This window comes from Littorina saxatilis, linkage group LG11 (genome assembly GCF_037325665.1).
Source record: "Littorina saxatilis isolate snail1 linkage group LG11, US_GU_Lsax_2.0, whole genome shotgun sequence".
NCBI classification, from domain to species: domain Eukaryota; kingdom Metazoa; phylum Mollusca; class Gastropoda; order Littorinimorpha; family Littorinidae; genus Littorina; species Littorina saxatilis.
The window spans coordinates 9,250,156-9,369,195 of NC_090255.1; the positions used below are offsets into that span (position 1 = coordinate 9,250,156).

Sequence of the window (119,040 nt, forward strand, 5' to 3'; positions counted from 1 at the left end):
CAGTGACACATCAGCAGCCGCTGTGAGAGAGAGAGAGAGAGAGAGAGAGAGAGAGAGAGAGAGAGAGAGAGAGAGAGAGAGTTCCGAAATAAAATAGGAAAGCAAATAGTAATCACGCAACTGGAAGACTTACTCACTAGTTACTTACTGTTACAGTTTCACTTTCGCCTAGTCTTTGTTGTCAAAAAGTTTTCACGCGCAGAGCCAACAGCATTTCTATGACTTAGCGATTTTGAATGGTCTTCGAGAGATGAATGTTGAAAATTTCGACAACCTCTTGTGTAGGGCCTAACCATTTTTTTGACGTGTTTTTTTGCAGTCTTCACAAAACATGAGAAAGTTCTCCCCCTCCCCCTCTGTCCGCAACCACAGCAACTCTTTGCACCATTTTTCCTGAAATCGTTTGACAGTGGAAGATGCCGATGTTGGTTTCTGTGCCGCCGCTTGAGACTCGGGCTCTGCAGATGTACTAGGCCGTGAAGTACTTTCACTTTCAGTTCCTTCATTCAAAGGCCTTTTCTCACCACTTGGGGGTAGAAAAGACAGTAAAGATCGTTGCTTCTTCATCGCAATCGACTCGCCTCACAATAATCAACTGTATGTATGTAGACAAAGATCTAAGCTGGTGTGAGTACGTGATTTCCCGGTATGATGCTATGTCGGCTATAGCCTAGACGCCGTCCCTTATGCATGGGTGCTTTCTTTGTTTCTTTATTTGGTGTTTAACGTCGTTTTCAACCGTTCAAGGTTATATCGCGATATGGGTGCAACCTGGAAAATTCCAAAAACCGGCAAAAGTTGGGGTCCAGCTTTTTTAGTATTTAAAATGCCAAAAAAAACCCCTCTCCTGGAACAAAAACATCGGCAGCCGATGAAACCAAAACCCGGCTGCCGGCGTGTAGCCGGCAGAGTTGCACCCATGCTTCTATATATATATATATACGACTTGTGTCTGTGTGTCTGTGTGTGTGTCTGTGTGTGTGTCTGTGTATCTGTGTATTCGCCATGCACGGCCAAAGTTCTCGATGGATCTGCTTCAAATTTGGTGGGCTTATTCAGAGAGACCCCGGACACAACCTCATCGATGAGATATTTCAACACGTGCTCTCAGCGCGCAGCGCTGAACCGATTTTGGTTCCACCTCAGCTACCCGGGCCCCCATACCGACACACCAAAGCCGCTACACCACATCACAACGCCAAAGTTCTCGCTGGATCTTTTTATATTTAGTCAAGTTTTGACTAAATATTTTAACATCGAGGGGGAATCGAAACGAGGGTCGTGGTGTATGTGCGTGTGTGTGTGCGTGCGTGCGTGTGTGCGTGTGTGTGTGTGTGTGTGTAGAGCGATTCAGACTAAACTACTGGACCGATCTTTATGACATTTGACATGAGAGTTCCTGGGTATGAAATCCCCGAACGTTTTTTTCATTTTTTTGATAAATGTCTTTGATGACGTCATATCCGGCTTTTCGTGAAAGTTGAGGCGGCACTGTCACGCCCTCATTTTTCAACCAAATTGGTTGAAATTTTGGTCAAGTAATCTTCGACGAAGCCCGGGGTTCGGTATTGCATTTCAGCTTGGTGGCTTAAAAATTAATTAATGACTTTGGTCATTAAAAATCTGAAAATTGTAAAAAAAAATAAAAATTTATAAAACGATCCAAATTTACGTTTATCTTATTCTCCATCATTTGCTGATTCCAAAAACATATAAATATGTTATATTCGGATTAAAAACAAGCTCTGAAAATTAAATATATAAAAATTATTATCAAAATTAAATTGTCCAAATCAATTTAAAAACACTTTCATCTTATTCCTTGTCGGTTCCTGATTCCAAAAACATATATAGATATGATATGTTTGGATTAAAAACACGCTCAGAAAGTTAAAACAAAGAGAGGTACAGAAAAGCGTGCTATCCTTCTTAGCGCAACTACTACCCCGCTCTTCTTGTCAATTTCACTGCCTTTGCCATGAGCGGTGGACTGACGATGCTACGAGTATACGGTCTTGCTGAAAAATGGCAGCTACTTGACTAAATATTGTATTTTCGCCTTACGCGACTTGTTCAAATTTGGACACCGTATTCAGCTACACCCCGGACACAATATCATCGATGAGATATTTTCAACACGTGCTCTCAGCGCGCAGCGCTGAACTGATTTTGGTTTTTGTGTTCATTTCACCATTATAAGTAACTCTTCCTTATCTTCTCCAGTGTTTGGCGTTTATCTCCCTTCCTTCGTGTGGCTTTCCCGTTTGTAAGTTACTATTACTATTTTTAGAATGTCACTGCGCTGTCCACTGCGCTGTCCACAACGCTTCCCTTGCACCCGTAAGTTGTTCTTACTGTCAAAGTGAAAAGGTCGAATCAATTTATAGCCACGCGAAAAATACACTCTCACCTATCTCTATATATTTATAGATACAGATATGCATATATATATACGGCTTCTCTGTGTGTGTTTGTGTGTGTGTGTGGGCAAAAACCTGTGTATTGTAGAGTTCTGTTTGTGATGTGGTCTAGCGGCTTTTGTCTGTCGGTATGTTCTGGCATTTGAGAAGCCACAGCAGATAATATAGGGCTAAGAAATAAGCTCTAAAATTCTCAATCCCGTTTGACAGGACTTCGCCTTCAAAGGTGATTGTGGTGAACCGCCACGCTGTCTGTCTCTGTCTCGCGCCGTTCACCCCAAATTCCCGTTTCTGAGTTACTATTTTTAGAATGTCACTGCGCTGTCCAGAACGCTTCCCTTGCACCCGTAAGTTGTTCTTACTGTCAAAGTGAAAAGGTCGAATCAATTTATAGCCACGCGAAAAATACACTCTCACCTATCTCTATACAGGGTTCGTACAGAGTCCTTGAACCCTGGAAAACTCCTTGAAAATTGGAAAACCTTTTCCAGGCCTTGAAAAGTGCTTGAAAATAGAGTTTTGTTAAATAGTCATTGAAAAGTACTTGATTTTTCCAAATTGTTGTCTATACATTTCGTCAGCAGCTTGTCTTATTTTAAAAAAAATGCAACCCCCTTTTTTTTCGTCAAATACAGTACACATTTTGGGAGAATAAAAGATCGAGTGAAAACGAAAGCAGATGAACTATTACTAGTCACCCGTAGTTGCTTCCCTTCCCGGAAGTTGGCAAGGGAAACAACTACGGAATGACTAATAGAAATTCACCAGAAACTTGATGACTTGAAAAACTGAAGGTAAGCTTGGTGCTTTGCATTAATTTGGGGAAAATCATGTCCTTGAAAAGCATTTATTTGGTCCTGGAAATGTCCTTGAAAACTCCTTGAATTGTATCAGCTCTGCCCTGCAGGAACCCTGTCTATATATTTATAGATATAGATACACATATACGGCTTCTCTGTGTGTGTGTGTGTTTGTGTGTGTGTGTGTGTGGGCAAAAACCTGTGGATTGTAGAGTTCTGTTTGTGATGGGGTCTAGCGGCTTTTGTCTGTCTGTATGTTCTGGCATTTGAGAAGCCACAACAGATAATATAGGGCTAAGAAATAAGCTCTAAAATTCTCAATCCCGTTTGACAGGACTTCGCCTTCAAAGGTGATTGTGGTGAACCGCCACGCTGTCTGTCTCTGTCTCGCGCCGTTCACCCCAAATTCCCGTTTCTGAGTTACTATTTTTAGAATGTCACTGCGCTGTCCAGAACGCTTCCCTTGCACCCGTAAGTTGTTCTTACTGTCAAAGTGAAAAGGTCGAATCAATTTATAGCCACGCGAAAAATACACTCTCACCTATCTCTATTATAGAGATAGGTGAGAGTGTATTTTTCGCGTGGCTATAAATTGATTGATTGTGATGAACAGCCACGCTGTCTGTCTCTGTCTCGCGATTCACCCCGGCGAAGCCGGGTATTCCTCTAGTATAACATAAACTGAAAGATTTTACAATGGACCGGGAACCGAAAGAAATGGCGCGAAAAGTATGATGTCTGATTTTTGACGTCATGTTTGACACCTTGACATCAAGTGTCATCAATGGAGACATAATCGCAACATTGTAGCGCTGTCACAACCATAGATGTGTATCTATGGTCACAACAAGCCATCCAAATCTCTCTCTCTCTCTCTCTCTCTCTCTCTCTCTCTCTCTCTCTCTCTCTCTCTCTCTCTCTCTCTCTCTCTCTCTCTCTCTCTCTCTCTCTCTCTCTCTCTCTCTCTCTCTCTCTCTCTCTCTCTCTCTCTCTCTCTCTCTCTCTCTCTCTCTCTCTCTCTCTCTCTCTCTCTCTCTCTCTCTCTCTCTCTCTCTCTCTCTCTCTCTCTCTCTCTCTCTCTCTCTCTCTCTCTCTCTCTCTCTCTCTCTCTCTCTCTCTCTCTCTCTCTCTCTCTCTCTCTCTCTCTCTCTCTCTCTCTCTCTCGTACTCAGTGACAAACGATTTTTGTAATTACTACTTTTTTTTTTACCGGTCAAACCAAATAACAATCGGTACGTCTGACCGACATCCACTTTTTTTTCCGGTATTGGCGAATCTTAACCGGTAAAATACCGGAAATTACCGGTAAACGCGATCCCTGTAGGTTGATTAAATCAGTATCGATTTGCAGGCATTTATAGGCCACTGACATCCAAAAACAGGCTAATATGTGTGTAGAAGTGTCAAAACCAAAATGCCAATAACCCAATTCTCCCACAATTGACCTACATTCAATGTACATGGTATCTCCAAAGAGGTTCCCGCAGGTTATCTACCATTTTGTCAGATCCGGTCACATTTTTCAAGTGACAAGCAATGCTAGACAATCTTTGACTTGCGCACAATCCTCTTGCGCAATACTATTCATGTGCTTCCTGTCGTTCTCCGAGTAAGCTAAGCATACAACTTTCAGAGCCACACGAGAAGGAATCTCAAAAGGTAAACTTCTTCAAGTCGTTTAAGATGGCAACTTGGATCGCTGTTGGCTCCAGGGGAAGAGGTCGTGTACTGATACACAGAGACCATAAGTATCAACTGAATAAAAAACATCAAACCACCATGTTTTGGCGCTGTTGGCTCCAGGGGAAGAGGTCGTGTACTGATACACAGAGACCATAAGTATCAACTGAATACAAAACATCAAACCACCATGTTTTGGCGCTGTTGGCGAAAGACGTGTAGGTCCAATGTCCTAAAATCCTCAAATAAGGATAATTGACCAGGAAATGGGACACAATCATGATTTTGACGTAGATCAGATCAAAAAGGACAAGTTTCTGAACGACGCAAAACAGAAAATCAGAGACAATCCCACAAAGCCTATCAAAAGAGTTTATGATGAACAAGTCGCCGCAGCTCACCAAGCAGTCGGACAAGGAGGGGGAGACAGGCCTCCTATGGTTCCGGACTTCGTTTCCATCAGGTCTCAGATGTCTAGACTGAATTATGGAGAGGATCGAGTCTGGGTTGTACTGTCAGCCTCACACATAATTTCATTGAAATCGGTTCTCAAACATCGGATATCTATTTGCGGACAGACAGACACACACACACACACACACACACACACACAGTAAAACCTATATACTTTTAAGGGGCGGTATAATAACTGGAAAATCAAGCGTCCATAGTGAACCTTCGGACTGGTGAACCCTCGGACTAGTGAACCCTCGGACTAGTGGGACGTTCCCCAATTACACCATGTTCACATAGCTTGAATGGGTATCGGACACAAATTGAAGGGTTCTTCAGCAGATGAATTGCTTGAACTAAATAATATTAAATTACATGCCAAGCACAGGAAGACCTGTTTGTCAATCACAGGTATGAGGGATGAAGTCCGTCATGTGAACGACTTGCAGAGAGCGATGGTGTGATCCACTCCGCACAGTGCTGTGTGAGTTTCTGCTGGCACCGACACCTGCACAGGTAAAAGTGACAGTCTTACCGGTATAATAAAGAAGTTCTCAGGGAATAATTCATTATATTATGTACTTTTGTTATTAAAATATGACATAAACTCTCGTTATTTCGGCCAACTGTCTTAACATGACTTTTGGTCTGCCGCTGATGTAGCATTGTTCAAAGAATGATAATCCAGTACTCGATCATAAAATTGCTTTTTACCTGGCATTTTTCTGTTTTGATCATGTGTGTTAATTGAATATAACACTGTTTTTACCAATTAGCTCTACTGCACTAAAATGATTGAATTTTTCCTTCAATTTTGGTGAAACAGCGAAATCTTACAGTTCAGTTATGAGGTAAAAGAGACATCTAAAACAAAAACGCGCTAGCAGTCGAGGTAAACAATGACTGTCGAGATCGGTGTAAAATGTCATATTGTGGTCAAAAATGCAAATAACATTTATGCATCGATCGATTCTGGTAAGAATTCCTTTTGATTTTATGATTGAACGCACACAAACATGCACTATTTTGTAGTCTCAGCTGGCCGCCTAAATAAGAATTTTTGTCAGCCTCTGACGTCACATGGCTCAAAGGAGGAAAATTTGTTTGTTTGTTTGCTTAACGCCCAGCCGACCACGAAGGGCCATATCAGGGCGGTGCTGCTTTGACATATAACGTGCGCCACACACAAGACAGAAGTCGCAGCACAGGCTTCATGTCTCACCCAGTCACATTATTCTGACACCGGACCAACCAGTCCTAGCACTAACCCCACAATGCCAGACGCAAGGCGGAGCAGCCACTATATTGCCAATTTTAAAGTCTTAGGTATGACCCGGCCGGGGTTCGAACCCACGACCTCCCGATCACGGGGCGGACGCCTTACCACTAGGCCAACCGTGCCGGTAGGAGGAAAATCCAATGTTCAATGGATACATTGATGTTTGTAGCAAGTGTGATTTCAGTTCAATACAGTGGAACCTGTACTGGCTACCAACTGTCAAAACCCTAGCAAGAGTTTATGTCCAGCCAAAAGGATCCCCTACAAGGTGTTTTGTTCAAAATAATTCTCCTTTCCATAGCGACCAACCTGTCCATAGCAACCACATTTGGTCAGGCCCTCTGCTAGTTGTTGAAAGATTTAAGGCCAAATAAAAATCTTATTTGAAGTACATTAGGCCAAACAAAAATATATGCTGGTTTAGGATAACCCGACTGACCCTATGCCGACCCTAAAACATTTTTTTACATTTCTGAGAAAACAAGAAGGGCAAAGCCCATACGACTCACATGCTTTACACATTTTTCCTACCAAAATACATGTGACCTTGACCTTGGGTCAAGGTCATCCAAGGTCATGCAACACAAAGCTGTTAATTCAAGACATAGGAAGTACAATGGTGCTTATTGGTTCTTTCTACCATGAGATATGGTCACTTTTAGTGGTTCACTACCTTATTTTGGTCACATTTCATAAGGGTCAAAGTGACCTTGACCTTGATCATATGTGACCAAATGTGTCTCATGATGAAAGCATAACATGTGCCCCACATAATTTTTAAGTTTGAAACAGTTATCTTCCATAGTTCAGGGTCAAGGTCACTTCAAAATATGTATACAATCCAACTTTGAAGAGCTCCTGTGACCTTGACCTTGAAGCAAGGTAAACCAAACTGGTATCAAAAGATGGGGCTTACTTTGCCCTATATATCATATATAGGTGAGGTATTCAATCTCAAAAACTTCAGAGAAAATGTGAAAAATGTGAAAAATAGCTGTTTTTTAGGCAACATTTATGGCCCCTGCGACCTTGACCTTGAAGCAAGGTCAAGATGCTATGTATGTTTTTTGGGGCCTTGTCATCATACACCATCTTGCCAAATTTGGTACTGATAGACTGAATAGTGTCCAAGAAATATCCAACGTTAAAGTTTTCCGGACGGACGGACGTCCGGACGGACGGACGGACGACTCGGGTGAGTACATAGACTCACTTTTGCTTCGCATGTGAGTCAAAAAACTTTTGGCACATTTTGCGAACCATACCGAGACTAAGGTAAGTAACCTCTTTTAAAATCGACTAAATTTAAACAAATAATTTTTTTTTTAGATTAAAACAAGCTTTACCTACCGACCCTATCTTTTTTGGTCTTGTTACCCTAAACCAACATATATTTTTGTTTGGCCTAATGTACCTAAAATAAGATGTTTTAGTTGCCTACTATAAAATGTGCTAAAAACGGCACCATTTTCTGTTTTCATAGATGCATGAATGGATAATATCCTGAATTTTTTTGACCACTCTACAAGGTAAATGGAGAACATAAGGCCAAGAATTGTCTTTTCATTCTCCAACCGACCCTAATTTCTCTTAAAAAATGTGTGTGTGTGTGTGTGTGTTTGTGTGTGAGAGAGCATGCATGTGGGTGTGTGTGTTGGTGTGAGCATGTATTTGTGCGGTGTGTGTGTTTTGGTGTGTTGGTGTGAGCGTGCGTTTGTGCAGTGTGCGTGTTGGTGTGAGCATGCGTTTGTGCAGTGTGCGTGTTAGTGTGAGCGTGCGTTTGTGCAGTATGTGTGTGTTGGTGTGAGCGTGCATTTGTGCGGTGTGTTGGTGTGAGCATGCGTTTGTGCGGTGTGTTGGTGTGAGCGTGCGTTTGTGCGGTGTGTTGGTGTGAGCATGCGTTTGTGCGGTGTGTGTTGGTGTGAGCATGCGTTTGTGCGGTGTGTTGGTGTGAGCATGCGTTTGTGCAGTGTGTGTGTGTTGGTGTGAGCATGCGTTTGTGCGGTGTGTTGGTGTGAGCATGCGTTTGTGCAGTATGTGTGTGTTGGTGTGAGCATGCGTTTGTGCGGTGTGTTGGTGTGAGCATGCGTTTGTGCGGTGTGTTGGTGTGAGCATGCGTTTGTGCGGTGTGTGTGTTGGTGTGAGCGTGCGTTTGTGCGGTGTGTTGGTGTGAGCGTGCGTTTGTGCGGTGTGTTGGTGTGAGCATGCGTTTGTGCGGTGTGTGTGTTGGTGTGAGCGTGCGTTTGTGCAGTGTGCGTGTTGGTGTGAGCATGTGTTTGTGGGGTGTGTGTGTGTTGGTGTGAGCGTGCGTTTGTGCGGTGTGTTGGTGTGAGCATGCGTTTGTGCAGTGTGCGTGTTAGTGTGAGCGTGCGTTTGTGCAGTATGTGTGTGTTGGTGTGAGCGTGCGTTTGTGCGGTGTGTGTGTTGGTGTGAGCATGCATTTGTGCAGTGGGCATGTTGGTGGGAGCGTGCATTTGTGCGGTGTGTGTGTGTTGGTGTGAGCGTGTTTGTGTGGCGTGTTGGTGGGAGCGTGCATTTGTGCAGTGGGCATGTTGGTGGGAGCGTGCATTTGTGCGGTGTGTGTGTGTTGGTGTGAGCGTGCGTTTGTGCAGTGGGTGTGTTGGTGGGAGCGTGCATTTGTGCGGTGTGTGTGTGTTGGTGTGAGCGTGTTTGTGTGGTGTGTTGGTGTGAGCATGCGTTTGTGCGGTGTGTGTGTGTTGGTGTGAGCGTGCTTTTGTGCGGTGTGTGTGTGTTGGTGTGAGCGTGCATGTGTGTGTTCTTGTGCACTGTGTGTGTGTGTTACCTTGAGCGGGAAGAACTGGTTGTCGCTGGAGCCCAGCCCCAGACAGCCGTGACGGTTGTGACCCCAGCTGTACACATCCCCCTGATCTGTAACACCACACAGATACACTTTCTAGAAATGACAAAGAACAGCAACAGCGTTAGTCTTACAACGATGACCCTTTTTTTAACAAAGTTCTATCTTGGCCGAATGACGTGGGATTCACATATTAATTCAGCAAAAAATGTGGACTCTGTACAGAAAACAGACCGGTTGTAGATTGTTGGTGAATTACTCAATTGGAAAGATGCTCTTTGTTTTATCCCATGTAAAAGTCAAGACAAATCTATGCTGTAGTACTTAAGGCCTAAAATATTTTCTTTTGATAAAATTCAGAGTTTTCATTTCCCTAACTGACCCTATTTCTTCCTCACGTACCGAGATTTTTGTTGTGACTCTTTCAAAAAATTAATCCAAAATATCAAAATTTGATTTTGCAGACATCACGACAAAATTTACTTTTCTCCGACATCTAGAGCTCACATGAGTTCTGGCCAATAAAAAAGCCATTTGCGCCTGGGTAAAATAAAAACAAGAAGAGCAAACGCTCGATCGAGTCACTTTCGCAGTTCTGAATATTATATGAGGCATCAGATGGACAGGAAGAAATTGCTATTCACAACACAATGAGTCACGTTCACATAAAATTTGAGCCCGGTCACTTTTATAGTTTCCGAGAAAAGCCCAACGTTAAGTTGTGTGTTGCCGAACAGAAAAGGCTAGTTATCTCCCTTGTTTTTCTGATAACGTTCGTAAAAGGCTACAGATGTAAATACTTTGATGTAAAGAATAATCCTACAAAGTTTCAATCACATCCGATGAACTTTGTCAAAGATATAAAATGTCTAATTTTTCCTTTGACGCTGACCTGTGACCTTGAAAAAGGTCAAAGGTCAACGAAACCATCGTTAAAGTGTAGAGGTCATTGGAGGTCACGACTAAACAAAATATGAGCCCGATCGCTTTGATAGTTTCCGAGAAAAGTCCAACGTTAAGGTGGTGTCTACGGATGGCCGGCCGGACGGCCGGCCGGCCGGACAGACTAACACTGACCGATTACATAGAGTCACTTTTTCTCAAGTGACTCAATAAAAACAACATTGACGTTACTTTCTTAAAGAAGTACATTTTAATAAATTAGAATTTTTACCAACCTACCGACCCTTATTTTTCAGGACTTGTCATCATAAACAAACATCTATGTTTGTCTTGGCCTAACCATCAACACGGGATGGAGGGTACATGTACACCTGTATCATTAATCACAACAACTCCACAACAGTGCCCATAACTCACCTGTGACAGCCACAAAATGTCCCAGGCCGCAGTCGATGTCCACCACTTTGCTGTCTGCCTGCAGCTCGTTTCTCCCAAACAGCGTTTCCGGAATCATCGTCGGCACGTTGGACGACTCCAGTGCTGGGCCTTTACCCAGAATTCCGTAGCCCCAGACAAACACCTGGCCTTTATCTGAAAGACAATACCTGGGTTTGTTCATATTTATTTACAGCCTGTAGTAAGCGCACCACATATGAACATAACAACTAAAAATCTTCACTCACTTTAGCACAAGTACAATGAATACATGCAAAAGTATGTGCTTCGTATGCATAACATCCGATGACTTGGTAGACCCTACATCGATAAGTACACTCGCGCATCCCACAAGTCCACATGTGAGTTGCAGCCGATGAGTGCAGAACAAAAAATCTTTTATAAAGCTTGCATCACATTCACACCACCAGTTCTGGGGTCGTCAATGAAAGACCAAAGAGGTCTTATCTGACCCTTCCAGCGTTACTGACCATTGAGCAGAGCACAGATGGACCCTCCGGCCACGGCCTTGACCACTCGGCCACAGGTGTCGAAGGGCAGGTGTCGCGGTGTGCTCATCTGGGTGTGGTCCGTCACCAGGGCCAGCTGGCTGTACTCCGAGTTACCCCAGCCAAACACGTCCCCCTTGTCTGCAACATCATCATCATCATCATCATCATCATCATCATCATCATCATCATCATCACATGTCACCCTTGTCTGAAGCAGAATCACCATTGCCAACAGCAGCAGCAGCATAAACATCAGCATCACTCCCACCAGGCTAGATAACTGACTATGCTCTGCGTCCCACCAGAAAAACACAACGATGAGACAATGATCATCATCAACATCAGCATCATCATCTTTATATGTGGTCTGTCACCCATTACCAGCTAGCAGAGTGTACTTCAACTTGCATTGATGAACCTTACCTCTCTCTTGACTGACATCAGGCCTCAAAGTGGCGAGTATTTTACTCGCCATGGCGAGTAGAAACATGTAAATGGTGAGTAGAAATGTTAATCTACTCACCAAATGCGAGTAAAGTTGCTGACACAAATGGTTGGTTTGGCGAGTAAAATTTGCTCTCTGCCTAGTAAATTATGAGAAATACTAGCCAAAGGCCAGTGCCCCATTTTGTGGACTTTCAGCGCTGCTTTATTGAACGGAAATTAGCTCATGATCACCTACAGTGAAAGGATTGTCCCCACTTTCTCTCCAAAATAACATCAATTAGTTCATGTATAAACCTATGGTAATGCACACGCTGCTAAAATCCCCCTTCCAGACAGCACCTCCAGTCTTCACTGTCAGTGCTGTGTTGTGTCTACAACGGTTCAGTTTATCAATTACCTCCCTTGCACTAGTGCTTCACTCACAAACAGGACAATTTCAATCCTTATTCAGGATTTTTTCCCTCATTAAAAATGTCAGGTTTGGTATCTTTCCTCTTCAGACAACAACCAGGATATCTTTCCAAATACACTATGACCACGATATTTTGTTTGGTACTTGTGTTTTATCGATATAATTCTAAAATCGTGACAACTGGTAGGTACTTGCTCTGCACTTACCGACAGTCAGTTTTGTGTGAGCCACAGAGGTTGATTTTTCACCATCTAAACAGTCATGCAGTGATTTAGAGATTGCATTCCTTCTCTCAAAGATCATCTAAACTCTGGCCGGTGAAAGCTCAGCTCAGTCCAGGATTTGCACAGAAGGATGCAGTCTGACAGCGCTTGAAAAACACTAACACTGCTCTAAAAGCGTGCAAGTAAATTCAAAGCCAATTTCAAGTTTTCCCCTCTCTTAATTTCAGATAAAGTGCGCTTTTACTGATAGATACTGAGATTCTGTACTTTTCAGGTATACTTGGCATCAGTCTCTTGACCAAGGATTATTGTAATACCTGTCTTTGGTCAAACTTTGTCTTGGAGTTGGAGGACTCCAGAAGAATGTCAGCCGAGGTATGCACATCTTAAAAGATTGAACAAGATGCTTATGTGCAAAGAAACGTGGCTCACCTGAAACTGCCAATACGCAGTCTCCCCGTCCGTGTACCTGAACGATTTTCTCCCCTTCCACGTCTCCCCCAAGATGAGTCGGTGTGCTAATCAGGTCGTAGTGACCTTGACCTGCAAAGAATGTCAAGTCAGTATCAGAATGCCCTAGACACAACCGTCGAACGCAGAAGAAGAAGAAGTATCAGAATGCCACAATGATTTCAGCAAAAATTTTTATTTAACATGTGGTGGACAAAAAAAAAGAAAAGAGCTCAAAGCTGTTGTTTGTTCACACACCTACATTTGTACACCAGAAAGTGGCCATGTCTTAAGTCCTTTAAGGCATGGTAACATTGTTCATATTCCCTGCATAACCACTTTAAAACCACTGGAGGGATAAACTAACAAAGAAGAGCATGTTAAAACACAAACAAAGCTCACACTCGCAGCAGGTCGAACATAAAATGTGTACCTTGGCTTGCTTACCAGTAAAATCTAATAAACAAAGCGACGAAAGTGCTTTAAATATAGTTATATAGTCACGTGAATCAAGAGTGAATGAAAGTTCTGCGGAACCGATCTCCTGGCACCTGAGAAAATGATAAGCATTGAAACGAATAAGCGACTTTCATCCTCACTCTTTATCATTCATTTACCGGCTGTAACTATAATTATATTCCTCACATTCTGATTCTGAAGAGACAATAAACAATAATATTAATAACCAACCAACAAACATTCCTCATACCGTCCATCCTCATTAACCACGTACCTGTCTGTCCATCGGCCCCCATGCCACAGGCCAAGAGCTGTCCCGACTGTGTGATGAAGATGGTGTGGTCCTGTCCGCACACAACCTGTACACACACACAACAACACACACATTAACAACACACGTCAGCCCCCATGCCACAGGCGAAGAGCTGTCCCGACTGTGTGATGAAGATGGTGTGGTCCTGTCCGCACACAACCTGTACACACACACAACAACACACACATTAACAACACACGTCAGCCCCCATGCCACAGGCCAAGAGCTGTCCCGACTGTGTGATGAAGATGCTGTGGTCCTGTCCGCACACAACCTGTACACACACACAACAACACACATTAACAACACACGTCAGCCCCCATGCCACAGGCGTAGAGCTGTCCTGACTGTGTGATGAAGATGGTGTGGTCCTGTCCGCACACAACCTATACACACACACAACACACACATTAACAACACACGTCAGCCCCCAGGCCACAGGCCAAGAGCTGTCCCGACTGTGTGATGAAGATGCTGTGGTCCTGTCCGCACACAACCTGTACACACACACAACAACACACATTAACAACACACATCAGCCCCCATGCCACAGGCCAAGAGCTGTCCCGACAGTGTGATGAAGATGGTGTGGTCCTGTCCGCACACAACCTGTACACACACACAACACACACATTAACAACACACGTCAGCCCCCAGGCCACAGGCCAAGAGCTGTCCCGACTGTGTGATGAAGATGGTGTGGTCCTGTCTGCACACAACCTGTACACACACACAACAACACACATTAACAACACACGTCAGCCCCCAGGCCACAGGCCAAGAGCTGTCCCGACTGTGTGATGAAGATGGTGTGGTCCTGTCTGCACACAACCTGTACACACACACAACAACACACATTAACAACACACGTCAGCCCCCATGCCACAGGCCAAGAGCTGTCCCGACTGTGTGACGAAGATGGTGTGGTCCTGTCCGCACACAACCTGTACACACACACAACAACACACATTAACAACACACGTCAGCCCCCAGGCCACAGGCCAAGAGCTGTCCCGACTGTGTGATGAAGATGCTGTGGTCCTGTCCGCACACAACCTGTACACACACACAACAACACACATTAACAACACACGTCAGTGCTTCTCACTCCACAAGGAGAACGTTTTTACTTGATCACTTTGTTCATCGATTTAGGGCGGGGATGTAGCTCAGTCGGTAGCGCGCTGGATTTGTATCCAGTTGGCCGCTGTCAGCGTGAGTTCGTCCCCACGTTCGGTGAGAGATTTATTTCTCAGAGTCAACTTTGTGTGCAGACTCTCCTCGGTGTCCGAACACCCCCCGTGTGTACACGCAAGCACAAGACCAAGTGCGCACGAAAAAGATCCTGTAATCAGACCTGCCTACCCCTGAAATGTACCATGTGTAGTTTTGGGTGTGAAAATAAGGCAAATGTGTAGTTTGGCAGGTGAATGTGTAGTATTTCAATTTGATCAACCCAAACCGCAAAACAGAACAGTTACTTATACCGTACTAAAACAAACACTCAACACTCCAAACAAAACTATTACAATGTGAACAATACTCCCCACAAAAATACAAGCCAAGCATTAAGTTTATTTGTTAAGAAAAAAATTATTAACTAGTTTGGAACATTTGCATGGGTGAAACTGATCAGAATTAAAAATAAGGAAAATGAGGCCGGGGTCCAGGGGCCGCCCACGCCCTGGTGGGGTGCAGGGGCAACGCCCTCTTAGGGGGCCCAGGGGGGCAAAGCCCCCCGGAAGAAAACGAAAAATCAGGCTTTTTAAGGGTAAAAGTAGGCCTTTCCTGGTATCTCAAACACACAAATTTGCACAGTAAACAATGATAACAAATGCCAAGCTGTAGTCCAATAATTCGCGCGCTCAGGGAAACAAAGATTCAGCGATGTCCGGTCACTGTGAGAAAATACAGATCGGATCGCCGGCGAAAAAAAAAAAAAAAAAAAAAAAAAAAAATTTTTTTTTTTTTACAGATTTTCAAAATAAGGTATTCTTTATTTGACCAGTTTCACCCATGCATTTGTTAAAAAAAAGCTATGTTGAGGGGTATGCAGTTCATATACAGTGGGACCCCCTATTCAAGACCTGTGACAATCTGAGAACATCAAGTCACAAAAAGTAGGGACTGGGAGTATGTGTATCAACATGAAGGCAAATTTGCATATAAACAGAACAGGTTTGCGTCGGCAATAATAATAATATGGCAGGTCATTGCCTCTGCTCTGGTTACCGATCTCTCAAAAGTGAGCTTGTCTTGGTCTTCTTTCCCTGGCACGGGTTTCTTCACAAAACAGTCCAATTTTTCCTCTGCTTTGGTCGGGATTTCTCGAATTCCTCATGAGAAGTGCTTTTCTTGTGGCGGTTACACGGTCGTAAAGCCCACTGTGCTTCTCTGAAAAAGCCGTGTTGCACACAGTGCAGTGGGCAAAATGCTTCCCTTTTCTCCACGAAACTAGGCATGGATGCTCCTCATAGTACTTTGGCAGAAAAGCCTTGCTGGGAGTTTGACCAAGCTTCTTTTTTTTGCTCCGTGGCGGTTGATCGCCAAAGTCTTCTGAATCAGTGTTCGTCGCTGCAGCCATTTTTTTCCCTCCAGAAAGAATGAGCTAGGAAGTGACCGCGTTCAGAAAAGTATGTGCTGAAACGCCCGCGATAGTTGTAATAACAGCAGCAAGACCAACTGACTACGCTACTCTCGCGGGCGCCGGGCATGTTTTGCACGCAGTACACAACCGGTTAGTACAAATTATGGATCGGAACTCGCTCGCGTTTTTGCGTATTCAAAATGTCAAAATGTGTAGTCGAAACGAAACGTTTGCGTAGTATAAGACAAGCATGCGTAGTTGCGTAGTTTGGGGACCAAAATCGTAGTTTACTACGCTCAATGTGTAGTGTAAACAGGTCTGTGTAATACATGTCAGAGTACGGTGGGTTATAGAAACACGAAAATACCCAGCATGCTTCCTCCGAAAGCGGCGTATGGCTGCCTAAATGGTGGGGTAAAAAACGGTCATACACGTAAAATTCCACTCGTGCAAAAAACACGAGTGTACGTGGGAGTTTCAGCCCACGAACGCAGAAGAAGAAGAAGTTCATCGATTTTTCAGAGCGCTCTCCAGACCACCCAGCTGGAAATGGGTACCTGACGCTATTCAGGGCCGGGGAAGGCAAAGGCAGCGAGGGAGAGGAGATGGGCACCGCCCTCATAAAGCCGGCCCTAGAAAAGTTGACATCTCCAATATCTCGCTCCCATACAACCAAACATGGTTATGGGGCTACCTTTCAGCTTTCGTTCACTTTTTTCTCTGTGTTTTGACTTTGTCAGTTGTTTTTTTAACCCAGAGGCTTCTTATAAGCTCAAGTCACACCCATAACACAGTTTTGAATCTCTAGCTAAATCGTACTAGTGACACTATTACTTATATTTGGGCTTCTGAATATCATGTCATGAAGACTGAAACTCCATGGCATCACATGAACACTTTTAAGAAATTAAGAATTCTGATCTATTATAATTTATAAACTGTTAATGTTATCCATGTTGTTATATTAAAGGACCAGACCACGCTGTTTTAGCGTCAAAAACGCTTCGAATCGTGTTCCTGCGCGACCGAACACTTCCCGATGTTTGCAGTTAGTTAGAAAACCACTTTCTTACCGTCTTCAACAATGTTTGGTTTACTTCGGAATCTTCTAAGGCCGTAATCCGACGAATTTTGTGACCGAAGCGACGGATTTCTTCTCCAAAACGACCCGCCATTGTGCCGCGTGATCTTCGCGAGACTGGCTTATGAATAAATTATCCGTGACGTCACACCGTGTGGAGATGGTTGTTTACCAACATGACAACAAGCGTAACTGCAGACGAAATTGAACCGTACATGTTCGAACTACCGGTTTCTCTCCTCGAATCAAGCATGAAAGATGAGGGTGGAGGCCACTTCCAGCAGTAGTGAAACAGTGACGATGAAAATTGCGACACTGTTTGTCTCAGCGATCAAAGGTAAACACGCCCGCTCTCTGTGCTGAACTTATCGTCTGCTTTCGAGTCTGTGCTATTTTTTCACTCTCGCCTTGTCAACGCACTCGCGAATAAGTGGGATATTGTTTAAGTGTTCATGCATTGCATTCACGAGTAAAAGAACAACAGCTCATCGCAGTTTTAACTGTTCTTGATTATTTCAGAGACTGGTGTCAGAGTGGCCACTGTACCTGTTGTATTGTGTGGGAGGGGCAGATTTGAGAGAGAGAGGAAGCTAGCCTGAGGTACATTGTAGAATGAAAACTTGCAGGGGAGCAAGAATGCATCACCAGCCACGAAGGTGTACATACAACTTTTTTTGAGGTGCCTATATTTGTTTGATTGTTAAATGTATGTATTTGTTGTTGTTTTTAAAGGCTATCAAGAAAACTGTTGTCATTTAAATTTGTAACACTCAGTCACATATAGTTTCACACACACACACACAAGATTAACTCACTTGCATGCCCACAGAAGAAGTTTGCTCTTCACATTGTTCTGTTGTTGTTTTTATAATGTAATCATTGTAACATCAACACTCAGTAATAACCAATATTACAACACAATCACTTTTTCATCAGAACTCACTCACATACTACATGACTTTGTATTAAACCCTGGTTTATGGACACTTGCATATTTGTACTTTGCATGGGAAAGCAGCCTGTAGCAGTCAAAGTCTGGGCACTGTTGCATTGTAGTCTTGCTGTGTATGCAGAGCTTTGTTGTAGCTGCCATAGGCCAGTGTTGCCATAGGCCAGTGTTAGGATCACCACCCCCTCAAACAGCTCGTTCAGTTAACTGATGCCTGTTTTAGACAGAAAAAAAAGTTACCACAATCAGCAGAACTTTCATCGGAGAAAGGGCATCATTCTTTCATACTTTCTTTCTCATAGCTTTTTTTTGGGTTTTATAATCTCTTCATTACACTAAATAACATCCATCTTAAGACCTATTTTGAGCCTTAATTTAAGTTGACTAGTAATGATATTAATCATAATGTATTTATTTTTATAATGTACAAACTAGAGTATGTATGTGGATATGTGTGTGATGGTGCTGGTATGGATATGTGTGGTTTGGGTTATGTGTGTACTGATGTGTACATTTTATGTGTTTTGTATGTTTTACGAGTGCGATTTTATGTGATGTTATTCTGTACACCAGCCAAAACAAAATGTCTGGTATATTAGATAATAAACGCACCTTTAAATTTATTAGCGACTACACCCCGTCACCCTCCAGTCCCCCTCCCCCCCATTACACCCTACACTTTTAACATTGTATAAAAAATCATGCCCCAATATAGGTCCCTAGTTACCTGGGAGGACGTTAAGCTCCATAATCAACATCAACAACGTATTGAATTGAATTGAAAAGCTGGGGTTAGGAGGTCTAACTTCTTGAATTAAAGGTTTTTTTTCTCAGGTGCATGTAGTTTTTTATTTGCTTGAAATCATGGTGTATTCTGGTTGTAAGAGAAGAGTCAATTTCCTTGTAAGCCTGCAAAATTAAAATTTGTCATTTTTGAAGTAGCCTACATTTTTGTAAGAGTCCAAAATAGTCCAGGATAAGGAGGAAAAACATAGGGTGGGTCAGGAAATCTGAAACATTGCATAGTTTTGTTTTGCCTATGTAGACACAAAAAGTACTTAGAGCACTTTCCCCCCCCCCCAAGAGAGCATAGCTTAGTTTTAATTATTTTAATGCCACTGTTAGCAAGAGGAGTACTACAGACAGCAATCAAACAGTGGGTTTTTTCTGTAGACATTGTTATTTCTGTTTAGGTGTTTCAGTAGTTTTCTATGCGGATAAATCATGCTGCATGATCACTAGAAACAATCCAGCTCTGTAGCATGCAAGTTTTTTAAAGGTTTTTTTTCCCCATGTTACTCTGAGAGAAAAAAACAACCCACAGAGATAAAGTTGAACTGGCAGTTTGACTGAAGCAGTGGTAATAACACAGAGTGCTCTTCCTACAATCAATTTTTTTATGTGGATGATGATGTCCACACATGTACTTGGTTGTATTATTTTGCTAGACTATTTGTTTCTGTTAGATATATCTGCTCACATGATTGTTGTTCATAATTTGACATTACATTTACTGCTGATCAAAATGTATTGTTGGAATAGGTCTGCTTAATATTCTGACTGCAGTTTTGTAATAAAATCAAATAACACAGATGTTTTAAGTATCAAAGTGCTTTTCACACACACACACACACACACAGTGCACACAACACACACACACACTCACACACACACACACACACACACACACACACACACACTCACACACTATGAGTATGACTGCAAACATGAATTTGTACTTGTATTAATTATAATTACTGTATTACAGAACCTGATCTGAAAAAAAGGACAACAGCAAATTATTCATGCAAGCTTGCTGTATTAACGATTTCTTTATCTATTTAATACAACACTGAATTAGATAACAACTATAACAACGTGTGTGTGTTTGTGTGAATGTCTATGTGTATATGGACGGACACTGATTAAACCTGAGACTCATCGATTACCCAGGTGAGTGTAAAAGAGGGAGAGAGAGAGGGAACTTTAAGGTGGGTGCATGGGGACGGACATGTAGTAACAGATATATATGTTTTAATCTGTAATCTTAACACATGTGCTTAAAATTAGGAACAGATGCCATTCCACTACAAATACTGTCAGTCTGACAAAAACGCCCAGTGACACTGAACCCCTATCCCTTACAGAACACATTCAGTATACATGTACTCACTTCCTTTCGTCTGCGTTTAGTGAAAGCAGATCGTTCTGATGACATTGGTATCCGGTTTCTGACCTCCTGTGAGTGGTCAACAATTGTCGGAACTGGAACTGCGTTAGGCAACAGCTGTTTTGTGTGTGCCAGGTTTTCTTGCCGGCTTAACTGCGTTCGCATTGGAAGAAAGTGTCGCGAAACACACAACATCGTGTTGGCCGTTTCCAGTTAATCAGTCTTGCTGCAGAAGTTGTAAGCCCATCGGAAAAAGGTGACAACTGATGCCTGAACCTTTTTTCTATACTTCATAGCTATCAGCAGCCGTGCGCATTCCTTCGGCGTGCTGTTGATGCTCGATTTAGGCAAACGCCCACTTGAGCGTAAGCTGTAACTTTCGGTTTCCAAACACTAAGTGACGTCACAGCCGGTTCTCGTCTACTGGCGGCCATTTCGAAGTCTCGTTTAGCAGACGAATTTGGCGGAACGTTTTTAATTAAATCACAATGATTAAGCTACGAATCGGTGAATTTCTTTACATTTTTGGAATCTTTAGGTGCATTTCTCTAACCTTCAGTCATCGGTTAGTGGTTCTAATAACCTTTAAAACAGCGTGGTCTGGTCCTTTAATTTATTTTTTAATAAGGAGAATTCTGTCAGCAAACACAGAAAAGAACATCTACAGAAATGTGAGAAACAAGAGATAAGGACTCAATGGACTGTAAAACATTCACACTACTTCAAAACACTCACACATCGCTCTCTGTAAAGAAACACACACACACACACAAACACTACAAAACAACTCTGCCCTCCATACCTTCTCAACATTGTCAGGCAAGTCATGGACTGTGTTCACCAAGGGACTCTTACTGCACACACAAATTGTACGTGTACATTACCCTGATATTACATGTACAAGGTTTAATTCAGCTGTTAACTTGAAATCGGTGTAGGGCTGCCTAAATGGCAGGGTAGAAACAGCAATACACGTGAAAACCCACCAATCCAAAAACACGAGTGTAAGTGGGAGTTTCAGCTCATGAACGTAGAAGAAGAATTTAGCAGTATCCTAAGGCCAAAAAAAAAAAATAGGTCTGTTTACGGTAACATAGGGTGAAAAAATAGGGTCGGTAGGTCGGGGTTTTTTTTGTTTTTGTTTTTGTTTTTTTCCATTTTTTTTTTCTCCCCTCTTTATGATGTTTCACAGTTCATTTCTTCTCATCAATCCCTGTTTTTGCCCAACATAACTATAAACAGTACTTTGAGCTTACCTCCCTTCTGTCGTCTGCTGTTTGAGCGCAAACAGCTCTATTTTGGATGCGGTTTTTTTTTTCTTTCAGACGATCCAAAAAAAAGATTAGGGTCGGGCCTAAAAACTAGGGTCGGTCGGGTTACCGTAAACAGACCTATTTTTTGGGGGGGCCTAAGTGACCTGCACAATGCACAACCATAAATCATAACCTATTGCTAAGTTAATGCGAACTGTTGACTTTGGAAGCTTATGATCAAGCACGAAAGTGAATAAAACAGGTGACTTGACAACCCACTGACAGCACACATTCAAACATAGATGCATACACACAAGAACGGTCTTTCACGTACACAAACACACAGAAAGACACACAAACACAAACACTTACGCCCACTGAAAGACAGACAGTCACACTAAAACAGACACAGTTACACAGACAAAACTGACCTGAAATTCTCCCCTTCAACAATTAATTTGCAGTTTTTTCCTCTCACAATTTCAGATAATGTGCTCTCCCTGCTCTCTCTCTCTCTCCAACACATGTGCACACAAACATGCCGAGGATTATCGGAATACCTGTCTCCCTGCTCTCTCTCTCTCTCTCCAACACATGTGCACACAAACATGCCGAGGATTATCGGAATACCTGTCTCCCTGCTCTCTCTCTCTCTCCAACACATGTGCACACAAACATGCCGAGGATTATCGGAATACCTGTCTCCCTGCTCTCTCTCTCTCTCCAACACATGTGCACACAAACATGCCGAGGATTATCGGAATACCTGTCTCCCTGCTCTCTCTCTCTCTCCAACACATGTGCACACAAACATGTCGAGGATTATCGGAATACCTGTCTCCCTGCTCTCTCTCTCTCTCCAACACATGTCCACACAAACATGCCGAGGATTATCGGAATACCTGTCTCCCTGCTCTCTCTCTCTCTCCAACACATGTGCACACAACCATGCTGAGGATTATCGGAATACCTGTCTCCCTGCTCTCTCTCTCTCTCCAACACATGTGCACACAAACATGCTGAGGATTATCGGAATACCTGTCTTTGGTCAAACTTGGCCTTGGAGGACTCAAAATGTCAGCTGAGGTATTTATATATCAAAAGATTGAAGAAGATGGTAACAGTGAAGAAAAGAGAAAGTGAGTAAGACAAACACAGACAGACTTAAGAGACACACACAGACACTTACACCTACTGAAAGACAGACAGTCCCACACAGACACTTACACCTACTGAAAGACAGACAGTCCCACACAAACAGACATAGTTACAGACAAAACTGACCTGAAATTCTCCCCTTCAACAATGGGCCGACCACACTGGCCGTATGCATTGTTTCCCAGACTGAACACTGAAATAACAAAACGTTCCAGATAAATAATTTACAATTGGTGTGTACAGTACAGCAACACCATGGCAAACCACAGGTTTAGACACAGTGAAAGCTTCATCACTCTAAAATTAATTGCAAATGTTCACTCTCACCTTAGAACTGCGAACACCCCCCCCCCCCCCCCACCCCCCCCCCCCCCCTTTCAAGACTCCCTCCCTTTTAAGATCTTTTAAGATCTTCAAAACATAAAATTTGATTTGATTCTGTATTCTCATACAGACCTGTTTACCCTAAACCCGAGGCAAGAGTACTTTCCAAAAAAGTTGAGTGTATTTTTCAAAAAGTTGGTGTACTTTGCAAGCAAAGCCATATATGGGCTAGGGAAAATGTACGCGTGGGTGCAAACGTGTTTGTGTAAGAATTGCATGTCTTGTGAACACCTTCAGAATTTAACTCCTTCCAATACAACAGGGATAAAACAATTGTATTTACCTGCCAGTTTGTAGCATTATAACCAGTGTCTTCCAAACAGATTGATAATGAAAAGATGAACTTGCCACTGACAGCTGCATCTGTTCAGTCTTCTCCCCTTTGGCTTTGCTCAAAAGTTAATCTTGTTGTCTTCATACTGTTAGTGTTACTCTCACAAAAGTGACACACACAAAATCAACAAAGGGAAACCGATAAAGATCTGCTGGTGGTTAAAATCCATTACAAGCTGATTTTTTCCACTGAGCCCCTTAGTCTAGTCAGGGTTCTTCAAGTTGTAGTATGCAGCGGTACTGAGTCTAGTCTAGTCAGGTTTCTTCGACAGCAAGTTGTAGTATGATGATTTCAGCTTGGTCAGCTGCACTGAGCTGTAGTTCCGCTCATGAGGTTCACCAGGCCTGCTCTTTACCACCAATAGGCTGTCAACAGTTTCAGCTGATAAGGAGGCCCTCTGGTTTGTTTTGTTCTTTGTGACACACGAGAAGATTCTCTCTGCAGTGTCGTTCGATGTCATATTTCCCGGCATGGGCAACGGAGAAATCCGATTTACAGTACTTGCAGTGTGCATGACTTTTTCCCAAAGAAGACTCTACAATTCCTGGCTCTTTCTTGTATTTCTCCAAGAAAATCTGCCGTTTCTGCTGTTTAGACTTGGTACAGTCATCCGAAACTGGCACATTTTTCCGCACGTGCCAACAACTGAACGAGGTTTCTACAGCTGAAGATTCGCTGTCATGGTTATCTCCCTTAGACCGAAACCGGTATCAGTTGTACCATCCCGTAATCAGCACTGGCCCACGATTGTCCAGACGTGCCAACAACTGAACGAGGTTTCCACAGCTGAAGATTCGCTGTCATGGTTATCTCCCTTAGACCGAAACCGGTATCAGTTGTACCATCCCGTAATCAGCACACCAACACCGGAAAACGTATTCTAGACTTTTTCTTATGCGTATTTTGTGCGTGTGTCGCGTATTATGCGTACTGATACAAATTTGGCGTACAAAATACGCCCAAATCGTACTGGTAAACAGGTCTGCACATACTTTCTGTTCATGGTCTCTGTAAATGTACCTCCATTTTTAGACCTGAGCTTCTCACGGTTTTGGAGGCTGTTACTCATTGTCTCCCAGGTACGGATATATCTGTGCCCACTCATATCGCTCTATCTGACCAGGTACGGATATATCCGCTCAGACTGTTAGCTTCAGTCGCTTCCTGTAACATCCATCTAACGCCTGTATTCCAGCCTGTTGAGACACAGTTACTACACAGTTACTACACAGTTACTACACAGTTACTACACAGTTACTACACAGTTACTACAATTCTGAGTGACCTGCTGCAGCACAGCTGGTCTCGGCTAAACAAAACTTGGACGACATAGGTAGGGTAGAAAGTGTTAAAAGGGGCTTTACTGACAACACCTCTTCAGGATTAATTCTGTACACTGCCAAAATCAAGAGCAACCCATCATGGTCGAGAAACTTCAGCAAACATTTTACCACAAATATGCAGAGCACAATACCTCCAGCTCCCTCCGTTATGATGACAGTGTGCGCTCTGCCGCACCCAATGTGGCGCACTCTGGTGGCGTGGGGTTTCTCCACGGGGAGGTAAATCTCCACTGGCTCTATGATGTAATCCAACACTCTGCCTGAACACAAAAAGAGTTACACATTCATCCAAAGGGAAAACATTTTCTATTATAAATGAATAAAAAAAATGTGAAATTTTTCTGCAACAGGTTCAAGTATACAGTGGAACCCCTTTTTCAGACCTTAACAAATCTGAGAAAATTTGGTCTTAAAAAGTGGGGGAGTCTTATAATGGATCGAGGTAAACTAACAGAGGTTATGAACAGGAAATCTGTCAAATCAAGGTCTTAAGAATGAAGAAGTATGAGGGGGGGGGGGGGGGGGGGGGGGGGGGGGGCACTGTCTTTATGCTGGGGTGGAAGGAAGAAGAAGAGGAGTAATCTCAGAGTAAGGAGAATGCCATTTGGGTGACTCTTGGTGTCTTGCACTGGACAAACAATAATTGCACTCCTCGTAAACGTTACACGAACAGAAACAATAGACACGAGTTCACCGTAACAAGCTGAAGCATAGCTGAATACAACAACTCATGAAAACCATAACTAGGTATGATCATCCTCTACTGCTCTGTGTGGGCTGAGATATGCCGACTGGAAAACAAGGTGAAGGGATGGGGTAACAAAATACAGATCTCCCAAGCTCTTTTTTTATATTTAGTCAAGTTTTGACTAAATATTTTAACATCGAGGGGGAATCGAAACGAGGGTCGTGGTGTATGTGTGTGTGTATGTGTGTGTGTGTGTGTGTGTGTGTGCGTGCGTGCGTGCGTGCGTGTAGAGCAATTCAGACCAAACTACTGGACCGATCTTTATGAAATTTGACATGAGAGTTCCTGGGTATGATATCCCCATACGTTTTTTTCATTTTTTTGATAAATGTCTTTGATGACGTCATATCCGGCTTTTCGTGAAAGTTGAGGCGGCACTGTCACGCCCTCATTTTTCAACCAAATTGGTTGACATTTTGGTCAAGTACTCTTCGACGAAGCCCGGGGTTCGGTATTGCATTTCAGCTTGGTGGCTTAAAAATTAATTAATGACTTTGGTCATTACAAATCTGAAAATTGTAAAAAAAAATAAAAATTTATAAAACGATCCAAATTTACGTTTATCTTATTCTCCATCATTTGCTAATTCCAAAAACATATAAATATGTTATATTCGGATTAAAAACAAGCTCTGAAAATTAAATATATAAAAATTATTATCAAAATTTTTTTTTCGAAATCAATTTAAAAACACTTTCATCTTATTCCTTGTCGGTTCCTGATTCCAAAAATATATAGATATGATATGTTTGGATTAAAAACACGCTCAGAAAGTTAAAACGAAGAGAGGTACAGAAAAGCGTGCTATGCAGCATAGCGTAACCACTACCCCGCTCTTCTTGTCAATTTCACGTTCGACAGCTACTTGACTAAATATTGTATTTTCGCCTTACGCGACTTGTTCTTTCTTTATTTATTTGGTGTTTAAAGTCGTTTTCAACCGTTCAAGGTTATATCGCGACGGGGAAGGGGGGATGGGATAGAGCCACTTGTTAATTGTTATCTCCCAAGCTCAATAATTTATCTTCAAAAGCAGTGGGGGGAAGGGGGAGGGTAAAACCGAAACACTCTTTTACAAACAATACTAAACTGGACATGCGAAAATCTAACCATACCCAAACTAGAACTCTGGTACATGCTGCAGGACCTTTCACCCACAGCGGAGAGAGTGAGAGACAGACAGACAGCAAAACAGACAGACACACCCACAGCGGAGAGAGTGAGAGATAGACAGACAGAAAAACAGACAGATTGACAGACAGAGAGCACAAGACCCACCTGAGTTGCGAGGCACTTCGTGGTAACCAAGTTGAGAGTTTGTGTTCATCCCAGTGCCAAAGATCTCCAGGCCGCGACTCGACTTGACAGCGTAGACAGTGAACCCATAGCCACAGCTCACAAAGTATGGCTGTAACACACATAGTGAACGATGAACACACAGTGACTTGACAGCGTAGACAGTGACACCAAAGGCACAGCTTACAAAGTATGGCTGTAAACACACATAGTGAACGATGAACACACAGTGACTTGACAGCGTAGACAGTGACACCAAAGGCACAGCTTACAAAGTATGGCTGTAACACACATAGTGAACGATGAACACACAGTGACTTGACAGCGTAGACAGTGACACCAAAGGCACAGCTTACAAAGTATGGCTGTAAACACACATAGTGAACGATGAACACACAGTGACTTGACAGCGTAGACAGTGACACCAAAGGCACAGCTTACAAAGTATGGCTGTAAACAGGGGCGGACCTAGTTGTGGATAAGGGGGGGTTCTAAATTGGAGCAGGGGTCCAGGGGCCGCTCAGGCCCCGGTGGGGTCCATGGGCAAAGCCCTGGTGGGGGGTCTGGGGGGCAAAGCCCCCTAGATGCTGAAGGAATTTTATTTTTTTAGGTCAATCGGAGGCCTCTCGTGGAAGATAACAAGGTAAAAAAAAAAACGGATGGGGGGGGGGGGGGGGTTCCGGGCACCCAGGAACCCCCCCCTAGGTCCGCCCCTGGTAAACACACAAGGTGAACGATGAACACACAGCGACTTGACAGCGTAGACAGTGAACCCATAGCCACAGCTCACAAAGTATGGCTGTAAACACACATGGTAAACGATGAACACAAAGGACTTGACAGCGTAGACAGTGAATCCATAGCCACAGCTCACAAAGTATGGCTGTAAACACACATAGTGAACGATGAACACACAGTGACTTGACAGCGTAGACAGTGACACCAAAGGCACAGCTTACAAAGTATGGCTGTAAACACACATAGTGAACGATGAACACACAGTGACTTGACAGCGTAGACAGTGACACCAAAGGCACAGCTTACAAAGTATGGCTGTAAACACACATAGTGAACGATGAACACACAGTGACTTGACAGCGTAGACAGTGACACCAAAGGCACAGCTTACAAAGTATGGCTGTAAACACACAAGGTGAATGATGAACACACAGTGACTTGACAGCGTAGACAGTGACACCAAAGGCACAGCTTACAAAGTATGGCTGTAAACACACATAGTGAACGATGAACACACAGGGACTTGACAGCGTAGACAGTGAATCCATAGCTACAGCTCACAAAGTATGGCTCAAATCACACATGTATGGAAAACGATGAACATGGATGTACCCAAGATTCACCATAGAATATGATGTTTTCAGTTTTTAGTGAGTAACACAGAACACCAGCACAACCCTACCCCCCTACCACCACCCCCCCCCCCCCTCATCATTCCTTCCTTCCCCCATTTTTGTTGTTCTCTCTGCTTTACCCTGATGTGGTTGGCATCAATGAATTTGACGCGTGCTGGCCGAAGCTGCCGCCGAATGGGTTTCTGCTTCTGCTCTGGTCTCAGGTAGCTTGCGATGCCTGAAAATGACAAACACCATGTTCAGAATGCCATACGTTAACAATAGACAATGTTGGGAAATATCTAGAGAAACACATTTTTCACAATCCATAAAATTAAAAACCTGAGTTATTTCCAGAATTCATGTATTTGTGCTAGGTTTGCTGGGTATATATCAATACAAATCTAAATTATTTCATTTTGTTTACGTCTCATTATTCCTGCTTAGGTCTACCAAAGCAGACACAAGAGAACTAAAAAATGGGGGAAGGAAGGAATGATGGGGGGGGGGGGGGGTGGTGGTAGGGGGGAAGGGTTGTGCTGGTGTTCTGTGTTGCTCACTAAAAACTGAAAAAATCATATTCTATAGTGAATCTTGGGTACAATCCATGTTCATCGTTTTCCATACATGTGTGATTTGAGGTGTTTGAATGTTTGAATGTTTTGCCTGTGTTAGTATGCTTGCAGATTGTATTGATGTAGTGTTTGAGTTTCGTTGTTCACTTGTGTGCTGAATGCTGCTGCACATGCTTTTGCTTTGCTTTGTATGTATTATGTATGTTTGTCATTGTAAAGCGCTTTGAGAATGTAAAGCGCTCTATAAATCTCTCATATTATTATTATTATTAATAAAAGGGTCTGACATATACTTTTTTAATATTTTTTTTATTCAACTACAAGATGTGCCTATCCAAAACAAAATGGTATCCCTTGCTCTTCCGTCTTCCTCTACTCAGACAATGAAGTGTAAAGAATAAAGTAGTGAGCACATCAGATACAGGATAAAGATGGCTACCTCCTCTGTAAAAAAATAAATGAGGAGAAAATCCTTAAACATGATTTAATGCATTTTTTTCATTTCCTATTAAAAGAGATAAATGAGATGGTGGGTAAAAGCATCCCCCCATTGTAAGACTCCGTCTATTTGAAAATGTTCTCTCAGATTGTCTGTTCTTATTCTGTCAATTGCAAGACTTTTCCCTTTTTAAGGCCTGATTTTCTCAGATTTTTGGAGGTCATAAAAGCAGCGTTCCACTGTACTGTAACATGAAATTCACAAAGCTTTAGATTGTTATATACGGTGGATTCCCTTGTAAGGAATACAGTAGTGAGCAAATCACATACAGGATAAAGACGGTTACCTCCTCTGTAAAAATAAATTATGAGAAAATCATTAAACATGATCTAATGCATTTTTCTCATTTCTTTAAACAGAAAAATGAGACCAAATCTGAAAAAATCTGGTCTTACATTTTTAGGAGGGAGTCTTAAAATGGGGGTAAATTTACAGAGGTTATGAACAGAAAGTCTGAGAAAACAGGGTCTTAAAAAGGAGGGAGTTTTAAAAGGGGGGGGGGGGGTTTCCACTGTATTTGCAACACTTACCTAACGCCCCAGTTGTTGCACATCCCCAAGCGTACACTCGGTCAGCCCGCCTGGGGTTCTGACCGACGTACTCCACCACAGTGTCTTTGATGTCTTCTCGTTTGTCGATCTTTTTCTTCCAGTTCTTGGATCCACGAGCGCTCACCCACAGGGGAGGTAAGGCCTTGTGAAGAAGCTGGCAGTGACTGCACACGTTCTGCCACAGTGACGAACGCGACAAAACTCTCTGGGCTGTCCCCATCATCTGAAGCACAGGGTTTTATCAAACACATGTTGTCAGTATATTTATAGTTCCTTATAATAATTATAAACACATGGGCAATAATTAAAGTAATGGGGGAAAAGTCCCCTCTCCCTGGCTTCCACCTTCCCTGGCCCTACATAATTCTACTAATAATAATGACAATAATTTGGAATCAATTTTCTCTTGTAGTTGTAGCACAAATCCCAATAACACCTACCTCCAAGCGATTTTTAGTTAGAATTACATTCAAACCACAAATTTGGGGATTTGGGAATTGATGACAGATGAGCATCACCAACAACAAATTTTAGTACGCACTGGCTATACGCACTCGGAGTGTATACAGTGGTCAGAATCTTGTATACATGCACTCCGGCATTTTCGACACCACTTTGCGATAGGAACGCAGAGCAGTTGATTATAAGAGTACAAAGAAAAGAAAATAATCTGATGCTGCACGGCCTTTGCTGTAACGTGGATTACATTTCGGGGTGAACTTAAAAGACCAGACACTTAACCGCATCAACGCTCGGAGCGTCATTCAACGCCATTTTGCGAAGGTACGTTTCACTTTCGATTCATGGTATCAAGTACGCTGGGAACAAACACAGACACACACACGAAACTGATGCTTCACGGCAGTTTATTGTCAGAGTTTGGAACACCCCACTCGGAGTGTGTATTGACCATAGAAACGGTTGTATACTATGTGAATGTACATTATTTGCCAACCCTCCACAATCCCAAAAAGAGATAGGGGACGTCAGACTGATTTATCATTGGCTACTACTTAACGACTTGATAGGGGACCATTTCATTGGTTACAGATTTGCAACAGAGCTTTTCATTGTCGGAGTGTATACAGACTCATCGATCCTGTATACACTCGGAGTGCGTATAGCTTATGCCATTTTAGTATTGTAATACTTCCCCTCTCCGTCCAGCTGCCTCCCCCCCCCCCCCCCCCCTTTTCCCCTTCAACTCCCTGCACGACTCATTCTGACAGTTGTCTGCCCCAACACGGTCGGGTCACTTTGTGCCCCGGACTACCCCGAACTACAAGAAATATTTGGACAACACAATTTTAAGTCAAGTCAACAAGTTTATTTTCAACCACTGCCCCTGAATACCCCGGACTGCCCCAGACTGCACGCACACGGACGATTGTGTGTGTGTGTGTGTGTGTGTGGGCTCTGTTTGTTTGTATAAGAGAGAAAGAGAAAGAGAAAGAGAGAGAGAGAGAGAAAGAGAAAGAGAGAGAGAGAGTGGGTGTGCGTGTGCGTAAGTGTATGTGTGTTTGTTTGTCAGCCTGGTAAAGGTGTGTATGTCCGTCTGTCTATATGGGGGTGTGTTTTGTGTGTATGAAGTGTGTGTGAGAGAGTGAGTGAGTGCGTGTGAGTGAGTGTGTATGTGTGTACGTGTGTAACTTGGGGTATGACTATGTGTGTGTGTGTGTGTGTGTGTGTGTGTGTTTGAGAGAGAGAGAGAGAGAGAGAGAGAGAGAGAGAGAGAGAGAGAGAGAGAGAGAGAGAGAGAGAGAGAGAGAGAGAGAGAGAGAGAGAGAGAGAGAGGCCTTTTGTCTTTCGCTGGGGTATGCAGTGCCTTGGCGTTGCACATCTTGTGGTTGAAAATAAACTTGTTGACTTTACCGGCTTAAAATTGTGTGTCTGGGTTTTGTAAATAAACACAGATCAATAGATTGTGGCATCACATGATCTGTCTTTGTTGTCCAAACATTTCTTGTAGTCCAGGGTAGTCCGGGGCACAAAGTGACCCGACCCCCCCCAACAAAATCACACTCACAAACTGACCAAGTCACAGGAAATGAAAGCGCAAGTTGAAAGTCAGACCAACTCCGGCCTGATTTTGACCGAAGGAAGCACACCTCTCTGCTGTGGTGTAGCGGTAAATGCAGTGACTAAACTTACACGTAGATAAATTACCTTCGTTTTCACCACTAAAACCTTTAAACAGTAGTTTCAGCATAAAATGCCTGACGTCAACTCGGGTCGTCTGCGTCGCATGCTTCAGTACCGGAAGTGAAACAAATTGTCCAATCAAAACTACCGACACAAGTTTTGCAATCATGGCGGCTATTTTGTTTCGAAAGTAGAACTATCCAGTGTGAACATGTCAAGTGTTTTTTGTGTGTGTGTGGCCGACAGATCCCCGATTCCTCATTGAGAAGAAAAAACAACACAAGAATGGTAAGTCATTGATTTGATGACAAAGTTCTTGAAACGGCATTACTATCTCGGTACTCCAGTCGATCCAATGGTCTATAAAGTGCGGGACGGACAGACAAACACTTATGCCAGTTGACACAGATAATATGAAGCTAAGTTCAGGCATGGGAATTGAAAAAAGTAAAAAAGGCTGAAAATGTGTAAGTAATAGCAAAGTTGACGACGCAAAGCGCCTAGCCCTGCTTGGGGGGTTCGGCCCCCCCCCGGAATTGTTCTTCTCCAAAGAACCCAAAATGGTGCAATTTGGTGTGATCTGAGCTCCAAGTTTGCCATTAAATTCAGTTTTTAGAACCATTTTTGCCTCCCCCATTTTTTGTTTCGGCGGACACTTTTGCTTTTTCGGCGGAACAAAACAAAAAAATCGGCGGAAATTTGCCTTTCGGCGGACACCACAATTCCCATGCCTGTAAGCTCATAATCTGAGCATTTGTCAGTCTCGGCTATCCGTGTTCGGACAAAGTACCGCGATTGTAAATGTTCAAGTTGTTTTGTCATGAATTAAACGTTCCAATACTGCGGCCTGACTATTCCTGTTTTTTTTCTCACATTTTCTCAGTGTTGGAACGTACGTCTTTCTAAATTTTGGATTTCTATTCCTTATTGTGGCTGTGTGTGTGTGTGTGTGTGTGTGTGTGTGTGTGTGTGTGTGTGTGTGTGTGTGTGTTGTTTTTCTCTCGAACTTATTGTTTCGTCAGTCGATCTAGTCTCAAGTGTTTGGAACAAACCCATCATTAAACACTAGCACTTAGATACACGGGCACACGGACATGCGCTCTCTCTGTGTCTCTCTCCCGGAATTGTTCATCTTCCGCTGTCCGACCACTCGCCCTCGGTCTGGTTATCTCCCGAGGCGGCCGTTCAGTCGATCCATGTCAGTCTCTGAAATGTCTCCCACAGTCCAGTGCAATCCTGGTCACAGTCTGCCAGTTTCATGCTTGCTACACTTGACTGAGCCGACCCTGATGATGTGAATTAGTCTGTACAGTGTTTTCTTTTGCCGGATTACTTTTTTAGCCCGACATATGTGTGTTTCAGTGTGTGTGTGTGTGTGTGCCGAGTGTGTGCGTGTGTGTGTTTGTATCAATCTGTGTGTGTGTGTGTGTGTGTGTGTGACGTTTGTGGGTGTGAGTATCACGTGTTTGTGTGCGCATGTGTGTGTGTGTGTGTGTGTGTGTGTGTGAGAGAGAGAGAGAGAGAGAGAGAGAGAGAGAGAGAGAGAGAGCGCGCGCGAACATTTTGTACAACCATAGTCAACCGATTTTCTCTTGAAACCTAAAAAGCGTTCCTTTACTGCATGCAACGAGTGCTATCTCTGCATGCAAATTCAGACCAACGCTTGACAGGACAGACAATAAACTTAATTTATATTTATCTTAAATCAGCCAGTTATGAAAGAAAATATCACTTATGAGAACTTTGTGTTTGCCAATGTGAACAGTTTTGATTTTACGAGTCCATTGTTTTGTTTTGTTTTGATATTTCAGTTCAGAAAAACCACGACTTTCAATCAGCACTTCTTATCGGTGCAGTATGAAATAGGCCACCGACCGACGCTCTGGTGACACACACACACGCACACGCACGCACACACACTGACACACGCACATACACTGACACCCAGAAACACACTCACGCACAAACACAGCCACTCACACACATTGAGACACACACACAGACATAGACATACACACACAGACAGAAACACCCACACAGACACTGATGCGCATGCCGGTGACACACACAATTATATACAATGCAAAGACACGTTGAATAAAATAACTGTATTAAAAATACACACAAATCCTAAAACAAAAAAGGAATTGTCTAGTATCCGCATCAAAAACATTACATCAAATAAAGAACGCCATTGTCACGATCGGGTGACAGAGACCAAGAAAGCGTCACTCAGTGGAGTGCCTGTTCTGGGTCAATGTATGATAGAAAGCGCCTGTGCGTGATATTGGGCTACAGCAGAGTTTGCTGACAGTGCTCAACGAGCACGGATGTTTCGTAGCGCACGAGTTTCACAGTGGTTTTTTTTGCTGTCATAGGGCTGACGGTTTTTCGCTGACAGCGCGCACGGGATTTTCGCGGATCGAGTCTCTCGTGTCTTTTTTCTGCTTGGGAGGCAGAATTGTGTATAGCTGGACTGGTTTGGTGACAAGGTCAGTCACGTGTATTTGGCTAGGTGGTCTGTCAGAGACTCAAGGACGGCACACTTGACACCCAGCGGCAGAAGGGGAAGGATCTAATACACAGTTTCTAGAGTATGATGGTTTTTCACCGAGTATTATATTCGGCACTCTAGGGGAACTTCCACGAGTTATTTCTTTCTCACTGCCACGTATTTTGCTGAGGACAAGTCGTCAACTTTCCTTCGTCGGCGATGGTTTTCGCATAAGGATTCGACAAGGGGTTCTGGACGTTTTTGGTCACTGTTGACGAACAGAGGCTGTTCCAGGGAGGAGGCGGACTTTGCTTCCTTAAGAGAGTACTACAATCATAGGCTTTTTGAGGTAATAAATCATTATTAAAACGCTGTTGATGAGTCTGTGTTTGTGGAATAATTTACTCTCTGTTGTTCTTTCCAGGTTAGCGCATAATTTACTCTCTATGACGCTAAAATATTAATCTGTATATGGTTTTTGCAGATAGGGAGAGAAGGACGAAAAGTGACTGTTTTGTTGTTGTAAAAAGTCCGTTTTGTGCAGGCCCACGTGCTCGATGAGATATTTAAAGATGACATGTTTAAAGGTGGTGGGTGAGGGGTAGCAGACATGTTTAGTGCACCGATGCTTTCTGTTTGCAGCCTTCGTTACGTTTTCCTGTACCTGCTGCACGGCTGCCTTTGGCGGGACTTTGCTAGCTGCAGACGTTGGAGCTGGGACCTGAGGAAGCTACGCTAACCGGCTAACCAGCAGACCGGCTAACCAGCGAACCGGCTAACCAGCGGACCGGCTAACCAGCGAACCGGCTAACCAGCAAACCGGCTAACCAGCAACCCGGCTAACCAGCATACCGGCTAACCAGCATACAGAAAGAAAGCTAAGTGCACCATGTCTTACGCACCCCGTTGACCACCGTTGTCTTTTCGTATCTGTGATTTCATTGGAGTAGTGACAACGTGGGGTGGTGACACCTGCATGAACTAGAGCTTTTGAACAGAACATTCTCATTTTGACTGTATTTACACGGGTTCAGCGTGTTACGTTAATTTTCTATATACCACTGGCATTTTGTCAGTGACCACGGGTTTTTTACGTGTTGAGAACGTGAAAGGAACATATTTTGAGTGAAGGCTCGAGGGAGGTGGCGAGTTTATACATAAACAGGCGTCTGAAACTTATACTTTTGTTGACTCTATTTAATTGTATGACTGCGAGAGTGGATCGTGGTGTGGTTAGTTAATTAGTAGTAATTAACCGGTTCATAATCACCTTAAGTGATATATTGAAACGTGACAAGTTCCCACCAATTAAGAATATAAAAGCTTTTGATATTTCAGTTCAGAAAAACCACGACTTTCAATCAGCACTTCTTATCGGTGCAGTATGAAATAGGCCACCGACCGACGCTCTGGTGACACACACACACGCACACAGACACATACGCACACGCACGCACACACACTGACACACGCACATACACTGACACCCAGAAACACACTCACGCACAAACACAGCCACTCACACACATTGAGACACACACACAGACATAGACATACACACACAGACAGAAACACCCACACAGACACTGATGCGCATGCCGGTGACACACACAATTATATACAATGCAAAGACACGTTGAATAAAAGAATTTTTATTAAAAATACACACATGTACACATCCTAAAATAAAAAAGGAATTGTCTAGTATCCGCATCAAAAACATTACATCAAATAAAGAACACCATTGAGTTCCCACCAATTAAGAATATAAAAGCTTCCCATTGCAAACTAATGACATTTAGGCGACTGAGAGAATGAACGATATGGAATTATCATGTAAGCGCAGCATACCATTTCAAATGCTTTTCGCCAAATCACTCGCCCGTTGGTTGGGCGACTAGCAAGTTTGTCAACTTATAAAGTATTAGTTTCAAACTGTACAATCATTAACTTCAATATTATTAAGATATCTCTGTTGCGAATAACTTCAAGTCTTTTATTAGTTTACTTCTTAACAGCTTGTCTTTAACTTAGTTTAAGTTTTGAAAATGTGTTAATAAAAAGACGACTTTTCTCAAGGTAAAATACCGTAAAAGTATTGGGCTAGTGGACATTTCTGTGGGCTAGTGATGTGAAAAGTTACTAACACATCGGGATAGTTGAAATGTGTGATTTTTTGCCTATCATATAACATTGGTGAAATTACTGATAGACATAGATCAAGTCGTGTTAGGTGGTTTCAATATTCTGCGCGACAGCGCGACGCTTTCAGGTTTTAGAAATCGAAAGAGCCACTATTCTTCGGGGTAAACCCGGCATAAGTCGAAAACACGCTTTGGAGTTTAAAATGAATATGTTTTAATGACTCAGAGTCATTATTTTCTCAGTAGAAAGCCAGTAGCAACTTGACAAGAGTCGCGCTACACCCGTGTGTGGGTGTTTATGTGTAATCAGCAGCACTTTGGGCAGAATGAACTAGGTCTTTTATTTGCCACCGTGGTGACACGAGGTTGGGACATGGATACCGTTTGTGAGTGTGCACTTAAATTTGACCCGTGCACCTCCTGGTCTGGATTCGAACCCGTGATCCGACAATCACAAATGCTGTGCCCTACCAACCACCGAAAAGGTGAACATGTACTGATATTTAGATGCTGAACTATTTTAGACTCTATAGGGCCTGATCTACCTTACAGCTTAATACTTTGTCGAAATTTCAACAACAACACAATTTAAAAGCTCCTTTCATTTTTCTTATTTCGGATACTTGTGACAACGTTTGCACTGTGGAATGTCGGACTTTTGAATATTTTCCACACACCGTGGACCGGGATGCTGTTTGTCCCGCCGAAGCTAGACAGTTCTGATCTAAGAAAGATAGAACGAATCCGTTGTCGCATGTTGTTTTGCATCTTTTGTCCTGGAGTATTTAAGTAAAATCTCAATTTGTAGCAACAGTTTGTAGCGACAATATTGGGGTTGTATGTGCACTGTCAACAAAATGCGTTTAGTTCTGAGAAGAAACGAATAATCCGGTCTGAGAAAAGAGATCTTAATCAAATCAAAAATGTCCACCCCTACAAAACTTGTGTTTATTATTAATCGTAACACTTCACAGAATTTTTTTTCTTCTTCAGAGAACATTGAGGAATAACAGATTTGGTACTCTTTTTTTTCTCAACGAAGAAAAAAACCAAAAACACTTTCTGTTTCTGATGGAGATATATAGTTGACAAAAGAAAAAAATTGCTGCGATTCTTACAACTGCCAGGAATTACGAGAAAAAAGTATTAGTAACAATTCCATTCCCCAAAAGTGTGAGTTTAATTAAAATTTATGAACAATTCTCCATTTTCGGCAATTGAAATTCAACAAAAAATATGCAAAGAAATGAGACATCATCGGTGAACAAAATAAACAATCTGATTGAAAGAATGATTTCTGTAATAAAGTAAGCACTTGAACTGGTTTGTCGCCTAATATCGGTTTCAAATTTTCTCTATATGATCCAGCTGCTGTAAATAATTGCGTTTGTTTGGTTGTTCGTAACAGCATACATATACCAGTACAATTGAGTATAGTACATTAGCTGGACATAGTTAATATATGAAATCGTCACAAAAACCGAGGAGGTCTGAAACACAAGCTGAAGTAATCAGTAAAACTACAAACAGGCAAAAATGCAATAACGATACGGTTTATTACACAAGTTACAGCAGTTACAATAATATGACACAAATACGTTCAAGCAACCATACAAATACATCCATCTTTTAGACTGCTTAATAACATCAACACATCACTAAAGCGAGTAAATGAAAAACTGGAGGAAAAAGTTAAACCATAAAACGGGCAAAAATACATTAAAGCTGTACTTGAAAATTCGAGTAACATCAATTACCACAATGTGACGCCAATATGATTGAGCAATCATACGTACGCAGGCATCCAACCCATATTTATAATTTTAAACAACCGCAAGACAGCGACCTAGGCTACTTCACTTCTATTTGAATATATACACTAAATGTGTAAAATCTAATGAAAAATAAAGAGAAAAAAAGAGAAAATAATTTCCCCAAACACCTTTGTTTAATGCATTCAGCATATTTCAGACAGGAATTAAGCATTATTCATAAAAAAGCGTGTATAGGATAAAATCTGATGTGCTGTAAAGCAATGCAGAAATGGCAAGCGTCTGCTTTCTGAGAGACATTATTTATTCGTAATTCGGTTATTCCTCACACTGTACGTCGATACGCAAATGTTAAGGGTACCGAATGTTAATGTTACACAGTACTAAAAAGGTAGTAGCATCGACGTCCGGCCACTGAACCAACAACGAAATACTGAGCCAATTCGCTACGTTTCTACCCCCCCCCCCCCCCCCAACTGATTTCAATGTTCAAGTATGACGGCGACTACTGGTTCTGAAATTTGTCCCCTATCATAGAAGAATGATTTTTGGTTTATCATGTAAAAATCGAGACATGTCTCTTTGCCGTTTCCCAATAACTTTCACGAAGGCCAGTAAGGTAACTGGACTATTTGAAGTAACTTTGTTGTCATTTTCTCTTTTGAATGGTGTCACTCATTTACCAGAGTGATGGGCATTCCTTAGCTGTTCTTTCATAATATAAAACAAGACCATCCCCAACTTGGACAAATACTAGAATTCAAAAACCTGCATACGTTCTTTGCAAATTGGGAATTTAAAAAAAAGGACCATTAGTGCCAATGTACGAAATGAATTCACCAAAATATTCCAACTCTGCACAGGATGAAGCCAGGATGGTGTGTGTGTGTGTGTGTGTGTGCGTGTTTTGTGTGTGTGTTGTGTGTTTGTGTGTGTTAGTGTGTGTGTGTGTGTGAGTGAGTGATTGAGTATGTGTGTATATGTGTGATTGTTTGTGTGTGTGTGTGTGTGTGTATGTGTGTGTGTGTGTGTGTGTGTGTTAGAGTGTGTGTTAGAGTGTGTGTGTTAGTGTGTGTGTGTGTGTGTGTGTGTGTGTTAGTGTGTGTGTATGTGTTTATGTGTGTGTGTGTGTGTGTGTGTGTGTGTGTGGGTGGGTGTGTGTGTGTGTGTGAATGTATGTGTGTGAGTGTGAATGTATGTGTGTGTGTGTGTGTGTGTGTGAGTGTGAGTGTGTGTATGTGTGTGTGTGTGTGTGTCCAAGTGGAGGGATGGTCTTACCCCATGTAAAGGCCTGGCCAAATCTTAGATAGTAAACCGTTGTCTTGAGAAAGGCTGTGCCTTTAAAGATGTAGTATGTACATATATATTTTTCGTATTTCGTTGGACAAAATCCTGCATAAGATCAAAGTATACAATGAGATGAGCAGCCAATAATTGTTGATGTGTATAAGATCATTCAATAATTTCATTGAAAAAAATCCGAAGGCGTCATATATTGACAAGTCACGAAAACATTATGATATACAGTGCATATTTTGGGTCACAATTCGTAAACGACAGGTGTCAAGACCTAATTATCAACTGAAATGTCCAACGATGGATGAATGTTACTCATTGTTACGTTAAGTTGTGTTCTGTTATGTACCTTGATATTTATTTACGTTCCATTATGTTAGGCTACTTTATGTTATGTTATTCTCTGTTATCTCAACAGGTCAACAAACATCAGTCTCACCGAGCTATTATAAATCAGTGGGTCACTTGACCTTCCTGACTTCAAAGCGATGGGTTCGTTAAGTTTCTGTTGCATTAACACACGAAGAACGACGTCTGGCCTAACATGTCAAATATCTCCAGGCTAGTCCGCCCTTGTTTCTGTTTTGGCCTTTCCTGTAGAAGGGTGGTGCATGTCCATACAGCGTAGTATCACCGTGGATCGTCATTAGTCATACAACTGTAAACAAAATAAAGTCAGTCTCTCAATAGCAGAAACAAGCCATGATCGACTACATTTGCCAACATTTTCCGCCAGTAGAGCACTTCTTTGGATGAAAATAAGCACCTAGTACTTTGTGTTTGAATTCACAGTAATTGGACAGTAAGCCATTCTAAGATCATAAAAATCTGTCCATTATTAGAGGAGTTAGGAATTCTGTCGGCTCTGGGGGGGGGGGGGGGGCGAAATGGGATCTGAGTGGTTTGGTTTGGTGCATATCTATATCTACACTACCAGCTGTCGGGCTATTTCGTTCATCTCGAAAAGAGAGTATGGGATTATCTTTAGCGTGCACAAAACTCAACATTATCAGGAATACAACACATCTATGGTCACAATCCCATCAAGTGTACAACTGCATGATCACCACATGGGATTTAACGTAGAATTTAACATCATCTGTAATGATAACTGAGTCTTTAAACATCAGGTAAACTCAAGACAGGTTTCGTCATCAAAATCAACGTCTTGAAAGTTTAGTGGGTTTTTGTGTGTGTGTGTGAGGGTGTGTTGTATTTTGTGAAAGAACGTGTACATGTAACGTCTCCAAATGTATTTTTTTACAACACACGTTTGCCAAGTACTTCAGACCGGCCGTGTTGAAGACTGATGCGTTTATTTCAAAATGTTCTCCGACTGTATGATTTGTGCATAGTAAACTATCATGTAAAAAAAAAATGTAACCTACTGTACGCACGAGGACGTAAAATCTAAAAGAGTGCTTGAATTGGAAATCCACGCAGACGAAGAAAGTATATATATTTTTAACGTTTATAGTCCAAATGAAGTTCATGAGAAAAGGCTTTTTTACGAATTCCTCTCCAACTGTCTAAATGATCGAATTTATGAAAAAAAAATTGTCTATGGAGATTTTAATTGTGTACTTGATAATCAATTAGATATCATAAGCGGCGGAAAGCATAACAACACAGATGTTGAAATGTTTAAGACGATGTTGACTAAATGTGCATTAAACGATTTGTGGCGTTTGGCACATGGAGACGACAAGGAGTTTACATGGTACCGGAAAACTCCTTTCATAGCAAGAAGATTGGATTATATACTTGTGTCGGATAACATTTTAAATCGTGCACATGAGTGCGAAATTCAATCCGTTGCCCAGAGCGACCATAGAATGGTTAGAATGAAATACAGTCTGACTCATATGGAGAGAGGCCCGTCATACTGGAAATTTAACGACAGTTTATTGAAAGATAGAGTGTTTGTTGAAGGTTTAAACACCTTTTTGGAGAATTATGACAACGAGTATCTTGATTTTGATTCACAAGTTAAATGGGACCTATGTAAAATAAAAATTAAAGAATTTTCTATTGACTATAGTAAATGTAAAAAACGGCAAACAGTTGTAGACCAACAACAAATGCAAAAGGATTTGAATCAATTAGATAAACAGATATCCAGGCACCCTGAAAATTCAACATTTATTGTTGAAAAGGAAAAATTAAAAGCAAAGTTGGAAATATATGATATTCAAAAGGCAAAGAGTGCTCAAATTCGATCCCGTGAAAAATATATCGACGAAGGTGAAAAGAATACAAAATATTTTCTAAATATGGAAAAAGTGAAAGCTAATTTAAAATTTATGGACAGATTAATTGATGAAAATGGCTCTCAGATAACGACGCAAAAAGGTATTTTACAGGAGCAAGTGAGATTTTACAATAACGTGTTTGATAAAAATGGGAATTTTGTTGAGGAGGATGCTGAAAGTAAAGTTCTTAATTTAAATATTCCTCAGTTAAATGACGAACACAAATATGTTTTGGAAACTGATTTTACCGTGTTAGAAATCGGCAGGGCGCTGTATCTATTAAAAAATGGTTCGTCACCAGGTTTAGACGGATTGACTACAAGTTTCATGAAATTTTTTTGGCCTAAAGTAAAAATGATGGTGGTTAATTCCCTTCAAAATGCATTTAGAGTCGGTGAATTGTCAGATACTCAGAAAAGAGCAGTTATCACGTTAATTCATAAGGGTAAAGATTTGCCGAGAGATAGCCTTAAGAATTGGAGACCTTTATCTGTAACCAATACAGATTATAAAATGCTGGCAAAATGTTTATCGCAGCGCTTATCTGGTGTTATTTCTGACCTCGTGTCGGAAGATCAGACAGGATTTATTAAGGGAAGAAAGGCAAGTAACTTGATTAGATTAATCGATGATGTCATTAATTACGCAAATGAAAGAAATCAACCCGGTATATTACTTGCCCTTGACTACGCCCGAGCCTACGATTCCATCTCAAAAGACTATGTGGTCTGGTCCTTTAAAAAATTTGGTTTTGGCGAAAAATTTGTGAAATGGATTAAAGTTCTAATGACAAACACCACGAGCTGCATAAATTATATGGGCTGGATTTCGGAAGAAATAAGTGTGAATTCCGGAATCCGTCAGGGATGTCCCCTCTCACCTTTGGCCTTCGTGCTTGCTGTAGAATTATTAGCAATCAAAATCCGAAGTCACCCCAATATTAAAGGATTTGCCTTACCAGATGTAGATTTTGCAGAACAAACATCGCGTATCCTGAAACTGGCTATGTACGCCGATGATATAACTGTTTTACTTCAAGATAAAAACGACATGGAAACGGTTTTGGAAATCATTGATGATTTCTCCAATATATCTCGCTTAAAATTAAATAAAAGTAAAACGGAAGCAATGTGGTTGGGATCGCGTAAAAACTGTCAAGAGAAATATTGCGATATTAAATGGAATACCCAGGTTAAAATCATGGGAATTATTTTTAAAAATGACATCCCGGCCTCTGAAATTATGGAAAATTGGTCCAAAAGACTTGAAAAAGTTGAACAAATCATTTGCAGATGGTCAAGAAGGAATTTAAGTATAAGCGGCAAATTGTGTATTATTAAGTCCTTCTTAGTTTCACAATTTGTTTACGCTATGCAGGCGCTTCTTGCCCCTGTTAAAGTTCTCGATAAGTTGAATACTATTTTGTTCAGATTTCTCTGGAAAAGGAAGTATTCAAATACAAAAGCCTTTGAAAAAGTTAAACGAAATGTATTGTGTAATGTGGTGGAAGAAGGTGGTATTAACATGATAAACGTCCACGATATGCAGACTTCTTTTTTACTCACATGGGCAGCAAAACTTCAACAACGAAAATATGAACCGTGGACAACGATTCCATTAAGTCTTTATCAGGTATTGGGAAGAAATTTACTTTGTTTTAAAGCCACAACACCACTAAAACTGTTTCAAGGTATTGAATGCATTCGATCAAACTTTTGGAAAGAAGTTCTCTTAAAATGGATCCATAATAAAGCATTGATTTATGAGAGAGAAGATCGCTTTGGTGATCAATGTTTATGGAACAATATAAATGTGATGTATAAAAATAAAAGCTTATATTTTAAAAAATGGATAGAAGCACACTTAGATACGGTGAAAGATATTTGGGATAACGGAGATATGATTCCTTTTAACCAGCTGTGCACAAAGATAGGATACAGTCCCTCTAGATTTTTTGAGTACGGCGCAATGAAGACCGCTGTGCGAGCGCTTGCACTTCGCAAAAACACAGCCAGCCCGCGAGCAGGCGAACACAATAATGACCTTGACACGCGGAACCCTGTGATCACTAACCCTTCCGCGAGAAAGTTTCGCATGCTGATAGTCCAGTCTAAAGCGAGCGAGCCTTGCGCTGTTACATTTTGGTTACATAAATATCAGGTTAAACTAGATCACAATTATTGGCTGTTAGCAAGCGAATGTACAAAAGAAGAAAGATTGAGATTGTTACAATGGAAAATTTTACATAACATTTATCCCACGAATATATTATTAAATAAAATGAAAATTAGAGAAACAAAATTATGTACATTTTGTAAACACATTGATTATGTTGAACACTTTTTTTGGCAGTGTGAGAAGTTGACGTGCTTTTGGGAAAATGTTGTCCATTATATTTTTAGAAATACAGGATTAAATGTGCACCTCTCAGAACACGATGTCTTGTTTGGTTATCAACCTAATAATATATGCCAAAATAATAAGGTAATTAATCACATTATTTTGATTGCAAAAATGTGTATTAGTAAATATAAGTATGGTGATAGATACGATTTGAATAGTATATTGGAAAATGAAATGTACATTAGAAGATTGTGAGTACTGTATAAGTCGAGACGAGGTGAAGTTTGTTCATGGAACGTTAAGTATACATGTATTATAAATGATACCACCACCATCATTACCCACCCCCACCCCCCGCCTCTCTCTCTCTCTCTCTCTCTCTCTCTCTCTCTCTCTCTTCCTCTCTCTCTCTCTCACTCTCACTCTCACTCTCTCTCTCTCTCTCTCTCTCTCTCTCTCTCTCTCTCTCTCTCTCTCTCTCTCTCTCTCTCGTCTGTCTGTTATGTCTTAATGTTGTATATATATTTATACTTGCCATTTATGATACATGTTGAAGGATGAATGATGATACATTGTAGACGGATGCATGTTACTGATTAAAAGCCCCACAATGATGTGCTTGGCAAATACAAAACAAACAAAAATAAAACACAAAAAAAAAAAAAAAAAAAAGGACGTACATTTTGTGCGAAACTAAAGGGGGGAGTTTACGTCCTCACAGAAACGTACGCTAAGGCCAAAAAAAAAGAGGTCTGTTTACGGTAACATGGCCGAAAAAAATAGGGTCGGTCGGTCGGATGTTTTTTAATTTTTTTTTTTCTCCCGTCTCGTTTGGTCCATTTCTGTCCGTTACATTTTTAGACTGTAGTCGTCAGCTAAATGCAAGCACCTAAGTACCATGCATGCGTACGTGCATGTGAGTGTGTTTGTTGTTCTAATGTCTGGAATATTCCGATAAAAAAGACTCATCATATATAACACTACTCGTCATCACAAAGTGTTAGCAGTACACCGGGGATGTGGGGCCCCTGAAGTCTAAAACTCCGATGACGGGGTCTATGGATCCTCTACAAATTCAAAATGGGGGTTCCGGGACCCTCTAGGTGTGGCGTCTGACGGTATATCCCTGATACGCACCGAGTGGAGAAGTCATATGCTATTCACGCAAACTTTTCAATCAGAGTGAATCGTGCAATTATCTAAATTATGAACATTCCAAAGCAATTTCAGGAACATATGCGTTGCGAATACACAGAACAGCAGCGACCTTGACAATTGGCCAGGGTCCGTCAAACTAGGTTCATGTATTGAGGTCATGAAACTCTAACTTCATTTTAAGATTAAAAAACAATTAGGGGCACACGTTTTTGATCTGTGGTTTGATATTTTAGCTTGTATTTGTACAGCGCCTGAAGTCCTTTACATGCAGAAAGCAGGCGTGCACAGCTGCCAATCAGAACCACGCATAGTAAAACGTTTATTTGTTCACCAACTATTGTAGGGAGAGACAGTATGGCCCCGTGTCTGATGATTATAAAAGTGTTCAAGAAACATGTTCTGCCTTTTTTTCTAGTTCGTAACTATTCGGTTAACTGTTACGCATGCCTGTATAAAGGATAAACTTACCACCTCTTGTCGTGCTGGCAAATACTGGACCTGTTAAAAGAAAAAGATGATTATTACTCAGACATGTATGATATGGAGATCATGCAAGTAATGAATACCAACGCTTACAGTATTTCTTCCAGGCGCCCTTCTTCCCGTGTTAACAGTTCTGCCCACCGTCTCATATCGGGCCCGACTTTTACATGGGACCATCCCTCCACTTGGACACACACCAACACTCAACACCCTGACTGCTTGCTGTGGTCAGTTGGGATTGTTGGATGAATTAATTTCAGCTTTACTTCCTTGTGGCTTTTACAAAATTCAATTCATAAAAAAATCCCCAATATGCATAAAGAGCACCCAGGCTGTTCATTGTTGGTATGTGACCAAGTGGAATGGTCTTATCTAAAGTAACAGCCTGGCCAGATCTGAGACGGTGAGCCGAACTGTGAACACTGGAATGAGGGTGCCGATTGACGATCACATTTAACAGGTCAAGAGTGTTACGTGTCACTTCGTTGACATAACTTTTACCCATCTGCTCATACTCATTAGAATAGCTTTGCGACACTGTGCACGACTTTCGTGTAGCGATATGTATCTTCGTGGAAGATTGAGAAAACAAAATTCTACACATTTACGACTCTTTGTATTTTATATTGAAGAGCACACACACACACACACACACACACACACACACACACACACACATACACATACACACACGCACACACACAAACACACACACACACACAAACACACACACACACACACACACACACGGCAGATTTATATAGCAGGGCTCCCTAAACTGCGTGTCCCTGCGTCCTAAACGCACTAGAAGCCAATAACAAGTACTAGAAATTCATGGAGGGGTTCCCGGGACGCACTAAGCTTATTAAAAAGAGCGGGTCTCGGGAGGCACAACATTTCTATTAGCGTATCACCAACTCATGTCCCTAATAGAAACAGTTTCTGTGAGGACGTAAACTCCCCCTGGATGGGGGGTGGCCTGTCCTGCGCTCTTCACAAGTGCGAGGCTAAAATATGTGCTAATTTATGTCGGTTTATACTGGTTATGGCGGTACCAGCAAGCAATTCTGCTTGCTGGTTGGTGGCGTTTTACCGCCAGTGATGTGAAAAGAGGGGAAACTTGGTCCCCAGTGTGTAAAACAAATTTCAATGATGATGTAAATAATGTTGCATTAACCTGTAAAACAAATTTCAATGATTGTGATGTAAATAATGTTGCATTTAACCTGCTGCCAGGTGACTGTAAGGCAGCTAGTATTTATTGTGAGAAGGCCGGTGTGATATAATAAGGGAGGCAATTGTCCATCTAGTCGACCGGATACTCTCACAATTTCGGGTACTTTATAATAACATGTTGCCTACATGATGATTATGTATCCGAACAATTTGGTGCTAAACAGTATGCATTTTTGATTGATGATATGTATAAATACGTTGGTTTTCTCAAAAATGCAGTCGCTGGGTAGATCCAGCGACAACATTCGCAATCACGGTGTTGGCTTGTTTCATAGTATGATTGTGTGAAGTGGTTGTCTCCCTTGGGTTGTTAGCGCAAACAAATTCAGAACATAAATGGATTTATGGGAAACCATAAATATAATTTATGTGAAGGAATGGTTGGCAAGATTTGTGAACCGTTGAAGAATTCTCGTTTCGTACCCAATCCGAAAATTTCATACCACCGTTTGAATACCCATAAGGCAATGCTTCCTTCCACCTACAACTTGTCAACAAGAAAGAACGCGTCCACTCAGTCCGCAAAGTTTTCCACCTCAACCCCGCCTGCCACCCAATTTCTTGAATTGTTGCTACTGTCAGGAGGCCGGTTCTGCAAATTGAGTGCAAGGGCACATTTGGTGGCTTGCATTTGGTCTGCAGATTACAATATCGCAAGATTGTTTTTCAATTGATATGTTAATAACACATAAGGTTCTGCCGATACTGACAACAACATATATATATTGATGCTTTTGTGTATAACAATTATGGGCATGATAACCTTTCTACAAATTGACTGTAAGGGCACATTTGGTGGCTTACAACAGGTCTGTAGACGGTGCAATGTATTAACATGGAAAGGAATGCCCATTTTTTATTTTTGTTACTGGCATGTGCTGTCTGAAAACAATGCACATGTTGAGTTTTGGGTTGTTTGTTTGTTTTGCGATACCTAGTAAGGCGCAAGATAACCTGATACAAATTCACTGTAAGGGTACATTTGGTGGCTTACAGTGGGTCTGTAAACAGGGCAAGTGAGGGCCAATAAAAGTGTTTACAAACTTTGTTCCTGCTGTACATACAATTTGAGGGCGTTTTACCGCCAGTGATGTGAAAAGAGGGGAAACTTGGTCCCCAGTGTGTAAAACAAATTTCAATGATGGTGATGCAAATATTGTTGCATTAACCTGTAAAACAAAATTCAATGATTGTGATGTAAATAATGTTGCATTTAACCTGCTGCCAGGTGACTGTAAGGCAGCTAGTATTTATTGTGAGAAGGCCGGTGTGATATAATAAGGGAGGCAATTGTCCATCTAGTCGACCGGATACTCTCACAATTTCGGGTACTTTATAATAACATGTTGCCTACATGATAATTATGTATCCGAACAATTTGGTCTAAACAGTATGCATTTTTGATTGATGATATGTATAAATACGTTGGTTTTCTCAAAAATGCAGTCGCTGGGTAGATCCAGCGACAACATTCGCAATCACGGTGTTGGCTTGTTTCATAGTATGATTGTGTGAAGTGGTTGTCTCCCTTGGGTTGTTAGCGCAAACAAATTCAGAACATAAATGGATTTATGGGAAACCATAAAAGATGATTAATACTGGGACATACATAATATGGAGATCATGCAAGTAATGAATACCAACCCTTACAGTATTTCTTCAAGGCGGCCTCCTTCCCGTGTAAACAGTTCTGCTCGCCGTCTCATATCGGGCCCGACTTTTACATGGGATAAAACCATCCCTCCACTTGGATACACACCAACACTCAACACTTTGACTGCTTGCTGTGGTCAGTTGGGATTGTTGGATGAATTAATTTAAGATTTTCTTCCTTGTGGCTTTTACCAAATTGATTCATACAAACAATCCCCAATGTGCATTAAGAGCACCCTGGTTGTAAATTGTTGGTATGTGACCAAGTGGAGGGATGGTTTTATCTCATGTAAAAGCCTCACCAGATCTGAGGCGGTGAGCCAAGCTGTTTACACGGGAAGGAGTGTGTCGAAGGACCATAACATTTGACGGGTCAAGAGTGTCACGTGATACCTCATGGACAGAACTTTCACCCACCAGCTCATACTCACTAGAACAGCTTTGTGACACTGCGCACGATTCTCGTGTAGCAATATGTACGTACATCGAAGACTGAATAATTGTTTTCTTAAAGGCACAGTAGGCCTCCCATAAACCATCACAAATACTGTTAGGCTTTTACACACAGGTGCCCTCCGTAAAGAGCGAGCAATTTTCAAAGAATTTATTTGTGCGTGGTTTATCTTACTTCTGAGCCATCGTGAACCCGTGTGATCCAGTTTCCCTTTTTCACAATGTTGTCGTCAGTTTGTAATTCGCTGTGAGCTTATCTGCAATAGCACGTTATTATGTACCTCTGACTATGCACGAAACAAACGGCTGTGGTTCACAAGAACTCTAGCGATGGCTTTTGACTGTTCAGAGGAACTGGCGACGTCTGCTACGAGAACCACGACCTTGCGTGACCCTGCTTCCGGGCTTTTCTTTTTTCAAACTTTCAAAACTTTGAATTGTACTGATCTTGTCTTGATGAAAAAATAATTCTTTTATGATTTAAGAATGTTTGTGTAACAAGCTGTCAATTTATTATTTAGATTTTAAAAGTTAGGTCTAGCGCCAAAACGCACCACGGTCCGATTGTGTGAGGAGACAATCCGCAAAATTAATTCTTTGAAAATTGCTTGCTCTTTACGTAGGGCACCTAGGATGATCCCGTTCGGTGAGCGTTCAAATGGAAGGGTGTTTGTACTGTGTGTAAAAGCCTGACAGAATGTTTCGTCCTCTTACACACACACACACACACACACACGCACACACACGCACGCAAACACACACAAGACACACACGTACGCACGCACACATACACACACACACACACGCACACAAGCACGTACGCACAAACACACACACACACACACACAGCAGCAGAGAGAGAGAGAGAGAGAGAGAGAGAGAGAGAGAGAGAGAGAGAGAGAGAGAGAGAGAGAGAGAGAGAGAGAGAGAGAGCAAAACAGACAGGCAAACAAATAGACAGACAGACCGATAATGACAAACAAAGAGAGAAGTCATAAAACAAGTATAGGTTTTAACACTAAGCACATGCATGACGCAATTGCATTATGCCAGAAGTCTATTATACTAGAAGTATTATACTACTATTACCAGCAGTCGACACGCGTTGATACATATGCCCTTTCACCTTTCCTTTGGGTTATCCCGTTCTAAATATAGAATACGGGATTGTGGGAAAGCTGTTCAAGGCCACTTACGCACTATATCCGATTTTCAGTATACGACTCAAAACCTTTGGGATAAAGCAACAAGTCGCGTGAGGCGAAATTACTACATTTAGTCAAGCTGTGGAACTCACAGAATGAAACTGAACGCACTGCATTTTTTCACAATGACCGTAGTCCGCCGCTTGTGCAAAACGGAGTGAAACTGACGAGCCTGTTCAGCGCGGTAGTGGTTTCGCTGTGCTGCATAGTACCTCTCTTCGTTTGAACTTTCTGAGCGTGTTTTTAATCCAAACATATCATATCTATATGTTTTTGGAATCAGGAACCGACAAGGAATAAGATGAAATTGTTTTTAAATCGATTTCGGAAATTTGATTTTGATAATAATTTTTATATTTTTAATTTTCAGACCTTGTTTTTAATCCGAATATAACATATTTATATGTTTTTGGAATCAGAAAATGATGAAAAATAAGATGAACGTTAATTTGGATCGTTTTATTAAAAAAAAAATTTAATTACAATTTTCAGATTTTTATTGACCAAAGTCATTAATTAATTTGTAAGCCACCAAGCTGAAATGCAATACTGAAGTCCGGCCTTCGTCGAAGATTGCTTGGCCAGGGTGTGACAGTGCCGCCTCAACTTTTACAAAAAGCCGGATATGACGTCATCAAAGACATTTATCGAAAAAATGAAAAAAACGTCCGGGGATATCATACCCAGGAACTCTCATGTCAAATTTCATAAAGATCGGTCCAGTAGTTTACTCTCAATCGCTCTACACACACACACACACACACACACACACACACACACACACACACACACACACACACACACACACACCACGACCCTCGTCTCGATTCCCCCTCTATGTTAAAACATTTATTCAAAACTTGACTAAATGTAAAAAGGAAAAAAATACAAGTAAATAGAGTTAAGAAAAGAAGAAAAATTGAGAGAAAATGTTTTACAAAAGACTTGCCAATTATGGGACTCGAACTCGAGACCCCCGGATCTGCAAGCAAAATCCTACCACCCTGCCACGGCGGCTCTCGACCTAAATGTGTGAAAACTAATACTTGAACTGCAACCATACCTTCCACGTGCCCGGGTTATCGAACGAGCATTTGTCGGCTAGTCAGTTGCCCCGTTCGTATTTGTGATTTGTACGTTTTCTTGTTCTCATCATTACATGTAGTCGCGGTGTTATTGATAGGGCATTACATTTCCACCAAAGCCGAGGTTACTAAACACACAAAAAAGGGAAATTCTGGGAAAATTGTCCCGCTGGAAGTACTCAATAATTATGCAACTTTTGATTATTTCGATTCATTACATCATCCAAAACGTTTGGAATGGAGCAAATGAAAAAAATACAAGAATTACGAGGTCAGACACAATTTAAAAATAAAACTGCCGTTGAAGCGGATCGAACCCGGGACCACGCAAGTAAGGACTAGCGCATGATCGCCGGGCGCTTTACCAACTGAGCTATTCTGTCGCTCTGTAGGCGAGGAAGATGTTAACTTCAAATATTAAAGTTGAGTTCTCGAGCGTGGCGACGACTGACTCGAGTTTCCGAGTCTCTCCGTTCGTATTTGTTTACTGTTCTCTATATCTCACTCTTTGGGGCTAGTTCAGGTCATAACTGACCCTACGCTCCTGGCCACTTCGTATAAGTTTGGTAAGCAATATCAAGTAGCGATAATTTCAAGCGTGACCAACATTACTGATACGAAATGCATTTACCAATCGCCGAAAGGCGCTGACGTCATTGCATGAAAGGATTTCCCTACCCGACATCCTCAATTCTCGATGACATACTAAGGAGTTAGTTCGGGAGAAAGACGACCTATGGACGGTTTATCATATAAAGGGAAGCAAGCGGTTAAAATCGGGCGTCGATAGAGCCAATGGACAGTGTTATCTACTTGTAGTATTTCATTCACTTATGATTATGCACAAACATATGCCGCGGAAAGGGGCAAGGAGGGTGGAGGGAGAGGTTTCATCCCCGCTTGTACTGTATATATTTCAAGATAATAGTATCAAACAGCATGTATGGTATCACTTTACAATTATTCAGTCTTATACAGATATCATTTACAATTATTCAACACATTATTGGCAGTTGAGGTATTTAATTGAGATAACAGTTAAATCCGATGCTTTCCTACACTAGCATTTAGCTGGTATGTTATAACAGCTATTTCATGAAATCCCTCTATCCGATGTTGGTAGGTTTTTGTTTCTGGCTGCTTAAGTGTTGTAGAACTTAAAAAACTTAAAATCTCTTCGAAAGGAATTAGTTTGCACCGGAGCCTCTTTTTTCTCCTCCTCCGCCCGCCCTATGGATGACGTATCCAGATGGGATAGGTGAGGCCTATGGGTCAAGTGGAATCTAAAGCTCTCCGCGTAAGTGATACTTTTTTCAGTGCAAGTTGAGAGGTAGCCTTTCAGTTTGTACCGTTTTCTTTGAATAGTGTTGCCTAATCGGTTACATAAACTTACCTCGGGCATCTGAGCATCTGAAAAAATCACATAACAATTGTCAGAAAAAGCACAAGGTAGACATAAATACCGAACTTAGAACTAGGAATGCAACGTAAACCATAATACGAATATTTTTGTTTTTACAAATCTTGGCTGGGATGGACATCCCAAAAAGTAAACCCGAGCTCTATGACTTTTCAGCGTGTTTTTTGTGTGTATCTCTTATATCATTAGCCATGTTTACCTGTCCTTGAAAAAATAAAAATAAAAATAACACACAAAAACACCAACATCAATCGATATCAAAACATTTAGTCGGCCTGAAACTAAAACATCGACACTTCAAATATGGGATCAGTCATCATCTAGACTACTAAAACCTGGCTAGCCGAATCCCGTTAGCCAAGACGGGTCGACGACTTGGCGAAGCATGCCAACATCAAACCTTTTGTGTATGAACATAGTTTCTTCAATCCTGAGCACATTTTCAGATTAAACAAATCATATCTGTATGTTTTTGGATTTAGAAAATGATAAGGAACACAATGCAGGTTTTTTGTAAATTATGCTATCATTAGAAGTTTGGAGTAGACTTAGTTACTTTAATTGCCATGTCTTTTTGGCTCACGTAAGTGTAGCCTATGCGATGGTAAACTTTGTCTGTCTGTGCGTGCGTATGTATGTATGTATGTATGTGTGTATGTCTGTGGTAGAAACTTTAACATTTTTGGCTAAACACCGAAATACTCATTTCACGTGGTTAATTTTCAAGCACCATCTTCAAATTATTGAAGCAATGATCAACATTGTGTCGGCATGTGTGTAGTTAAAGCGTGTATCCAAAGAAAACGGGTGGTGGGGGGTTTTGAAGGGGTACAAGCAGTTGACTGATTTGTGTCGTGTTTGGCATGTAGACGGCAGGTCAGGTGTCAAGATCAGGTCAGGGGTCGCGCGAAGGATTGTGGTCCAGTTCTCACCTCGCCGATTCGCCGGGGAAGACGATTTCATGTTGTTCGGTTTCTAAGCTCCAGAAAAGTAAATAAAGAAGATACCAAAGGGAGATTTCCTACAATTTGATCTGCACAGCGTGTTTCCAATGTCCACGCGAGGAAGAGCTGTCGAAAGCGCGGCAGTCAGTGTCGATCTTGCAGCCGTATCCCGGTAAGTTCAGAGACAGATCTAGTGTCTCCCACTCTGATGACGTGTCACCTACTGTTAATCCGTTTTGTTTTAATTTCTTTTTATTTCAGCAGACACGGATGTCAAACACAGTGCTAGGCAGTCACCTCTAGTGAAATGAGTTGATCTAAAGTGCCTGTAATGTTTGGATGTCTTTGCTCGTGGTTCGATTTATGTGAATTTCAAGACTTGCAGTAGAGTCTCAAGTTAAGTTTACTCTGCCCGAAAAAAACTGTCCACCATTTACTTGAACATGCAGATATAAGGAAACGGAATGAATCTGTTCTCAAAGTCAAAATGATCACGATTTTTTCCTCAGATTCAAAACATGCACTGTCATGGTTTTGTCTGTACAATTTAGTAAGTCTTAAGTACTTTGCAACAACTTCCTTGAACGTGAAAGACAGGTTTTGAATGCTAGATCTGTATCGCGTTTCATTCCAGACTCGATCCTCTCTTTGATTGTAGATCTACTGTTTGCTGTTTACGCACTATCATATGATTCGCTATGTAACGTTTGGTAAGCTTACCTTGCCACAGCTTTCTTGTCTTTGTTGGCATTTCTGGCTGTGTTGACCGTCAGAATTATTTTAAGAACCAGGCTGCTGCAGTCGACATGTTTCGCATATTGTAGGGTTACCATGCTGCATAGGTAAAGTGGCTTGTATAACCTGACTATTCTGTTTCAAAACACTGTTTATATTTGTGTAGGTTGTAGTCATCATAACTAATCGCATTTTGCCATTTGTTTCAGAAAGGAGGTTAACCTACAACAAGATCGACGCTATGTCAGATATATGCCTCAGCCACATGAAGACTTCCGAATTTAGATCTACTCGGCATGGTGACAAGTCTTGATGAAAAGTATAGGACTGAGGACAGCAGTGGAAAAAGTGCCCACATGGCAGGTACCTAACCTATTACCCTAGTCATTTTATCTGTTTGCCTTCTTTTGAAAATTATACATGGAGTTGATATGATGCGTTAGTTTTAACTGTGTGTGTGTGTGCGTGTGTGTGTGTGTGTGTGTGTGTGTGTGTGTGTGTGTGTTTGTGTGTGTGTGTTACGGAGTGAGTGAGTTTGTGTTATGTTACTGTTTGTTGATTTCTTACGGGAGCCTTGAAGGCTTCGCCTCTTGTTTCTAATATTCTACAGGAATGAAAACAAATTGATTACAAGAGGAAAAGCAAGCAGAGGGGGGGGGGGGGGAGGGGGGGGAAGGGGGAGGGGGCGTTTCTCACACAGGAGGCAAAATAAGATCCAGGGGCAATATCTCTAGCGGAAGGAATGTAATATGTCTAGATTTTCAGAACCTTTAATGGAAACATAAATGTACTGTCGAACATGTGAGCATGTAGAAGGGTCCCTGACAAAGGAAACTGTTGTAAATATAGCATTCAAATCAACAACAAAAAACACGTTTTTTAAAATATTTTTTTATGAGAGGAACAGTTTTACAAAAGAGGAAATGTCAACAAAAAAGAAGAAGTTTTCATGCCTGATTCTTCCACAGTTCCATATCTGCTTTCTTTCTGATCGATTCTTCATGAGCAGCACACACAAAGATTGACTTCACACTGCATCAAATTCATGTAGACTATCGTACTTTATGTGTACCGTACCACTATCTGGATGCCTTTTCAGTTTTGTATAATGTGCAACACAACCCAAACATTGCAAAAAGAAATGAAATGCGGTGGTAGGTGGTGGGAACCATAAATGATTGTCCCCGTTACGAAGCGAAAGGCGATTTACAAGCTGTTGACGCCTGGGCCCGTATGCTTATGGGGGAAGTTCGCGACAACTCCCGAAGTTTTGAGTGACATCGGAAGTACTTGCCTCATTGCAAAAAATCATAGCATACAATATATCACAGAAAAAATACGGACGTACATAAAACCAATACATGTACATACATGTACATTACTACTGCTTGCACTGGCAGAAGAGGGGCTGAGTCGGGTATGTGGATGTGTTTACATGTTGCCAAGGGTGATGGGTTTGGGGATGAAGCTGTTTTGCAGCCTGAGTGTCCTAGCTTTGTGCGTGCGAAGTCTACGGCCAGAGGGAAGGAGTTCATAGAGGTGGGCAAGGACATGGGACCTGTAGACTCGCTCCCAAGGGTACGACAGACATAACCTGCTCGAAGCACAACCATACTAATACACTCGAACTCGTAGTTCATTTTGACTGCCTGTTTATTCGTACTGTCTCACTCCGGTAGGTGGCATTGGCGAGTACACATGTAAGGGAGACAATTCCCCAATCACATCACTAACGTGTCGTCTGCTATGCTACATTCCCTTTCTTTCTTCAAACATTTGAACAGTTAATAAACTCAAAATTTAAACCTTGTCCACTTGACCACGAACTGTAAATACATTTGTTTAAACATTTAAACTGTTGCACAATAGCCATACTGAACATTACTGTCAAACATCAAACATATCAACATTTTGTTCAACCTTAACAAGAGCATTTCCAAACATTTGCATGATGCAAAATTACATGTTTCCCACAATGTAATCCTTCAACTTCTCAGGTGGTTTTCTGATTCTGGTGGACTGTCTGAGCGGTTGTGGACAAACTGTTTGGTCATGTGTCTGCGTGTTTGTCTGTGTGTTTGTCTGCGTGTCCGGAACGTTCGCATTGTCTGTATGTTCGTTTGTCTGTTTGCTGTGAACATATTTTTTTGTGTGTGCGACGTTCCTCTTGTACTGAACACCGGCTGGTGATTCGACAAGAAGTTGAGAACCAGTTTTGTCTACCACCTTGTATGGTTCCGGCTCAAAAGTGGTTGACGACTTGTCCTGTCTTTTCTGCTGAAGCAACCCGTCATCACCTACATCTTTCTTTGTTTCTGTTGCACGGCGCTTATCATCGGCATACTGTTTCCCTATTTCTTTCCGGATTTTGTCGCGGTCACGTATGTTTTCATCAAGTTTGACGATGGAATCAATGTCTGGAAGTTTTGTCCGAAGTTTTCGCTTGAAAAGCAGTTCTGCTGGAATAACTCCAGTAGTCTGATGTGGTGTGGTTCTGTATGACAACAGAAATGTGTTCAGTTCTTTTTTCCAGTCTTTGCCTTCGGAGTGTGCTATTTTGATCGCTTTCATCAATGTTCGGTTTTGGCGTTCTACCTCACCATTGGCCTGTGGCCACAATGGCGTTGTGTGCCTGTGCATAATTCCGTGTGTAGTCATGAATTCTTTGAATTCGGCGGAAATGAACTGGGGACCATTGTCCGATTTCAGGGAAAATGGTAGCCCATGTGTTGTGAACATTGTTTCCAGACACTCCACAATTTTTTCTGCTTTTGTATTTCTCAGGACTGCGGTCTCGAAATACCGGCTATAGTAGTCTACTACTACTAGAATCGACTCTCCACTTGGCAACGGACCAAGCAAGTCAACTGCCAAGTCTTCCCATGGACCATCTGGGAATGTGGTTCGAACCATCGGTTCCGGCTTTGACGGCATTCCGACAATTTGACATTCGTGACAAGAACGTACACATTTTTCAACATCTTTGTCGAGACCGGGCCACCACACTTTGGTTTGAATTCTTTCTTTTGTTTTCACCACCCCTTGGTGTCCTTCGTGTGCTATTTCAACAACGCGTTCTTTCAGTGCTTTCGGAATCACAAAGCGTGTGCCACGTAGAATAACTTTCCCAAGGCTGGTCAACTCATCTTTCAGCGCTTTGTATGCTACGTTCGGGCATTTTTCCCAGTTTCCTGATTTGATACACTCTCTCACTGCAGACAACTCTTCATCTACAGCTGAAGCCTCTTCAATTTCATGTGCTGTCATTGCCCTCGGTACGGCCTTCTTTGCAGCGAAGTACACATACTCTTCCGCAACGTTTCGACCACAAACACGTTCAGTGTCTTGGTTCACGATTCGCGACAACGAGTCGGCAATGTTCTGTGAGCCCGGCTTGTATTCCACCGTGAATTGGTAGCTCTGCAACCGAAGCACCCATCGCTCGATACGCGCCGACGGTTTCGGACGTTTGGAATAGATGAACTGCAGTGGGAGGTGGTCGGTTTCAAGTGTGAACTCAATACCGTACACATACTGGTGAAATCGCTCGCACGCCCATACAAGAGCTAATGCTTCTTTCTCAGTTTGTGAGTAACGTCGTTCGACATCCGACAGCGGTGGCCTGACGATGCTACGAGTAAAATGGTATTGCGTTTCATTCTGTGACAGCTACTTGACTAAATATTGTATTTTCGCCTTACGCGACTTGTTTTTTAATTGCGTAAAGAAACTGTCCTATGCTTTCACAAAAAATCCAATATTAATATAAAAAGCAGGAAAAAAGAACAAAAAACAAGTCGCGTAAGGCGAAAATACAATATTTAGTCAAGTAGCTGTCGAACTCACAGAATGAAACTGAACGCAATGCCATTTTTCAGTAAGACCGTATACTCGTAGCATCGTCAGTCCACCGCTCATGGCAAAGGCAGTGAAATTGACAAGAAGAGCGGGGTAGTAGTTGCGCTAAGAAGGATAGCACGCTTTTCTGTACCTCTCTTTGTTTTAACTTTCTGAGCGTGTTTTTAATCCAAACATATCATATCTATATGTTTTTGGAATCAGGAACCGACAAGGACTAAGATGAAAGTGTTTTTAAATTGATTTCGACAATTTAATTTTGATAATAATTTTTATATATTTAATTTTCAGAGCTTGTTTTTAATCCGAATATAACATATTTATATGTTTTTGGAATCAGCAAATGATGGAGAATAAGATAAACGTAAATTTGGATCGTTTTATAAATTTTTATTTTTTTTTTACAATTTTCAGATTTTTAATGACCAAAGTCATTAATTAATTTTTAAGCCACCAAGCTGAAATGCAATACCGAAGTCCGGGCTTCGTCGAAGATTACTTGACCAAAATTTCAACCAATTTGGTTGAAAAATGAGGGCGTGACAGTGCCGCCTCAACTTTCACGAAAAGCCGGATATGACGTCATCAAAGACATTTATCAACAAGAAGGGCAAAGCCCATACGACTCACATGCTTTACACATTTTTCCTACCAAAATACATGTGACCTTGACCCAAGGTCAAGGTCATCCAAGGTCATGCAACACAAAGCTGTTAATTCAAGACATAGGAAGTACAATGGTGCTTATTGGCTCTTTCTACCATGAGATATGGTCACTTTTAGTGGTTCACTACCTTATTTTGGTCACATTTCATAAGGGTCAAAGTGACCTTGACCTTGATCATATGTGACCAAATGTGTCTCATGATGAAAGCATAACATGTGCCCCACATAATTTTTAAGTTTGAAACAGTTATCTTCCATAGTTCAGGGTCAAGGTCACTTCAAAATATGTATACAATCCAACTTTGAAGAGCTCCTGTGACCTTGACCTTGAAGCAAGGTAAACCAAACTGGTATCAAAAGATGGGGCTTACTTTGCCCTATATATCATATATAGGTGAGGTATTCAATCTCAAAAACTTCAGAGAAAATGGGAAAAATGTGAAAAATAGCTGTTTTTTAGGCAACATTTATGGCCCCTGCGACCTTGACCTTGAAGCAAGGTCAAGATGCTATGTATGTTTTTGGGGGCCTTGTCATCATACACCATCTTGCCAAATTTGGTACTGATAGACTGAATAGTGTCCAAGAAATATCCAACGTTAAAGTTTTCCGGACGGACGGACGGACGGACGACTCGGGTGAGTACATAGACTCACTTTTGCTTCGCATGTGAGTCAAAAAACTGAAAAAACCGTTCGGGGATTTCATACCCAGGAACTCTCATGTCAAATTTCATAAAGATCGGTCCAGTAGTTAGAATCGCTCTACACACACACACACACACACACACACACACAGACACACACACGCACATACACCACGACCCTCGTTTCGATTCCCCCTCGATGTTAAAATATTTAGTCAAAACTTGACTAAATATAAAAAGATCAATATAGACGGATGCTCCCCGATAACAAAAAAAAAAGAAAACAAAAAAAAAGAAAGGGTTGAAGCATGCAACTGAGATAACAATTGTAAACAAGAAGAGCAAACGCTCGATCGAGTCACTTTCGCAGTTCTGAATATTATATGAGGCATCAGATGGACAAAAAGCTACAGATGTAAATAATTTGATGTAAAGAATAATCCTATAAAGTTTGAATCAAATCCGATGAATAGTTTCAGAGATATGATATTTCAACTAACAGACTAACACTGACCGATTACATAGAGTCACTTTTTCTCAAGTGACTCAAAAAGGAGAAAAAAGTTCAACATAATCATTTATTTTTCTCCCTAACATTGTCAACAAAGTCATTGTCATAGCTATGCAGTCATTCGATTCCAAGACAATCATCACAGGTTTGAACCGACCCTTTCGTTTAACCATTCAAAAAACAACAGCATTAACGCTGTTAGTACTACAGCGCGCTCAACGTTCGCCCCTTTGAACTCGCGATGAGACTTGTTTCTTCTGGTCGCCAAGCTTACCGTTAACAAACGCATGTACTAGTTGGGATTCCCCCAATTTTCGCGACCTTGACCGAATACTCTCGAAGTCACCACTCCGGCGTTCATGCATAGTGAACAGTTGGAAAGTTAAACTTCGGGAGTTCCCACTTCCGAAAGAGGCCTCTACTTCCAGTGTTGCTGACTTCCTCCTCATGCATACGGGCCCTGGGACACCATAAGGTTGGGTTGATTTCTTCTTTTCTAAAATCGTTGTCATTCATGATGCACGGTATGTGAAGAATCCACGTACAAAATGTCGCTTTGTAATGGGGACTTCCGCTTCTCGCTTCAAAGTGTCCAATTTGATGAGTTTTTGAAGTTTTAAAGCTCAAAGTTGAATACCATGGTCTCTTCTTTTTTTACATTCAGTCAATAATTGTGTGTGTGTGTGTGTGTGTGTGAGTGTGTGTGTGTGTGACAGTGTGTATGTGTGTGTGTGTGCGTGTGTGTGTGACAGTGTGTGTGTGTGTGTGTGTGTGTGTGTGTGTGTGTGTGTGTGTGTGTGTGTGTGACAGTGTGTGTGTGTGTGTCTGCGAAAAGAATTTTTTTAAGACTACCCATCGGAATGTTATGAAACTTGGTACATACATTCCTGAGCTCATTTGCTTGAAAACAATTTCTCCGATTTTTGATAGCGCTATTTGGTGACGTCATATTTGCCCGTTTGCAAAAGTTCAGGCCGCACTCTCACGGCTACAGTTTTTCATCAATTAGTTTGAAAGTTTTATTACATTATCTTTGGCTTAGTGCGGACTACGGGATTGTATTACAGCTTGGTATCTTTTAAAATTCGTTTATAAAATGTACACTCAAAATTAGTCGATTGTTTCGATTTCTTAATAGTCGAGATTGTACACTCTGTCGATCAATATAAACGAACGTCATATCAAGTCTGGAACACGCAAATGACGTCATATTGAAGGGGGATAGATTATGACATCACCTTGTGACGTTCTTTCTCCCACACACAGTAAAGATTTTGCCTCAAGTTTTGTGTTGTATCCTTAGCGGATTATGACTTTATTCAGTTATTCTGCAGAAAAACAGAAATGCTGGAGAAAAACAGTCTTTTCTGCAGCATTTCTGCATAATGTCATCTTTCGCCGAAGCAACGGGTTTTTATGGAGCAAAACATTTTACTGCAGTAAAATTGAAATCAAGAATGCTGCAGTAAAACGGTGCTGTTGTTTTATTGCAGAAAACCTGTTTACACTTTTTCTGCAGCATTTTGTACTGGCTCATTATAATGTTGGAGCACGCGAGCCCCCCTCTGTCGAGAGATGGACTCATCCAGAATTACCAATAGTTGTACGTGACACGAATGTATTTTGTCTGTCTGACTTCCTTTCCGCCGGAAGTTCAAAGTTTGAAATTAAACAATGGCACCTTTCAGCAACATTGTCACATTTTCCCAGACGAACGCAGTAGTCCACTTCGTGTTCGATTTGCTTCAGAAATTGTTCACGTTCGGCCGCCATTGTGAAGTTGAATATAATGCCCTTATGCTACACGCCTTCTGGTTGGTATATTGCGGAACGAACTATTATACTATCCCAGGGTGCGACGAATACAAACGCTACTTTACAAGGTCGTTCGTTTTTCTCCAGAAAAACTGTCACAGACTATTCTGAAGAAAAAGTTAATCGCAATAATGCTGCAGAAAACCAAGTAAACATTATGCTTCAGAAAAACTGTTTTACTGCAGTAAAAAACGTTGCTTCGGCGAAAGATGACATTATGCAGAAATGCTGCAGAAAAGACAGTTTTTCTCCAGCATTTCTGTTTTTCTCCAGAATAACTGAATAATGTCATAATCCGCCAAGAGCCAGTACAAAATGCTGCAGAAAAAAATGTACACAGGTTTTCTGCAGTAAAATAACAGCACCGTTTTACTGCAGCATTCTTGATTTCAATTTTACTGTAGTAAAATGTTTTGCTGCAGAAAAAACGCTGCTTCGGCGAAAGATGACATAATGCAGAAATGCTGCAGAAAAGAACGGTTTTTCTCCAACATTTGTCTTTTCTGCAGAATAACTGAATAAAGTCATAATCCATTAAGGATTGTGTTGTTCTTCTAATAACTAACCCATCTCTCTTTCTGTCTCTCTTGCTCCCTCTCTCTAAAATGGGCCGTGTGTGTGTGTGTGTGTGTGTGTGTGTGTGTGTATGTGTGTGTGTGTGTGTGTGTGTGTGTGTGTGTGTGTGTGTGTGTTTTTGTGTGTGAGCACAGCTAGTTTGAGACTCTGTTCTTGCAAAAACACGCACTCCGGAAAAGTGCTAAAGTTGTTTCCCTTGATTTGAATGACTAAAGACACGGCCGTCATAACATGAAGAAGGCTAGTAGGTCTAGAAATAAAACAGCTTCCCAAAATGCATGATGTAACTAAACTTGGTGTCTTAATTGTACCTCATGTATTCCTCTTTTTGCTGCATTAAAGGCATATATATGTACGCGCTCCCGTGTTTACAAAGTGTAGTTTGCCCATAATCGATGTCAAACGCACCATAAGACCATGTAATGACGATATGTCGCCATGCGCGGACCATATACATGCATTACAGCTTGTTTTAGAGTCTCAAAAACTTTGGATGTAAACAAAGACGCGGAGTTATTTCCCTTGCGTCAACGCTACCTCTGTTGGCAAATCTATAAATAGGACGATCCAGATCAAAATGAAAATTAACATATCTCAACATTGAAGGGGTCCTAGACCACAATATTTTGCAGGGAACTTAATTTAGCATGTCTCCAGCTGTTGGTAAAGCAATTAGCGTGTATAGTCATCGAGTACATATGGCTTTAAACTGAAAATTAACAATATAGCTCACAGTGCTCGTATTTTAAAGACTACTTGAAATATGTTGCTGTCAGAAACCAACATTTTGCATTCAAAGCTGTTGTAATGATATGGTATGCATTCAAGCACACATTTCGTGTAACAGAGACGTGGACTAGCTTATGCTTTGTGAACTGCGTGTAGAAATGACGGAAATAGATCAATTTATTATAGTTATGTAGTTGGTAGTTGGGAAACGTAAGGATACGACACGCATAACTTGTATGTTACAGCTCTCATTTAATTTTGGTTTTAATGACACAGCTATGGGCAGGCACGCTACAGGCCAAAAATGGTTTTACCTGAAAGAATCGCGCAGTGGCGAAGCCACAAGCCGTCGCGATATAACCTTGAACGGTTGAAAACGACGTTAAACACCAAATAAAGAAAAGAAAGAAGCCACAAGCCCGAGCCCCCCCCCCCCCCCCCGGAAATTTTTTCAAAAAACGGTTAAAATCTGTGCAATCTGGTGCATTCTGGGCATCATTTTCAGGGCTGTAATAGTGTTGTGATCTTGTTAAAAATCCCATTTCAGCCTCCCAAATTTTGTCCAGTCCTTCTTCTTTTTGCTGCTTTTGCTGGATTCGTTCTTCTTCGTGTCAGCCTTCTTTTTTTCCGGCGGGAAGGTGTTTTCAAGCCAAGCCCAACTCCATTTGTTCTTCACGCTGGAATCAAATGGTCCCGGCGAATTTCTCTCTACAATATCTGGGCGAAACATTTCGCCAAAAACGACGGCCTACATCCGCAGAACTAGATTGGGAACGTTCTAGATTCAGAACGGCAAGACCAATGACAGGCAACGCGCGAGCGCTGGCTTCATTGAGACCGGGTCGCGTTGCGCGATATTCACACGGATCATTTTTGCGGACATTTTTCAACTTCCCCGGAATAAATTTGACTTTCCCGGATTTTGAAAACGGCTTTCCCGGATTTCAGGCAATTCCCAGGAAAAGTAGCATGCCTGTCTGGGCAATAACCCAAATCCTTATCTGCGACAAAACGACAAACCGTTGCTTCAACGGTGCTCTGAGCAGACATGTATCTTAAAGGCACAGTAAGCCTCCCGTAAACCATCACAGAGCTCCCCGAGCGTCTAAATACAGTACAAGCATACTTCCATTTGAACGCTCACCGAACGGGAACATCCTGGCTGCTTTCTGTCGAGCGTGAGACATTTTCCAAGAATTTATTTTCGTAGACTTGTTCCGTTAACAACAACGGCGCCTCGTTTTTGCGCTAGACCTAACTTTTAAAATCTAAATAATAAATTGACAGCTTGTTACACAAACATTCTTTAATCATAAAAGAATTCGTTTTTCATCAAGACAAGATCAGAACAATTCGAAGTTGTGAAAGTTTAAAAAAAGAAAAGCCCGGAAGCAGGGTCACGCAAGGGTCGTAGCAGACGACGGCCGGTTTATCAGTGCAAATCGCCGTTCCTCTCAACAGTCACAAGCCATCGCTAGAGTTCTTGTGAACCACAGCCGTTGTTTCGTGCATAAAAAAAAACGTGCTATTGTAGATAAGCTTACGTCGAGTCGCATTCAAATGACTAACTATGACGACTGCATTGTGAAAAGGGAAAACTGGATCACACGGGTTCACGATGGCTCAGGGGTAAGATAAACCACGCAAAAATAAATTCTTTGAAAATTGTTCGCTCTTTACGGAGGGCACCTAGGATGTTCTCAATTGGTGAGTGTTTAAATGAAAGGGTGTTTGTACTGTGTGTAAAAGCCTGACCGTATCTGTGATGGTTTACGGGAGGCTTACTCTGCCTTTAAAGGAATGGCGGCCGCGTCACCATTTAAACCTGACGAAAAAAGAAAAGCACGTTGCGGGCATCTTCCGCCTATAACGACGAAAGAGCAGATTGGTTATTGACAATCATCGGTGAAAAATTTGGGGAAAACAATCTGCAAGCACAGAACACTCACACACACGCCAAAGTCAGCCAGCCAGTCGGGGCCCAGAGTCCTTCTCTCTCTCTCTCTCTCTCTCTCTCTCTCTCTCTCTCTCTCTCTCTCTCTCTCTCTCTCTCTTTTTTTTTTACATTTAGTCAAGTTTCGACAAAATGTTTTAACATAGACGGGGAATCGAGACAAGGGTTGGGGTATGTGTGTGTGTGGGTGTGTGTGTAGAACGATTCAGACAAACTGCCTGGGCCGATTTTCCTGAAATTTGACATGTGAGTTCCTGGGTATTATCTCCACACTTTTTTTCATTTGTTCGATAAATGTCTTTGATGACGTCACATCCGCCTTTTTGTGGTTGTTGAGGCGGCACTGTCAAAAACGAGTTTTCACTTACAGATTAACAAATCATTGCATTGTAATCCTCGTTTTCTCCTGATGTCAAACTAATACAGATATGTTATGCTTACTTGAAAAAACGCACTCAGAATGACAGAAAATAGGTTGAGTATAATGTTTGTATGCTTCGCGGAGACGAGTGTGACCCGTCTCGGTCTTCGGGGAAGTTTAGCCGAGACTATCTGCATGCGATGACTGTTTTTTGGTGTTGATCTTGTAGTTTGATGCCTACAGATTTACTAAATGTTTTTATATCGCTTCATACGACTTGTTCTAAAGTTGTGATCAACTTAAAACATTATTCACTAACCTTTATGATGACTGCCACCGGCTAGGCATTTGCAGCATAGGTCAGGGCATATACTGACAATCAACAACACAAAGTAAATCAAAGTCGTCTCCACCTATTTAGAGAAAATTAACAAATTGCCCCACCGAACAAGAAAAGAAAGTCCTTATACAGGGTAACCGCAAACAAATGCAACACACAAAAATGGCAATACACAAAAATGGTAATAACTTCTATAGGTGATGAACAAATCACTTCATATTTGGGGAACATGAATCTCAGCCTATGTATGACCCTTCCACTTTGATAGATCAAATGGTCTGACGTTTGTGCAATTTCAAAAACAGTTACAAAATTCGGCGATCGACTCAACAGTACGAGGTTTAAAATTGAGCGGTAGCCAAACTAACTCCATTTAAGCCTTCAAGATTGTTATCTTTGGTGTAATATGAATGACATAGTACACCTTAATCAACATAAGCACAAGTGAATGACATACTACAAGTTGACATCACTGGCTCTATTGGCTCTATCAACGCCCGTTTTTGACCGCTTGCTTCCCTTTATATAATAAACCGTCCGTAGATCGTCGTCCCGCAGAACAAAATATGTTGTATGTCATCGAGAATAAAGGATTGTGGGCGGGAAAATCATTTCATGCAATGACTTCAGCGCCTTTCGGCGATTGGTCAATGCATTTCGTAGCCAGACCACAACATAATTACAGTTACGCTTGAAATTATCGCTTTTTCTGAACTCGTAATTCTTGTATTTTATTCATTTTATTCATTCCATGATGTAATGAATCGAAATACTGTAATTAAAAAGTTGCATAATTACTGAGTACTTCCAGCGGGACAATTTCCCTAGAATTACCCATTCCATTTTTACATTTAATCAAGTTTTGACTAAATGTTTTAACGTAGAGGGGGGAATCGAGACGAGGGTGTGGTGTATGTGTGTGTCTGTCTGTCTGTCTGTCTGTGCGTGTGTGTGTGTAGAGCGATTCAGACTAAACTACTGGACCAATCTTTATGAAATTTTACATGACAGTTCCTGGGAATGATATCCCCGGATATTTTTGTTTTCATTTTTTCGATAAATGTCTTTGATGACGTCATATCCGGCTTTTTTTAAAAGTTGAGGCTGCACTGTCACACCCTCATTTTTCAATCAAATCGATTGAAATTTTGGTCAAGCAATCTTCGACGAAGGCCGGACTTCGGTATTGCATTTCAGCTTGGTGGCTTAAAAATTAATTAATGACTTTGGTCATTAAAAATCTGAAAATTGTAAAAAAAATATTTGTTTTTATAAAAGGATCTAAATTTACGTTCATCTTATTTTTTTATCATGTTCTGATTCCAAAAACATATAAATATGTTATATTTGGATTAAAAACAAGCTCTGAAAATTAAAAATATAAAAATTATGATCAAAATTAAATTTCCGAAATCGATTTAAAAACACTTTCATCTTATTCCTTGTCGGTTCCTGATTCCAAAAACATATAGATATGATATGTTTGGATTAAAAACACGCTCAGAAAGTTAAAACGAAGAGAGGTACAGTAAAGCGTGCTATGAAGCACAGCGCAACCGCTACCGCGCCAAACAGGCTCGTCACTTTCACTGCCTTTTGCACTAGCGGCGGACTACGTTCAATTTCATTCTGTAAGTTCCACAGCTTGACTAAATGTTGTATTTTCGCCTTACGCGACTTGTTTTGTTGTAACATCGGCTTTGGTGAAAATGTAATGCCTATAGGTAACACCGCGACTACATGTAATGATGAAATCAAGAAAACGTACAAAACACAAATACGAACGAGGAAACCGACGAGTCGACAAATGCTCGATCGAGAACCCGGGTACTGACATGGAAGGTATGTTTGCAGTTCAAGTTTTAGTTTTCACACTTATATTTTGTGTGCCTCGTTGGATAGTACGTTTTCCCCCAGTCCCGGCGGTCTTGAGATCGAGTCATGTAAATGGCAAGACTTTTGTCAAATTTTTTTTCTCAATTTTACATTAAGTCAAGTTTTTACTAAATGTTTTAACATAGAGGGGGAATCGAGACGAGGGTCGTGGTGTATGTGTGTGTGTGTGTATGTGTGTGTGTGTGCGGGTGTGTGTAGAGCGATTCAGACTAAACTACTGTACCGATCTTTATGAAATTTTACATGAGAGTTCCTGGGTATGATATCTTCAGATATTTTTTCATTTTTTCGATAAATGTCTTTGATGACGTCATATCCGGCCTTTTGTAAAAGTTGAGGCGGCACTGTCACACCCTCATTTTTCAATCAAATTGATTGAAATTTTGGCCAAGCAATCTTCGACGAAGGCCGGACTTCGGTATTGCATTTCAGCTTGGTGGCCTCAAAATTATTTGATGACTTTGGTCATTAAAAATCTGAGAAAGTGTAATCAAAAAAAATTATAAAACGATCCAAATGTACTTCATCTTATTCTTCATCATTTTCCAAAAACATAGAAATATGTTATATTTGGATTAAAAACAAGCTCTGAAAATTAAAAAAATTAAAAATTATGATCAAAATTAAATTTTCGAAATCAATTTAAAAACATTTTCATAGAGATGTATGTGTGTTTAATATATACGCACCCAGTGTAACAAAAGAGATCAAGGAATGTTTACATGATTTAGCTGTCAAAGTTAAAGAATGTGATTGCAAAAGGAAAATAGTCTGGAGATTTTATTGCCGTGTTGAATAATGAACTTGATATTATTAGTGGCCAAAAACACCAAGAGAGTTTGGTAAAAGCCTTTAACTCTTTTATAAATGAATGTGCTTTGAATGATATGTGGCGGATCTGCAACCCACAAGAAAAAGAATACACATGGTCAAAGGGAGGGGGTACATTTATTGCACGGCGACTGGACTACATGTTATTAAATTATAACGTAATTGACGAAGTGCTTGAATGCAATATATACTCACTACCTTAGACTGATCACAGGGGTGTTTATTCACAATTAAAATGTACTGATACATGCAGAGGTCCAGGGTACTGAAAATTTAACAACTCTCTATTAAAACAATAGGCACACGTTGATATTATGAATCAGACCATTGATAATTTTCTCTCTGAGCACCCGACACAGCATGCGGGATTGAAATGGGAGTTACTGAAACTGGACATTAGGGACATCTCTATGTAATACAGCAAGAAAAATGCCGTAATTAAGAGAACAGACAAGATAAAATTGCAACATGATTTATATGTATGCGAATCACATTTAGCCAAAAACCCAGATGATAAAAACGCTATTTTTCGACAAGAAAAGTTAAAATTGAATTTGGAACTTATTGAAAAAACAGAATTGCACAGTGCTCAGACAAGATCATGAGTAAAATGGATCGAAGAAGGAGAAACAAATACAAAGTATTTTCTTAACTTAGAAAAATCACGTGCACATTCAAAATTAATGCCAAGATTAGAACTGGAGAATGGTGAAGTCATTACAGATCAATTTGATATACTGGAAGCTCAGAGGGAGTATTTTCACAAACTCTTTATTCACGAAAAATACCTGATGAAAATTTAGACAATAATATTACAAGATTTTTTGCAAAATTGCGATGTTCCTCAGTTAAGTGATGAGGAGAAGGCAGAGTGTGAAGGAAATGTAACGGTTGAAGAGGCATCATCGGCACTTAAATTGAAAAACGGTTCCTCACCAGGCATGGACGGCCTTACCACAGAATGTATTAAGTTTTTTTGGTCAAAGTTAAGAATTGTTATTGTTGATTCATTTAACAAATCATTTGAGAATGGAAGTCTGTCCTACACCCAAGCATCGGCGGTTATTACCCTGATCCACAAATGGAAAGACTTATCAAAACACAGTTTATCAAACTGGAGACCAATTTCTTTGACAAATACAGACTATAAGAATTTAGCTAAATGTTTAGCAAATAGGTTATGCCCAGTTATTCAAAACATAGTACAGCTTTTGTTATTGGAATTGAGCTGCTTGCAACCCGATTTCGAAAAGGTTCTGAAGTAAAAGGTTTGGAAATTGAAACTGACGATTCAGAAGAATTGCATATGTTTAAAAAGATTTTGAAGGCACTTCTGTATGCCGATGATGTTACCATGTTTTTGCGTGATAAAGATGACATTAAAGTTGTTTTGGGGATATTAGACGAGTTTACAATTATATCCGGTCTGAAGATAAATAGAGTAAAATCAGAAGCAATGTGGATTGGATCAAAACGGAATAGCAACGAGGGAGGATACGGATTAAGATGGGTTAAACAAATGAAGATTTTGGGAATATATTTTTGCAATACATCCAGTGCCTCCCTCGTGGATGAAAACTGGACACAACGAATTAAGAGTATTAAACAGGTGATTTTAAACTGGGAAAAACGGAATCTTGGCATATTTGGTAAAATGTGCGTAATAAAAAGTTTTTTGATTTCTCAGTTTGTTTATGTTATGCAGGCAATATGCATCCCTGAACCTGTGTTGAAAGAAATTAATACGTTATTGTTTCGTTTTCTTTGGAGGAAAATTAATTGTAATAAGAAAGCGTTTGAGAAAGTGAAGAGAAGTGTTATGTGCAGTGGAATAGGAACAGGAGGAATTCAAATGATTGATATGCAAATATTGCAAGAATCTATTCTGTGCGGCTGGCTTGCTCAGCTTTCGAATATGAATAACAATAGTACATGGACTTGGATTCCTAGATTATATTTCCGTAATTTTGGAACAGATTTATCATGTTTTAATTCAATTATTGGTCCTAAAAAGTTTAAAGGGTTAGATAGTCTTCAGTCCTCCTTCTGGAGCAAAGTACTGCGAGTCTGGTTGGAACATAATACACTGCACTCTCCTTCGTCTCTGAAGATGGCATGCATATGGAATAATGTCGATATAAAATATCAAAATAATGTAATTTATTTTGACAACTGGGCAAAAAAAGGAATAACACATGTCAATGACCTTTTAGAAAACAATTCCATTTTGTCATTTCAAAATGTACAGAACTTAATTGGTACTTCACCAGAACTCTATTTACAGTACATTGTTGTTCACTCGGCGTTGTCTCGTTATTTAAAGAACAATACGGATTATGTATATGCTGTTACTGAAGAATTTTCGAAATTGTATTTTAATGATAAAGTGATGTTAAAAGCTAGAGATTTTCGAAATTTTATGACAGATATGAAATATAGTCCACCCTGCTGTGTTCGATTTTGGCTGAACAAACTTGGTATTAATATTGAAGAAAAAGTTTGGCTTAATGCAAAAGACACAACAACAGAAACCAGATTAAGAGAATTACAGTTGTATTACACAATATATACTCAACCAATATTCTTCTCTTAAAAATGGGACTCGCAAATAATGATAAATGTCCATATTATATTGAACATTTCTTTTTTCATTGCAGTAAAATTCACTATTTGTGGAAGCATGTTGAAACATTATTTTACGATCGATATAACATAGCAATTATTTTACACGCAACAGATGTGCTGATTGGTGTGCGAGATAAGAATGGTTTGACACATGGTATGTTTAAGTATCTTACCCATTTAATCTTGATTGGAAAAATGTGTGTCACAGATTAGGAACTCCGATACAGAGCGAATGCAAGCGCCTGTACCTAGACTAACTTACTGTGACGTCTTTATTATGACGACATGCTTTCGACGCCATTGTTTTGACGTAAAGCAGACAGAAGCTGCGTCACAAGAACAAGATCGTTTTTGCCTTGGAAAAGCAGCGAGGTTGTGTCGTCTGTCTGCTGTGTTTTATGTATCGTGATTGTATTTTTACGAACCAGTATGCACATGCCATCTTGTTCGGACCTTCATACGTAGTTGTGTGAGTATCAATATATAATTCGCAGCATGATCGGCAGGGAAACGCTAATTGGTCTGAGAGAACGAATGGAAGACGGTTGGCATGCATGCGAACGTGTGTGAAATAATTTTTGACTCCATTTTTCATAAAGAAATGTTCGAAAATAAGTTGGTTGTCAAATCATAATTAAAAATGTTTAATTGATTAATATTGGACGAACATTGTGAACGAACAGACAGAACTGGACATACGTAACCTGACCGTAGAATTACTCTGTTGAACAGAGGATTAGCAAATCTGTATATGGTTTTTTTTCCGACGTTTCGGGGAAGTTTCGAGGAAGCTTCGTAGCAGTTTCGGGGAAGTTTCGAGGAAGCTTTGTAGCAGTTTCGGGGAAGTTTCGGGGAAGCTTCGTAGCAGTTTCGGGGAAGTTTCGTAACAGCGTCGTAGCAGTTTCAGGAAAGTTCGGGAAAGCTTCGGGAACAGTTCCAGGGAAGTTACGGAAAAGTTTTTCGTGGTAACGCCATGGACTTCATTGTGAATCGTCCACGCTCTGAGTCTGCTATGGAATCATTCCATACCTGTATTTCTCCAGTGTTCTAGTTCTACCTGGAACGACTTCACGTCCCTAGTTTTCGTGTTATAAACTATCACTGGGTAAGCTGAAAACCGACTACACGACCGAAGTGAATCGAGGACTTGCAGCAAGTAAACAACACACTGAATCATTCCATCATTTGTAGTTCTCCGGTGTTCTACTTAGAACGACTTCACATTCCTAGCTTCCGTGTTAACTATCACTGGGTAACCTGAGGACCGACTACACGACGGAAGTGATTCCAGGACATTGCTGAACGATCTTAACCTTAAATAGACTGTGTTGTCCAAACGGAACTTTAAAGCTAAGTATCACTATTTTGTGTGTGTAAATATATATGTGTAATAGTCCAGAGTAATGTCTGTCTGTTCGTATTATTTGTAATTAAAGTTATTGTAAAATTAAAGGTAAAGTGGTGTCCAATTTTTTTGTTGAAAAAATAATGTGTTCAGAGAGTGCATGGTGAGATGCAAATATCCCATGTACCCTGACACGCGATAATGTGTATAAGTAAATTTAGATATGGGACACCCCTTGAAATATTATTTATTTTTCAAAGGGATTTAACCCTCAGGGGCCTTGTATAAAACAACTGTAAGTTTAAATTGAGTGTTTGAAATAATAATATTTAGAGACTGTTATTTACTGGATAGAAATGTATGATATACTCCAGGTTTACTACATGTTTGAATTAAAATTAAAAAAATTAAAATTAAAAAAAAACCAAACACTTTCATCTTATTCCTTGTCGGTTCCTGATTCCAAAAACATATAGATATGATATGTTTGGATTAAAAACACGCTCAGAAAGTTAAAACGAAGAGAGGTACAGTAAAGCGTGCTATGAAGCACAGAGCAACCGCTACCGCGCCAAACAGGCTCGTCACTTTCACTGCCTTTTGCACTAGCGGCGGACTACGTTCAACTTCATTCTGTGAGTTCCACAGCTTGACTAAATGTAGTAATTTCGCCTTACGCGACTAGTTTCAACTTGTTTTCTTCTTTTCTGAACTCTATATTCTTTTTGATTTATCCCAAAGGTTTTGAGTCGTGTATCGAAATTTGAATATAGTGCGTACATTGAACAACTTTTCCAGAATCCCGTATTCTATTTTTAGTAGGGGATATCCCCAAGAAAAGGTCAAAGGGCATAAGGAGATCTGGGAACCCCTGTTTTGCACTTTGAGTATTCTCAAACAAACTTGGTGTATTTTCAAAAAAATGAACGTACTCCACACTGTCACAGCGTTTGCACATCCATGATTAAAACATGCCTCATGCGCGTCCGTCACACCGTTAATTAAGTTTACCTATACATTTAAAACAACTCCGCCTAGGACGGTCCCAAGCCCGGCTGAAAAAGGAGGAGGGTTGGGCGTGGGGCTAGCTACCCCACCCCGTAAAAAAACCCACTAGCTACAGAAACGCCAAGAAAACAACCAACGGCGGCCTATACCCCAGACGTAGGTGAGGTGAGGTGATTGATACATTTAAAACAAATGGTTTTTTCCAATTTTTACTGACACAAACTGTACCGTATTTGACGGGACTACAAGCCGCGACTTTTAAAAAAAATCTCATTGCGGCTTATAAAAAGATGCGGCTAAAACGTTACCTAAACTTGAATAGTAATTCACCTAATGGAAGTCGCCGCGGATTTTCATTTCGCTCGATTAGCGATTACTGGTACTTTATTAGCTCTCTACTCAAGACTCGGCGCTTTTCTCTTTCTTTCGCGAATCTTGGTTTGTCAACAAGTCGTCGTGACAAGCGTACAGAGAAACACCGGATGTATCAGGATCTCGCGCGCGCGCGCGAGATTTCGTTTTTATGTGTCTCGCGATAGTTGGAGGAGCGAGAGCCGCCATGTTGTGTTTTCGTGTGCTCGAAATGTGCGCAAAAGTTGTAAATCATCCCAAAAAAGCTTTTTCCGGGCGGGACTACATGTGTGTGTTGGTTACAAATTGTGTGTCTGTGATATTTTTCTTCAAACTTTTTCACTTTTCTTCTTTGTTTCACTTGTTTATTCTCGGAGCCGATTTCGCCAAATACCGTACTTTCGTTTGCCTGGTTGTTTTGATTGATTGACACGAACCGATTATATTTTTTTTCGACGGCGGCTAATATAGCGACGTAATCATGTGCCAAAATACTGGATCGGCTTCAGGATGGGCCTGTGAAGAAAAGTAGTCTAGGAATTTTTCTCGTCGTATTTTTTTCCCACTGACCGTACTGAGCGTATTCTCGACAATCATGCGTACAAAATACGGCGAAATCGTATGGGTTCCCAGGTCTGCTGATATAAAGTGTCACCGGGTGTCGACTGATAGTAATGCTAGTAGAGCACTAACTAGTGTGATAGACTTCTGACATTAGACAATAGGTGACTTGAATACAGTAATTACAGGCAGGATCAGGGCATATCCTGTGAATGAATGTGTTCATGTTATTGATGAATTTTGCCCGACATTGCGCGAGTGTAACTTTACAACGAAGCGGTCAATTTGTTCAGTCATTTGTGTGCAGCAAATATTTGTATAGAAGTTTGTGCATGAATTTCAGTTCATCCACGACCATTCTACAAAGTTTTCGAGTCTGTAGGTAAAATGATCCGACATTTACCTTTTCTCCAAAATGTGTTCAAAATTACACCTTCGAAACTGTCAATGGCACGAAAGCTTTCCTGTTTAGAGATCGCCCTGAACCTAGCATTAACTGCTTTTTTCAAGTAACTGATGATCTAGTGTGTGAACGGGGTGTTTGTGTATCCTCAGACATTCAGATAATCCAAAGGGTAAAAGTCTGGATGGTTTAAATCAAGTTTTGCGACCGCTCAATGTCAAACCTCGTTCTGTTGAGTCGATAGCCGAATTTAGAAACATGTTTTGAAATTGCACACAAGTCAGACCATTCAATCTACAAAATACTTTGTGGAAGGGTCATGCATAGGCTGAAGTGTATGTCCTTCAAATAAAAAGTGATTCGGTCAACAGATGTAGAAGTTATAAACCTTTTGAGGGTTGCATATTTTTGTGGGTCACCCTGTAATACGACTCACCTTTTGTCATATATGTATTACATATTTGCCTTTCCAGCTTCATAAAATAATGTTCAAGAGAATGTTGATTTACGTATTCACTCAAACTTGATCTTCAAGCGACATGTACCATTTAGTTGTCCAATCAAAAGAACATCCCTCATACAGTCTGTCAAACGTCCAAGGTAAATTTAAACCTATCTGGAACGACGTAACAAACTTTTGGAATGTGACGGCATGGAACGCTGTTGCATGATGCGGTTAAAACAATCTTTATTTAATCGTTCACAGTCACTCAGTGATAATCACCTGGATGCGAGAGGTTAACCTGGTACTTCTCTGTTTGCAACAAAGTTGTTTGTCTGCAGCATACTTTTCACAAAAGTTAATACTTTTTCTGTAACACTGACGTTGCTAATGCTCAGTTCCAGCACATGGCGATTTAAGAATATATATGTGTTTGTATTTCACATTTTCGGGATAGTACGAACTGCCTTTTATTCAGATGACAGCTCCTCAACAATTCACAGTATTCATGAACCATACAATACTGCGCCTAGTTCATCGCAGCCTGTGTGCAAGCTGAACCCATATTTTAGTGAATGAAGCATGTTTTTTGGTCAACTCTAAAGGCACAGTTTTTCCCATAAAACATTTCGCCTCACCATCTCAGATCTGGTCAGACTCTTACATGATATACGCCCATCTCTCCACTTGGACACATACCAAAAACCAACAGTCTGGATGCTTTCTGTGCACAGTGGGAATTCATTATAAATTAATCATTTTTGTGTCAATCTGCGAAATTAATTCATACAAAAACTTGAACTCAATCTGCACAGGAAGCAGTCAGGATATCGTTTATTTCAGTAAGCGCCAAAATGGAGGGATGGTAAAAGCCTTGGTAAATCAGATTGTTTGCAGAAGTCTTTTCATGAGTAGGACTTTTTTTTTTTTTTTTTTTTATAAAAGGAGATCTTGTCGACAATAACTGTAACACTGACCAATACTGACCATCTGGTAGTAAGAAATACTGATAATCAACTAGCAATGCCATCCTTGGAATTTACCATTACGTCAACTGACCGCTTCCAATTCAGATCACATGACCTTACCTAATAATCGTTAGCGGCAAGCAGAGTACGATAACGATAACGATAACGATGAGTGCAATCACAAGCAGGCTGCACACGACGAACAGGGTGATTTCAAGAGTTGAGAAAGACTTTGTATCCTCTGGCTCTGCAAAACAAAACAAGTCGCATGAAGCAATATTAAAACATTTAATCAGTCTGTCGGCCTGAAACTAAAGCAAGTTGCGTAAAGCAAAATTACTACACTAAGTAAAGCTGTCGACTACGAAACTGAACGCATTGCACGCGGCTTTTCACCAGTCGATTTACCAATTCCCGTCCACAGAGAATGCGCTGACACATTGTATGAAGATACAACGAGCAGCCAGCTGTTGATCGCTCAAATGACAGTAGGAAAAGCGCAGTCGAGCTTTTGCTGTACAGGAAAGCGCGATTTTCTTCTCTTTTTACATTTAGTCAAGGTTTGATTAAATGTTTTAACATAGACGGGGAATCAAGACGAGGGTGGTGGTGTATGAGAAAAATACTGAACCGATTTTCATGAAACTTTCCATGAGAGTTCCTGGGTATGATATCCCCAGATTTGTCCTTTTTTCGATTAATGTCTTTGACAGGCGGCACTGTCACTGTCACGTTTCATGGTCAAATGAATGACTATGAACGGTCAATTACTACTAAATGACTAACCACACCACGATCCACTCTCGCAGTCATACAAAACACAGTTCAATCCAACAAATGTAAACGGTTTCAAGTGCCTGTTTATATGCAAACTCGCCACCTACCTTCTCACAACTGGAATCAAATAATAACGACAGGTGGGAGGGTGTTTCACATGGATGCACTTAACTCTGGCTAGTGTCTTTCACGGAGCATGGGCCTGTGGTGTAGCCGCTCCTCTTTTAGCCTGCAGTGTGAAACCCAGCGCCTCCGTACGTACGACAGCAGTAGTGACAGCACCCCCAACGCCGAAACCGACGTCAACGTCAACAGCAACAGCAACGTCGACAGCAACGTCGACAGGAACGGTAATACAACGCCACGGCAAGCTCAAAACCTCATGTGTGTCTGCTCTCATTCAAGCGTCCTTGCTTGAGATATCCAGCTTTTTCTGCCCGTCGACAGTCCAGCCATTTCTTCGAACGACGGCCCCCTTTGGACGCAGCAAAGCCACGCCGTAGACGGTGGCTGCATTAGGAAAAGCCTACGCACTAACTTTCACCGATGAAGAGCAACACGCCGGGTGAGTTTCTGCACAAAATCGTCTCTGTTTTCTCCAAAATGACATATCATCACAATACTGGCGTTTGTACTTCGACCTAAGGTGTTATAGCATCCCATCATCGATTTTATTCTTTTCTTCGATGCATTTGTTAACGTTGAGCTTCGATTATTTATGCTTTTCTTGCAAAGTTTGCGTAAATTCTGACTTCCCACAGTTATTACGGAAAATCAAGGTTATCAATCAAACTGCAGTCTATTGGAATATCATTATTGTTTATTAGTTGACATGTGGTCCAAGTTGTGTCATCCTAAGTCACGCGGTTGGAGCGTAATTCTTGAATCTGTACCACGACTGATCGATTTTGCGGCTGCCCACCTACGCAAAGGGTGGCTGCATACCAATGCACTATTTGCGCAAATGATACTGTGAACAGCGCATCCAGTAATAACTAATATAATAATATAATAGTTAATATTATGCTTGTATTTGTATGTTTTGGGAATTGGGAGACGAATATTTTTTGCTTCTTATGATTATAGAATTAGTTTTACAGTGCGGGAAATATATGGCAATTTATGCCTGTTCCACATGACCTCAGGGGCGTAGCAGAACTGTCAAAGAAGGTTCGCCGGAAAACAAATAAAAGCCACAAATTCGTTGCACACCTGTCAAAAGTGGTCCGGTAGAAAAATATCACAGGCACTACACTGCTGAGGCTTATTCGTCTCGTGTGTGATACAGGACAAGCTGACAGACAGACAGACCAACGAACAGAATGAGCTATAGACAAGTGACTAAAGTCAGCTGGAAAAACTAATCCATAATACCCACCTTTCCCAAAAAATTTCCGAAGATGAGAATATGGACGGATTTCCGCGGATTTTTTTATTTATGTATTACTTGGGATAAAAAAAAAATAGGTTACAGTCATAAACGCTGTCTTGTCTTATGTTTACACAGGGAGGCAACATTCACGAACAGAGCCCTAACTATTCACATTTTTCCGCAACCCACTGTGCCATCGCGGTTTCAAGGGCAAGATAGAGTTATTCCGCCTTCCACAGGAAGATAACTTCCGGTTACAAGCCATTTCTCTCAAATTACAGTATCATCCATCCTCTTTTAGACTGGCGTTTAGATCAATTACAACTACTATGGACCCTGTATCAAGGAAGCGTTGGTGGGAACACAAAGGGAAGGTGTTAGTGAGAATGCCTGATCACTTTGAGGTCGCTTCTCCATCAAATGGAAGTTTAAAATGGGAAGACAACATGCGGAACTGGCCGCCGGTGACCTATGTCAAAATCGTCAATTATTTCATGTTTTCTGAGGGCTGCGAGGGCTCTATCTCTCTCTCTCCGTCCCTCCCTCTCTCTCTTTCTCCGTCCCTTCTTCTCTCTCTCTCTCTCTCTCTCTCTCTCTCTCTCTCTCTCTCTCTCTCTCTCTCTCTCTCTCTCTTATGTGAAACTTGGTTATCAGCTATTAATGAGTCCGAAGTAACAGGAGCGTTATTCCTGGACTTTAAAAAAGCCTTTGACCTTGTAGACCACTCCTTATTATTAAAGAAATTACAATGCTACTTAAAAGATGACTCTGCTTGTGCCTTCTTCGAATCATATCTTTCAAAACGGAAACAATATGTATTCATCAACTGTAAAACTTCGTCGAATGATTTTGTCAAAAGTGGTGTGCCTCAAGGGTCTGTATTAGGACCTATATTGTTCTGTATTTATATAAATGATTTACCTCTACATGTGTCAGATGAGAAAGTAAGATGTGAGTTCTTTGCGGATGATTCATCAATCCACACCAGTCAGAAGTCTTTGGTAGCCGTCAACCAATCTCTTCAAAAAAGTATAGATGAGATGACAGAATGGTGCACCACTAATGCAATGGTTATTCACCCTGTTAAGACGAAAAGTATGGTGATTACAACTAGACAAAAACACCAATTAAAACCCTTACAACTTCAACTGTCAATTGATTCAACTCAAGTGCAACAAGTTAAAGAGCATAAATTATTAGGGGTTACCGTTGATCAAGAATTGAAATGGCAAACTCACTTGAGTAAAATTTGCAAATTAGTATCTAAAAATGTGTACTTATTGTCTAAATTAAGACATTATGCCGATGTGGAAGCACTCAAGTTGTTTTATTACGCTCACATAATGCCCCATATCAACTTTGCTTCAACACTTTGGGATAACTGCAGTGATGTTCATCTCAAACGACTCAATTCTCTTCATCGCCGTGCTTCAAAACTAATTCTGCATGAGTCAAATAAGCCAACAGATGATAAATTAAAGCTCCTTAATTTCCTTCCCTTGAAAGATCAGTTGACGCTAAACAAGGCTGTCTTTATGTACAAAGTAATTAACAATAATGTTCCTGGATATTTAAAATTACATTTCAGACATGCCACAAAAAGATATGGGTCCCAGAACCTGATTCCCCCCATCCCTCGTCTAGACTTGTATAAGTCAAGTTTAGCCTTCTCAGGAGCGTCTCTATGGAATTCCATACCCCTACCCCTCCGAAATGCCTCTTCTGTGAAAACGTTTAGGCGCCAGTTTCATTCCCGCTTAATGGGTAAATAGAACACTTTTCATGTCTGATATTTTAGTGCTTTTTACATTTAGTCAAGTTATGTTTGTATTTTGATTTGTTCTTTATGTGTATGTATTGATAATGATATACATGCGAATGATTGGGACAATTCCTCCCCACATTTGTTTTCTCCCTTTTGTTATTAGTTGTTTTGGATGTTTATATGCAATGCATTATTGCAACTATGCTGCAATTTCCACCCTATATTGTTTTTCCCATTTTTGAATGTGTATACAAAACCATAACCCCTTTCTTATTACTATTTACATTATGTACGTCTGTAAGTAACAATAACCTTGTCAATTTTACTATCTATATTATGTGCGTCTGTATTAAGTGTTTGTATAAGGGACAGGTTGTAAGATTAGGCTTTGCCTAAAACCTCTATCCTTTGGTAATAAAGTTCAGTTTCAGTTTCTCTCTCTCTCTCTCTTTCTCCGTCCCTCCTTCTCTCTCTCTATCTCTCACTCTTTCTCACTCTTTCTCTCTCTCTCTCTCTTTCTCTCTCTATCTCTCTCTCTCCGTCCCTCCCTCTCTCTCTTTCTCCGTCCCTCCTTCTCTCTCTCTCTCCGTCCCTCCCTCTCTCTCTCTCTTTCTCCGTCCCTCCTTCTCTCTCTCTCTCTCTCCCTCTCTCTCTCTCTCTCTCCCTCCCTCTCTCTCTCCCTCTCTCTCTCTCTCTCTCTCCCTCTCTCTCTCTCTCTCTCTCTCCCTCTCTCTCTCTCTCTCTCTCTCCCTCCCTCTCTCTCTCTCTCTCTCTCTCTCTCTCTCTCTCTCTCTCTCTCTCTCTCTATATATATATATGTGCACATCCTAGATACTGGGTCACAACTATGGGACATGGACACCAGGAAAAAAAGTAGGACTGAATTGAGTAAAATACTCTTTTTTAAGTGCAAAAGACATGCCTGTATCTTTTTCTGTCAAAGAGAGGACCTTTCATATCGGGGTTTCTTTAGAAATGACAATTAGACACATGCAGTACGCTCTATGTCGTGGGTTACATGGTTTCCACTTTAGGCTTCAATATCCCACAGGAAAGAACTTTAGCTCAGTTATTGCATGTGGCATGTGGACAACATTGATAAATAAATATGCAAACATGAAAGTTTGAAATTACAAGTTTCCATAAGTTAACTAGATCGAAGTAGAAAGTGGAAACCGTAACCCACGCAATTTCCAGGTGCAAAAGTTTTTCTTGTAGGTCAAATGTAGCAACTAGCCTTTTGGGCACCCTTTTGGGTTTTAATACATGATAGAAAGATTTAAGTGAGCAAAAAGTTTTCGATCTGTGCTCACTGGGTTTATGTGTATAGAGATAATACTGTCGTGAGTTACATGGAAACCATAGTTTGTAATGTCTTTTATTTCCAAAGAAAAGAACTAAAACTTGATTATTGCAATTTGCATGTGGACAACATTGATAAATAAATATGCAAACATGAAAGTTTGAAATTACAAGTTTCCATAAGTTAACTAGATCGAAGTAGAAAGTGGAAACCGTAACCCACGCAATGTCCAGGCGCAAAAGGTTTTTTTGTAGGTCAAATGTAGCAACTAGCGTTTTGGGCACCCTTTTGGGTTTTAATACATGATAGAAAGATTTAAGTGAGCAAAAAGTTTTCGATCTGTGCTCACTGGGTTTATGTGTATAGAGATAATACTGTCGTGAGTTTCATGGAAACCATAGTTCGTAATGTCTTTTATTTCCAAAGAAAAGAACTAAAACTTGATTATTGCATGTGGACTACATAGATAAATAACTATGCATACATGAAAGTTTGAAATTTTCAAGTTTCCATAAGCGACAATCCTAAATGAGAGAATTAATCGATTGTCGATCGTGCGTTGCAGAAGAATCGAAAATTTCATAATGGCGCCGATCATGAGAACACATGTGCTGCTCAAACTTTGCACCAGATCAAGCTTTAATCAGCAAAATATCGCAAAATTCGTCGATGAATATATGCTACAATTGTCAAAAAAGATTTTACAGGTCTCAAACAGTAAAGATACAGCGTGGTCTGTCGTGAGTTACGTCTCAAAAACCGGAAACGAATACGATTGGGTGGATAAATTCTCATTGTCTATTCACATGACCGGGTCAAACGTGATGAATGGAACTTTCGACGGTGTTCCCGCGATCTCACAACGCGTGTGTGATAGGCAATGCGGGATTTGTCGTCTGCTGTGGCCATGCTTTCGTGGGTTACAGATGGAAACGAAACAAGGGTGGGGTACATTCAAGCGCGATTATAAGCTGAAATAAATTTGTTTCCTACCGTAGTGCTGTGTTTTGAAAACCTAAATGTTGTTGAAATAAATAAATAATGACTTTGAATAACTTTGAGGTTTCTTTTGTTCAGCAGATCGCATTTTTTGATGAAATTGAAACCGGAAACGACGGTAACCCACGATTACGTGTTTTCTTTGCCGATCAAACTCCCAGAAGAAGAAAAATAGATGTAATTCTTGAGTGTGTATGTCGAGAATAATCCTTCAGCTGACCCATAAACATCACAATAAAATTCACAGAGCTTTATTCTCCATTATGTACAGCTGCAACACAGACTGGTGTATTTTTGTCCCAGTTTTAGGTGCTGTTTTGGGGGCATTTTGGCTAAAAATTAAATCGTTTAAAACCCACAGCAATGTTTGGAAACCCAAACTTGGTTGTTACAGTAAGTCAAATCCATCCCCTTTGACATCAAAGCATCCCCTTTGTCATCCATTGCTCAGAGATATTGTGACAGTCATTCAAAGTTGACAACCCATAGTATTTCCCAGTATCTAGGACGTGCACATATATATATGTACTAGAGGAATACCCGGCTTCGCCGGGGTGAATCGCGAGACAGAGACAGACAGCGTGGCGGTTCACCACAATCACCTTTGAAGGCGAAGTCCTGTCAAACGGGATTGAGAATTTTAGAGCTTATTTCTTAGCCCTATATTATCTGTTGTGGCTTCTCAAATGCCAGAACATACAGACAGACAAAAACCGCTAGACCCCATCACAAACAGAACTCTACAATCCACAGGTTTTTGCCCACACACACACACAAACACACACACACACAGAGAAGCCGTATATATATATATGTATATATCTACAGTATATCTATAAATATATAGAGATAGGTGACAGTGTATTTTTCGCGTGGCTATAAATTGATTCGACCTTTTCACTTTGACAGTAAGAACAACTTACGGGTGCAAGGGAAGCGTTCTGGACAGCGCAGTGACATTCTAAAAATAGTAACTTAGAAACGGGAATATGGATTGAAGCCACACGAAGGCGCAAAACACTGGAGAAGATAAGGAAGAGTTACTGGGAATGGTGAATTCGCCGGGGTGAATCGCGAGACAGAGACAGACAGCGTGGCGGTTCATCACAATCACCTTTGAAGGCGAAGTCCTGTCAAACGGGATTGAGAATTTTAGAGCTTATTTCTTAGCCCTATATTATCTGCTGTGGCTTCTCAAATGCCAGAACATACAGACAGACAAAAGCCGCTAGACCACATCACAAACAGAACTCTACAATACACAGGTTTTTGCCCACACACACACACAAACACACACACACACACACACACACACACACACACACACACACACACACACACACAGAGAAGCCGTATATATACTGTTCAAAAAAAGAAACGCATAGCTTGTAATATTTGGTTGATTTAGTTATATGGATACAAGGATATCCACCAAACTGCAGAAAATGTTTATCTGGTCGTCGACTTTTCGTCCATTGCCACAAGTGAGCTCTGCACGTGACGCGTGCGTTATCAGTGGCTACAATGTCAAAATTGCTCATTTGGCATGACCACTCGTCATGCTTCAGTGTAATCTCGTGAAACTCGGGGAATATTGAGCTCTCACCATGTCTTCCAAAACCCATAAAAGCGGATTGTTCGCCACAAAGGAATCAGACGACAATTCAGCGACGAAAGATGACCCGATTGAGCAGAGAAGACCGCCAAATTGCATTGGGTCGTTTACAAGCAGGCCAAAGTCAAAGTGCAATCGCCAGGCACTTCCACGTGTCCCAGAGCACCATCAGTAGACTGTGGGTCAGGTTTCAAGCCACTGGCTCCGTTGCTGACTTGCCACGAGCGGGAAGACCAAGGGCGACAACTGCTGCTCACGACCGCTTCATACGGCTCCGCCACCTCCGGAATCGTTTCCTGTCGGCCTCATCTTCTGTCCAGGCTCTCCCCGGGCCACACCGATTATCGGACCAGACCGTGCGGAACCGCCTGCATGAAGCTGGTTTGAGAGCTCGCAGACCTCACAGAGGAGCTGTCCTCACCCGCCTCCATCGCCAGAACCGAGTGCAGTGGGGCAACCAGCACCTTCGCTGGACCGTCCGGAATCACTGGAGACACGTGTGGTTCAGCGACGAGTCCTACTTCCTGCTCCAGCGACATGATGGTCGGAGGAGGGTCTACCGGAGAGTAAACGAACGTTACGCGCCCAACTGTTTGGATGAGGCACTCGTTCATGGTGGTGGAGGCGTCATGGTGTGGGGGGCGATCAATACCGCTGGAAGGAGCACCCTGGTGCACGTCCAAGGGCGCATAACTGCCCAGCGATACGTGGAGGAAATTCTGCGCCCACACGCCCTTCCTCTTCTGGCTGACCAGGATGCCATATTCCAGCAGGACAACGCTCGCCCGCACACAGCACGACTCACCACCCAGTTCCTCACCGACCACCATGTCCAGGTGCTTCCCTGGCCATCCATGTCGCCAGACATGAACCCGATAGAACACCTCTGGGATGAATTGGACAGACGTGTGCGCAGGCGAGAAGAAGCGCCGGCAAATCACCGCGATCTATTGCAGGCACTTCAGGAGGAGTGGGACACCATCCCACAGCAAGATATCCGGCATCTGATCCAGTCCATGCCCAGAAGGTGCCGGGCAGTTGTTGCTGCTCAAGGCAGTCACACCCCCTACTGACTTGACAGCCTCGGCACCCAATCGTATTGATTGACTGATTGATTTGAAGATGCAAATGAACTGTGTGTGCATTCAACTGTGTCCATACCAAATTTCAAACAAATAATCTAAATATTGGATTTTCTGTTAATTTTTTCGAAAAATAAAACAAATTTGGCAAGTAGCAACTATGCGTTTCTTTTTTTGAACAGTATATATATGTATATCCATATCTATAAATATATAGAGATAGGTGAGAGTGTATTTTTCGCGTGGCTATAAATTGATTCGACCTTTTCACTTTGACAGTAAGAACAACTTACGGGTGCAAGGGAAGCGTTCTGGACAGCGCAGTGACATTCTAAAAATAGTAACTTACAAACGGGAATATGGATTGAAGCCACACGAAGGAAGGGAGATAAACGCAAAACACTGGAGAAGATAAGGAAGAGTTACTTATAATGGTGAAACTGATGAACACAAAAACCAAAATCGGTTCAGCGCTGCGCGCTGAGAACACGTGTTGAAATATCTATATCGATGATATTGTGTCCGGGGTGTAGCTGAATACGGTGTCCAAATTTGAAAAAGATCCACTGAGAACTTTAGCTTTGGTGTGTCGGTATGGGGGCACGGGTAGCTGAGGTGGAACACAGCCAAGGGGTTTTCTATGGCTCAAAACACACATTAACCACTTTAATTCCAGTTGCCTGAGCACCAACAGCTTGGTGGTGTTAACCAGTTTAATTCCAGTTGCCTGAGCACCAACAGCCTCATTGTTTTAACCCCTTAATTCCAGTTGCCTGGGCACCAGCAGCCACAGCTCCAATCGTGTTAATTTTGTGTGCGCTTGAAACACAGCCACAATTTTTATGTGCTTTAAACACAGCCATTTTGCGTGCGCTAGAGACACAGCTACAACTTTTCTGCGCTTGAAACACAGCCAGTTTATGTGCGCTTGAAACACAGCAACAATTTTTAGGTGCTTGAAACACAGCCATTTTGAGTGCGCTTGAAACACAGCCACACGTTTTGCTGCATGAAACTCAGTTTAACCACTTTGATTTCAGTTGCCTGAGCACCAACTGCCTGGTTGTGTTAACCACTTTAATTCCAGTTGCCAGAGCACCGACAGCTTGGTTGTGTTAACCAGTTTAATTCCAGTTTCCTGAGCACCAACAGCCCATTGTCTTAACCACTTAATTCCAGTTGCCTGGGCACCAGCAGCCACAGCTCCAATCGTGTTTTGTGTGCGCTTGAAACACAGCCACAATTTGTATGTGCTTCAAACACAGCCATTTTGCGTGCGCTTGAGACACAGCCACAACTTTTCTGCGCTTGAAACACAGCCAGTTTATGTGCGTTTGAAACACAGCCATAATTTGCTTGAAACACAGCCATTTTGAGTGCGCTTGAAACACAGCCACACATTTTTCTGCATGAAACTCAGTTTAACCACTTTTATTTCAGTTGCCTGAGCACCAACAGCCTGGTTGTGTTAACCACTTTAATTCCAGTTGCCTGAGCACCAACAGCTTGGTTGTGTTAACCAGTTTAGTTCCAGTTGCCTGAGCACCAACAGCCTCATTGTTTTAACCACTTAATTCCAGTTGCCGGGGCACCAGCAGCCACGGCTCCAATCGTGTTTTGTGTGCGCTTGAAACACAGCCACAATTTGTATGTGCTCGGAACACAGCTATTTTGCGTGCGCTTGCGACACAGCCACAACTTCTCTGCGCTTGAAACACAGCCAGTTTATGTGCGCTTGAAACACAGCCACAATTTGTAGGTGCTTGAAACACAGCCATTTTGAGTGCGCTTGAAACACAGCCACACATGTTTCTGCATGAAACTCAGTTTAACCACTTTTATTTCAGTTGCCTGAGCACCAACAGCTTGGTTGTGTTAACCTCGTTAATTCCAGTTGCCTTAGCACCAACAGCTTGGGTGTTAACCAGTTTAATTCCAGTTGCCTGAGCACCAACAGCCTCATTGTTTTAACCACTTAATTCCAGTTGCCTGGGCACCAACAGCCACAGCTCCAATCGTGTTTTGGTGCGCTTGAAACACAGCCACCAGTTTGCTGCGCTTGAAACACAGCCAGTGTATGTGCGCTTGAAACACAGCCACAATTTTCATGTGCTTGAAACACTGCCACAAGTTTGATGTGCTTGAAACACAGCCTTTTTGCGTGCGCTTGAGACACAGCCACAACGTTTCTGCGCTTGAAACACAGCCAGTTTATGTGCGCTTGAAACACAGCCACAATTTTGATGTGCTTGAAACAGTCATTTTGCGTGCGCTTGAGACACAGCCACAACTTTTCGGCGCTTGAAACACAGCCAGTTTATGTGCGCTTGAAACACAGCCACAGTTTTTAGGTGCTTGAAACACAGCCGTTTTGAGTGCGCTTGAAACACAGCCACACGTTTTTCGCATGAAACTCAGTTTAACCACTTTTATTTCAGTTGCCTGAGCACCAACAGCCTCGTGGTGTTAACCACTTTTATTCCAGTTGCCTGAGCACCAACAGCCTGGTTGTGTTAACCACTTTAATTCCAGTTGCCTGAGCACCAACAGCCTGGTTGTGTTAACCACTTTAATTCCAGTTGCCTGAGCACCAACAGCCTGGTTGTGTTAACCACTTTAATTCCAGTTGCCTGAGCACCAACAGCTTGGTTGTTTTAACCACGTTAATTCCAGTTGCCTGAGCGCCAACAACCTGGTTGTTTTAACCATTTTTATTCCAGTTGCCTGGGCACCAGCAGCCTGTAGTAAGCTCGGTTATGGACAGTTTAAGCCAGTACTTACGATCAAAGATGCTCTCTCCTCAGTCGGTTTGATGCCAAAACACAAGCCTACCCGCCCTGGACCTGCAGCCCAGAATAGGCAGACACGGCCGGCAAATAAGAGGGCCACAAAGACGACGACAGGGGATCCTCCAGCCCAACCTCAGCACAGACAGTGGCTACAGAGGCACAAGGGACACCACCTCCTGGGATGGCCCAGCTCCTCCAGGCGTTGGAGGGAAAAATTGAAGCAGCGGGCAGGCGGCAGTTGCGGCTCAGGTCAGGGACACCTGCCAGACGCCCCAGCCCAATCAAATGGCAGGACCGGCCAACACTGACGCCCCAACAACAAGCCAGACACCCCAACAGTCGGCGGACCTGGCGAGGACCTGGCCACCCAAGCCTGCACTGCAGCCACGTTTGCAGTCACCGAACGCATAGCAGGTACGTCTGGAGGGTTTACATCAGCCGCGCTGGGCCTACCATCACTGGTACCATTAAGAATCAAACAGAAGTTGGGGCGGGCCCAAAACCGGTTCAAAGTGAGCCATTGCAAAAGTGGCTCGAAGGCTACAGGCCGGATCTCGCCAACAGATTAGTTTCAGGTTTTTAGGGATGGTTTCGACATTGGCTACAAGGGTTCTTTAGCCTAGGTCAAACCCAAAAAATTTGAAGTCAGCTTTAGACGATCCCACAGTGGTGGACGAATGGGGATCAGACTCCCGCTAGACAAGTTAGCCAAATGTCCAACTGCTATTCAGGCTTGCCTGCGAAAACAAAAAAGTACAGTTAAGAGATCTGCAGTCCATCATTGGTACACTGAACTTTACGTTACTGGATATGCAATACACAAGCTTTTCTCTGCCGCGGTGTTGTTTTCTTATGTTGCAGGTCTCGAGGGTTCTCAGGCCTGGTACTTCACGGACACAAAAGATCGCCCCGAGACACGGGAGATAACGAAAGTCCAGAACTGTGTATTTTTGCATTGTGTACAGTTAAAAGCAAGCTCAGGTATTTTGCAGTTCAGTCCATCTCATTCCCTACCTTCTTTGGGGTCAACACTTCTTTTTTAAGGCAAAAGGGAAGTGTTTATGGCCCCTTTGTTGACCCAACAGAAGGGCAGGGGAGACAATCGGCCAGCAGTGCCCTGCTGTGCTATAATTTGATGCTAAACTTTTTCATGTTTTTTGTAAATATGTTTTGGAAAATTGATTTTGAAATTGCTATGATTTTTCACAAAAGTTAAAATCATAAAAAGCTTTAATTTAATTCAATAACATTTCACTTTACGTGGACTTAACTGCAAACAGCTGGTGTGGACATTTAATTTGTTTGAGTGACTGATAAGAATGGAACGAGCGGATGAGTGCGCGTTCAGTACAGCTCTGATGGACAGTAACCAGCTGTAATTCAGTTTGTTAGCACATGCACTTACACAAAAGAGCTTCTCGCCACGCGAGCGTGGCGATGGGCAGTTTGTGTGATTGCATGCGCCTTTCTTTGATTGGCTCGTAGCGGACCGTTGGAACTGACCGATGCGGCGGACAGTGCCCCGCGCACAGCTTAGCTTAGCGTCACTACGCAAGTCCAGCAAGCTGAAAGGTCAAGTTTTTGTATTTGGTGAAAATTTTTCCACCACCCACCCCTCCTCCATTTTATCAATCATGGAGGCATGCATTTTGTAACTTTGTGGAGCTGGAGCTTTGTTTCATGTCGCTGGTTGATGTCCATTGTAATAGTCAAGAGAGATAATCTGTATGTTCGGATCAGGCGCTGGAGCTTTGTTTCATGTCGCTGGTTGACGTCCATTGTAATAGTCAAGAGAGATAATTCGTATGTTCCGATCAGTTTCCTGCTGTACATTTCGCTGTTGTTGTTTTTCTTGCATGCCATGCCAGGGTGAGCTGACACCACCGTTTGAGCTTCGGTGCAGTACCGTCATTGACAGGTCCGGAACCGAAGCTTAAGCTTTAGTTCACAGATCGCATCGGTCCACAGCCTACTTCCCTTCGCCCTGAGTGGTTTGGGTTGAGTAGCCCGCGACTGTGGCAGCTGGCATTCTTTTTATATTTAGTCAAGTTTTGACTAAATATTTTAACATCGAGGGGGAATCGAAACGAGGGTCGTGGTGTATGTGCGTGCGTGCGTGTGTGTGTGTGTGTGTGTGACGGTGTGTGTGTGTGTGTGTGTGTGTAGAGCGATTCAGACTAAACTACAGGACCGATCTTTATGAAATTTGACATGAGAGTTTCCTGGGTATGAAATCCCCATACGTTTTTTTCATTTTTTTGATAAATGTCTTTGATGACGTCATATCCGGCTTTTCGTGAAAGTTGAGGCGGCACTGTCACGCCCTCATTTTTCAACCAAATTGGTTGACATTTTGGTCAAGTAATCTTCGACGAAGCCCGGGGTTCGGTATTGCATTTCAGCTTGGTGGCTTAAAAATTAATTAATGACTTTGGTCATTAAAAATCTGAAAATTGTAAAAAAAAATAAAAATTTATAAAACGATCCAAATTTACGTTTATCTTATTCTCCATTATTTGCTGATTCCAAAAACATATAAATATGTTATATTCGGATTAAAAACAAGCTCTGAAAATTAAATATATAAAAATTATTATAAAATATTTTTTTTCGAAATCAATTTAAAAACACTTTCATCTTATTCCTTGTCGGTTCCTGATTCCAAAAATATATAGATATGATATGTTTGGATTAAAAACACGCTCAGAAAGTTAAAACGAAGAGAGGTACAGAAAAGCGTGCTATCCTTCTCAGCGCAACGAATACCCCGCTCTTCTTGTCAATTCCACGGGCACTGCCTTTGCCACGGGCGGTGGAGTGACGATGCTACGAGAATACGGTCTTGCTGCGTTGCGTTCAGTTTCATTCTGTGAGTTCGACAGCTACTTGACTAAATATTGTATTTTCGCCTTACGCGACTTGTTTTTTTTTTCGGTTTACATACTAACCTGGTTGATCCTTAGGGTCAGGTCGAGGGAAGTAATCCCCGGGCTCTTTCTCGATTTGTATCTGTTTCTGTAGGTCTGCCTCAATCGTTTTTGCGACCCGCAAAGGGCCCCCTTTGTTTCACCCAACAGTAGGGCAGGGGAGACAATAAGTCCGCTGCTCTGCTGGGCTACTGACGCTAAACATTTTCTTCTCATTCCTTGGTAAATATATTTTGGCAAGTTGATGTTTAACCTTTGCCGGATGCCGCTTTTGACTACACACTCCCGACGATGCGGGTTTGTCTGAACCCATACATTTGAAAGAGGGTTTTTACCGTGTATTTCTCTAACGACGATGCGGGTTTGTCTGAACCCATACATTTGAAAGAGGGTTTTTACCGTTTATTTCTCTAACGACGGGGTGGGTTCAGGGAAACCCACAGCGCTACTTCATGATCAGTGGGTGCATCGAGTTTCTCCCTTCACCGACTTCTTGCAGGGGAGGGAGAGGTGGAGGGAGAGGGGGAGGGAGAGACTGAGAGAGACTGAGAGACTAAGAAAGAGAGAGAGACTAAGAAAGAGAGAGAGAGAAAGACTAAGAAAGAGAGAGAGACTAAGAAAGAGAGAGAGACTAAGAAAGAGAGAGAGAAAAAGAGAGAGAGAGAGACTAAGAAAGAGAGAGAGAGAGAGAGACTAAGAAAGAGAGGGAGACTAAGAAAGAGAGAGAGAGAGACTAAGAAAGAGAGAGAGAGACTAAGAAAGAGAGAGAGAGAGACTAAGAGAGATAGAGACTAAGAAAGAGAGAGATTAAGAAAGAGAGAGAGACTAAAAAAGAGAGAGAGACTAAGAAAGAGAGAGAGAGGGAGACTAAGAAAGAGAGAGAGAGAGACTAAGAAAGAGAGAGAGACTAAGAAAGAGAGAGAGATAGACTAAGAAAGAGAGAGAGAGAGACTAAGAAAGAGAGAGAGAGGGAGACTAAGAAAGAGAGAGAGACTAAGAAAGAGAGAGAGAGATTAAGAAAGAGAGAGAGAGAGACTAAGAAAGAGAGAGAGAGAGAGACTAAGAACGAGAGAGAGAGAGAGACTAAGAAAGAGAGAGAGAGAGAGACTAAGAAAGAGAGAGAGAAAGAGAGACTAAGAAGGACTCGGAGAGAGAGAGAGACAAAGAAAGAGAGAGAGAGAGACTAAGAAAGAGAGAGAGACTAAGAAAGAGAGAGAGAGAGAGACTAAGAACGAGAGAGAGAGAGAAAGACTAAGAAAGAGAGAGAGAGAGACTAAGAAAGAGAGAGAGAAAGAGAGACTAAGAAAGACTCGGAGAGAGAGAGAGACAAAGAAAGAGAGAGAGAGAGACTAAGAAAGAGATAGACTAAGAAAGAGAGAGAGAGACTAAGAAAGAGAGAGAGAGACTAAGAAAGAGAGAGAGAGACTAAGAAAGAGAGAGAGAGACTAAGAAAGAGAGAGAGAGAGACTAAGAAAGGGAGAGAGAGAGACTAAGAAAGAGAGAGAGAGACTAAGAAAGAGAGAGAGAGAGAGACTAAGAAAGAGAGAGAGACTAAGAAAGAGAGAGAGACTAAGAAAGAGAGAGAGAGAGACTAAGAAAGAGAGAGAGAGACTAAGAAAGAGAGACTAAGAAAGAGAGAGAGAGACTAAGAAAGATAGAGAGAGAGACTAAGAAAGAGAGAGAGATAGAAACTAAGAAAGAGAGAGAGAGAGACGAAGAAAGAGAGAGAGAGAGACTAAGAAAGAGAGAGAGGGAGACTAAGAAAGAGAGAGAGACTAAGAAAGAGAGAGAGAGAGACTAAGAAAGAGAGAGAGAGAGAGACTAAGAAAGAGAGAGAGAGAGACTAAGAAAGAGAGAGAGACTAAGAAAGAGAGAGAGAGAGACTAAGAAAGAGAGAGAGAGACTAAGAAAGAGAGAGAGAGATTAAGAAAGAGAGAGAGAGAGAGAGACTAAGAAAGAGAGAGAGATACTAAGAAAGAGAGAGAGAGACTAAGAAAGAGAGACAGAGAGAGAGACAGAGAGAGAGACTAAGAGAGAGAGAGACAGAGAGAGAGACAGAGACAGACAGTCAGATAGACAGACAGTCAGATAGACGGATAGACAGATAGACAGACAGACAGACAGAGCAACTGACAACAGACAGAGAGATACGGACAGACAGACAGAGAGACAGACAGTCTCTTGGAGACAAACAGGCAGACAGACACTGTTCCGCCGCTTTGGTAATTATGGGTGTAGCAGAACCCGCGCCGTCGGCAGAGGGATAGTTACAATCACTACTACTCTTTAAAAGTATGGGTTTGTGTGAACCCGCGCCATCGGTAGTGTTTATGTAAATTATCATAATCAATTAATTTTAATGTGTTGTCATGTACACACTAAAAATTTGCAGACAGAGAGCAAATTAGGTGTGTGAGAGATACTTAAAATTTCAAAACGATACCTTTATAGGTTCCAGAGTTACAATGATTTTAGTGTGTCTCTGGGTACAGGTGAACCCAGGAAGCACGGCAAAGGTTAATTTGCTACATTTAATCCCTTCGCTTGACCCAACAGAAGGGTAAGGGAGACAATCGGTCAGCAGTGCCCTGCTGTGCTATTTGATGCTAACCTTTTCATGTTTTTGTACAGTTGTATTTGATGCTAACTTTTTCATGTTTTGTACATTTGTTGTTTTTTTTTGCCCCTGTGTTTGACCCAACAGAAGGGCAGGGGAGACAATCGGTCAGCAGTGCCCTGCTGTGCTATTTGATGCTAACTTTTTCATGTTTTTGTACAGTTGTATTTGATGCTGAACTTTTTCATGTTTTTGTACATTCGTATTTAGCCCCTTTGTTGACCCAACAGAAGGGCAGGGGAGACAATCGGCCAGCAGTGCCCTGCTGTGCTATAATTTGATGCTACACTTTTTCATGTTGTTTGTAAATATGTTTTGGAAAATTGATTTTGAAATTGCTATGATTTTTCACAAAAGTTAAAATCATAAAAAGCTTTAATTTAATTCAATAACATTTCACTTTACGTGGACTTAACTGCAATTAGCACATGCACTTACACAAAAGAATAAAATCGATGATGTGATGCTATAACACCTTAGGTCGAAGCAGGGACCTATATTACAAACGCCAGTATTGTGATGATATGTCATTTTGGAGAAAACAGAGACGATTTTGTGCAGAAACTCACCCGGCGTTGCTCTTCATCGGTGAAAGTTAGTGCGTAGGCTTTTCCTAATGCAGCCGACCGTCTACGGCGTGAAAGCAGGCACGTGAAAACCCAGATGTTCCACGTGTTGAAACTTCAAACCGGTCGTCCGGATACCTAACGATACGTCTTATCGTACCGGCTTTCTTCAAGCGAACGGGGAGAAACATCCCAATCTGTCAAGTTCAAGTTCAAGTTCAAGTTTTATTGGTCCATAACTCGCTGTGAGAAACTGGGTGACCCCTGCAAAGATTTGTCACCCGCGCGCTCAGTTTAGCTGGCTGGCTAAGCACAGGCGTGCGAAACGAATATTTGAGAAAGGCGGCACCCGTCCTAATAACCCTGACAGAGTCCCTTCCCTTCTGGTGTCACCAAACTGTGACAGTCGATCACACCCTCAATTTTCGATCAAATTGATTGACATTTTGGTTGAGCAATCTTCGACAAAGCCCAAACTATGGGATTGCATTCAATTTGGAAACTTAAAAATTGATTAACGAGTTTGGTCATTACAAATCTGAAAATGTTCATTTAAATTAAAATTTGAATAATCGACCTTAGACTGATTTAGTCGTATTCTTTATTATTTTTTGTATCCAAAACTATATATGTTACGGGCATTAAGTGAAACCAGGCATTACGCGTAATGCCTGAAATGTTAAGGCATTACGCGTAATGCCTGTGACCACTAGGCATTACACGTAATGCCTAAAAATACCAGGCATTACGTGTAATGCCTGAAAATCATTGTCAGGCATTACACGTAATGCCTGAAACCTGTTACAGGCATTAAGTGAAACCAGCAGGCATTATGTGTAATGCCTGAATATCGTTTGATAGAATCGGTCGAACAACAACCTTTGACGCACGCTCGTTTCTTCTTCTTCTGACACTCTGCGCACAAAGACTGGTAAAGTGGGGTTCACGTAGGACAGGGTCCAGATTGAATTCATCTTGCTAAAACAACATGTCAATGTACCCGAGCGCTACATTCAAACTACTGAAGATCGTGAACAACTTACGTCGAATAATAATAACAAATCTTCCTTATGAGAAAAAAAACCCCGTTTACACAGTGTTTCTCAAGCGAACATTAATAATAATTTGATATCGTAGCTTTCAACAGCCCCGGTATGTGAGATAACACAACGCAATTTTCTTATTATCTGTTTTTGTTCCAGCAAGAACGATACAGTCAGTGTACTAAGCCTTTTTATATTTAGTCAAGTTTTGACTAAATATTTTAACATCGAGGGGGAATCGAAACGAGGGTCGTGGTGTATGTGCGTGCGTGTGTGCGTGTGTGTGTGTGTGTAGAGCGATTCAGACTAAACTACTGGACCGATCTTTATGAAATTTGACATGAGAGTTCCTGGGTATGAAATCCCCGAACGTTTTTTTCATTTTTTTGATAAATGTCTTTGATGACGTCATATCCGGCTTTTCGTGAAAGTTGAGGCGGCACTGTCACGCCCTCATTTTTAAACCAAATTGGTTGAAATTTTGGTCAAGTAATCTTCGACGAAGCCCGGACTTCGGTATTGCATTTCAGCTTGGTGGCTTAAAAATTAATTAATGACTTTGGTCATTAAAAATCTGAAAATTGTAAAAAAAAAAATAAAAATTTATAAAACGATCCAAATTTACGTTTATCTTATTTTCCATGATTTGCTGATTCCAAAAACATATAAATATGTTATATTCGGATTAAAAACAAGCTCTGAAAATTAAATATATAAATATTATTATCAAAATTAAATTGTCCAAATCAATTTAAAAACACTTTCATCTTATTCCTTGTCGGTTCCTGATTCCAAAAACATATAGATATGATATGTTTGGATTAAAAACACGCTCAGAAAGTTAAAACAAAGAGAGGTACAGAAAAGCGTGCTATCCTTCTTAGCGCAACTACTACCCCGCTCTTCTTGTCAATTTCACTGCCTTTGCCATGAGCGGTGGACTGACGATGCTACGAGTATACGGTCTTGCTGAAAAATGGCATTGCGTTCAGTTTCATTCTGTGAGTTCGACAGCTACTTGACTAAATATTGTATTTTAGCCTTACGCGACTTGTTTATATTTAGTCAAGTTTTGACTAAATATTTTAACATAGAGGGGGGAATCGAGACGAGGGTCGTGGTGTATGTGTGTGTGTGTGTGTGTGTGTGTGTGTGTGTGTGCGTGTGTGTCTGTCTGTCTGTCTGTCTGTCTGTGTGTGTGTGTAGAGCGATTCAGACTAAACTACTGGGCCGATCTTTATGAAATTTGACATGAGAGTTCCTGGGTATGATATCCCCTGACGGTTTTTTCTTTTTTTCGATAACTACCTTTGATGACGTCATATCCGGCTTTTTGTAAAAGTTGAGGCGGCACTGTCACACCCTCATTTTTCAATCAAATTGATTGAAATTTTGGCCAAGCAATCTTCGACAAAGGCCGGGGTTTGGTATTGCATTTCAGCTTGGTGGCTTAAAAACTAATGAGTGAGTTTGCATGGTCATTAAAAATCGGAAACTTGTAATTAAAATTATTTTTTTATTAAACGATCCAAAAACAATTTCATCTTATTCTTCGTCATTTTCTGATTCCAAAAACATATACATATGTTATATTTGGATTAAAAACAAGCTCTGAAAATTGAAAATATAAAAATTATGATCAAAATTAAATTTCCGAAATCGTTTTAAAAACTATTTCATCTTATTCCTTGTCGGTTCCTGATTCCAGAAACATATAGATATGATATGTTTGGATAAAAAACACGCTCAGAAAGTTAAAACGAAGAGAGGTACAGTAAAGCGTGCTATGAAGCACAGCGCAATCGCTACCGCGCCAAACAGGCTCGTCACTTTCACTGCCTTTTGCACTAGCGGCGGACTACGTTCAGTTTCATTCTGTGAGTTCCACAGCTTGACTAAATGTAGTTATTTCGCCTTACGCGACTTGTTGTTACCTCCCTTTGACATTATAATTATGTGTCAATTACTCTATCAGAGACAGCATTAGAGATAACCCGGTTTCAGTATTGTTTCACGATAGACGTAGAGCTGAATACCAACACTCAAATCTGTTTTTGACAAACACCACACATCACTTACTTTCCCAAGAGATGATATTCATGACGTGACTTTGTTGTTTTCTTGAAGGCTGCTTTTACTTCTTTGATTGTTCTGAAGTACACAGCTTTCAGGAGCAACTTTCTACCGTCCTTTTCATAATGTTTAAACAAACGTCGAGTAAACAATTGTTCTTTTTCATTATCCTCCATGGTGACGAATAAGCAACTGGTGAAAACTCGACTGGAAATATTGGACCTCGGCTTTCCATTGTGATATGCACTCACACTTACGTGAAATTCAAACTGTGGTGAACACTATGTCAGAAATACATTATTTTGCATTGCGAACCATCACTCATAATCGCAAAAAAAATGTGCAATCATTTCAAAGCTCACTTGATCGAATGTCAAGTTACTATATTCACACAATGACATTTTGTCAACACTTTGTCCTTAAAAATGTTCTCACCGTCATCCAAGAGGTATAATGTGTATTGCCTGAATTGCTTCAGGCAATAAGCGTAATTTTGAGAGTCACATTTTAGGCATTACGCGTAATGCCTGGTATTTTTAGGCATTACGTGTAATGCCTAGTGGTCACAGGCATTACGCGTATTGCCTGAACATTTCAGGCATTACGCGTAATGCCTGGTTTCACTTAATGCCTGTAGCATATATACCGAGCAACAAAAGAAACAAGAACAAATTCTGCAATGTTTGATTGACAAAATCTCGAACAATTATGGAGTTAGAATTATCAAACCACAAAACTTTGATGAAGGCATGTTTGACCTAGCTGTTGTGTGATTATATTGATGTTGCGACTGTTTCCACACACGGGACAAGCAGGCTTAACATTAACGAAATTTTGGATGTCTCACTCACTCAGTCTTCATCGCGCTCTCTGGCCACTGATGGGACACTGGTGGCTTCCAATGATGTTCCTGGTAATGTCAGTGGCTGTATTGAATCGATCTCGAAGACGTTGTGGCAGAAAATTGCGATCTTAATTGTCTTATTTGGGGTAATGCGAAAAATCCACCGCATTGCATAACTGCAGTGCTTCCAATATCAATAGAACATTGCTGAAGGTGATAGACTGTTGACATAGTATGCACGTTCAAAGCACATGCCAGCGCGTCTGGATCATCCCCAGCTTTAAATCGACCTGACATATTTTTGGTGGTGTCAATCTTGCATCCTGGTTTTTCAAAAGTGAGACTGGCAGCAAGCGAGCCATGGTCTCTTTTGGTTGCTGATGCATTAAGCTTAGTGAACACATCTCACACATCAGATTTCTCCTGCTCCACTTGCACGTGCTGCGAGCGGGCATTATGTGCTTAATGTCAAACCTGCTTGTCCCGTTTGTTAAAACAGTCACAGCATCAAAATAATCACACAAAAGCAAGGTCAAACATGCCTTCATCAAACTTTTGTGGTTTAATAATTCTAACTCTATAATTGTTGGAGATTTTGTCAATCAAACAATGACGATTTTTTTCGCGTTTCTTTTGTTGCTCGGTATAGATATGCCATGTTTACTCTCATAATGTACCTACAATAAATGAAAATTTGTTAATTAGGCAATATTATGATTGCAAATAAAGATTGAGTTATCGATCTAGAAAATATGTCATGTTATTTTGTATCATTTCCTGAACCCAAAAATATATAGGTTGCTCTAAAAATGTGCTCACCATTACACAAAATAGGTAAGGTCTGCGTTTGCATGATTCGCGGAGCCGAGTGTGACCCCTCTCGGTCTTCTACTAGCCAAGACTTATTACATTAATTTTAGTCTCGGTGATGGCTGGTTTTTAATATTAATCTTTTAGTTTCAAACTGACATAATTATTGTTTGATATTGCTTCACGCAACCTGTTTTTCCTTAGCTTGTTTTTAATCCAAACATACCATATATATTTTTTCTTCTTCAGGGAATGATGATAAATACAATGCAATCATTTCTGAATCTCTCATGGAACTGTTAAATTTCATTAGAATTTTGATGATTTTAATTAGAAAACTACTGAATGAATTTGTAAGCTTTCACACTAAAATGCGACTTAGTCAAAAATTGCTTGACCAAAATGTCAATACTTTTTTGTAAAAAGCCGGATATGACGCCATCAAAGACATTTATTGACAAAAAACTGGGGCCGATGTGGTGCTTGACATGCGGTGATTTGAAGATAGTAGAAGATTGCTTGACCAAAATGTCAACCAATTTGATTAAAAAATGACGTTGCAGCCTCAACTTTTGCAAAAGGTCGGATATGACGTCTTGAGAGATGTTTATCAAAATATGAACAGACACCTTTGGGGCCAGCAAACAGTGTCCCAGCATAGTACAGATAATATATTTTAGTAGAGATGATAGACAAAGGGATTAAAGAAGGTGTACAGTAGGGGGCAAAAGAAACGCAACTCATGCGCGCCCGCTGTTGCAAGAGATTTAATCGTCATTTTCAAATTGTCGTAAAATATGAACAAAATAAGGTACAGTTATGTTATCATTCTGCTGTGGTGGTTAAAGGCAGATAGTGTGTGTTCAGTTCATGTTTTGGTATCGCTAAGGAAATTTGGTTTAGTCGAATTGAATAGCAGACGAACTGTTGCACCCATGTTCCAACGTTAAATACTGTATGAAGTTCGTTTTTCCGGGGCAAAACAGTGTATGACACCGCTCTATGTTCTTCAAATTGATGGGATGAGTGCATTTGGTTGCGTGTGGTCTGTTTATAAAAAGAAATATTGTTGAAAACTGACCGTCGGATTGCAGTCTTTTGTCAGAGCAACGGAGTGCAGAAATTTGAAAGGGGAACTACTCTTGTTGCTAGAGTATATGAGAGTTACTTGGCTTGGGAATTTGCGTGCACTGATCAGAGATCTTAAGCGAATATCTCTGCACTGATCGTTAGATTTGGATTCAGAAAATCGAACTCATGGATTGTATATGGAAATTCAAGTGTTCAAGCCTGTAGCTGCTAGTTTAAATGCAGTATGTCTGTTTTGTTTGCTCCAGGGATGTATATTTCGAACATTAGAGCGTTCGCAACTTTTCAATCGCTAAAATAGTGCACAGAAAGTCTAGCTCCTAAACCTGTAGGTATCGAGGATTCAGGCCTGTTATTGGGTAAGTGATTTGGGTTGCTGGGTAAGTTACCGAAAAATAACCAGACCTACAAGTTTACAAAGGGAAAGAAGCAGAGGGGGGAATAAGTAGAATTATCCCCTAAAGCGTTACATAATCACAAAAATGAATATAGATCACTTAGATTGTGTCAAAAAGGGTTGTTTGGGAAAACCTCGTTCACACGGAATCGACGTAATGATAATCGTCCTCTATGTCAGTCATGATATGCACAGGCTAAATTATTATTTGCGTAGGTCACACTGTACATTAATACAGGTCTCAAGATCTGTTCTTTTTTCATTCATCAAGTATCATATTACTCAAAGAACCATATAGGAAAACATTACACATTCAGTGACGCTTATCTTTGAATAAGACACGATTCAGAGGGAATCATTTATCTAAATCGTTTTTCTATGTGTTTTCTTTGTAAAAATGAACAGATCTGGTAGTTGGAACAATGTGCAAGTTTATGTTGTGTTCTATGTTGTGTTGGCGTCTCGTTTTAGAAATTAGACCATTTTCAGCACTGCCGCTCCCTTACAACAGCTGACTAAACCAGCTAGTGGCAACAAAATAAATTAAACCATGTCAATTAAAGATAACACTCACCCTTTACGGTCAGACTGCACGCAGAAAAATTAGAAAGAGAATAGTTGTTCATGCTTAACATGCAGGAATAAACTCCAGAAAACCGCGGGGTGACATCAGGAATAAGCAGTCTGATGTGATTTGAAATGCCACCGTCGTAGTAGTAACCTTCAGCTAACGTGCAACTAGACTCATCGTTATGGTGCGTCCAGCACGTTAGGACATCTGCAATCCAAAAAAAAAAAAAAAAAAAAAAAATGCATACATGTGAAATAAATGTCGAATAAACAAACACAGAAACAAATAGACATACACACAAACAAACAAACAGGTCATATGCAATGAACGAAAAAGTATACAAGTAAAATGAATGTCGAACAAACAAACAAACAAACAAACAAAAACGTCAAATGAAATGTTGGTAAAGAAGACGAAAATCATTTCATTTATCTTCATTATCAACAGCATTACCGGCACGGTGGCCTAGTGGTAAGGCGTCCGCCCTGTGATCGGGAGGTCGTGGGTTCGAACCCCGGCCGGGTCATACCTTATACGTTAATTGGATCTGTGATCCAAACATGGCTTTTGGTCAATCGAGATGGAAGTTTATTCCACAAGCCCGTAGGGCGAGTGGAATAAACTGCCATCGAGATTGACCAAAAGGCATGTTTGGATCACAGATCCAATTAACATATATATCTCGACATTCACTGGTCTTAGGGTTTTTGTTTTCAAAGAAGAAAGAAACTTGCTTGAACACGGACCCCTTCTCCGAGCAAAATCAACAAACCTAATCACTCGCATTCCACTTCAAGGTCTCGGCCAACCAAGACTATGGCATACTCGTAGCAAAGCCGCCGAATGGTACCGTAAACCAAGAATAGTGACGTAAGAGAATAGAATGTCGTCTTTTGATTTGGAACGTGACGTGTTTCAGAACTTCTTCTGGACAACTCGGATGGTCTTCTGAGTAGTCGTTGGCACGAGATTCTTTTTCTTCTTCGACAGTTCATCCTCCGATATTGTAGCAAAACCGTGCGTTTCATCTTTTTTTCACTTTCGAGTATGCGGACGACTGAACTTGACCGCTAAAAAGTAGTCCTTTCGGTATTATTACGCCGAGTCTGAACATGAGGTCTGAACATTGTTTTTAGGCAGGATCTAGGTGAAAGCGAGGCTGTTCTTATCTCTGTGTACAGTCGAGAGAGAGAGAAATACATGTCGAGACATAAAACTTTAAAATTGGCAATCTAGTGGCTGCTCCGCCTGGCGTCTGGCATTATGGGGTTAGTGCTAGGACTGGTTGGTCCGGTGTCAGAATAATGTGACTGGGTGAGACATGAAGCCTGTGCTGCGACTTCTGTCTTGTGTGTGGCGCACGTTATATGTCAAAGCAGCACCGCCCTGATATGGCGTTTCGTGGTCGGCTGGGCGTTAAGGAAACAAACAAACAAACAAACAAATCAACAGCATTATTAACAAAAATCTTCAATCGAACAGATCGTGTTTGCTGAAATTGAGACAAGTCGCGAATATTAAAACAAGGACTCTTATCAAAATATAAGCATTAATTCAGGTGTCTGTACACCTCTTACCACACATTGTAATACAAGAGGATAACCTTCTAATATCTGATATTCATTATTTTCCTATTAAATTACTGTTGTATGTTTGAAGAATTTGTTCTGTCTTTATTTTCTTCTCATTAGTGTTTGCCATTGTGTTGTTCCCTTTTCATGTACCTTTATTCATCAAGCAAACTAAGCACTTCACATCATATCTGGGATCAGTTATTCAATATAAATAAATAAAAATGGAACAAGCCTAGTACACGTATTACACGTTGCCAGCTTGATTTCAAAAGCATGATGACTATCGTAACGTTATCCCATATGCTATATCCACCAGAAACTTATTTTTAAATGAATACAATCAAAAGTCTTTGTAACAGTTATGTAAATGCAATATTCGTGTTCCATGATTGATTAATGATTAATCTTTACACGTATAACTTTTTTTTTCTTCCCTTGTGTCGGTTTACGATTGTCATTGTTGTTTTTTTGTTTTTGTTTTTTAACAGAATAAAACACTTTCTTGATCCACACTCAAGGTTATTATTTTTTAATGCATACTTACAAACCATCACGGACTATTGTTCGACTATTTGGGACTCTGCCAGTGCAAATATTTTAACATCACTGTATAGTCTACACAGACGAGCACTGAAATCAATTTTTTTTAAAAAGGTCTTTCTCGTAGCAGACGACGGTTCTGCATAGCGAGTCAAGTCAATATTTATTTTAAAGAAAACCTAGGGTTACATGAATTAAAAAGAAAAATTGCAATAAACACGACAAAACAGATATGTAATAATGAGACACAACACTTCTAATTAACCAAAAATAAATAAAGCTTTTTTTTTTTATTTTTTTTTTTTACTTTCCATGAACAAACATTCTTGTTGTGCCAAAATATCAAACTTTCCATGAACAAACATTCTTGTTGTGTCAAAATATCAAACTTTCCATGAACAAACATTCTTGTTGTGCCAAAATATCAAACTTTCCATGAACAAACATTCTTGTTGTGCCAAAATATCAAACTTTCCATGAACAAACATTCTTGTTGTGCCAAAATATCAAACTTTCCATGAACAAACATTCTTGTTGTGTCAAAGTATCAAACGTTCCATGAACAAACATTCTTGTAGTGTCAAAATATCAAACGTTCCATGAACAAACACATTTTTTTCCCCACTTCACCTCATCTCGACTTATACAGTACTCACAATCTTCTAATGTACATTTCATTTTCCAATAATATACTATTCTAATCGTATTGATTGTCATTGTATCCATCTTAATACATGTTTAGTTTTAGCAGGGACAGATTGTAAGACTAGGCGTCAGCCTAAAATCTCCATCCTTGAGTAATAAAGTTCGTTCGTTCGTTCGTTCGTTCGTTCGTTCGTTCGTTCTCTCTCTCTCTCTCTCTCTCTCTCTCTCTCTCTCTCTCTCGCTCTCTCTATCTCTCTCTCTCTCTCTCTCTCTCTCTCTCTCTCTCTCTCTCTCTTTTCGGTGTTAGTGTTCCGCCGACGTCTTTGGTAATTGGTTTTTCATTTCAACTAAATTTACCTATCTACGTTTATTTTCTATGTCAAACTACTCCGTGTCGGTGAGTGACCTATGAGCTTTAGCAAAAACCGTGGGCTCACTGAATATCCCCCTCCTGACATGGCAGTAATATGATTGTAAAAGGTCACACAATTGTCATTACAAGAAAAATGTTCATTCAAAATGAACAGGCGTCCATGTTATTTTGACAAAATGAATATTTTTGTTAAAGAAGCTGGCAAGCACACCCTTTCGAATATAGCGGAAGTAGTTTCGACCCTAAATGCTTAAGTACTTAGGCCTTATACGGGTTGATAGAATATTTTAATGTAAGCAGAGATGTCTCTGATATAAGTGCAGTTTATTTTCAAAGTTTGGAGTCGTAGATCATTCTTTTTGGATGCAATGTGACTAGCATGTATCGGTGAAATTTGTTGTTTAATTCTGCAAGCAAATGTGTGTGCTGTTATTGCATTATTTACTAAAAACGCACAGAAAAAAACACTATTTTCGACTACTCACTGCGGAGCAGAGCGTGCAATATACGCTCTGCTACAGAGTTATCCCACGTGCGGTTAGATAGACGCTCATACATGTAAGTACAGTTTATTTTCTAGGTTTGGTATCGTAGATAATATTTTTTGAATGCAATGTTAACAAGAGGCGAAGCCTTCAAGGCTCACGTAAGAAATCGACAAACAGTAACACAAACTCAATCACTCCGTCACACATACACACACACACACACACACACACACACACACACACAGACACAGAAAGAGCATAGGTGAAACTGTGCAAGAAAGCGAGACACTAGATCTAGATCTGTCTGTCTGCATGTAGCCTACTTACAAGGACACGACTGCCAACTAGTCTCGGCGCGCTCAAAATAATAATGACCGAGACTGTCAGTACTTCCTTCGCGTGACGTCTAACCCTCTTACGTCATAATGTGACGTCAATGTAATGTGACGTCTTCAAATGTTAGAGTTTCTACCACAGACATACACACGCACAGACGCACGCACGCACGCACGCACGCACAGACAGACAAAGTTTATCATCGCATAGGCTACACTTACGTGAGCCAAAAACAGGTATTGATACAGTTTGTTGTATAATTTTGCAAGTGAATATTTGTTTATTGGCTGCATGTTTGACAAAAACGTTGTAAAATAAACACTTTTTCGTTGCTTTTATTGTTTGCTTTGATTGCAGCCAAACGACTTGCTCTACGGGGCTGAAAATAAAGTGGAAGACACTTTGAGATATAAGGAATTGGATAGGCCATCATACGAGAAGGTGTAGAAATCTGCATGCTGGCAGCTTTAAAGTGTTACAGCGACATCAGAAAGCTCTAAAAGCTTTGGGTTTTTTTTAAATGCATGATTTTCATAGTTTGTCACTTTAGACAATTTTTGTAATAATTAATTTGATCGGAAAAAAATAGTGTAATATACAAATAAGAAAATTTTTGAATCACATTTTTGCTATCCTTGATGAGAAGCGAGTTGAAATGTGCCTAAATAAAGTCACACCTTAACATTTTTTAGTTTTTGCCCACTAAGGCATTTGCAACATGAAATTTCAGTATTTTTTAAGTTTTTACCCCCCCCCCCCCCCCCCCCCAAAATGACATGTTTTAACAATTTGAAGTTTTTGTCTAAACATGAAGTGACATTCTAAGATCTGAAAGCTTTCTTTTTTTATTTTTTAATGCAACGTCATGAATAATATTTTCAATTTTTTGCATTAAAGAAGCTGGCAAGCACACCCTTTCGAATATAGCGGAAGTAGATTCGACCCTAAATGCTTAAGTACTTAGGCCTTAAACTGAAGTACGTGTTGACAGAATATTTTAATATAAGTGCAGTTTATATTTCAAAGTTTGGAGTCGTAGATCATTCTTTTTGGATGCAAAATGACTAACATGTATCAGTGAAATTTGTTGTTTAATTCTGCAAGCAAATGTGTGTGCTGTTATTGCATTATTTGAAAAAAAACGCACAGAAAAAACACTATTTTTGACGACTCACTGCAGTTATCCCAGGTGCGGTTAGATAGACGCGCATACATGTAAGTACAGTTTATTTTCTAGGTTTGGTATCGTAGATAATTTTTTTGGAATGCAATGTGACAAACATGTATTGATACAGTTTGTTGTATAATTTTGCAAGTGAATATTTGTTTATTGGCTGCATGTTTCACTAAAACGCAGTAAAATAAAAACTTTTTCGTTGCTTTTGTTGTTTCCTTTGATTGCAGCCAAATGACTGAAAATTAAGTGGAAGACACTTTGAGATATAAGGAATCGGATAGGCCATGACACGAGAAGGTGTAGAAATCTGCTTGCAGACAGCTTTAACATGACATCACATATTGATATTTTTTTAAGTTTTTGCATATTACCCCATTTTTGAGGTCACGTTTTAACTTTGGTTAAGTGTTTGCCCACAACTGACATTAGATTACATTTAAACATTTTACATTATTTTTCTAGCACATGTTCATGTTAGTCTGCGCCATCCATTGATCACAGAACATCCACATAGGAAGAAAAGGTGTTTGACTACTGAAATAAAAATGTTTAGAGAAATGTAGAAAGAGGTGAACAAAATGCAAGATGATTTGGTATGGAATTTAGTTGTATACGTGAATGAGGTGTGAAACGTATGCAGAAAGGAAGATGTTTATTTGCGATGAAAGAAAATAGATATAATAACTTCATACTGTAGTAAAAAAACAAAACAAAACAAAAACAACCAGTAATCAGCCAATCAATTTCAAATGTTCATTCAACAGTAACCATATATACATTCGACAATGGTCCTCTGTAAATAAAAATTAAAAACAAATCTGCTTGGACAGAATTGTTGTTATTTTTGGGAATAAGAAAATATCAACTATCTTCAGATGCATCCTCTTGCACAAAAATAATGCAAGTTAAGGAGTTACGTCCATATGCGTAAAAAGTTAAGATGAATATATGGATCAACAATTACCTCCCCTACTTGCATTATATTTGGGCAAAGCTATAGGAATAGTGTAATGATATTTTAAAATAATTGTCACATTGCCTTAAACATTTGGATTTTGACATGGAGTATTTTACGTAATGTGTACATTTTAGACATGGCAACTGAAGGAAAAAAAAGTGGAGAAAAAAAACCTAACATTTTGTGGGACAAATTTTGTAAGTTGGGTGACGAAACCATGTAAACTTTTCCTTCACAACAGACAAAATTAAGAGGTTTTTCTTTTAACAAACACAAAGAAATATGTCTTTACCTTCGAACAAGCACAGAAAGTATGTGTTTTTGTTCATAAGACCATACATTTTGTTGTTGTGGAGATATGGATTCAACTGCAGAAAATGTGAAACTTTGCTAACAATTCCCATACCTGACATTTTAAAAGTCTAAAAAGTGCCTCCCACTAGCTTGTCACCAAATAAACAAAGTAGGTTGTAACAAAATTGCAGATTAATAAAAAAAATAGTTCAATCAATAGTATATGTCACACCTGACATTAAACTAGTAATTTCCATCACTATCCTTTTCAGGCATTAAAAATAGTTCAAAGCAGCTATAGCCCCACATGGAAGTAAGAGGCTCATTCACAAGCTAGTTAAAAGCTTTTCATTCTTTTTGTTTTTCTCAAAAGAAAGTTCATAGTATGACAACAGTATTCACAGCAGGCAGTTTTAAATCACGCAAGGGTCATTCTCAAGGTGTGTTCACGAAATACATTGTAATTTTAAACAGAGACAATTATCAGTTCACGCTTGAAGATGATTTTACTGACCAAGTTTTTCCCCATATATTTCATAACCCTGCAGGTGAAAATGGGAATACCAGCACAGAATGACTGTCAGTGAACATTTAATACCAACACTTCAAACTACATCACTCATCATAAAACAGAAGCTGTGACTTGGATTTAAATGAAAATCAAAAAGTGGAAAAACTCATACTCTGATAATTGTTGTCCAAGTGTTTCAAACTACATCACTCATCATAAAACAGAAGCTGTGACTTGGATTTAAATAAAAATCAACACGCGGAAAAACTCATACTCTGATAATTGTTGTCTAAGTGTTTGTGTGGTTAAAAAAACAAACGTACCTGATCCTGAATAAAATCAGAGCAACCCATATGATCATTAAAATGTAACCATTCACTGGTCCATAGGTATACTCTTTTCAAAAAGGAGATGGGTATGGAAGAGGCAGTGCTTCTGTTAGTGATTCAAAGTGCCAGACATCCCATCCTAGTGCTGTGAAATGGATATAAATTATATATATATTCAATATTTCATGGAAGCTTACTAATATTTGCATGCAAACATACTGTGACAGTACTAATACAGTAAAAGCATTATTGAGGGTGAACAGCCTGCTTTACTTGGTTTCAGTGAGGAGTAACAATACTAACAATAACAATAACATGCCTAAGTTGTGAAATGTAAGTACTTAACCCCCCCCCCCCCCCCCCCGGACACTGGCAAAATTCCAGCAGAATGTCCCCCACCTTCGCTGACGATTATCCACAGTTTATACAGGAAGTGTGCAGGTAGGTTGTCTGCCTCTGTGTCGGTTTTACCTCCGCGGTGTAGACGAAAAACTTTTCCACTTCTGCCACAGGGCGAAAAGTCTCGTTTTGGCACTTTAACTTGGCATATAACATCAAACATCACGTTAATCAACTGAATTGTGTGGCATTATACCTATGCGATTCATGTCACATTAGAAAAACTGCCGTAACGCAATAAAATTCCTGAGATGTTAGTATTATGCATAACACGGTAAAACATCGAGTTTTGGTGTCTGCGTTTTGGACGTTTTCGCTGGGATTACGGAGGGCTATTCACATCGTGTTAAACAAGTTGTGGCAGTGAGCAAAACACCAGATAACGTCTGGAATTATGACAAGTTATTGCAGTGACTTAAACTCGAAGTTAGCTGTTGGTTTTGATGTGTTTCACTGCGTTTTCGTCTTGCTTTTCTTTCATAATGTTGTTGCTGTTGTTGTTACTGTTGGGAGCTATACATCACATTTTTGTTCCCCCAAAAATTTATTCTTGATTAATATCAGGACGCAAACCATCCCCTTTACTTCACACACACACACACACACACACACAATCTACTCCTCAGTTTGCAGCGTGGCTTCGACAGCGAGTTTGCCCGTACCCAAGGGGAGTAACTCGACATAACTCAGCGCGCGGTCTACAGTAAATAGAAATCACCCGCTAGGTACACGCGCACTCAAGTTAACCTCTGCTTTGACCTGTGGCTGTGTGCCAAGAGAGAGCAGAACACACACGCCGTAGACCAAATAAATAGGTGCTTGATTTTGGTATTTTGATTTTACATAACATTAAACCTTTCTTGGGGTTCATGGTCATGGCAACAGCCATAATAATATTATATCATGTATAATATTACATTTCAGCATATGTGAATTACATGTCATCATAACAAACTGTCATACATTTTTATTCCTCATCATTCTGATTGATCACAACCAAACCTACTATCAGTGGACACATCCAAATGCAAGCGCCTGTTCTTGACAAATTGCCACAGTGACTGATCTAAAAATATAGGTCCTTTGCCGCCACGGACACTGTTTGGCCTGTAGGTAAAATGTACAATGTATTTTCTGATTTGTGCACAAAAGCTTTTTTTCTTTTTTTCTTTTTTTTAACATAACAATGTTTAATGTTACTGTATGTTTGAAAGACCATGGTCACATTTGTAAAACAAATGTTAAATTAAAAAATAAATAACATTTTGGTTCATGATTTTTTCCTACACCTGTGCTAAAACTAAGAAGTAAAAATGTCGGTATATAAGTCACTCAAATACTTCGAAGTATGAATGGTTAGAGTTTGTTGCGGTTGACCCTGCACAGTTCGACCTACGATGTTTTTGTTGAACAATTTTGTCAAAAAAAAAAAAAAAAAAAAGTAAGGGCAGTAACTCAAGACGTAAATGTGGCAGTGTCCCATAGGCAACCGCAGAGTTATCCTGTCCATAGGCAAGCGCTTACTTGATCCCAATTACTAGGCGTCTCCGGACGCCTAGAATAAAGGTCACAAACGAGAGTCGCAAGGGCTTAGCCCTTCTTCTTCTTCTTCTTCTTCTTCTTCTTACAGGGACGGATCAGTTGCTTTGTAAGGGGGGGTGCACTTTAAATCGAAAGTGAATGTGATGGGCGCGAAGCGCCCGAATTTCCTAGGGGGGTCCGGGGGCATGTCCCCCCGGAAAAAGTTTTTGGCCCAAAGAAGCAAAATGGTGCCATCTGGTGCCATTTGAACTTAGAAATGGTCATAAAATCAGCTTTCCCAATTTTTTTGATTTTTTTTTTTTGCTGGAGGGGGGGCGCACCTGCACCCTGTGCACCCCGCCTCCCTCGTCCGCCCCTGTTCTTCTTCTTCTCGATAGAACGTCTGCAAATGACTTACCTTTCTCTTTGTTGTTGTCGTTAGAAGGAGACCACATCACATATATATGATTGTTGGATATGCTCTCATCTGGGCTGAAAACGCAGTCCACGAATGCGTCTTTTCCTGCAGTGAAGATTCCAGCGGAACAGTGAGATGATCTAGATTCACACAAATGAGTTGTTGCAGATATGACACACAAGAAGAGTAGTCTTGCCATTGTCACTTCTCTTCGGGTTTTATTTGCTGCACCTGCACACAAACACGCACGCACACACGCAAACATATATTGATTTTAATGACAACTTGAATGAGCAAACAAATCAAGTATTTTTAAGCTTCTTATCTGAAATGCAATTCCATAGTCTGAACTGAGTCAAAGAATTACTCACCAAGGTTTCAATCAATTTGCTCTAAAAAAATAATGAGGTCACCACAGTACAGCCTAAACTTGTGCAAAACGCCGGATATTATGTCATGAGACACATGATTCATGTATATTCCGAACAAATGAAGGGGAGAAATCGGGCGAAATTATCTGCCAAAACTGACTGCAAAGTTTCATAAACATAAACGTATTTCCGGTAGTTTTCCTAGAATTGCTCTAAACACACACGGCACACACACACACACACACACACACACACACACACACACACACACACACACACACCACACACACACATACACCTCGTTTTGATTCCTGGTCTATGTTAAAACAGATCGGGAGCGAGTTTTCGCGAGGAACAGGGTTGAGCTACGGTAGGGTCACTGCGCATGTCTGGTTTTGTTCTTCGCGGAAACGCTGTTGGGTTGTGTCCAGTCGCGTCCCTTGCAACAAGATGGCGACAAGCGCGTTACGGATTTACTGTTGTGGAGAGTTGATGGACGACGATGATGAACAAGCAGTACTGTTTTATTGTTGATGTGAATGTAATGCCAAAACATCGAACTATCGATTCGAACGTCAATGAAGAAGTGAGCGTGAAAATCGAGCGCAAAACAGCCGGGTAAAAGTTCAGGGCGCTAAGGCCACAAAAAAAAATTGTCTGTTTCTGGTCACCCGACCGACCCTAAATTTCGGCGCCGACCCTAAACTTTTTTTTTTCCAAACTCAACAATTTTTGTGTGTGTGTGTGTGTGTGTGGTAAAGGACAGGGTGAGAAAATGAACAACAAAAACGTGTGAAAACGAAAGTCCGCTGACGATTTGTAAATGTGTTGAGTGTCTTGTCTCTAAGTATAGTGAATCCAGTCTCTTTGCGCGATTTTTAAAGTTAGCTTTATTGGTCTACATTTGGGGTAACAAAAAAACAACAACAAAACAAAAAAATCCCTACCGACCGACCCTATTTTTTTTAGCCATGTTACCAGAAACAGACAATTTTTTTTTTTGCCTAAAGTACATTTGAGCCGAAATCGCACCCAAACTCCTGTTGACCTCATTTCTTCCCAAAATAAACATCACTGCTAAAATAAAATGCATTAAAACCAAGACAGTATCCAACCCAGTATCCTTAATTTTTGAAAGGCTAAGTGATTTACAACAAATGTCTTCTCACAATCCGTAACTTTGTCAAAAAATATTTGCAGAAGTTTCTCACCTCGCCTTGGCAGCCATCTTGGAACTGGAGAGACCCTACGCAGGAAGCAAGGTTGAAAGTTGGTTAACCGGTGACGTCACTCCAGTCGTACCGGACCGAGTTTTTGCGACCTCCGGTTCGACTCGAGTCACCTTAGTGCGTTGACGTCAAAACTCCTGAGAACGCCGGATAATGTATCGCCTGTAAAGAAACAACATTGTCAGTTAAATAACACGCGTTCTGTTACTTTCGTTGCAGCGTGGCGTAAAAAGGCACGCCCAGTTCGCATTGCATTGTCATTCGAGACAATACAAACGTTCCAGTGTGATCTTGAAGGATAGTCTAAGGAACATCGACTACATAATTATGTTAACCAAGCTTGGAATAAACGCAGCTATTAAACGATTAAAGTTAGCATGAAACCTGGCGTGTGTGAAGGTACCTTCAAGCATTTTTGAATGAGGTTTACACAACTTGAGTAGCTGGTCATATGTCTGGCAAACAGCGCTATTATCCCTTTTATCAAAAGTCGGTTAAACAGCAGACAGTTTAACTCTGAAATACTTGCATAGTTCTTAAAGCCGAACATCCGTCGTCAGAAAACAAAGCCTTGTGATAGCAGAAGGCGACAGAGCTAAATTTAGCGTTGCCAGCACGAAAAACTAGAGCTACATCTGCCGTGCGCCCATATTGGCCCTTTTTTGTTTAAAATCTGGACAATAAACATTTCTGCGTTTTCCCGAAACAATATCTTTAGTTGGAAGAATAGGTCACATTTTTTTAAAATGCAGCAACTCTTTCAAAATACACGATACCTGGTTGCCAAGTCAATGCGAAGTAGGCCTACTTGTGGTTTAAACATAAGTTTATTTTAACAAAGGTTACAATCATGACATGTATACAAAGTTCACAGAAACAGCAACAAGCTAGAAACTTATAGTGGTGTTCCTGCATGACAGTACAACATAAGGCGGTAACGGCTGAAAAATTTGTCTCAATAAACCAAATCTATTAATAACGTAATGAACGTTGCATAATGATGATAAAGAAAGACAGTAAAGGAAGAAAGGAGGGAAAGAAGATGAATAAAAGAAGAGGGATGGGTAGGAGATGTGCAGAAGTTAAAGTTGTTGTCCGGCTTGTAGAGCATTTATTCTGATTTACCCAAAGCGGCCTGAACGTTTAATGAACGAGTGTACGGTGGAAAAAATGTTCCTGTTCAAATCTGTGGAATACTGTCTGTCTCCGTTTAAAAGGTGGGGGAGGTGAATTATGTGATTGGGGAGGGTACAGTTTAAATGAAAAGCAAGCAAACATGAAAAGAAAATTGAATGAAAATTGTACATCAAAACAAAAATCAGTTTTAGAATCTATATTATAATACGCGTGGCCTTTTTCGCCGTGTGGACGTATCTCCTACCAAACCCCGCCGGTTTGGACCCTGTCCCTCGGTTTTTCCGTAGGAACGGATCGCGATGAAGACGATAGGCCGGGTTAGATTGACGACTTCGAAAGCGAAATGGCTTTTTGAGGCCTTTTTAACGTGAAATGTCGTAGCAGACAGAATATCCCAGCTATCCCATTGGCCGAAAGCGAACGGTTTGACTAAACACTACGCGACCGCACCTCAGACGAACCTAGCTGTGTGTTTTATTTCTCTACCCCAGACGAACCTAAAATAATAAGAAGATAGATAGATCTGTTTATCTGTTAATGGAACTCCAAAATATTCCATAGATTTGTTTACTTAATTTTTGAGTCACTTGAGAAAATGTGACTCTATGTAATCGGTCAGTGTTAGTCTGTCCGGCCGGCCGGCCGTCCGGCCGGCCGGCCGTAGACACCACCTTAACGTTGGACTTTTCTCGGAAACTATCAAAGCGATCGGGCTCATATTTTGTTTAGTCGTGACCTCCAATGACCTCTACACTTTAACGATGGTTTCGTTGACCTTTGACCTTTTTCAAGGTCACAGGTCAGCGTCAAAGGAAAAATTAGACATTTTATATCTTTGACAAAGTTCATCGGATGTGATTGAAACTTTGTAGGATTATTCTTTACATCAAAGTATTTACATCTGTAGCCTTTTACGAACGTTATCAGAAAAACAAGGGAGATAACTAGCCTTTTCTGTTCGGCAACACACAATTTAACGTTGGGCTTTTCTCGGAAACTATAAAAGTGACCGGGCTCAAATTTTATGTGAACGTGACTCATTGTGTTGTGAATAGCAATTTCTTCCTGTCCATCTGATGCCTCATATAATATTCAGAACTGCGAAAGTGACTCGATCGAGCGTTTGCTCTTCTTGTTAAAAGATAAGTTCGAAACAATATCATCTGATAAGTCGCCGTATAACCTTATAGGTTCCAGCGACTAAATATTTTCCCCCGGTGCAACCATAGACATGTACGTCATCATGATCTCCCCTTCATCATGATCTCCCCTTAATTTGACCGTTATTTTGGCTGTCTTAGTGAAATGGTAAGATATATCTCTATGTTTTTTACATGTAAGTGTTCGGAAAAAATACAGTTATAGCAGTTATGTACAAAAATAAGCAGCATATGCTCTTTTCGCCAAAGTAAAGTCCTTTTTTCTTCTGGTTTCTTATATGTGTCACAGCACACTGCAAGCTTTTAGGCGAATAGCAAGTGAGTGGTATATATATATCATCAATTTTATAGTAGGTAACGGTGTGAATTACTTGCCATGTTCATGTTCATTATACGTTTTCCATATATGTGTCATTTAATTGTGTATTGCTTGATGCCATGTATGTGTGTGTGTGTGTACATGACTTTAAATAAGCATGGATGTGTGGACTCGATTGTGTGTGTGTGTGTGTGAACCATGTACATATTTTCTGTTGTCAATTACATATGTTATACTATGCGTTTGAATCATTATGTATTTTAGACGTCATACTTTTTTTTCGTATCTTCACGATGGCTTTTACCCGTTTAAATTTTAATGCTTCCAACTTTCAAAGCGCTGCACGGCTGGGAAGAGATGCGCACTTTTATCACTGTTGTTCATGTAGACGTAATCATGGATTCATGCAAACGTCATTCCTGCTGTATTTTATTTTGTTTGTTTGTATAGTCGCGTGCGGTCGCGCAGTCTTTAGTCAGACCTAAAGCGTGGCAACATTCGGACCGCTTGCTTCTGCCCAGCTTTGAATCGAGGCAGCTGTCAATCTGCTGTCGCATCAACTGGCTCTACAGGTAAATCCCATTTATCAGTCTGTAAAACTTTCTTAAAGTGTTCCTAACCTTGCTGTATTCTGCCACAGGGGTTATACTATAGAGATAGAGAATTTGCAGTCTCCCTCCGCCATTTTGACGCGCATGAGGCATGTTTTAATCATGGATGTGCAAACGCTGTGTGGAGTAGTGACTACGCTCATTTTTTTGATAATACACCAAGTTTGTTTGAGAAACAGAGAATAGTCAAAGTGCAAAACAGGGGTTCCCAGGTCTGAATATGCGTTTGAATCATTATATATTTTGGACGTTTTAGATTTCCATTTCGTAAAAATCTATGACCCATGGCGCATTACATGTGGGGGGGGGGGGGGGGGGGGGGGGGGGGGGGGGGGGGGGGGGGGGGGGGGGGGGGGGGGGGGGGGGGGGGGGGGGGAACGAATCTTGCTTTTTCTACTTCTCTAACCCATGGCATAGGCCATAAATGTGGGGGGTTCTATTACCTGAAAACAGCTTCCACACACACGCGCACACGTTCCATTGGACGTACATTTATTGTGTGTGTGTTTGTCTGTGTGTGTGTTCATGGATGCTGCACTCGATTGTGTGTGTGTGTGTGTGTTTGAACCATGTATATTTTCTGTTATTTACTTATGTTATACTATGCGTTTGAATCATTATATATTTTAGACGTCTTACTTTTTGTTCATATCTTCACGATGGCTTTTACCTTAAATGCTTAATAATGCTTCCAACTTTCAAAGCGCTGCAAGGCTGGGAAGAGATGCGCACTTTCATCACTGTGTGTGTGTGTGATCATTTGGGGGGGGGGGGGGCTGTATTTTTTACACCAATGAGCAAACGTATAAAGAGAAAATTTTGTTCATGTAGATGTAATCATGCAAACGTCATTCCTGCCAAAACAAATCTTTTTTCAGTGTTGCATACTCCTGTGTACAAGGTATAATATTTTTTTCATTTTCTTCAGATATGGCGTCCCAACGACCAACTCACTGCGACCTCACTTCAAGACGCTGACCACAACTTGACCTGTGAAGCAGTACCCCGACTTCGACAAAAACAAAAGCAATCTTTCCAGACCATTATCAACCAATTGTCAGATGCAAAAACCAAAGCGAGCAAAGACTCCACACAACTAACCAATCTTCTTAGGCGTGAAAATCAACGCCTCCAGTCGGCGGTCGCGTGTGGTCGCGCAGTCTTTAGTCAGAACCAAAGGCAAAGCGAATGTTGCCGCTCCTCCCCCAGCTTTGAATCGGGGCAACTGTCAAATCTGCTGTTGGATCCTACAACTGGCTCTACAGGTAAATCCCATTTATCAGTCTGTAAAACTTTCTTAAAGTGTTCCTAACCTTGCTGTATTCTACCACAGGGTTTATACTATAGAGAATTTGCAACATTATTCGCCACGTTTCTCAGTCTTCCCCCGCCATTTTGACACGCCACGGCTGAACTGCAGGATTTTCGCTCTTTCAACGCTGCATTCTTTGGTTGTTTTCTAACCCAGGCATAGGCCATATGGGGGGTGGGGGGGGGGGGGGGGGGGGGATTCAAGGAATCTTGCCATACATTATGGACGGGGGGGGGGGGGGGGGGGGGGGGGGGGGGGGGGTGCGGTACTAAGCCAAAGTTTGGGATTCTGCCGGTGTCACGATTTCATCTTTCGCCTGTGTACATATTTCCCCCTCGATACTCAAGACTGAAATGTTTCCTGGTAAAATTAAGAAGTGAAATTATTTATGGACGAAAAGCATGTCATTTTCTTGCATGTGAAGAAAATTGGTTAAATTTAATAGATCACCCAAAATCGATTTTTTCGAAAACGTGTACCGAGTGGTTACGTCCTTTGAGTAAGAAGGGAAACATTTGAGGATGAATCAAATTTCAAGTTAAATAAAAAAAAATTGGTTGGACAAATTTGGCCCCATGAATGTAGGGTACACAAGGTCGCTTATCAGTACAATCGAAGGGTGTTTTTTTGTTCAGTGTAGAGTTTATACTAGATCAACGAGGCCGAGAATCAAAATATCAACACCGTTACAAAGCGAAAGATGAAAACGTCACACCCGCGTTACCCATGCAGATGCAGAAAGAAACGCTGCATTCTTTCGTTGTTTACTAACCCAGGCATAGGCAATAGCAATACATGAGTGGGGGGGGGGGGGGGGGGGGGGGGGGGGGGGGGGGGGGGGGGGGGGGGGGGGGGGGGGGGGGGGGGGGGGGTTCAAGGAAAGATTTCCATTTCGTAAAAATCATACATGAGGGGGAGGGAGGGCGGTGCTATTACCTGCAAACAGCACACACACGTGCCATTGGACGTACCTTTATTGGGTGTGTGTGTGTGTACATGACTTTATTTGCATGGATGCGTGCACTCGATTGTGTGTGTGTGTGTGTTTGGACCATGTATATTTTTCTGTTGTCATTTAGTTACAATATGCGTTTGAATCTTTATATATTTTAGACGTTATAGATTTCCATTTCGTATCTTTACGATGGCTTTTACCTTTAATGCTTTGGGGGGGGGGGGGGGGGGGGGGGGGGGGCTGGATTTTTACACCAATGAGCAAACGTATAAAGAGAAAATTTTGTCATGTAGACGTAATCATGCAAACGTCATTCTGCCAAAACAAATCTTTTTTCAGTGTTCCATACTCCTGTGTATAAGGTATAATTTTTGTAATTTTCTTCAGATATGGCGTCCCAACGACCAACTCACTGCGACCTCACTTCAAGACGATGACAACAACGTGACCTGTGAAGCAGTACCCCGACTTCGACAAAAACAAAAAGCAATCTTTCCAGACCATCATCAACCAATGTCAGATGCAAAAACAAAGCGAGCAAAGACTCCACACAACTAACCAATCTTAGGCGTGAAAAATCAACGCCTCCAGTCGGCCACCTCATCTTCACTACGTTCATCGACACACCACCCTGCACCAAACAACCTGCACGGCAATAGCCAGCTAATCTTCATCTGCACTACGTTCACCCAACGCTGCACCAAACAACCCTGCAGCAACAAGCACTCCTACAAACACATCAAAACACCTATTGTCGACGTCCTAACGCTCAGTCAAATCATGGATGACGACATGATTGACGCAACACAAAATTCAACACAATCCAGACATGTTTGATGCAACACAAAACGCAACCAGTCCACTTCAGATGACGCAGTCACATCGGGAGAAGCTCTCCAAGCATTGTCTCAGGAATATAAACATCACATTCAACCAATTTTTCACACCCTTTTCAGAGTCAGTAGTTGCGGGTAAAATCTGATCCCTGTTTGAATTTGGTGGAATCATTTGCGACAAATCGAAGTCACGAGACAAAGAACATCAAACAAAGACCATATGGGAAACCATGTAAATTGTTGCGGGGTGTAACGGAGATCGACTTTGTCTTTATAAGAATAGGAATCACATCATCTTAAACTCTACACACGGTGACAACTG

At 41.0% G+C, this 119,040-nt stretch overlaps 2 protein-coding genes and 2 long non-coding RNA genes across 4 annotated transcripts; 2 read left to right on the top strand and 2 right to left on the bottom strand.

The window, feature by feature from the left end:
- Window positions 1-4,398: 4,398 nt before the first annotated feature.
- On the bottom strand, window positions 4,399-32,159 carry LOC138979692 (RCC1-like G exchanging factor-like protein). Its single transcript, XM_070352423.1, has 13 exons — window positions 32,052-32,159; window positions 29,865-30,108; window positions 28,401-28,498; window positions 26,891-27,020; window positions 24,996-25,124; window positions 22,930-22,996; window positions 21,195-21,246; window positions 13,567-13,651; window positions 12,816-12,926; window positions 11,280-11,438; window positions 10,771-10,944; window positions 9,436-9,521; window positions 4,399-5,861 (listed from the first exon to the last, which is right to left on the bottom strand). The coding sequence occupies exons 2-13, from the start codon at window positions 30,106-30,108 to the stop codon at window positions 5,784-5,786; spliced, it is 1,413 nt and encodes a 470-aa protein (XP_070208524.1). The 5' UTR covers window positions 32,052-32,159; the 3' UTR covers window positions 4,399-5,783.
- LOC138979703 (uncharacterized) lies at window positions 17,179-19,815 on the top strand. The gene is made up of 2 exons (XR_011460105.1): window positions 17,179-17,610; window positions 17,793-19,815. It is a non-coding gene; the product is annotated as an uncharacterized lncRNA (long non-coding RNA).
- A 15,560-nt stretch (window positions 32,160-47,719) lies between the features above and the next one.
- Window positions 47,720-112,554, bottom strand: LOC138980657 (uncharacterized). The gene is made up of 7 exons (XM_070353567.1): window positions 112,371-112,554; window positions 110,789-111,019; window positions 101,229-101,432; window positions 76,707-76,833; window positions 66,136-66,188; window positions 52,995-53,011; window positions 47,720-47,797 (listed from the first exon to the last, which is right to left on the bottom strand). The coding sequence occupies exons 2-7, from the start codon at window positions 110,985-110,987 to the stop codon at window positions 47,720-47,722; spliced, it is 678 nt and encodes a 225-aa protein (XP_070209668.1). The 5' UTR covers window positions 110,988-111,019; window positions 112,371-112,554.
- A 1,159-nt stretch (window positions 112,555-113,713) lies between these two features.
- On the top strand, window positions 113,714-118,315 carry LOC138979685 (uncharacterized). Its single transcript, XR_011460092.1, has 3 exons — window positions 113,714-115,576; window positions 116,544-116,880; window positions 118,270-118,315. It is a non-coding gene; the product is annotated as an uncharacterized lncRNA (long non-coding RNA).
- The last annotated feature ends 725 nt before the right edge of the window (window positions 118,316-119,040 follow it).

Coding starts and splice junctions, on each gene's coding strand:
- LOC138980657 (XM_070353567.1), bottom strand. CDS start 110,987: ATGGCAAGACTACTCTTCTTGTGTGTCATATCTGCAACAACTCATTTG. Junction 101,433..110,788: donor CGACAACAACAAAGAGAAAG/GTAAGTCATTTG, acceptor TTTGGATTGCAG/ATGTCCTAACGTGCTGGACG. Junction 66,189..76,706: donor TTGCCGCTAACGATTATTAG/GTAAGGTCATGT, acceptor GTTGATTGTCAG/TATATGCCCTGACCTATGCT.
- LOC138979692 (XM_070352423.1), bottom strand. CDS start 30,108: ATGATGGGGACAGCCCAGAGAGTTTTGTCGCGTTCGTCACTGTGGCAG. Junction 25,125..26,890: donor CGAAGTGCCTCGCAACTCAG/GTGGGTCTTGTG, acceptor TTTTGTGTTCAG/GCAGAGTGTTGGATTACATC. Junction 5,862..9,435: donor ACCAGTTCTTCCCGCTCAAG/GTAACACACACA, acceptor TTACCTGTGCAG/GTGTCGGTGCCAGCAGAAAC.